This window comes from Balaenoptera musculus, chromosome 11 (assembly GCF_009873245.2).
Source record: "Balaenoptera musculus isolate JJ_BM4_2016_0621 chromosome 11, mBalMus1.pri.v3, whole genome shotgun sequence".
NCBI lineage: Eukaryota > Metazoa > Chordata > Mammalia > Artiodactyla > Balaenopteridae > Balaenoptera > Balaenoptera musculus.
In genome coordinates this window covers 37,121,177-37,264,580 of record NC_045795.1, presented here as the reverse complement: position 1 = coordinate 37,264,580, position 143,404 = coordinate 37,121,177, and the positions used below count along the sequence as shown (strand labels likewise).

The 143,404-nt window shown below is 44.8% G+C and overlaps 2 protein-coding genes and 1 long non-coding RNA gene across 6 annotated transcripts; 1 reads left to right on the top strand and 2 right to left on the bottom strand.

Moving 5' to 3' along the window:
• The first annotated feature begins 30,390 nt into the window (after positions 1–30,390).
• Positions 30,391–87,878, top strand: CMTR1 (cap methyltransferase 1). Of its 2 annotated transcripts, XM_036868851.1 has the most exons (25): positions 30,391–30,534; positions 32,519–32,656; positions 34,973–35,078; positions 41,408–41,559; positions 43,049–43,207; positions 46,032–46,124; positions 47,528–47,599; positions 48,733–48,827; positions 48,949–49,021; positions 54,025–54,223; positions 54,986–55,104; positions 57,253–57,349; positions 57,672–57,804; positions 58,493–58,672; positions 77,049–77,105; positions 77,876–77,933; positions 78,453–78,521; positions 79,510–79,641; positions 80,540–80,662; positions 81,351–81,442; positions 82,299–82,367; positions 84,042–84,089; positions 85,020–85,132; positions 85,743–85,851; positions 86,508–87,878. In XM_036868851.1, the coding sequence occupies exons 2-25, from the start codon at positions 32,621–32,623 to the stop codon at positions 86,638–86,640; spliced, it is 2,517 nt and encodes an 838-aa protein (XP_036724746.1). In that variant the 5' UTR covers positions 30,391–30,534; positions 32,519–32,620; the 3' UTR covers positions 86,641–87,878. The 2 variants fall into 2 exon arrangements, with proteins under 2 accessions (XP_036724746.1, XP_036724747.1); XM_036868852.1 differs by lacking the exon at positions 34,973–35,078 and having other exon boundaries at positions 86,508–87,071.
• LOC118903619 lies at positions 55,114–67,566 on the bottom strand. Its single transcript, XR_005021845.1, has 3 exons — positions 67,556–67,566; positions 58,476–58,482; positions 55,114–56,795 (listed from the first exon to the last, which is right to left on the bottom strand). It is a non-coding gene; the product is annotated as an uncharacterized LOC118903619 (long non-coding RNA).
• A 1,254-nt stretch (positions 87,879–89,132) lies between the features above and the next one.
• CCDC167 (coiled-coil domain containing 167) lies at positions 89,133–101,449 on the bottom strand. 3 transcript variants are annotated; one of them, XM_036869243.1, is made up of 4 exons: positions 101,356–101,449; positions 91,209–91,303; positions 90,957–91,009; positions 89,133–89,478 (listed from the first exon to the last, which is right to left on the bottom strand). In XM_036869243.1, the coding sequence occupies exons 1-4, from the start codon at positions 101,395–101,397 to the stop codon at positions 89,375–89,377; spliced, it is 294 nt and encodes a 97-aa protein (XP_036725138.1). In that variant the 5' UTR covers positions 101,398–101,449; the 3' UTR covers positions 89,133–89,374. The 3 variants fall into 3 exon arrangements, with proteins under 3 accessions (XP_036725138.1, XP_036725136.1, XP_036725137.1); XM_036869241.1 differs by having other exon boundaries at positions 89,133–89,473; XM_036869242.1 differs by lacking the exon at positions 101,356–101,449 and adding an exon at positions 101,128–101,281 and having other exon boundaries at positions 89,133–89,473.
• Positions 101,450–143,404: the final 41,955 nt, after the last annotated feature.

Here is a 143,404-nt window from a genome sequence, read left to right as displayed (position 1 = left end):
AAAACAGTATATTAATATATTCATAAGAACTCTTCATTTTTTTTTTTTTTTTTTTTTTTGGCTGTGTTGGGTCTTCGTTTCTGTGAGAAGGCTTTCTCTAGTTGTGGCAAGCGGGGGCCACTCTTCATCGCGGTGCGCGGGCCTCTCACTATCACGGGCTCTCTTATTCCGGAGCATAGGCTCCAGACGCGCAGGCTCAGTAGTTGTGGCTCACGGGCCTAGTTGCTCCGCAGCATGTGGGATCTTCCCAGACCAGGACTCGAACCCGTGTCCCCTGCATTAGCAGGCAGATTCTCAACCACTGCGCCACCAGGGAAGCCCAGAACTCTTCATTTTTGAGAATATATTCTTATTATACCTCTTAATCTCCCACTCTGTCTTCCACCTTAATCTCCAGCTGCAACAGCAGGAACAAATTAAGCATTATTTTAAGATGCTGTTACAAAAGTCTTTGGTTCCTGTTCTTTTCCTGTATCTATCTCACCTACATTTGTCCTTCTTTTTGGCTATCCAGCACCCAAACTACTTTCACATTATTAACTAGTTCCCTTCCTAATGAAGCAAAGCCCACTTCCCCAGAAAGAAGCTGAAAGTATCAGATACTTGCTTTCCCAGAATCCCTTGTGGCTAGAGCTGCATACAGAACAAGGATGCCTTAATTAGGCATATTCAAGCTGTGAACTGGAAATGTGATGCAAAGATGCTGGGACAAGCAGAATTGTGTTCTGTGAGAATGGTGGCTGATGAGGTGTTTCTAGAAGCAGTCGTGACAGTAGTGCTTGCAGCATTGTCCATAGTCATGGGTATTTGCCATACAAGCTTTGTTGTGCATGCCCAGGTGCTGGGGGCAGTAGTGACTATAGAACCACCAGACTGGTTCTGTAGTACCATTTGGGGTGTTATTCCTGGCCGCATAGCTGCTAAACCTCTTTCTGATATATCCTTGTAATCCTTTCAATATATTCCATTTCTAACTACTGTACCCAGAAGACATTTCTGTTGCTTACACCTGAGTCAGAAGACTGGCACAGCCTGGTCCAGCCTTGCCTTAATCCTGTGAGCTGGCCTGTATCCTTCCAAAACATTTTCTTTTGGTTTGAGTTGGCAGCATCAGGTTCCATTACTTGTGTAGGTGGCAAATGTGATGGGGAAGAGTCTGAGCTTCAGGTCTACCTTTTACTTGCTCTGTGACCTTCAGCCAGTTACCCAGCTTCTGTGGGTCTCAGTAACCAACTCTAAGAGATAAGAGGGCACTTCCAACTCTGACCTGCTCTGGGATAGGATTTGGGTGACCCCTCAGAGGTCTGTGCTGAGTAATGAGAGACAGGTTGAACTGCTGATTGATGGTACCACCCCTTCCCCTTGCCCATGGAAGGTTCTCTTTTAAGTTCATAACATTCTAAAGCAAATAGGTTTATCACTTCTTCTCTTCCATTCATTTTCATACCTTCAAAAACACTGGGTGAGGGACTTCCCTGGTGGTCCAGTGGCTGAGTCTCCATACTCTCAATGCAGGGGGCCCGGGTTCGATCCCTGGTCAGGGAACTAGATCCCACGTGCTGCAACTAAGAGTTCACATGCCGCAACTGAAGATCCTGCATGCCGCAACTGAAGATCCCGCGTGCCGCAACTAGACCCGGTGCAGCCAAATAAATAAATTAATTAATTAATTAAAAAAAAATACACTGGGTGAGACTGCGACAGTGAACATCCTGGAAGCTAAAGGAGGTGAGAGACAAAAGGGAATGGAAGGAGCTCCCTAAAAGCTCAGGGAGGAGAGACAAACATGTCCTTATCTTACCCTCTTGCAGACAGCTTCTTACAAGGAGCTTCCTCAGAGCAGACATACCTCACATCTTAAAAGCTAGGCCCTGGGACAGAATGCACCAGCGCTCAGCCCCTCCTCCTCTCTTCTCAAAATCCTTCAATAGCTTTCAAATAAGCCCCTCGTCTTTGCTCTTTCCCTCTCTAATCCATTCCCCATACCTTATCCCGAGGTGGCTTTCTAAAGTATACATGAGGTCATGTCTTGGCCACCTGTGTCTCCTTGAGTCATGGGCAGATGACTTAAATTTTCCAAGCCTCAGTTTCCTCATCTATAAAATGGCAATAATAATACCTACCTCATGGGGGTTGTTGTGAAGACTAAATGAAATGATAAGTAGGTAGCCTGTAGCATAGTGCCTGGAACACGGCAAGAGCTCCTGTGTTAGCTATTGCTATTACTACTTACTACCTTTATTGCCTATGATGTACAACCATCTGGTCCAGTGGTCATGAACACTTGCCGACAAGTCAGACACATCTGGGTTTGAATTCCAGCTGTACCTTTATTATTCATATGAGCTTTGGCAAGTCAAGTTATCTCTCTTCTGATTTCATTTCCATGAAATGAGGATAATAAAATCCTCCTCACAAAATTTTTGTGAGGGTAAAATGAGATAGTGTATGCATTTCAGAATTAGGTTAGACTAATAGAGGGCTCTAAACAAGCCATCCTCCCCCCTGCACCCCATAAAAGCTGAAGGGAGGCTCAATTGTTATTAAGGACTCAAGCTCTTTCTGTTTCTATCCTTCACCATCCTTAGTGGTTGCCTGATAGCCCAAGACAGCCAAAGTTTTAAGACTTCCTGGAATTCCCACCCAACACCTACTTACACATCATTGGCCAGAGCATAGTATAAAGTCACACCTAGCTGCAAGGGAGGCTAGAATTACAGTTTTTCAGCTGGACAGGTTGCCACCCAGAATGAAAAAGGGCTCATCAAGGAAGTGAGGCTTCTGCCAACGACCATTTGAGTGAGCTTGGAGGTGGATCTTCCAGCCCAGTCAAGCCTTCAGATGGCTGTAGTCCTGGTCAATACTTTGACTTCAACCTCAGGAGAGACCCTGAGCCAGTACTACTGAGCTAAGCTGCTCCTAGGTTCCTCACCTTCAGAAATGGTGTGAGATAATAGATGTTGTTTTAAGCTACTAAATGTTGGGGCAATTTGTTATGCAGCAATTGATAACTAACACAGTAGGCAACAAGCCCCAGAACATTAGATTATCTGTGTCTTTGCCATCAATAGAAACCACAGCTATTTTCATATCACATTAAAGTTGCTGTAGATATTTTAAAATATTTCTACTCATCCTTACTTCAGAATTTCAGTATTATTAGATTTACTACTAGATAATACATGACTATGGTCTTCCATGTTTGTGTTATGTAGCTGGCCAGCTACTGGGCAATTCTGCACCGAGTGATCAATGTGTTTCTCACATTGATATCTTTGCTGCTTTCTAGGAATTTCTATCAAAAATCATTTGTTGATCAAACAAAAACAAACAAAAGTGCATTGTTTCCACTTTTGGTCCAGGTTTTGCAAACTAGACAGTTCAAATGAGAATTTTTAACTCTCCATATGGCAGCTTGACCTTGTGTAACGTGAGCAAGTGTGCAGTCCAGAAGTGTGGACTAGGAATTTTCAAACCTAACGGTTGAGGTAACTGTTATAGGATATTATTTAAGATAATTTATTATTGCTAACACATGATACAGGCCATGTATAGAGTAACAAGTTATGCAAGTAGCAGAGGTTCTTTCTTTTACTTTTCCCTTTGAACTCTCTTTTTGCACATTGTCTGTGTTTTGAAGTAAAGGCATGAATGAACACACAGTATTTGTACAGGCTGTATTTGCATATTATTTTTCCTTAGAAAATACTGAGCATTTAAAATAAGAAAACTGGAGGCAGGACTTTCAGGTATGGCCAAGTGAAGAGATCAGCATATCATTTACCCCAAAAGAAACTAGGATAAAAGGAATAGTTGACATAAAGAAAAATTGACAAAACCATTTCAGTTCCCCAGAAACAAAACAAAATCATACAACAATCTGAGAAGCATTTATGCTTGAAAAACTGCTGAACTTCAGGTAAGAATAGTGAGAATCTGTGATGTTCTGGCCTGGGCCTGCTCCATCACACTCTCCCTCTGGTTATCTGACACAGAGGTTCTAAATTTTAGGACAGTCAGGACCAGCACCTTCTCTGCTGTGGTCAATGGGGGCTCACTCAATTTGGAGCAGAGGACAGTGGCCACACCCAACAGTGTTGTTGGTGAAAGTGACAATCTCAGAGGTAGAAGTGAGGAGGGCCAGTGGTTCTGCTAGCTTGAGGTTGTAGTCTTGGTTGGGGCAAGCGTGTTCCAGGCTGAGGCTGCATGCATGCACAGAGATCAGAGAGGGCCCAAGTCAGCAACACACTCCTGGCCAGCCCTGAGGCTTTATGTATGTGCAGAGGAAATACAAAAGGATGTAGCAGAAAGTAAAAGCTGGATAAGACTGAAAATGGCCTAAACTATGAATACACTCCCCACCCATACACAGATCTATCAGTAGAGGACAGAAGATTTACTGGCTTGAGTTGGCTGAAGACAAGCTCTGTTTGATCAGGATCAGTGGCTGGCCACTAAGCTACACAGTACATGAGGCAATCCTCAGGAAGAAAGAAATAAAAATAAGAATAAAAAATAACAGGGACTTCACTGGTGGTGCAGTGGTTAAGAATCCGCCTGCTAATGCAGGGGACACGGGTTCGAGCCCTGGTCCGGGAAGATCCCACATGCTGTGGAGCAACTAAGTCTGTGCGCCACAACTACTGAGCCTGTGCTCTAGAGCCCGTGAGCCACAACTACTGAGCCCACGTGCCACAACGCTGAAGCCCATGCGCCTAGAGCCTGTGCTCCGCAACAAGAGAAGCCACCGCAATGAGAAGCCCACGCGCTGCAACGAAGAGTAGTCCCCGCTCGCCGCAACTAGAGAAAGCCCACGCGCAGCAACTGAAGACCCAACACAGCCAAAAATAAAATAAATTAATTAAAAAAAAATAACAGAACAGAGACATCATTAGCTGTATACTGCAGGAGAGACAGATTTCATGGATTTAGCCCAGACAAGTTGCTAATCAGAGAAACAATAAAGAAACAAACAAATAGCAATAACAGTAACCTGCAGGGGGGGAATTAGAATTCAGAGTTGCTACAAGATATTATCTAAAATGTCCAATTTTCAACAAGAACTACAACAACCACAAATTATAAGACACACAAAGAAATGGAAATGTGTGACCCATACTTGGAAAAAAAGTCAATATAAATTGACTCTGGGGGACTTCCCTGATAGTCCAGTGTGTAAGACTCAGTGATCCCAATGCAGGGGTTCCGGGTTCGACCCCTGGTCAGGGAACTAGATCCCACATGCATGCTGCAACTAAGAGTTTGTATGCTGCAACTAAGGAGTCCGCATGCCACAACTAAGAAGTCCACATGCTGCAGCTAAGGATCCTGCATGCTGCAACTAAACATGCCTCAACGAAGATCCCACGTGCCGCAGCTAAGACCTGGAGCAGCCAAAATAAATAAATAAATATTTATAAATAAATAAATAAATTGACTCTGAGTGACTATAGATATTGAATTTAGCAGACAAAGACTTCAAAGAGGCTGTTATAATTATGTTCAAAGAACTAAAGGAAATAATGTTTAAAGAATTAAAAGACGTTATGACAACAATGAATCAACAAATAGAGATTCTTCATAAGGAGATGGAAATAGTAAGAAAAGAACCAAAGGATGTTCTGGAGTTGAAGAATACAGTAACTATCCAAAGCAATCTATACACCCAGTGCAATCCCTATCCAAATCCCAAGAACATTCTTTTTTGCAGAAATAGAAAAATCCATCCTAAAATTCATATGGAATCTCAAGGTACCTCATAGCCAAAACATCTTGAAAAGCAAATTGAAGGTCTCACACTCCCTGGTTTTGAAACTTACTACAAAGCTACAGTAGTCAAAACAGTGTGGTAATGGCATAAAGACAGACATATCGACCAGTGGAATAGAATAGAGGGCCCAGAAATAAACCCTTGCATATATGGTCAAATAATTTTTGACAAAGATGCAAGGACCTCAATGGGGAAAGAACAATCTTTTCAACACGTGGTGTTGGAAAAACTGGATATCCATATTAAAGAAAAGGAGGTTGGACCCTTACTTTACATCATCTACAAAATTGACTCAAAATGGATTCAAGACTTAAATGTAAGAGTGAAACTATAAAACTCTTATAATAAAATATAGGGGAGAGGGCTTCCCTGGTGGTGCAGTGGTTAAGAATCCGCCTGCCAATGCAGGGGACACAGGTTCGAGCCCTGGTCTGGGAAGATCCCACGTGCCGCGGAGCAACTAAGCCCGTGAGCCACAACTACTGAGCCTGCGCGTCTGGAGCCCGTGCTCCGCAACGGGAGAGGCCACGACAGTGAGAGGCCCGCGCACCACAATGAAGAGTGGCCCCCGCTCGCCGCAACTGGAGAAAGCCCTTGCACAGAAACGAAGACCCAACACAGCCAAAAATAAATATAAAATAAATACAAATTAATTAAAAGAAACGTTAAAAAAAATATAGGGGAGAATCTCATGACATTGTATTTGGCAATGATTTCTTGGATATGACATCAAAAATATAGGCAACAAAAGAGAAAATAGATAAATTGGATGTCATCAAAATTAAAAACTTTAGTTCATCAAAGGACACTGTCAACAGAGTGAAAAGGCAGCCTGTGGAATGGGAGAAATATATGCAAATCATATATCTGATAATTAATATCTGGAATACATAAAGAACTCCTACAACTCAACAACAAAAAACCCAACCCAATTGAAAAATGGGCAAAGGATTTCAACAGATATTTCTCCAAAGAAGATATACAAATGGCTAATAAGCACATGAAAAGATGTTCAACATCACTAATCATTAGGAAAATACAAATAAAAACCATAATGAGATTGCAGTATCACTTCATTATCACCCCCATTAAGATGGTTATTATGAAAATAAACAAAACCACTAAAAATCCCCAGAAAATAACAAGTGTTAGTGAGGATGTGGAGAAATTGGAACCCTTGTGCATTGCTAGTGGGGATGTAAAATGGTGCAGCTGCTGTGGAAAATAGTATGGCAGTTTCAAAAAATATTAAACATAGAATTATCATATGATCTAGTAATTCCATTTCTGGGTATATACCCAAAAGAATTGAAAGCAGGGACATGAGCAGATACTTGTACACACATTTTCAAAGAAGCCTATTCATGATAACAAAAGGTGGAAGCAACCTGAGTGCCCATTGATGGATTAATGGATAATCAAAATGTGGTATATACATACAGTGGAATATAATTCAACCTTAAAAAGGAAGGAAATTCTGACACATGCTACAACATGCATGAATTTTGAAGACATTATGCTAAGCAAAGAGAGTGAGTCACAAAAGGACAAATATTGTATGATTCCACTTACATGCGGTACCTAGAATAGGCAAATTCATACAGATAGAAAGAAATATGGTGGTTTCCAAGGACTGAGGGGAGAGGGGGAATAGGGGGTTATTGTTTAATGGGTAACAGTTTCAGTTTGGGAAGATGAAAATGTTCTGGAGATGAATAGTGGTGATGGTTGCACAACAATGCAAATGTACTTAATGCCACTGAATTATATACATTTAGAAATTGTTAAAATGGTAAATTATATGTTATATATGTTTTACCACAAAAAGTATAATAACTAAATGAAAAATTCATTAGAGGGGCTTAGTAGCAGATTCTAGATGGCAGAAAAAAGAATCATTGAACTTGAATATAAATAAGTAAAAATTACCCAACTGAAGATTTTTTTTTAAAACTGAAGAAAATAAATGGTGGTCAAAGACCTGTGGGACAACATCGTACAGACATTAGGCATACAACATATGTCTAATGGTTGTATCCAAAGGAGAGTTGAGAGAATAAAGGGAAGAGCTTTTTTTTTTGAATAACGGTCATAAGCTTCCCAAATCTGATGAAAACATGAATCTGTGTATCCGAGAAAGCAACAAACCTCAAGAAAGATTAATACAGAGATCCACACCTAGACACATCATAGTCTAAGTGTTCAAAGACAAAGAGAAAATCTGAGAGCAGCAAGAGAAAAATGATTCCACATATAGGGAGCATTAATACAACTGTTGGCTGACTTCTCATCCAAAACAAGGGAGGTCAGAAGATAGTGGAATGACATATTCAGTGTGCTGAATGAAGAATTCTATATCCAGCAAAACTACCCTTCAAAAATGAAAGCAAAATAAAGACGTTACTAGGTAAAGACAGAAAACATGTTGCTATTAGAGCTGCCTTATAAGATATACTAAAGGAAGTAATTTAGACTGAAAGGAAATGACACCAGAAAATGACCCAAATCCATAGGAAAAAACGAGGAGCACTAGAAATGGTAAATACTTGGGTTAATATGGAAGACTCTATGAATATATTTTTCCTTCTTTTCTTGACTATCCTAAAAACCATGAGATTATAACACTGTATTACTATGTGATATATATGATAAAAACTTTGTGAAAAAACTGTGAATGATGTAAAAAACAAGAACCATTATTTCTAGGAAGGCACAGAAACCCATTCAACACCATGTGCAACAATAGTGAGATTCTTGGAAGGATACAATTTTTGAGCTACTGCTGCTATAATCCATATGTCTATCTGAAGATTAAAAGTCGTTAAAGGTGATAAAACTAGATAAAGTGTAAAACTTGCCATGTTTTATAAATTAGTATACATATTTCTTGAAATCATTTTACTTAACATACAAATTACTCATTTATCTGTAGGTTCATAAAAACAATTTACTTAAAAACCATACAAAAATTGTGTCAAAAATGTCACTTGGAGCATTAAAATAAATAACAACAGTAATGTATAATAACCTAACGCTATTATAACCACATACATATATACATACTTACATTAGGGAGGAAGAGTTCTTACTTATAATAGAATGCCACCCATAAAATTCAGAAGGAATGATGGAGTTAGAAAGCCACCGTTTAGTAGATAATACAGTGAAAATTGGTTTAGGCAAGAGTCATCCTCAGATGCTAAAACTAGTTGGTAAAGGTTTGATGAGGAACAGAACATGTATATAGTTTCAAAATACTTATTAATTGCAAAGGGAAAAGTAGTAACTTTACAGGGGAGAAACTTAGACACCCCCTTAAACCCCTGATCAAATTACTATCACTAGTAATGGTACAGATTGACATCATGCCCCTCCCCTGCAATAAGAGGGACACAGCAGTGCCATTTCTATGCAATCCTTGCCAAAAGTTCATGATTCCAATTTAATCATGAGGAAACATTAGATTCCAATTTGGGAGCATTTCACAAAACAACTTTTTAAAAATGTCAAGGTTATGAACTACAGAGACTTAGGAACTGTTCCGGGTTAAAGAGAACTAAAGAGACATTCCATAATTTGAAGTATGATACTGGATACTGAAGTAGGCCCCTAGACCAAAAAAATTTTTCCAGCTTATTGAGGTATTATTGACAAATTAAATTGTAAGATATTTAAAGTATACAGTATAATAATTTGATATATGTATACATTGTGAATGGATCCCCCTCCCCATCAAGTTAATACATCTGTCACCTCATGTATTTACCCCTTTTTTTGGTGAGAAAATTTAACTTCTACTCTTTTAGCAAATTTCAATTATAGTATATAATATTATCAACTATAGTCACCATGTTGTACATCAGATCCCCAGACCTTATTCATCTTATAACCGACAGTTTGTGTACCCTTTTACCAACCTCTCCCTATATCCTCCAACCCCCATCTCCCAGCCCCTGGCAATCACTTTTCTACTCTCTGTTTCTATGAGAGCGACTTTTTTTCCCACCTAAATTCCTCATATAAGTGATACCATACAGTATTTATCTTTCTCTATCCAGCTTTTTTCACTTAGCATAATCCCTTCTAGTTATATCTGTATTGTTGCAAATGATAGGATTTCCTTATTCCTTTGTATATGTATATGTGTGTGTATATCTATCTATCTATCTATCTATCTATCTATCTATCTATCATCTATCTATCTATATCACACTTTCATTAGCCATTTATCCAAAAAAAATTATTTACTACAAAGGACATTATGGGACAATTGGTGAAATATAAATAAGGTCTGCAGATTAAAGTATCATATCAATGTTAACTTCCTGATTTTGATAATTATACTGTGGTTAAGTAAGAGACTATCCTTGTTCTTATGAAACAAACACTTTAGTATTTAGGGATAAAGGGGTATCATGCCTGCAATTTACTTTCGAATGGTTCATAAAAACAATGTGTTTATATAGAGAGGTAAATGTGTATGTATGTGTGTATAAAATGATAATAGAGAAAACTACATATATATAAAGAGCTACATATGTGTATAAATAGAGAGAAAATTATAAAGTAAACATGGTAAAATGTTAACAATTGGGGAATCTAGTCCAGGGTATCTGAGAATTCTATGTATTATTCTTGAAACTTTTATTTAAGTCCAAAATTATTTCAAAATAAAAAAATTAAATAAGTAAATTGAATCAAATGCTTTATTTTAGCTTTCTTTAGTATATTTTTTTTACCAACCCAATTTAAAATGAAATGTCAAAGAAAAGGAAGTGATGGTGACAACCATGTATTATACTGTTTCACTTGCATTATCGAATGTGTTAGAACACAAAAGCCAGAGTGGGGTGTGTATGTGTAAAAATTAATGTGAATTGAAGTACAATGTCAGCAAAATTGAAAAAGCATCTTACATCTGCCCAGCCTAAGGGGGCATCTAAATAAGATGTGGCTCTCAATGTAGCCAGTTCCCTCTTTTTGTATCCTGTACTCATGCTGATACCATCAAAGAAGAATTCTTATTTTGTGAGTCCTTTTGGAAACTACAAAGGCTATGAACATTTTGAAAATGGTAAACATATTGTTTGCCAAATAAAACTTTGGAAAGAAACCTTCATATTCTGCACTGATGGAGCCCCTGAGATGCTTGTTAAAGCATCTAGTTTTGCTACTTGCATGAGAAAGGAAAACTCTTCACATCACTCATTGTCTTTTTACACAGACAAGCACCGGCAAAAAGATTCTTCTAACAGCCCTGAAAAAGAAGTTTTGTCAACAGCCATAAATGTCATCAACTTTATCAGAGGCAGATCTTTGAGTCAAATGCATTTTAAATTTTTTCGTAAAGATATGAGAGCAAAATATAAATTCCTTCTCTACCACACAGAAGTTTGCTGGTTTTCATGAAGATATGCCTTCAAGCACTTTTTCAAACTAAGGGCAGAAGTTGTACTTGAACAGAAATTTTAAAAAGAAAGAATGAAAAGAAAATCCACTCTTGGGACATTATGAAAATTTTTTTTCATATATTGGCTTACCTGACGTATACTTTTAATCATGTGAAGAGTTAAATCTTTCAATTAAATGTTATGGGGTCAATGTTACATATGCTTCTTAAAAAATTTAAAAACATTTTCAGTTAAGTGATCGATAAGGAAGAAACTGGAAGATATGCTTTTCTAAGATGGAGTTGTAATACAAAATTCTGTCAATTTCTTTGAAAAGAGAAGTCTGCAAATTTCTGGAACACTTCAGAAGCCTTTCAAAGGTTATTTCTATCTTATGGCTTCTAAGTTAAACCACAGATATGCAATCCATTTCTTTCTTATATAAATTGGATCAAAGATGTTAAGTTGTTGATCTAACTGAAGATGAATTCATTGATCTTAGAACAAAAAAGTACAATTGGAATTTAACTCAAACATACTGGAAGAATTCTAGTATTCTTTGAGAAAGCATTATTCGTGCCTTGATTTATAAAATACTTTAGAAGCTTTAATTCCATTTGCAAAAATAAATCTTTATGAATCTACAAATGGGGATTTTCAACAACTCTGACCATCAAAACAAAAATTAAAAATTGATTGAATTTCCAACAAAACGTGTGTGTCAAAAACCATCTCACAATTTAGTTTTCTTAAGTCAAGCAACAGCTTTCTCACTGATATATATATGAGGTAATTTTTTTTTACTCAGGTAAATTTTACATCCAGTGAAATCACAGATGTTAAGTGTGAACAGTTCCATGAATTTTGACAATGTACCTGCGTAACCACGAATTCAATCAAGATATAAAATATTTCCAACACCCCAAAAAGTTTCCTCATATCCCTTTTCAGTCAGTTCCTCTGTTCCAGAGCCAACGACTGTTTTGATATCACCATAGATTAGTTTTTAGTGTTCTTGAACTTCATATAAATAGAATCATAGCATAGATACTCTCCCATGCTTGGCTTCTTTCACATATCATTGTATTTTTGAGGTGATTATGAATAGAGCTGCTATGAGCATTCATCTACAAGTGTTTTTGTGTGCATATTTTTTCATTTCTTTATAAATACCTAGAGGTGAAATTGCTGGGTCATAGATTACGTGTATGTTTAACTTCATGAGAAACTGCCACACTGACTTCCAAGTAATGTATGAGAGTCATGGTTGCTCCAGATCCTTATCAACATTTGGTTTCGCCCGTGTATTTAATTTTAGCCATTCTAGTGGGTGTGAAGTTGTATTTTATTGTAGTTTCAATTTGCATGTTCTTGATAACTAACAACATATAGTGTACAGTTCTATAAGTTTTAACACATGTGTAGATTTGTGTAACTACCACCGCAATCCGGATACAAAACAGTTCCAACACCCTAAAGAGTCCCTTATGGATCCCGGTTGTTTTATGGTCACACCTTTCCCCCATTCCTAACTCTTAACAATTACTGCCCTATTCTTTGTCCTTATGGTTCTGTCTTTTCCAGAATGTCGTGTAGATGGAGTTATACACTATGTAACCATTGGAGCCTGGCTTCTTTCACTCAGCATTTGAAATTCTTTCATGTTGTTGCCTTTGTCAATAGTTTCTTCCTTTTTATTGCTTATGTAGTATTCCATTGTAAAGGTGTACCATAGGTTATCTATTTTCCTATAGAAGAACATTTGAGTTCTTTCTAGACAATTATGAATAGAACTTCTCTCTGTATAAACATTTGTATTTGGCTTTTGTGTGAACATAAGATTCACTTATATAGGTAAATAGCTCACTGTGACTCCTGGGTAATAAGGTACATATATATTCCAGTTTATAAGATACAACCAAAGTGTTATCCAGAGGGCTTGTTCCACTTTCCATACCCATCAGCAATTGATAAGTATTCCAGTTGCTTCACATCTTCACCAGCACTTGGTATTGTCAGATTTTTAAAAAATCATAGGCATTCTAATAGGTGTGTATCTTACTGTGGTTTTAATTTGCATTTCCATAATGACAACTGATGTTGAGTATCTTTTCAGGTGCTTATTTGCCACCCATATATTTTGTGTGGTGAGCGATCTGCTTAAATCTTTTGCCCATTTAAAAAATTGTATTGTTGGGGCTTCCCTGGTGGCGCAGTGGTTAGGAACCCGCCTGCCAATGCAGGGGACATGGGTTTGAGCCCTGGTCCAGGAAGATCCCACATGCCGCAGAGCAACTAAGCCTGTGCGCCACAACTACTGAGCCTGCGCTCTAGAGCCGTGAGCCACAACTACTGAGCCCGTGTGCTGCAACTAATGAAGCCCACGTGCCTAGAGCCCATGCTCCGCAACAAGAGAAGCCACAACAATGAGAAGCCTGCGCACCCCAACGAGAAGCCTGCGCACCCCAACGAAGAGTAGCCCTGCTCGCTGCAACTAGAGAAAGCCCACACACAGCAACAAAGACCCAATGCAGCCAAAAACTTAAAAAAAAATAAAGTGAAAAAAAAATTGTATTGTTTGTTTCCTTACTGTTGAATATTGAGAGTTCTTTATATATTGTGGATACAAGTCTGTAGTGGGATATATGATTTGCAAATATTTTCTCTCATCTGTAGCTTCTCTTTTCATTTTAATAGTATCTTTTACAGAGCAATAGTTTTCAGTTTTGATGCAGTCTAATTTATCAATGTTTTTTTTTATATAGATCATGATTTGGTGTCACATTTATGAACTCTTTGCCTAACCCAAGGTTACGAAAATTTTCTCCTATGTTTTCTTCTAAAAGTTTCATACTTTTAGAGTTTATGTTTAGGTCAATGATCCATTTTGGTTTAATTTTTGTATCAAGGTACAGTTTAGTTGAAGATGATGGTGATAATGACAATTGCATATGAATGTTGAAACAGTGTTCCAACACCTTATGTTGAAAAGACAATTCTTTCTTCACTGAATTGTCTTTGTACTTTTGTCAAAAAGCAATTGACCACATTTGTATGAGTCTATTTCTAAACTCTATACTCTGTTCCATTGATTATGTGTCTATTCCTTTGCCATTATTACAATGCCTTGATCACTGTAGCTTTATAGTAAGTCTTTTTCTTTTAGTAGTAAGTCTTAAACATCAGATAGTATGGACTCTCCAGATTTATTCTTCTTTTTCAAAATTGTTTTTGGTATCCAAGTTCCTTTGCTTTTCCACATAAATTTTAAAATCCGTATGTTTGTATCTACAAAAATTCCTTCTGGCATTTTTATTGGAATTGCACAAAGTTGATAGATCATTTAAGAATAATTGAAATCTTAACTATATTGAATCATCCAATCCATGAATGTGGTACTTCTCTCTCTATAGGTCTTTGATTTATTTCATCATAATCTTGTAGGGTTTTTTAGCAGATATATTCTGAACAAGTTTTTAAGAACACTTCATTTTCTTGACACTTTTGTAAATGGTATTTAAAAAATTTTGATATCCAATTGTTAATTGCTAATATATAGAAATATCAATTTTTGTTTGTTGACCTTGAATTCTGCAAACTTTCAAAACTCACTTATTAACTCTAGGAACTTTTTTTGTAGATTCTTTGCGATTTTCTATGTAGACTTCATGTCATGTGTATAGGATCCTCTTCTTTCTTCCTTTCCAATAATATGTCTTTTATCCCCCTGCCTTATTGCACTGGCTAGGACTTCCAGTAGGATTTGATTGAGTGGTGAAAGTGTTTATCCTTACTTTGTTCCTGATCTTGTTACCAAGTCCTAGCTCACACTGTCACCACATGACAGGCCAATAAATCAAGAGACGAGGTGTTGGGGCAAGGAATAGCAACTTTATTTGGAAAGCCAGCAGACCGAGAAGATGGTGGACTAGTGTTCCAAAGAACCATCTAACTTGAGTTAGAATTCAGGCTTGTTTTATACGAAAAGAGGAGGGGGTGTGGCTGGTTGTTGCAAACTTCTTGGTGCCAGCCAGATGCAGAGAGGATGTGATAATCCTTTGTTCTTGTAGTTATCCATGTCGGGTCTGGTCATGATGTTCCTGTAAACCTCCAACAAGACAATGTTATTCTCTATTCTACAACTTTTTATATGTGAATGAAAATTGTTATACCTTTAAAGGTCAAGCCTGGGAGGCAGAGTCTTGAGAAAGGGCTATTATGTATATTTCAGGCTATAGGCAGCATTCCTCTACAGATGTGCAGAGCAGGCAACAGAGCACAAAGGTTAGAGCTAAAGGAATATATCCAATGTAGAGGCAGGTTTGTTCTTCGTTTGTTGCAATCTCAGTGGGAAAGCATTCAGACTTTCATCATTATGTAGGATTTTATACATGTATGTATGTATATATAAACATATTATACTAATTGTAATAATTAATACATGAATATATATACTCTTCCCTTTTATCACTAGTTTTTAATCATAAATGGGTATTGAATTTTCTGAAATGCTTTTTCTGCTTCAATTAATGTGATTATGAAGTTTGATTTTTATGTCTGTTAATAGGAATTACATTGGTATTTTAATATTTAACCAGTCTTGCATTCCTGGGATAAACACTACTTGGCCAAGGTGTAGAATTCTTTTTATACATTGCTGGATTTGATTCACTAGTATTTTGTCTAGAACTTTTGTTTCTAATGTTCGTGAGGGATGTTGGACTGCAATTTTCTTTTCTATTCCTTTCCTTTCTTTTCTTTCTTTCACCCATGTCATGTGGCTTGCGGGATCTTAGTTCCCCAACCAGGGATCAAACCTGCACCCTGGCCAGTGAGAGTGTGGAGTCCTAACCACTGGACTGCCAGAGAACTCCCCAATTTTCTTCTATTGACCTTCTCTGGCTTTGGTATCAGAATAATGCTGGCCTCATATAACACTTTGGAAAATGTCCCTTTCTCTTTTATTTTCTGGAAGATATTGTGTAGAATTGGTATAATTTCTTCTTTATATGTTTGTAGAGTTCTACAGTGAAGCCATCTGACCCTCAATTTTTTTGAAGTTTTTTTAAAAAATTAAAACTATGAAGTCAATTAAAAAAAACAGATATAGAACTATTCAGGTAATTTATTTCTTCTTGGGTGAGTTTTGGTATTTTGTAGTTTTTAAGGAATTGGTTCATATCAATTGGTCCATTTATATGTATAGAGATGTTCTCAGTATTTCCTTATATCTTTCTAATGTTTGCAGCATCTATAAAGATACTCCCCATTTCATCCTGAAATTGGTCATTTGTATCTCCTTTTTTTCTCTGGATGGCAAGAAGTTTATTAATTTTACTTACTTTTTCAAAGAACCAGCTTTTGTTTTCTTTATTTTTCTGTTTTGAATTTCATTGATTTTTGCTTTTATTTTTATTACTTCCTTTATCTGCTTACTTTGAACTTATTTGCTCTTCCTTGTCTAGTTTCTTAAGGTGGAAACTTTGATTGTTGAATTGTGACCTTTCTTCTTTTCTGATAGAATCATTTAACACAATAACATTTACTTCTAAGCATGATTTAGCTGCATTCTGCAATTTTTGATATGTTGTACTTTTATTTTCATTTTCTTAAAAATATTCTCTAATTTCCTTTGAGATTTCTTTTTGATGCATGGATTATTTAGAATAATTTCCAAATATTGGAGATTTTTTAAGGTATCTTTCTGTTACTGATTTCTACTTTACTGCTATACAGTCAGAGACCTTACTTTGTTTGATTTCAATTATTTTAAATTTGTTAAGGTTGTTTTATGATCCAGGATATAGTCTATCTTGGTACACATGTGTACTTGAATGTGTATTCTGCTGCTGTTGGGTGAAATGTTCTATATGTGTCAATTAGATCCAGTTGGCCAGTGATGTTGTTTGTTTTTCTATATCCTTGATGATGTCTGTCTCCTGTTCAATTGATTACTGAGAGATAAGGGTTGAACTCTTCAACCATAATTTTGGGGTTGTCCATTTTTCCTTTAATTTCTATCAGTCTTCACTTTTATTTCGAAGCTCTGTTGTTAACATACATATTTAAGGTTGTTATGTCTTCTTGATGAGTTTACTCTTTTATCATTATTCAGTGTCCCTCTTTCTCCCTGATAGTTTTTCCTCACTCTGAAGTCTACTTTGACTGATACTACTGTAGATTTTTAAGCTTTCTTTTGATGAGTGTTTTCTTTCTTTCTTTTTTTTAATTATTTATTTATTTATTATTATTATTTTTTTGGCTGTGTTGGGTCTTCGTTTCTGTGCGAGGGCTTCCTCTAGTTGCAGCAAGTGGGGGCCACTCTTCATTGTGGTGCACAGGCCTCTCACTATCGTGGCCTCTCTTGTTGGGGAGCACAGCCTCCAGACGCGCAGGCTCAGTCGTTGTGGCTCACGGGCCTAGCTGCTCCACGGCATGTGGGATCTTCCCAGACCAGGGCTCGAACCCGTGTCCCCTGCATTAGCAGGCAGATTCTCAACCACTGCGCCACCAGGGAAGCCCCCAGATCAGTGTTTTCTTGGTATATAATTTTAAAAATCCTTTTAATTTTAACTGACCCTTATATTTAGTGGAGTTTTATAAGGCAGCATATAGTTAGCTCTTAATTTTTGTAGTCTTTTATGACAATCTCTTTTAATTGGTCTACTTAGACCATTGACATTTAATACAGTTATTGACGTGTTTGGATTTAGGTCTGCCATTTTATTAATTTTGTTTATTCTCTCTGTTTTTCATACTTCTGTTTCTCCTTTCCTGCCTTCTTTTGGATTATTTGAAATTTTAAAATATTCCATTTTAATTGATATAGTGAGTTTTTTACTATATCTCTTTGTATATTTTTAAAATTCAAATTATTAATTTTTAAAGTAAGAAATAAAAATACATCTTCTTAAGTTACCTCTGACTTGGTTTTCTGATTAGGAGACAGGGATGAGTGTGGCAGGGAATATAAGACAGAGAATTCTGAATGTAATTTCTTTACTGTTTTCATTTGCCTACTCCCAAAATGAATTTGAAGCAACCTTTACTGGTGTTATATATTTCTTTGTGTGGATTCAGTTTACTGTCTGGTGTCCTTTCTTTCAGCTTGAAGGATTCCTTTCAGTAGCCTGTAAGGCAGTTCTCATAATGACAAATAATCTGATTTTGTTTATCTGGGAATGTCTTTTTTTTAGACTTATTTTTGATCGTGGGCCATTTTTAAAGTCTTTATTGACTTTGTTACAATATTGCTTCTGTTTTATGCTTTTTTTGGTTTATTGGCCACAAGGCATGTGGGATCTTAGTTCCCCAGCCAGGGATCAAACCTGCACCCCCTGGATTGGAAGGTGAAGTCTTAACCACTGGACTGCCTGGGAAGTCCCTATCTGGGAATGTCTTAATTTTTCCTTTATGACCCTCCTACCCCCACACAGTGATTTTTTTTTTTTTGCAGGATAGTTTTGCTGGGTATAGAATTCTTGGTTGACAGTCTTTGTCTTTCAGCACTTTGAATATGTCATTCTAGTGTCTTCTGGCCTCCATGATTTCTGATGAGAAGTCAGGTGTTAAACTTATTGAGGATCCCCTATTACTCCATTTAACCTTAATCACCTCCTAAAAGCCCCATCTCCAAATAAGTATCATTGAGAGTTAGGACTTCAACATATGAATTTTGTGGGGGACACAATTCTTCCCATACAAGCCTCAGTAGTGAAATTTTCATATCAGTTACTGTATTTTTCAACTCCAGAATTTCTATTTGGTTCCCTTAAAAAAAAAAAATCTCTTTATTGATGTTTTCTATTTGGCGAGACATTGTCCTCATACTTTCTTTTAATTCTTCAAACATGGTTTCCTTTGATTCTTTGAACATATTATAATAGCTGATTTAAAGTCATTGTCTACTAGGTTCCACTTCTGGGCTTTATCAGGTACGGTTTCTATTGACTGCTTCCTCCCACCCCCCTGTGTTTGGGTCATACTTTACCATTTCCTTGTGTGTTGAAACTGAATATTTAAAATAATGTGGCAACTCTGGATATAAGACACCCACCCCCTTCCCCAGTTTGTTTTTGTTGCTGTTTTTCAGTTATTTTCCTGAACTAATTCTATAAAGTCTGTATTTTTTGTCATGCATGGCCACTGAAGTCTCTGCTTGGTTAGCTTAATGGTCAGTTAATGACTGGACAGATTTCCTTACATGCTTGGAGCCAATAAATCTCCTAGCCTTTGTTGGGGTGTGGCTTCAATGCACTAATAGGCAGTTTACAAATCTGCCTTAGCCTTCACCTCCTGCTTGTATAGAGCCTCACCGTCAGTCAGAGGTGAGAGATTAGGGCCTTCTCAGGTCTTTCCTGGGCATGTGCACAGCCCTGCTCATTCATGTGGCCTTCTAGATACCCAGGAATATTCTGGGGCTTTTCAGAGATCTCTATGGGCAACTCATTTCCAGATATTCCTTTTAAGGTTTTTGTTATCTCCATCTGGTAATGATGCTTCAGGCAGCTGCTATGTTAAACAATTGCCACTGATTATTTTTGATAATGCCTTGCAAATAGAACTGTTTGCACAGAGTGACCTCTGAGTCAGGTAAAATAAGAAAAGCCATGAGAATGGAGATTTTCAGCAAGCTGCCAGATAGGTCAAATAGTGACAATTCTCTGGGGATAGGGCTTTTGGGGAGCTCCAAACCTGTTTTATTCTCTTCAGTGGCTTCTAGGTTGCTGGTTTTCACAGCCACCATAGTTACAAGGCTGTTGGTTTTCAAGTGTACCATGGAGCTGGCAATAGGGAGATAGGATTGGGGCAAGTTAAAATGCCACAAAGTGCATTGTTCTTACTGAAACAATTTTTATTGAAGAAACACTCCTTGGATTTTTGCAAGTCTTTGGTTAATTTCCAGAGTTCTGAAAAAGTTGATTTTGACAAATTTGCCTGTGTTTTCATTGCTTTTCTGAAGGACTGTATTTTCAGAGGTCCTTACTATGCCATTTCAGAAGTTGGAATTCCTGAATCTTTTTTTAAGAAGTTGTTTTAGGGATTATAATATACATACTTAACTTTTCACAGTCTATTTAGAATTAATATTTTACAACTTTCAGTGGAATATAGAAACCTTATCACCGTATAGGTCCTTTTGCCCTCCCCTATTTATGTTATAGTTGTCATACATAGTATGTTTATATACATAAACATCAGACAATGTTATATTTTTTGCTTTCAACTCTCACATAAACTTTAAAGAACTTAAAAGAAGAAAAGCAGTCTATTATATTTACCTAGATATTTTCCATTTTTATTGTTCTTCCTTCATTCCTGAGATTTCTGATGTGAAATCTACAGTTGTTCTAATTGTTGTTCTCCTATATGTGATACATGGTTTTTCTCTGTTTTCAAGATATTGTCTTTGCTTTTAGTTTTCAGCAGTGTGATTATGACAGGTGTGAGAATATATTTCTTTGAGTCTTTCCTGTTTAGAGAGTTCTAGGCATCTGGAATCTGTAAGTTTATGTCTTTTGCCATCTTTTGGAAGTTTTCAGTCATTATCTCTTAAAATATTTTTTCTGCACCAAGTATTTTTTCTTTCTCCTTTCATTCTGGGACTCTGATGACATGAGTGTTAGACATTTTGGTATTTCTCCACAGGCCCCTGAAGCTCTGTTCAATTTTTTCCCTCATTTTTTCTCTTTGTTGTTCAGATTGGATAGTTTTCATTGATTTATCTTCAAGTTCAATGACTCTCCCTCTGCCACCTCCATTCTGCTATTGATCCAATCTAGTGAAATTTTTGTTTCTTTTACTATATTTTTCAATTCTAAAATTCCCATTTGGTTATTTTTTAATCTTTTCTTTCTCTGGTGAGACTTACTATCTTTCTATTCATGTTAAGAGTCTTCAGGCCTTCTATTAGATCATGATTATAATAGCTGTTTTTTTCAATTTTGGTAAAAAAACACATAACACAAAATTTACCATCTTAATAATTTTATTTTTATTTATTTATTTAGGCTGCGTTGGTTCTTCGTTACTGCATGCGGGCTTCCTCTAGTTGTGGTGAGCAGGGGCTACTCTTCGTTGCGGTATGTGGGCTTCTCATTGTGGTGGCTTCTCTTGTGAAGCATGGGCTCTAGGCATGCGGGCTTCAGTAGTTGCAGCACACGGGCTCAGTAGTTGCGGTGCATGGGCTCTATGGCACACGGGCTTCAGTAGTTGTGGTGTGTGGGCTCGGTAGTTGTGGCTCGTGGGCTCTAGAACACAGGCTCAGTAGTTGTGGTGCATGGGCTTAGTTGCTCCACAGCATGTGGGATCTTCCTGGACCAGGGATCAAACTCGTGTCTCCCGCATTGGCAGGCAGATTCTTAACCACTGCACCACCAGGGACGTCCACCATCTTAATAAGTTTAAAGTGCATAGTTCAGTAGTGTTAATTATATTCATATTGTTGTGCAGCAGATCTTCAGAAGTTTTTCATATTGCAAAACTGAAACTCTTTACCCATTGAACAACAGCTTCCCATTTCTTCTTTCCACCAGTCCTTGGCAATTCTACTTTCTGTTTCTATGTGTTTGACTACTTTAGATACTTTAGATACCTCACATAAGTGGAATCATACAGTATTTGTCTTTTTGTGACTGGCTTATTTCACTTAGCATAATGCCCTCAAGGTTTATCTATGTTATAGCATGTGATAGAAGTTACTCCTTTTTTAAGGTTGAATAATATTCCATTGTATGCATATACTACATTTTGTATATTCACTCATCCTTTGATGGACACTTGGGTTACTTCTACCTCTTAACTGTTGTAAATAATGCTTAGGGAACATGGGTATGCAAATAGCCCTTTGAGACCCTTCTTTCAATTCCTTTGGATATATACCCAGAAGGAGAGTTGCTGAATCATATGGTAATTCTATTTCTATTTTTTTGAGGAAACTCCATACTGTTTTCCATAGTGGCTGCACCATTTGACATTCCCACAACAGTGCACCAGTGTTCCAATTTCTCCACATCATCTCAACACTTGTTATTTTTTGTTTTTGTTTTTTTGATAGTGGTCGTCCTAATGGGTGTGCGGTGGTAACTCACTGTACTCTGGATTTGCATTTCTATAATGATTTGTGATGTTGAGCATATTTTCATATGGTTGTTGGCCATTTCTATACTTCTTTGGAGAAATGTCTATTCAACTCTTTTGCCCATTTTTAAATTGGGCTATGTGTTTTTATTGTTGTTATTGTATAATATCTGTTAAAAAAAACATTTGTCTTGGAGGATACAAGATAATATACAAAAGTCAATCGCTTTCGTATACACCAAAAATGAACAAATGGAATTTGAAATAAAAAATGCAATACTATTCATGTTAGCATTCCCCAAAATGAAACACCTGGGTATAAATCTAACAAAATACATACAAGGGACTTCCCTGGTGGTCCAGTGGTTAAGACTCTGTGCTTCCATTGCAGGGGGCATGGGTTTGATCCCTGGTTGGGGAACTAAGATCCTGCATACCACACAGTGCAGCCAAAAACAAAAAAAAAACCTAAACAAAAAATATATATATACAAGATCTATATGAGGAAAACTGTAAAACTCTGATGAATTAAATCAAAGAATTAAATAAAATGGAGAGATATTCCATGTTCATGGATAGGGAATTCTCAATATTGTCAAGATGTCAGTTCTTCCCAACTTGATCTATAGATTCAGTGCAATCCCAATCCAAATCCAGCAAGTTATTTTGTGGGTATTGACAAATTGATTCTAAAGTTTATGTGGAAAGCGGGAATAGAGGGAACGTACCTCAACATAATAAAGGCCATATATGACAAACCTACAGCTAACATTATACTCAATGGTGAAAAGCTAAAGCATTTCCTCTAATATCAGGAACAAGACAAGGATGCCCACTCTCACCACTTTTATTCAACATAGTTTTGCAAGTCCTAGCCACGGCAATCAGAGAAGAAAAGGAAATAAAAGGAATCCAAATAGGGAAAGAAGAAGAAAAACTGTCACTGTTTTCAGATGACATGATACTATACATAGAAAATCCTAAAGATGCTACCAGAAAACTACTAGAGCTCATCAATGAACTCGGTAAAGTTGCAGGATACAAAATTGATACACAGAAATCTCTTGCACTTCTATACACTAACAATGAAAGATAAGAAAGAGAAATTAAAGAAACAATCCCATTTACCATTGCATCAAAAAGAATAAAATACCTAGGAATAAACCTACCTAGGGAGACAAAAGACCTGTACTCTGAAAACTATAAGATGCTTATGAAAGAAATCGAAGATGACACAAACAGATGGAAAAATATACCATGTTCTTGGATGGAAGAATCAATATTGTCAAAAAGACTCTACCACCCAAGGCAATCTACAGATTCAATGCAATCCCTATCAAATTACCAATGGCATTTTTCACAGAACTAGAGCAAAAAATCTTAAAATTTGTATGGAGGCACAAAAGACCCCAAAGCAATTGGGGTCTTTTGCCAAAGCAATCTTGAGAAAGAAAAACGGAGCTGGAAGAATTAGGCTCCCTGACTTCAGACTGTACAGTAAGTCCCCTACACACGAACCTTCAAGTTGTGAACTTTCAAAGATATAAGCGTGTGTTCGCATGTCCAGTCAGGTAAGTGAGTTCATGTGTCTGGCATACATTGTCACACGCATGGATCCTCCACAAGTGGTTGTACAGTACTGTATAGAGTACAGTAGTACAGTATCTTTATTTCAAGCCCAGGATGTCCAGAAGCAAGTGTAAAAGCAGTGGTATATAGCTGATTGTGTTAGTTGGGTACCTAGGCTAACTTTGTTGGACTTATGAACAAATTGGACTTACAAACACGCTCTCAGAACAGAACTCGTTCGTATGTAGGGGACTTACTGTACTACAAAGCTACAGTCATCAAAACAGTATGGTACCGGCACAAAAACAGAAATATAGATCAATGGAACAGGATAGAAAGCCCAGAAATAAACCCACCCACCTATGGTCAATTAATGTATGACAAAGGAGGCAAGACTATACAATGGAGGAAAGACAGTCTCTTCAATAAATGATGCTGGGAAAACTGGTCAGCTACATGTAAAAAAGTTAAATTAGAACATTCTTTAACACCATACACAAAAATAAACTCAAAATGGATTAAAGACCTAAATGTAAGACCAGATACTATAAAACTCTTAGAGGAAAACATAGGCAGAACACTCTTTGACATAAATAGCAGCAATATCTTTTTTGAGCCATCTCCTAGAGTAATGGAAATAAAAACAAAAATAAACAAATGGGACCTAAGTAAATGCAAAAGCTTTTGCACAGCAAAGGAAACCATTGACAAAACAAAAAATCAACCCAGAGAATGGGAGAAAATATTTGCAAATGATGCGACTGACAAGGGATTAGTCTCCAAAATTTGCAAACAGCTCATGCGGCTCAATATCAAAAAACCAAACAACCCAATCAAAAAATGTGCAGAAGACCTACGTAGACATTTCTCCAAAGAAGACATATAGATGGCCAAGAAGCACATGAAAAGATGCTCAACATCACTAATTATTAGAGAAATGCAAATCAAAACTACAATGAGATATCACCTCACACCAGTCAGAATGGCCATCAAAAAAAATCTACAAATAATAAATGCTGGAGAGGGTGTGGAGAAACGGGAACTCTCCCGCACTGTTGGTGGGAATGTAAATTGGTACAGCCACTATGGAGAACAGTATGGAGGTACCTTAAAAAATTAAAAATAGAGCTACCATATGATCCAGCGATCCCACTCCTGGGCATATATCTGTAGAAAAACATGGTTCAAAAAGATACGTCCACCCCAGTGTTCATTATGGCACTGTTTACAATAGCCAAGACATGGAAACAACCTAAATGTCCATGGACAGATGAATGGATAAAGAAGATGTGGTACATATATATAATAGAATTTTACTCAGCCATTAAAAAGAAAGAAATAATGCTATTTGCAGCAACATGGATGGACCTGGAGATTATCATACTAAGTGAAGTAAGTCAGACAGAGAAAGACAAATATAATATGATATCACTTATATGTGGAATATAAAAAAAATGATACAAATGAACTTATTTACAAAACAGAAACAGACTCACAGACTTAGAGAATGAACTTATGGTTACTGGGGGGAAGGGTTGGGGGGAGGGATAGAGTGGGAATTTGGGATTGACCTGTACACACTTCTGTATTTAAAATAGATAACCAACAAGGACCTACTGTATAGCACAGGGAACTCTGCTCAATATTCTGTAAAAACATAAATGAGAAAAGAATTTGAAAAAGAATAGATACATGTATATGGGGAAAAAATGTAGTTGAATGCACAACAATGTGAATGCACTTAATGCCATTGAATTGTACACTTAAAATGATGAAAATGGAAAATTTTATGTATATTTTACCCCTATAAAAAAACCCAAAAATATATTTGCAATAATATTTAAAAAAATACATTTTCTGTGGATAGGCAAAAGATCCAGAATAGTCAACACATTACTGAAGGAGAAGAACAAAGTTGGAGGACTGACATTACTCAACTTCAAGACATACTATAAGGCCATAGTGATCAAGATATAGCAAAAGAATAGACAAATAGATTAATGGGCAGAATATAGAGCCCAGAAATAGACCTGCATATATATAGCCAACCGATCTTTGACAAAGGAAAAATGGCAGTACAATGGAGCAAAGATAGTCTTTTAAAAAATGGTACTAGAGAGAGAAAAAAAAATGATACCAGAACAACTGGACATTCACTTTTAAAACTCTTAGAACTTAATAATAAGATAACAAGGGACTTCCCTGGTGGTCCAGTGGTTAAGAATCCATCTTGCAATGCAAGGGATGCCGGTTCAATCCCTGATCAAGGAACTAAGATCCCACATGCTGCGGGGCAACTAAGCCAGCGTGCCACAACTAGAGAGCCCGAGTGCCTCAACTACAGAGCCCATGTGCTCTGGAGCCCTCGCACCACAATGAAAGATCCCGTGTGCCACAACTAAGACCCGACGCAGCCAAAAAAAAAAAAAAAATAATAATAATAATAAGATAACAAACAACCTAATTAAAAAATGGGACAAAGACCTTAACAGACCTCACCAAAGATACACACATAATAAATAAGTATATGAAAAGATGTTCCACATCATAGGTCATCAGGGAAAGGCAAATTAGAACGAGATACCACTACACCCATACTAGAGTGGCCAAAATTTGGAATATTGACCACCCTAAGTGCTGGTGTGGATGTGGAAAAATGGGAACTCTCATACATTGCTGGTGGGAATGCAAAATGATACAGCCACTTTGGAAGACAGTTTGGCAGTTTCTTATAAAATTAAACATACTTTTAACATATGATCCAGTAATTGTGCCCCTTGGTATTTACCCAAGTGTATTGAAAAATTATGTCCACAGAAAAACCTGCATATGAATGTTTATAGAAACTTTATTTGTAATGTTTAAAATTTGGAAGTAACCAAGATGTCCTTCAGTATGTGAACGGATAAATAAACTGGGATACATCCAGACAATGGAATATTATTCAGTGTTAAAAAGAAATAAGCTGGGACTTCCCTGGTTGTGCAGTGGTTAAGAATCTGTCTGCCAATGCAGGGGACACAGGTTTGATCCCTGGTCCAGGAAGATCCCACATGCTGCAGAGGAACTAAGCCCATGCGCCACAACTACTGAGCCTGCACTCTAGAGCCCATGAGCCACAACTACTGAAGCCCGCGCGCCTAGAGCCCATGCTCCGCAACAAGAGAAGCCACCGCAATAAGAAGCCCATGCACCACAATGAAGAGTAGCCCCTGCTCGCCACAACTAGAGAAAGCCTATGCGCAGCAAAGACCCAATGCAGCCAAAAATAAATAAATAAAGAAATAAGCTATCAAGCCATGAAAAGACATGGAGGAACCTTAAGTGAATCAAAGAAACAAAACAAAAACTACACGATTTCCTCCAGTTTCTCTGATCTATAGGGACTGCTTTCTTGCTTCTGGGATAAGAAATAGATGGTTTCTTGGAGCTCTTTCCATCTGCACCCCTTGCACGTTCCAGGTTTCAGGCTGCCTTTCAGCCCTGGCCAGGAGATACCAGAGGGGGAACAACTGGGAAACTCACCCTGATTTGGTGGTTCTTTGACTTCTGTTTTTCCTTCCTCAAGAATTCTGCTGGGCTTCCCTGGTGACAGTGGTTAAGAATCCACCTGCCAATGCAGGGGACACAGGTTCGAGCCCTGGTCCAGGAAGATCCCACATGCCGTGGAGCAGCTGGGCCTGTTGTGCCACAACTACTGAGCCTGCGCTCTGGAGCCCGGGAGCCACAACTACTGAGCCCACATGCCACAGCTACTGAAGCCTGCGCGCCTAGAGCTCGTGCACCACAACGAAGAGTAGCCCCCGCTCGCCACAACTAGAGAAAGCCTGCGTGCAACAACGAAGACCCAACGCAGCCAAGAGTAAATAAATAAAATAAATAAATTTATTTCAAAAAAAAGAAGAATTCTGCTACCATTTACTTTTCATAATCCTCAGATAGGTGTTGCATGCATTCTGCCTAGGTTATAAATTGCATTCAGTGGAAGAAATGGGATGGAATGTGTTTTCTCCATTTTGACAAGAATTGGAAACTTCTGTTTTTCTTTTTGTTGTTGGGTATTATATATTTTTTTGGAAATAAGTCATTTGTCAAATATTTGTACTGTGAATGTTTTTCTTTCAGTCCGTGGCTTGCCTATTCAATTTCTTAACGGAGTCTTTTGATGAGCAGAAGCCTTTTTATTTTGTGAAGTCTATTTTTCTCAATTTTTTCTTCTGATTAATGCTCTCTGGGTCCTTTGTAAAAAATATCTTTGTCTACTCCAAGTCTGCAAAGATATTTTTCTATGTTTTCTTTTTTTAAACTTCTGTTTTCCCGTTTTATTGAGATATAATTGATATAACATTGTATGTTCAAGGTGTACAACATAATAATTTGATATATGTATATACTGGAAAATGATTACCACAGTCAGTTAACATCCAGCACCTCACATGGTTATAGCTTTCAAACATACAATACGTTATTGCTAACTATAGTCACCTATGTTTTCTTTTATAAGCTTTTTTTTTTCTTTTCTGTTTTTGCTCTTTGTTTAGGTCTGATCCATTTTTATTTAATTTTACATATGGTGTAAGGTAGGAATCAAGATTCATCTTTCCCCTATATATGTATCTGGTTGTTCCAGCGTTATTCACTGGATTTACTCATATATATATATATAAGTAAATTTATCATTAATTTTCCTATGTTTTAAATGCATTCTCTCATTATTTAATGCTTTACATTAAAAGTAAACAAATCACAATTTAAAAGTAACTGTATTTCAAATAATTGATTTCCTTTGTAATCCTATACATTGTATATTATGCCCTTCAAATTATTATTTTGAGAATGGGTTCACAAGCTTTACAAGATTACCAAAGGTATCCAATACATGTTAAGAATAATGTCTTAACCCATGTTAAGAACCCCTGGTGAGGTGGAAAGACACAGCTTTAGAACCAAAGAAACCTGGGTTTAAATGCTCATTTGTTGCTTCCTAGCTCTGTGACCTGGGGCACATCACTTAACCTTCATTCATTTTCCATACTTCCATATATTCAATAAATGTCTATTGCGTACCTACTGCCAGCCACAATATTAAATCTTATGGATTTAATACAGACAGACATAACCTTTCCTGTACAAAGTTTACAGCTGAGTGGGGAGGCAGATGAGTCAGTGGGTCATTATACAAGACTGGTGAGTGCTTTGATAGTGAAGGACAGAAGGCTATGGAAGCTTAGGGGGACTCCCCACTCAGACTTGTGGGGTCAGGAAAGATTACCAGAGATAACACTAAACAGGCCTCAGGATAAGTGGACGTTACCCAAGCAAAGAGAGGGAGAAGAGCAATCCAGGAAAGGGGATGAACTCTTTCGAGAGGCATGGCATGGTTGAGAAACCAAGAGAAAACCGCGATGGGGAGAACTAAGGGACCAGTAGCTCAAAGTATGACTGCAGAAGGGGTCAGATGGGAGGGTCTTGTATGCCATCCTAAGGACATTGGCTTCATCCTGAGAGAAGTGAGAAGCCATTGATGGGCTTTCATCATTGATGTGTTGTAACAGGATCAAATTAGTTTTTTTTCTTTTTTTAAATCACTTTGATTTGCAGAGAATGCACTAGAGGGATCCCGACTGGAGACAGGGACAATGATTTGGAGATTATTGGAGAAATCCTGATGAGAGAAGGTGAGTGCATGGTTAGTGGCAATGTGGATGGAGAATGGATAGATTTGGGATAATTTGTAGGTAAACGCAATAAAGTATATACTGGAGGCTCTGGGGAATGAGAGAAGATTTCTGGTTGGACCAATGGTGGTGTAATTCATTGGAAAAAGAGCAGGTTTATGGGAGAATATAAGGTCAGACTTGAATCTATGGGTGTGAAGTGACTGAGTGAGGATGTTGGGCAGACTTTTGGCCATATTGGTCTGAAGGTCAGAAGAGGGGTTTGGCAAAGGAAGCCATCCGTGTCCATATGGTAAAATGCCACAGGCGGCCTTCTTTCTTTCCTCTGGACCTTAGTTCAATATCTGTAGAGAATGTACTGTATGCTGCGTGTTGGGGATACAGCAGTGAACAAGAAGACTGGGTTTCTGCCCTCAACCAGTTTTCCGTTTACCTCTCTAAACTTGTTCCTTTTGTTTTTTTTGGCCGCGCCGGGGGCCTTGTGGGATCTTAGTTCCCTAACCAGGGATGGAACCCGTGCCCCAGTAATGGAAGCGTGGAGTTCTAACCACTGGACCGCCAGGGAATTCCCTCTCTAAACTTGTTCTTAATCTGTAAAATTAAGATAATAATGAGATTAAGAGAGATGAGTTGATGTGATGGCACCTGGCCTTTTTTGTTTTTAGTACTTCTTTCTCGTACCCAAAGCCGGAAGATACCTGGTTACTTTTGCTTTTGTATCCTTTCTCCGTTGGGCCTTCTGCGCAGGCGCTCTGGGCTGCTCGGGGGCAGGGGGTGGGGCGGGCCAGAACTAGAGCCGTCTGCCCCTGGGCCAGGGCCCGGGAGGGTGGAGGGAGCTGGATGCCCTGACGTCATCAAGCTGCGCGGCCCGCAGGGCGGGACCCGAGCGCGACTACGCGGCCAGCGGACCGGGGCGGGCTTGTGGGGAAGCGAAACTGGGGGAGGAGGAGGCGGCTCTGGCAGCGGCAGGGCCAGGCCTGGTGGCGGCGGCATCGGCGGCCTGATTCCCCCCTCTCCGCTCCTTGGCAGCTCGCCCTCTTCCCTCAGCGTGAGTGCCGACGCGCGGCCCGGGGGGAGCGAGCGGGCGGGCCCGCGGGCTCAGTATCTTCCCCTCGGCCCCCCATGGGCGGTCGTGACCCTCACCGCCCTTTCTCTCTCCCTTCCTCCTTTATACCCTTCTTCCCCGCGCCGCATCCCCAGTTCGCCAGCTGCCGCTGCCAAACGTCTCTGCGCACACATTCACACACTCACGTTATCTACAAATGAAAAGACTGGCCCGGGGAGATGTGAGCTCATCTCTTCCCTCTATGAATAGGGGTGGTAATGCGAAACCGAGGCCCAGGGAGAGAAGACTGGAGAGGGGATTTGAACCCCTTCCCTGGGGGAGCAGCAGGTAGAACCAGGCCTTCTGCCTTCCACTTAGAAGTTCCCTGCCAGGGCACATTCTTTTGGATGTGTAGGTCACTTGAGCTGGGCACTGGTTAGCTGTGCGGCCTTCCCCTCTGGGGCCTCAGTTTCTTTAAGTGGAAAAGGAGAGGGTTGAATGAGGTGATTTGGAAGGCCCAAATCTGAGGTGGTTTGGGGAGGAGCATCTGTATCTCCTGCCTTTCGGACGCTATTTCCTCTCCTTTTTTGGCACCTACCTCAACACAGTTCTTGAGTTTCCTGTGCTTCCAGTCTCCCCCGGAGTCGCTAGGAATCAGAGGGCCCTTTTTGCTTACGTTATGGGCCTTTGGGTTGAGGGGGTATTTAACACAGTAGTTTAAAGTGAAATGTGGCTCAGCCTGGTTTTGCTTTCTGTTTGTTCAGCGTCTCCTGTTCTTCCTACTTCCTCAGGATAGCCCCTGCCTGTGCCTAGTAAGAGGCTGCCTCCTTAGGAAGGATGAGATTATGTGTTGGGTAGGCTGCCTCATCCTTGAGCTGGAGAGAAGTGAAACGTGATTCATGTTTGAATCACGAGGGGATCAGTGGTATCTTTGGATTTCATCACTCTCTTGCTGCTGTGACCCATACTGTAAGCCTGTTCTTGTGCACCTGCAACTCCCCTTGCCTAAGGAATTGCAGCCCAGCTGAGCACCCACCTGTTTGCTCCTATTTTTGAGTACTTTCTCTTTTCTGAGTCCTCTTATAGCCAGCGGTTGTGTGTAAACCCACTGTATTCACTTCTACTCTTAATTGTTCTTTAATTTGATCATTCCTTAAGATTTCAGGAATCTCATAATCACTTCACTGCATCTCATTTTTTTCCCCTCATGCTTGCCTCTCATGCTTACCCATGGGCATGGATGATGGTGACATGGTGCCTTGCCTGTTTCCATTCTTTTTTGTGGAGGTGGGTTCTTGTTCTTAAGATTGTTTTTGTACCTGAGTCCTGTGATACGGCTACCTCCGGTCCTGCTAACTTTCCCACTCTTCTGTTTTCTCAGTCCTAAGTCAACCGCTGCTTCCATTCCTTACTCCGTTTAAAAACTTGCCCACTTCTCCCATGTTTTCAAACATCCTGAAGTAAACCAAAAACCAACATTTGTATCATACTGTATAACCTCTTAATTGTCCTGGTGAAATAATAATGGTGATGTAGCAATCATTCTGGGATGATTTTTTTCACCTTGGAAATATTTGTTGATATTCATCAGGTTTCATGATTAATTTCTAGTGTACATTGTTGTCACACATGGCCAGTGTTGCATCAAAAATATAGAATAACAAGTACGCAAGGTCTTTTTCCCCCTGTGGCTCGTGGAGTTGATCCATGACTTTTTGGTATCTGACACCAATGGCCCAGAGGCCTCTGGGTCTGTGAGCACCACATTTTCCAGTAAAACTAACAGCTGTTATTGAAAACCAGAGCTTGGCTAGCACCCTTCCTGGACCTCATTCTGAGGAAGAAGCTATTCAAGTGCTGGCAATGGAAGCTGTTTGGAGTTGCCAACTTTCATCCCATTAATGGTTCATTCCCATTCTTTGGAATTCCTGCTGTGATCCTAGTATCTCTGACAAGGGCAGCTGACTATCTGGATTTGTGGTTGCAGTAACAATGAGGAGGAGAAATGATTCGGAATGCACTGCCCCTCTCAAGAAACAGAAGAAAAGAGTTGCAGAGCTTGGCCTGAACCTCAGCTCTACATCTGACGATGAACCTCCCTCCTCTGTCAATCATGCAGCAAAAGGTAAGCTTGCCTGTGTGGTCAGAGGCCACTGACCATCTGGTTATTTGAATCACTGATGCCTGAATTGGGCAGAATACAGTTAAGTGCCTCTTGAGGAAAATTAGGCAAATTCTACAGAGAGATACTGGTTGTAGACTCTCTTCTCTTTTGCCATTCTCCTCCTGGGAGTTGGGAACTTGTTTTAACTAAAAAATTGGAAGTTTTACAGGTGTGCCTTAGTTCTGTTGTGGTCCTTCAGTAGGTGGCACTCTTTTGCTGCCTTAAACCAGGTGGAAGTAGTGGTGAGCATTGAGTGCCCTGTGCTCTCAGCTGTTAATGATCTTGGGGCTCTTTCACAGGGCTGGGCTCTTTGCTGCAGTAATCTGGCCTAATTCCCCTCAGGTTTTTGCATTCTGTTTCCTCAATTCCCTCAGCAGTTACGATCAGAAACACCCAAATGAATTGGAGCATCCCTGTGTTCACTGTTTACATTAAGCTCTAAGGACTTCACTGATCTGGTTGAAACTAGCATTTTGCTTTGCCTGTTTTTTAGGGTTACAGATGTTCACAGTTTCCACAGGTGCTTTCTATGAGAAATTGTGAAGTGTCTCTGAGCTTGCCTGAAATACCAAACAATTAGAAGTAGCTCCATTTGCATTTATCTTTACTTGCCAGCTGTATTAATTTCCTAACAAAGTACCACAAACTGGGTAGCTTAAAACAATAGAAATTTATTCTCCACACTTCTGGAGGCTAGAAGTCTAAAATCAATGTGCCAGCACGGCCATGCTCCCTCCCAAGGCTCTAGGGAGGAATCCTTCCTTGCCTTTTCTAGTTTCTGGTGATTGCTGGTGATCCTTGGTGTTCCTTGGCTTGTAGCAGCATAATTCCAGTCTCTGCCTCTGTGTGTGTCTGTGTTCAAATTTCCCTCTTCTTATGAGGATATCAGTCATTGGAGGAGGGCCCACCCTAATCCAGTACGACTTCATCTTAATTTGATTACATCTGCAAAGACCCTATTTCCAAATGCCATGTTCCCAGGTGCTGGGTGGACATGACCTTTTGGGCACTATTTAACCCAGTACACCAGCAGTCTTGCATTTTGTATCCTCTGCTGGGTCACTGGTAAATTGGAATGAAATTTGGTGACAGATTGGTGACTGAAAGAGTGTGAAGAATCCTTTGAGGGTGATAGAAAATACAGTTTATTCTCAACTGGTTGGCTAATTGAAGGGTGGTTATTCATCAGCTGTACTGAGTAGCTGGTCCAGAAAGGAGAAGCTTGACTGGCCTTACATACAGCTAATGAAGCCTTTGGGGCGGCTGTGATCCTGGCTGGATCAAGAGACTCTCTTATAACCTTGTGTGCGGAGATACGTGTGCCTTTAAAGTTGTCACAGTGGATTCCAGGGTAGGTGAGAAAGACTGTATGTAATTGAGGTTACTAAGTGGGAGGGCAAAAATACATTGGGCATATAGGTTCTAGGGCCTGTTGAGGAAAGGGAGTTTTGCTTATCACCTGGGATTTGAGCAACTTGATGAAGGTAGAGTCTCCTTGGGCAGGGCTCTGGGGTAGTGGGAGAAATGGCCTGCAGGAAAGGGAGAGCGTGCCTGGGGGAATAAATGATACTTAGGTGGTGGAGGTATCTGGTTCTAAGCGGATCCTGGGGGACGTCTGCTCTCAAGAGAATGGCTCCCAGGTAGAGGAAGGTGTATAGTTAAGGATCTTTCAAGGGAACCAGTCTAATTTAAATTTCAAGCTTTTAAAAATGTGACTGTGAATTGAGATTTTCCTCCTCCCTCCCACCCTCCCACGAACTCCTTTTAATTGTACCAAATGTCTTTAACCTTTTCTAGAAGTAGCACCATATGACTCAGTCAGGATTGACTGTTGCTGTTGTTTGTACAGAATGGAAATCTAGCGGTGGCCTGTACCTTGTATGCGTCTGGCAATAGGCCGTTTGGTTCCTTTCATTTGCAGAAAAATGAGGCAGGAGGCAGAGGCAAACAAACATTGTTAGATTTCCCTGGGTCAGCTAATTTTAGGAAGGGCAGCTCCACATTGACAAAAAAACTCTGAGGGCTAGAGTCTGGTGTCTTCATCAGCAAGACTGCTCTCTGTGCCCCACCCCCTGCAACCCCATGCCTGGCGTGGAATAAATGCTCAGTAAATATTTACTGAATAGAACTGATGGAAGGCAACAGTAGTATCTTTTCCAAGAAGCATAAAATGCTTTGCCTCATTCATTTTGCCTATGCCTCCTCCAGTCTACAGAGGATCGTTTCATTAAGTACATCACATTTATATCATCTCTGTTCTGTGTTGGCTTCTCTTAGGCATCCCCTGGACAGTGTGCCCTGGTAGTTAACTGTCTCGCCAGAAACTACATATCCCCTGAGATCTATATGCGGCTTTCCTATTCAAGTCATTGCATTAAAGCAGGTGTGTTTCCTTTTGCTCCAACCCCTTCTACCCGGACATACTGTTGAACAGATGATTGAAAAATGCTCTTTAGGGAGTACAAATAGAAAAAAAAAAAGTAGTTGCTATTTTTGTCTCTCTGGGCCTTGTTTGTGCTTCCTCTGCTTGATCAGTATGATGACTCATTAATAGATCTATTTAGTTTAATCGGTTTTTATTTTACATTATTGACAGGGTAGCTGCATTGCCAGTCAGAGTCTAACATCTGACCAGACTAAAGAAGAAAAGGGATGTTGTTGTCATGGCCACTGGGGCATCGTATACTCTTTAGAGTATTTTAAGAGGAGTTTGAAGGCATTTTCAAGCCTAAATAAACTCTTGGAAATTTGCTATTAAATAACGTTTTGAAGCAAGGAGAGGCAGATGGAGGTCGTTTTTTTCTTTTTGGTTGTTTGTCACAGGGAAACTGTGGTCTAGACCCCAAGACAATTTCCTTTTCTTTTCAGCTGTGCATCTAGTGTGGGCTCCTGGCCCTCCCACGGCGTGTTGCTTTGGAAGTGGCTGGGCTCCTTCACCGGCACCACACTGAAAGTGCCTTCCCCTCCGTCAGGTTTAATTCTTCGCTAAATAGGCCATTTTCCCTGAAACACCATCGTTTTCCTGTCAGCCCAGATTCATGACCTTAATCAAAAACTGCCTTTATTGGTGTCTGTTTAAATTGCTTTAACGAGTTACCATTTGTCTGGCATGAAGGAGAAATTGAGTCTTTAACCAGGAATGAGTGTATTCCACAGCAGTTGTTAGGCAGGATGTGGTGTTGATTAAAGTCCATAATTTATTCTTCTGCATCTGTGTGCCGCTCACCTTGGCCGTTAGTGGTTAGAGCTGTCCCTCCTTGTGTGTTGTCACTGTCATTTTTAATCTTGGCATGTTTGACCCACTGTTCTGTTACGGAAAATTTTGTCAGTAGCTGGGAAATCTCTGATTCTTCTATAAAATGAACCTGTTTTCTTTAAACTGACGTAAGAGTAATGATTTCTATCAGGTAGAGAAGAAATCTTAAATGAAAGCTCTAAATAATGTATTGGGCTCTCTGGTAGGTTTTAGAAGGGGAGATCCTGGGGAGGTAAATGGGAATGCCACCCAATTTTGGCAAGTTCTTAATGAAACTCATGATTTTAATAGACTGACCTTATTACTCCTGTTAATTTATATCCTCATCACAAGATTGTCTGCTCAATGTTTGCTAAATTCTTATCAGTCTTGGGAGGCTGAACTTCCTCTTTAGTTCCTGCTGCAGCCAAGACAGTTGTCTTCTTTTCATCTGAAAAGAGTGGCCCCAAAGGCCCAGGGGTGAAAATGAGTAGTGGCTGTGGCAGTCTGTGGACATCAGGACTAATCTAGGGAACTTTGTCTTAAATCATGTCAGGCTGAGAATTGGCTTTAAATAGCACATGAAATAAAAGAGAGAAGTAAGGGTTATCTGCTTATCCAGCACACTTTTTGATCTCACAAAGAAAAGCCTAGTAGGATGATATTTTAGCTCTCATCAACCTCATTCTCAGAACCTGGACAGGACAGGTATCTGTACATTAGGTGACAGCTAAGGAAGAGAAATGGAGTGGAAAGATCTTTGTGCCAGAGTCTGGTGCTGGAATAGTGCACCAGAGCCACCAAGGATTTGCCCAATGAGCCTTGCACCCAAATTTGGTTCTTCGTGTCATTTTGGTCCAAAAATGGCATGAGGACAAAGAAAACAAAAGATCTCCCTCTGAGATCTGAGGGTGGCAGGAACCCTGCATGCCCAGGAATGATATTCATACCATTGATGGGTGCCCAGTGATGGATCCTTAAGCAAACCTAACAGCCTGGCAACTCCCTAGAGCTGGACCAAGGGCACACTCTCCTTTGAGAAGGACATCAGGTTTTCCTAACATTTATATAGATAGACCTGTGAATCTCCAGATAGCTGGTGAAAGAAATAATAGCTCATTTAACATTGTAGCTTCTAGGTTAGTCTCTGGATTCCTGGGCTGCCCAGGGAAACTTCAGGGCAGTGCTCAGGGAGGTGCCCCCATTCCTGCACTGAGCGGTACAGGTTGGAGGCATGGAAGCAACTGAGTGAAGAGACTCTGCACCTTTGGAAGCACAGTTCTTTAACATATGGGAGCTCTGTTGCAGAGCACATTTCTCCTCCACGTGGGCAATGAGAGATGAGAGGCCCAGGCTTAGTTTTAAGCTACTCAGAAGGTCTTTCCCCTCATATCTGCTGTCCTCTGAAGATTTTTCTGGAAAGGAACCAAATTCTGCACAAGGCTTAGAATGATACTTTATTTCTTTATAGCTTTTTTTTAAACCCTAATTTTCAAACTAACATATTCTTATTTCTCACACAGAAAATGCAGAAAAGGCAAAACAAAATAAATATCACCGCACTTCTCAGTTTCCATGGTTACTCATTGTTAATGTTCTGGGTCTTTCCTTCTGAGTGGCACTCTCTGGCACTCTGTGACGTGTGCTGCATTGGTCCATGTAAGCAAGTCAGCTCCTTATTGAGGGAATTGAACAGCCACCTTTTTAAGAGGACGAAGGCAGATTTGGTGCCTCTCATTCAGGGATATTCTCAACCAGAATTCCTCCTTAGGAGCCAGAATTTTGGTTTTAAGTTTATTCTAATTTTTTCACACATGTTCACCTGCCTTTCTTTTGCAAAATGTTATATCCTTAAAAATGCATATTTATTTTAGCTATTGGATTTTTAAGCTCTCTGGGGGTAAGGTTGTTACTTTTGGATAGTACTCCATTGTATATAGCATGGACCATTTATAAAACAGGTCCTGAACCAAAGTTGTTGTCTGATCTGTTAAACAATATCAGATGTCCTTTTTCAGCCTACTGGGGTGCAGGGTGCTAAGTGATAGTCCAAGGGGGACTCAGTTCTCTGCTAGGATATAGGTATTCCATCCTCATGCTTAAACTTTTTGTTGTTTTTGTTGTTGAACCTTTAAAAAAACTCTTTTTTTAAAGACTTCTTTTTTTTTTTAGAGCAGTTTAAGGTTCACAGCAAAATTGAAAGTACAAAGGTATCTCCTACACACCCTGCCCCTATATGCACAGCCTCTCCCATTAGCACCATCTCTTACCAGAGTGCTACATTTGTTACATTGATGAACCTGTGCTGACACAACATTATCAACCAGAGTTCATAGTTTATATTGTGGTTCACTCTTGATGTTGTACACTCCATGGGTTTGGGCAAATATATAATGACATGTACCCTTCCTTATATTTTTGAGAGCTGAACGTCTTGCACTGCATGTATGAGGTGTTGTAAGAGGAAATATCCTGAGGTACACTTAGTGGGTGCTTAGCAAAGATGACAACTGGGTGACAGTTCTTTAAATTCACTACAGTGAGCAGTTAATTAATTTCTATTAAATGCAAAGCCTTAGTCCAAGTGTTGGAGATAGAATGTTGGTTGTGGCAGAGTCCTTGCTCTCTAGGAGTGATCCTGTCCAGTGGGGTGGCATGTGACAACTAGCTCTCAGGCAGTGTGATGAGTGCTGTGCTGATGGTATGAATACTGGTGCTACTGGAGCACCGTGGAAGGGAGAAGGCCTGGGGTGCTGGGGAAGACTTCGCTCTTCTCTGAATGTCAACCCTTAGTTTGTGTTCTCACTGGGAAATGGATGGATCAGTGCAGACAGTCTTTAGAATTAGGATGTAATCCTCAAGTTATGAATACCTGTATAATGCCCATTTTGGGTATATATAAATAATTTTTTTACATGGCTGCCCTTTGTGCCTTTCTGCAAATACCTCCCACAAGCAGCCAAACTTTGAGTCAACATCTCTTCTCAGGGACTTCCTTTCTTCCTTAAAGGAATTGTGCTACATTGCTAAGTTAGTTTTCTTTTTTTACATTTATTTAAAATTTTAATTAAGATAATTAATATTATCTTTTAATTAAGATAATATATTCACATGGTTCATAAATCAAAAATATAAAATGATAGCCAATATAAACTCTAGTGATATAAAAATGTAAATCAAGTTTCACTTCTTCCACTTTCACTCGTTCCAAGTAATCATTTTGGTATTCTTTTTCCATGCCTCAACCCCACATGTGTGGATAATCACTTTTATTGGTCTTTTATATCTTTCCTTCCAAAAGCTCTTCTTGCAATGACCAGAAATAAAAATTTATATTTTTATTGTCCCTCTTTAGTACACAAGAGTTAGGATGCCATGTTCATGAATATGGTCTAGGTCTTCTATTATTCAGTTGACAATGTGTCTCGATGATCTCACCATTTCAATACAGAGGGAGGTTCCCAAGTTTTCTTGGTTTTTGGCACTCTTAGTGCTGCCTTAACTTTTTTCCCCATGCCCTAAAAATACCAAAAGAAATACCTAACAGTTTAGTTTATTAAGTATTTAGGTCTAAATAACAAGCATTTATATCCTAACAACTGATAGATGTTTGTAAGAATAATATTCATAAATTGAAGAATTAAAAAAATTTTATTCTTAAATAAGCACAATTACTTATTAATGAGATTTGTATACTGTTGAGCACTATACAACTTCTCAAACCTTGGGATCAGATTGGATACTACCACCCTTATTTCCTGTTCTGCATTCCTCCTGGCTTGCAGTTTAATACCATTTTCAATGGAAATATGCAGAAATTGTTTACCAGATTTTTCTTTTTCTTTTTTTTTTTTTTTTTTTGCCACGCAGAGCAGCATGCGGGATCTTAGTTCCCCAACTATGGATCGAACCCTCGCCCCCTGCAGTGGAAGTGTGGAATCTTAACCATTGAACGGCCAGGGAAGTCCCCTGTTTACCAGATTTTTGAGATACAATCTATTCCCAAATTTGGGTGGGTTTTCCTTAAGAACTACCTGAATAAAATTATATTGGGTTGAAATATCTTTTTTTTTGGCCACGCCACGTGGCTTGCTGCATCTTAGTTCCCCAACCAGGGATCTAACCTGGGCTCCGGCAGTGGAAGCACCGAGTCCTAACCACTGGGCTGCCAGAGAATTCCCTGAAATATCTTTTTTTAAAAAAAAATTATTTAATTAATTAATTTTTGGCTGCATTGGGTCTTCATTGCTGTGCGTGGGCTTTCTCTAGTTGTGGTGAGCAGGGGCTACTCTTAGTTGCAGTGCGCGGGCTTCTCATTGCGGTGGCTTCTCTTGTTGTGGAGCACAGGCTCTAGGCGTGCGGGCTTCAGTAGCTGTGGCATGTGGGCTCAGCAGTTGAGGCTCACGGGCTGTAGAGCACAGGCTCAGTAGTTGTGACACACGGGCTTAGTTGCTCCGTGGCATGTGGGAGCTTCCTGGACCAGGGCTAGAACCCATGTCCTCTGCATTGGCAGGCAGATTCTTAACCACTGTGCCACCAGGGAAGTCCTGAAATATCTTTTAAGTTAAGAGATTTCACGTATCTATAAAAGATAGGGAAAGACCCAGTTACAGTGACTATCTAGACTGTGGATTATCCCACTTGACCAGGAGACAGGTAACGCACCACTTCCGGCAGCTGCTAAGGTGGGTCTTATTTGGAATACTTTGGCAACAAAGTTGCTGATAATGAAGATAGTGGCTTGGCTCTCTCAGGCCGGCAGCTCCCTCCTGGAGCCTTTAAGTTCAGCTCCTCTACTCTCCACCTCTGTTGGTGTTGCTGCCTGAGCACCCCCTCTTCCCTGTCCTCTCTTTTCTTCTCTTTTTCCTTCCTTTCCTGTCTTCCCCTCCCCCTTCACTTCTCCCTTTCTCTTCCCCACTTTCCCCCTGTGAGCCGCTCTTCTCTGGGGCTGTGCTGTAGACCCACCATCTCACCTACAAGTTTGAAGGACCATGAAAACAGGAAACTAGGAGGTTAAACAATCAGAAACTGTTAGTCCTGTGATAGAATTGTTGAAAATGAAACCAGGTATCAGTGTTTGGAAATTGATTTTCGAATAATAAATAGCAGCAGAAATAACAGTCATATCATCAATAAATACATTTTATATCTGACAGTGTACTTTCAAATACATTTTTTCACTTAATCTTCAAACAACCCTATGAGGAAGGTATTACCATCCCAGTTTTGTAAGGGATGGGAAAGGAAAACTGATATTGTGAACTCCTGTTGTGTGTCAGGTACCATTAGGAACCTCAGTGACTTGCCCAAGATTACACAGTTTGTAAAAGGTAGAGAATACATTTGACCTGGGTCATTTAATGAACTTCATGTGTGCAGTGCATATACTAAACACTAGTTGAATAAATGAAACTTGGACTTCTAGAGGCAAATTGTGCCATAAACGCACCAAAACATCTTCCTTTTTTCTTTTGCAGCATCTGCTACAAGCCTAAGTGGGTCTGACAGTGAGACTGAGGGGAAGCAACGCAGCTCTGACTCTTTTGATGATGCATTCAAAGCAGACTCTCTCGTGGAGGGAACTTCCTCTCGCTATTCCATGTATAACAGTGTGTCCCAGAAGCTTATGGTATGTCAGGGCTTGGGTTAGGTTGTGTTGGGTTTCTGAAGCTCTACTAGCAGAGTGAGAGAAGGGAAATTGTATTGGTATTGGAGAAGAAGCAAAGTGAGGGCATGAGTTTTTCCTCTGCTTTAGTTTAGTAGAGAGCTGCTGTAGTTTAGTAGAGAGAGTGTGACCCCCTCTTGATAGAAGTATCACATTTGAATCATCCATGGGCAGTGGCTGCTCCTGTCCTGTCCAGAGCTGAGTTCTTGTGAGCATATGTGAACACATGAATGTGTGTCGGTGGATAAAGAGGCTTCACGCTGAGATTTTTTGCTCTAGTGAGTGATCTCAAAAGAAATGACTAAAATCCTGCTCACTCCTAGGTGCCTAAAATAAATGGGAGTATTTGTATTACTTCCAAAAGAGGGCCTAGTTTTCCTTCCTAACTTCAGTACCCCATTGGTATACCACAAGAAAGAAGGTGAAAAGGAAGATCTGCTGCTTTCCTTATGAGACTTTAGTGTATGTGCAAAGGTTAGGAAAATCCAAGTTTGTCTTCTGTCTAGCTTCAAGAATATTATAGTTGACCTCTCCATTTTCTGTTGGATTCATTTAAGAATGAGAACTGCCACTTCTGAAGTCATAGTCAGGATTCTGGGTTGGGGCCAAAAACTTTGGGGAAGTGGAAGATGGGGAAGTTTGTGACTCAGTCAGACTCTTTGACCTGGGGAAAGATTTGTGGCTACTGTAGGAATTTCATCTGGCTCCTGAGCTGGTAATGCCCCTTCCGTATGGAATATAGACCTTCTAGGGTAAATTAGATCTTCTTAGGATAGGAGTTCTTTTATTAGACAAGGGTGTGTGGGTATTGGGATTCGGGTCTCTGGTTTTGGGGGTATGTAACTGGGCTCAGTGACTCTAGAGTTTAATGTAAGCTTTTTAGTTAGTTGTGACATTTAAAAAAATGTTTCTGTCCAGAGTCTTATAGTATCTCCCATACCTCAGTTTTACATGAAGTGATTTTTCAGTTAATCTCTTGATTAAGTGGGCTCCTACAAGCCCTCATTGTGCTTGCCTAGTAAGGCCATTTGACTGGTTAAGGGTAAGGTTTAGAAGTCGCCGCTTGAAGCGGTTCCATTTTAGATTATGTTCTCTTTATCAACTTTACCCTGGATCTACTTCTCACTTAATCAGACAAATTAGCTGGAAGGGTAGTTGTGCAAATGTTCAATGAGATTCATTATATACTCTTGGTGCCTTTAATTACAGCTATGAGGTCCCTTCTCATTTATCCAACTTATAGTTGCCCTAGAGTTTCACCTCCAGGATAGGCAGCCACTGGGCCCACAGTTAAACTGCAGTTGCTTATTTATGCTTCTTTTCATTAGGCTAGAAGGAAAACCTTAAGCCTTACTCGTTTATATTTCTTAGGGTTTAACATGTCTGGCACATGATAAGGGCTAAATAAATGTCTGTTTATTTATATAAATGCACCATTACTTCTCTTTTTCAGGCCAAGATGGGCTTCAAGGAAGGTGAAGGATTGGGTAAATACAGCCAGGGTCGGAAAGACATCGTTGAGGCCTCTAATCAGAAAGGTCGACGAGGCTTGGGTCTGACGCTGCAAGGCTTTGACCAAGAGCTGAATGTGGACTGGCGAGCTGAGCCAGAGGTAACTGGTATGGAGAGGAGGAGACAGGAAAGCCATTCATGGCTTTATGAAGCCATATTAACATTAACAAACTAGAAGTCTCCAGAGGCAGTATGATCAGGGTGGTTAGTGGAGATTGGAACTAGTTTCTTATGTGGAAGATACTGGGGTGTCCAAAATGGAAAACAGGAGTCTGGGGGAGATATGGTGGGATGTGGATTTGTTTCCTGTTGTTTCATATAGGACTGTCTAAGACCAGTGGGTATAAGATGCAAGAAGGCAGAGTGTGTCTCCACAAAGAGCTTTAATAAATAGGTACAGCTTTCCACCAGTGACGAAGGTGCCTAATGAGGTAGTGAGCTCCCTTTGCTGAAAGGATTCAGATGGGGCCAAATGAGGACCTACTCTCCCATTGTGTGAATGACTGGATTAGGTGCCCTCCAAGGTCCTTGCACCTCCACAGGTTTATGACATCTCGGTATTAAATAGGTGTTTGTTTATGCCATATAGCTTTTCTGTTGTGGGTTTAGTCTGCTTATCTCCTTGGGTATGAGTTTGTTTTAACCCTGAATACCAAAGGAGGCTCTATCCCTTTTCATGACACAGGTAATGTTGAGATTTTATTTTTATTTATTTATTTATGCCCTACCTTATTCCACAGAGGATTTGAAGTAGGTATAATAAAAGCACCTAAAAATAATGGTAAAATATTACCATTATAGAGTTGAAACTAGAGAAAATAGAGCACAGATATCTAGCCTTCCACATAGTTGCTGTAGTTGAGCTTCAGATGTGGGTCTGAACTCTGGAAAATTGATATTTTATTTGCGTCCTGAACTGATGTTCCAGTTCAGGAAAGAAGTCCTGTGATCCTGTGCATGATAAAAGCCTAATAAGGTGTCAGAGTAAGATGCCGACAAGCCAAGAGCTAATGGGTTCTGGGGGTGGTCCTGCTGTGTTGCCTTGTAGTTATGAGGAGACGAGACAGGCAGAATAGGGCAAATATTTGTAACTGGGGCTAGATGTAGGTTTTTACCTCAGAAGTACTTCGTGCTTTCCATGTCCTCATTTGTGTGAAAACAAGTGAAGAGTCCCTATCCTCTCAATGGGGCAGAATTAGAACTAACTTTGCTAAACTTAGAATCTGAAATTTGCTCATAAAATCTCTGTTTTTAATGTAGACAGGCTATTGGGAAAAAAAGAATTTTTTTTTTTGGCTGTGGCGCACGGCTTGCAGGATCTTAGTTCCCCCCGACCAGAGGTTGAACCTGGGCCGTGGCAGTGAAAGTGCTGAGTACTAACCACTGGACCACCAGGGAATTCCATGAAAAAATTTTTTGAGGCAAGGCTGTCCTAATTATCATTTACCATAATTTACTTTTTCTCTTAAAAAAGATGTCCTGTCTTTTGGTTAAGAATTTGGCTCAACTATTAGTTGGTGGTCACTTCTTTAAGGTGAATGAGTCTGGGCAGCCTGAGGTGAATGCCCAGTTCCTGGAGTCACCACACGGAGAGTGCTCAGCGGCCACCGCAGCCCAGGAATATGGAGTGCAAGGGGTGGCGCTTCAAAGTCCACTTTGTGGGTAGCCTTAATGTTCAGACTTCCATGGCGAGATTGAGTCTGCTTTTCCTCTCCAAAGGGGCCTCCAAAGTGTATATGAGCTTCTTTTGAGAGGTTATAATTCACAACTATTTATGTGTAACGGGGGTGGATTTGACCAGGGGGAGAAACAATGATTCACTGCCAGATTCATTGACAAAGTTTTCAGTAATTTTTCTTTTAAACTTTTTCTCTGTTAAGGGTGGTTGGCTTGCCCTCAAGACCTTGCATTGTGATACCATTTTATGCCTTTCAGAGCATGTAATATTGCCTTTAATCTCATCGCTTCAATTCACAGTGGTGAATCTCTTCTCCACACTTGCTTGGAGGGAATGTGTGGAGCTGCCAGTGCAGGTTAGCCACCTGTTTAGGTTTTATAATCCATGTCTTTCTAGCCCAGTGAACTTAGTTCTGGCTGCATGTTAGAATCACTTGGAGACTTCTAAAAACATACTTATACCCAGTCCCCACCTCAGACCAATAGAATCATATACTCTGAGGGTGGGGCCCAGGCATCAGTACTTTTTAAAAGGTCTGCAGATGATCCTAATGTATAGCCAGGATGAAAACCACTGTTTTAGCTTGATAAGGAAAGTAATTGAAAAATTAAGAGGAAGCAGCATTAGAGATGCCAGTTTCTGCTCTGTCTTGGAATGAAAGGCATCAGGAGGTGAGACTCACTGCACTGAGTCCTCCTGATGTAATTACCTTATCATGGACTTGTATCCTACGTGTACTTCTCTGTGTCCCCACTGCTCTGATTATAGGCCTCTTGAATTAAGGACCATGTCTTTTTTTTTTTTTTTTTTTTTTTGGCCACGTTGCATGGCGTGCGGGATCTTGGCTTCCCAACCAGGGATCAAACCTGTGCCCCCTCTAGTGGAAATGTGGAGTCCTAACCACTGGACTGCCAGGGAGGTCCCAAGGACCATATCTTTTTAACTCTGCATTCTGAGCTCTTAGCCCACAGTAGGTATTCATCAAATAATATTGGAATCAATGAAAGAAACTTTGTAAGCTGGGGAAGTTTCTTAGGATTCAAACCAGAATTGGACCTGGCCTTCAGAAGTTAAACTTTAGAATTCTGGCTCTTAGTTCTAATGTCTGACACTGCCAGTGGCCTCAGCTTCCTGGACCCTTTTCACTCTCAGTCCCTCTTGATTGTTTTGGGGAAGCCCTGGTGAGTTGGGGCATATCCCTGAGGGTCTGTCTTACCTGACTTACTTGCCTCTCTTTTGTTTGTAGCCCAGTGCCTGTGAGCAGGTGTCATGGTTCCCAGAATGTACCACTGAAATTCCTGACACTCAGGAAATGAGCGATTGGATGGTTGTGGGAAAGGTAGGATTTCAGGAAAATGTACCCTGAATTCTTGGCACTTATCTCCTGACTTTTCTCCTCCTCAAGTCAGGTGTGTACATCTGTGTACTCACAGTTTAAGAAAAATGTGAATCTGAGCATTCTGCATCAAGGAGGTGTGTCAAGGGCTTTACGGATATGCCCCTGGCAGATGAGGCAGACAGGGTTTTTCCTCCTTTAACTTGCAGGGCAGCACAAAATGCATAACTTCTGTCTTCCTCTTGGTTGCTTTTTAGAGTAGCTTATTATACATCTGTATATTCTGGTCACTGCTGGGCACTGTTCCAGGTAGATAAAAAGGCACTGTCCCTGTCCTCAGGAAGTATTGAGGGAGTTGTTACGGAGGAAATTTGTTTAATCTCCTTCTGGAAAATTACAAGAATAAAGTAGATAGCTATACCAAGTCAGCATGGTCTGGAGAGCAGTTCTCAAAGTGTAGGGACCTCCAGGGATCTCCATGACCCTTTCACGGGGTCTACCAGGTCAAAGTTATTTTAATAACGATACTAAAAAGTTATTTGCCTTTTTCATTCTCATTCTCTCACAAGTGTCCAGTGGAGTTTTCCAGTGATCATGACATGTGATATCACGACCAATTGAATGCAAATGTGGACAGGAGAATCTAGCTGCTGTGTATTAAGCCAGATATTGAGAGATTTGCAAAATGGAAAACAGGGCCACTCTTCTCAATAAATTTTTTTTTTGGAAATATAGTTTTTTCTCATAAAAATGTTATTTATGTTAATATACCATCTTCTTTTAAACTAAATTAGTAAATATTTAAACATTTTCTCGGTTTTAACTTCTAATATATATACACATATCTCTTACATAAACAAAAGCTCTTTGGGGGTCCTCAGTGATCTTGAAGAGTGTAAACCTGAGAACGCCAAGTTTGAGCATCACTGATTTAGAGGTAGCCTCACTCAGACATGAAGTTGGACTCGACATCCCCATGGGGCTCCCTCACCCTTGTTTTCTGTGACACTACCAGGTCAGTGCCTGGGATCCTGCCTTCGTACTCATCACAGAGCAAGAGGCTTCCTGGTTGAGGGAAAAGCTGTCATTTGGGGCATTCCCCATCCTTCTGCCTCCACACTCTAGGGACAGACAGCTTGGACGTCTCCTTCCTGTTTGCTTTTCTCAGCCTCAGCATTCATGAGTCTTGTATCCATATGGTGCTCTAGTCAGAGTACCCAGGGGGCTGCTTCATCTCACAGCCATCTGGACTAGAGCCAGAGGGATTTGGGATTTTCTTTTTCCCGCCCCTCAGGGATTGATGTTCTTTGGCCCCTTTTGCTCTACTCACTCAGAACCCTAGTTTCCCCATCCATCCCCCCAAATACAGTCACACGTGGTCATTAATTGTTTTCTTCTCCCTGTAGAGAAAGATGATTATTGAAGATGAAACAGAGTTTTGCGGGGAAGAGCTGCTTCACAGTGTGTTGCAATGTAAGGTAAGGACTTGTGGCTAGAGCTGGAGTTGAAGATTTTGTGTGAGGGGTTGTGCTGGGCTTTTCTTGTTCTTTTGAGTCAGTTGTGGGGAGGCTGAAGTTTAGCTAAGATTTTTCCTTGAGATCAGATAGGTAGCTTGGTACATTTCTGTGAGGTGTCCTTTTTCCTGGTGGCTCTCCTGCCCTGTAGTGTTGTGCTATCCCTGTGATCAGTAGCCAGGAAAAGAACCACTTAATTTCAGTGGGTCGGTTCATTGTAATCCTGAAGGGGGCCTGGCATAGTGAAAGGTTCGGAATCATTCTGTAGCATCAGATAGAGCTGAATTCAAATCCTAGTTTAGCAGCTTTTTTTTCTTCCTGTGTGACCTTGGGCCACTTGCTTTAGCTTCTCTGAGTTTGAGTTTCCTCATCTATAAATTGGGGAGAAAATACTCACTTCCCAGTGTTGTAAAAATTAAAAGAAGTAGTTGGTGTTACCCTCCCCTTGATGTCTTTTGGCCTGTCTTTGGGTCAGGAAGTGCATTGCCTGGGGCAGAATGAGCCAAGGAAACTCTGAGGAGGAAATGGGTTGGAGAAGAAGCAAGACCTCAGATTAGCTTCACAGAGCTTATTTTTCTGGCAGGCAGAGTGTTGGGAATATCCTTAAGGTGACTGGGACTCAGGTAAAGTGAGGCTTTCTTTTTTCAGAGAGAAAATTAGAGAACGGAGAAGGGTTCCCTCCCGTGTGGTAGGCGCCCTCAGAAAACTCTGGTCTTGGTTTGTCTACCCACTCTCTGGGTACCCTTCATGTCAGAACTCTGGTCCCTTGGGAAGTTGCTGCTGGAGTGGAGAAGCAGATTTGTTATGAGGATTACCAGTGCCAGGAGGTGACTCCGTGCCATTTATTAACCACTTACCATGTGCCAGGCACGTGCTTACTTCCCTTTTATTTTGTACCATTTTACAGGTGAGGTAGTTGAGGGTCAGAGTGATTGAGTGACTTGTCTAGGGTCACACATCTGGTCATTTCAGAACTGGGATACGGCAGGAGCCTAGCTCTTCAGAGGGCTGTGAATCAGGCCCCTCAAGCTCGTTAAGACACCTGTTTCATCCCAAAGGGTGATGCTCACCTTCAGGTTCTGATTCTCTCTGGGCAGAATGTGTTTGATATCCTGGATGGGGAGGAGATGCGGCGAGCTCGGACCCGGGCCAATCCCTACGAGATGATCCGAGGAGTCTTCTTCCTAAACAGGTTTGCTGACATTTCTTTCCACCCCCCCACCTGAATGTACACTGTTTTACCTTTTCATTTGAGCCTTAGCTCTCCATATGTCTGGTACTGAGGCACACTTTTCTGTCTTGCTTTGTTGCAGGGCGGCAATGAAGATGGCTAACATGGATTTTGTGTTCGATCGCATGTTTACAAATCCGAGGGACTCTTATGGGGTGAGAACAAGATTTTGCTTCTGAATTCATAGTGCCAAATGAGCTTGAGCTTCAGTGGTTCAGAAATTGCCATTTGTGCAGTGCTAGGAGAGTATTCCTGCTAGGTGATAGAGATGTATTTTGTGAAAGAGATATATTTTGCTTTGAGCTCTTCAGGTAGGGTTCCACAGTGCTTCCTGTGGTCCCAGGAGTGCCCCAGTAAGCAGCTGTCTCTAGGGCTTCGGGCCCTGAGTCCCACCCCCCAACTCTGCAGACCCTGCTGCTCACTCTAAGTGGAGGCAGCAGGGCTTGCAGGGGTGGAGAAGGGGCAATCCTGACAAAATCAGCATCTGTGCATCTGTAGGCCTAGGGGGCAGGGAGAGGAGGCCATGAGCTAGAGCACAGGCCTCCCTCCTGCATTCATTAAACGTGTATTTATCAAAACCCCGACTTTTTGCCAGGCACAGTACCAGGAATATAATTTTGAAGGAGATAGACGTGATCCCTTTCCCCATGGTGCTTGTGTTCTGGAAATTCTGGTGGACTTGAGAGCTGATAAGAGTACAGGGTTGGGGGTTTGTAAAGCCTTTCTGTGCTCATTGATGTGTGGAGGCCAGTTGCCACCAGGGAGCTTTCCCCTGCCTTCTTCCTACCATGGATGAGGTAGAGTCTGAGTACAGTCAGCCCTCCGTGTCTGTAGGTTCTGCATCCACGGATACAGAGGGCCGACTGTACACTGCCATTTTATATAAAGGACTTGAGCATCTGCAGATTTTGGTGGCTGCAGGGGTCCTGAAACCAATCCCCTGCACATGCTGCGGGATGACTGTATACAGTCCTTACAGTGAGTGTTCCAAATTGAAACTTGTGACCTCATCTGATTTGGTTGCTGTTTCTGGTATGAGAGGGCAGTACTCTGGGAAATGTTTGAGTGTTGAATGAAATGTGGGCATCTGGGTTCTTTCACTGGTCTATTTAAAATCAATATTGTGTCTGAAGATCTAGGCTGTGTTCAGTGAGGGTTGAGGGCGGGCATGGAGTGCAGCACTTAGTCGCAGGTGGTGTCGCTTAGGTTCATACCTTCTTTGGGTCTCAGCTGTCTCATCTCTGAAATTAGCCCTACTAACCTGCCAGAGGGCTGGGGTAGGACCAAAAGACTCTTAAGATTTGTTCCAGCTCTAAAATCTGTGATTTCAAATGTGGCCACTTCCCTTTCTGCCTCTCTGAACAAGCTTTGTGTGGGATCATAATTACCAGTCTTTGGCCCTTCTCAAGAAGTGGTAGAGCAAAATGATTTTCTACTTTGCTACATGTCATTTTTCTGAACACAGACCCTCCATAATGATAGAGAAAGAAAAAAGGAAATTTCATTCTAACATTCCCTTCAGGGTTTCAAAGCATTTTTACCCAGTCCTAGAAAGTCAGTTCTCTCTGACAGTGAAGGGGCCAGGAGCCAGCTGTTCCCGAACCTGTTTCTGCTTCACTTACCCTCCTTCTACTAGGCCCCGATTATCCACTGCTTAAAGAAACTTGTTTTCCAAGTTCTTTAATGTTTCGGCTTCACCTGCCTGACTGCTTCTTCAGTGCTGGCAAAACTGGTAGGTGGACCCCTCCAGTCTTTAGTTATTTCTCTCTCCCAGGTCTTCCTCCCCATTTTACAGTACCAGCAAGCTGCACAAAACAGCTCTTGGAATTAGCATCTTGAGAAAATTAGGTTGATGTAATGTTGATTTAATTTTTTGAGCTCCAAATGATTTCTTTTAAACCCCTGCCTGGCAAAGGAACTCTGTTAAGCCGCTGGGAAGTCACAGCATCACTTTGGGCTTTTGAATGTTAAACGCCTCCAGCAGCTGGTTTCTGGTTATTGTCTTTGGCTGTCAGGAAAATGAAGTAGGCATCAGGGTTGTCCCATTCAGGTCGAGGGTGGAGATATTAGTTACATAGGAAAAGGCAGCCGTGTTTGTGATGCTTCAGGCAGCTTCTTGACTTGAATTGATTGATAGTGGCCATGGAGAATTGCCCTTTCAGAGATGTTCTTCTACGCTCCACTATAAAAAGTGATTTCTCTTCAGCTCCTAGTGTTTTCTTCTCTCTTTTCACCTCTGTTTTCCCCCGAGGACCAGAGTGACAGCCAAGCCCGGCAGGCTTGGTGTGTTTTTCAGGCGAGACACTCTAGAGCTGGGAGTGGTGGAAGCCCCAGGCACATGCCCAGGTTTGCCAGGGTCTCAGTGGCTCTTGGATCAGGCGAATTACAGAATAAGAGTGTGGAGAACTTGAAGCTTGGGAAAGGGTGAGGAGGTTGGAGGTGGGAAGCCAGAGGGAGGGTCTCCGAGGTTTTTCAGTGTGTTTCTGCTTCTGCAGGTTGTGGAAAAAGGAGAAAAGAGGCTAGGGTAGGGAAATAAAGAAATCATAAACAAGAATTGGAAGGGACAAGGGAAAGAAGGGAATTTAGATTCTTTGGGTATATGGAAGCATATTATAAACCAAAACGTTATGTGAGGGACTTGTGTGCTTGGGGTTATTGTTGAGGTAAGAAAACATTGGCTGTGAAACGTAACAGGAGACAAAAACTGAATGTAGATCTTTAATTTTCAGTGCTGTCTTAGAAGAAATTAGACAGCACTTATGAAGTGCCTGCTGCATGTGGAGCACAGTGCTAGGCATTGCAAAGACGAAAGGATGGAAGGGACCAGAGTTTTGACTCTAAGGAAGTTGATCTAGTTGAATATAATGTTATCTTACGTTTGTTTAGTATTGTACAGTTTCTAAAGGTCTTTGACATATGGTACTTCATTTAATCCTCTAATAGCCTTAAAAAATAACCTGCATTAGTCCTAGTTTACAGTTGAGGAAGCTCGAGCTTAAAGACATAAATTATGGACTTGCCTTTGACTGCACAGCCCGTAAATGGCAGAGGTGAGAATCCCAGATGTCCTTTCTATGAAAGGACCTTCTGGCTGTGGCCTGTGAGGGTGTGACACATCTTGAAATCACAGAACAGATCATATTTATGCTCTCTTCTTGGAGGTGAGATGCTTTCATTGATTCATTCGCCTTCCTCCTCCCAGTCTTCCTTTGGGCCATCTGCTCACCCAGAGAGGCTGGAGCCTGGGGCTAGGACATGGCCAGTGGTGAGGAACAATGTTTTCACTCTTTCTAGCCTGTGCAGGCCCTAAAATTGTGACCCCTGCCTCACTACCACTTTGCAGCCTGGGAAGTGCTGTGTAATATTCTCGGCAAATGCCATTAGGTCTTTTTGTGTGTGTGCAAGTGAATATAATCCAAAAATATGAAAACTGATGGCTCAGGAACAAAGAATGCTAGGGTGGAGTGGCAGGGGTAGGGGAGAAAGAACTGATATATCCCAGCATGCTGAATGGGCTTGTCACAGGATGATGAAGTTTATTTTTAGATAAGGTCACTTTCTCCTGAGACTTTTTCACTGTTTTGATAAAGGTAGATAACCATCATCAGAGGCAAGGCCCTTGTCACCTAGAAAGTGACTGGATCGTGAGCATCAGTGTTTCCATTTCTTTCTTATAACTGTTTCCCCTGAAGCTTTCTGATCTTTATCTAGCAGTTACAGAGCTCTGGACAAGCACCCAGCCATGCCAAACCTGTAGAGAGAGAGGGCTGAGCTGCCTTAGCCCCTTTCTGCTGGATGTTCACGAGAGTCCCCTGCAGTCACCCCCTCTAGAACTCAACGTCTTGTCACCAGTGCAGATGGTTTATCCTCTCTGCTGTGGAGGGTTGGGAGAAGTAGAATTCATCATCTAGGGCCCAGGTGTGTAGAAGAGAAGTGTAAACACACAATCTAGGTCCGCATTCAGCATACATTTTATTTTATTTATTTATTTGGCCGTGCCGCATGGCTTGCGGGATTAAGTTCCCCCACCAGGGATCGAACCTGGGCCACAGCAGAGAAAACCCGGAATCCTAACCACTAGGCCACCAGGAAACTCCCAACATTTTAGATTAAGAGTTAAAGCCACTCAAGTGGCCAAAACTATAATCCAATAAAAATACAAATGATTATTGTAAATTAGTTATTCCTTAGGTGGGTGGTGCTTTGATGGCTGCCCGGAAGCTGCACACCATTGTCTCCTGTTCTCTCTACCTTGTCAGCTCCCAGCTGTGCACCGCCCAGGCCCTGGCTAGCAGAGGAGCAAAGGCAGGAGAGGGAGGGGGTGCTAAAAAGGGGGAGACTCTATGCACTGTGGTATCTTGGATGGGGTCATGGAACAGAACAAGGGCTCTAGCGAGATCTGAATCAAGTCTGGACTTTAGTTAATAGTAATGTACCTGTGTCAGTTTCTTAGTTTTGACCAATGACAATGTAAGATGTTAATAAAACTGGGTGAAGGGTATATGCGAACTTTATTCTTGCAACTTATCTATAAGTCTAAAATTATTCCATGATAAAAAGTTAATTGGAAAAAAAAAGGGAGAGCCTCAGAGGAAGGGGAGAAGGGAAGCAGAGGCTATGATCTGGAAAGATAGGCCCTGTGGCTGGGAGAGGGTGATGTGAGAGCCCCTCAGACTTTGGTTGGACAGGAAGGCCTGCATCTAATGGTCAGGCTGATGGGATTCTGATTTAGCTTTGATGCGGACTGTCTGTGAACAAGTCGCTTTGTGTCTTGGGGTCCCTTTTTCCCTATCTGTAATGTGGGGTTAGAACATCTGTTCTGCTCAGTGGGACTCTTGTAAGGCAGGATATGGTGAGGAAAAGATGCTGAGAAATAAAAAATGCACACTTAGATGCCCATTAAGATGTTTTTATTAGGAGTCTGAGCTAGGCCTGGTGGGTTGAAAGGCATCAGGGGTGTTTTGAGGTGGGGATGGGCAAAAACTTTGGAGGGCAGTGATCACAGAGGACACGTTTCCGGGCGCTTGTGGCTCTGGCCACAGGAACTCTGCATTGTGCTTGCTGAAAGGCTTATTTTACTCCCCCTGCCTTCTCTTTCCTGCTCCCCATTTAGCCATCTTTTTTCCCTTCCTCCCCTGACTTCCACTTGCCTTTGCAGAAACCACTGGTGAAGGACCGGGAAGCTGAGCTTCTATACTTTGCTGACGTCTGTGCAGGCCCAGGTGGCTTCTCGGAGTATGTGCTGTGGAGGAAGAAGTGGCACGCAAAGGGCTTTGGAATGACTCTGAAGGGTCCTAACGATTTTAAGCTGGAAGACTTCTACTCGGCCTCCAGTGAGCTCTTCGAACCCTACTACGGTAGGGACGTGGAGGAGGGTACCGGGGGCTATGAGAGCCAGTTCTCTTTGGAGACTTTAGGTCAGAAGTAGTTATTATCCATTTGCCATGTTTTCTTTCCCAGGTCTCTGAGTCTGGGGTTCCCCAGCCAATGTCATGAAGGTCTCGGTTCCCTCTAGACTGTCCCTTTTTACCCCAGGCCTGTGGGTACAGGTTAAATACTCCACTAGGCAAACTCTCATCAGAGCCATATTAATTCCTCCTTTCTTCTCTTGTGGTGACAGGAGATAATGAAACTGCCTGATCTCCGGCTGAGAACTGGCAGGGTTATTAACACATACAAACCCACACCCATCTCCAGCCAGCTCAGCAACCCTCCAGCAGTTCCCTCCACTCTGTCTCGCTTTTTGTGATTTGGCAGCAAATCCTAAGTCCTTTGTTAACAGTTCTTATTAAGAAATTGATACTGGGTCCTAATGTAGGTGCTTTAAACACAACTTTGATCTTGAATATGAAGACCTTCTGTTTCAGTTGATGACTCTTGGCTGGTCAGCTCCTTCTGAACTCTGCTTTCTTATAGCAGGGCACTGTTTTTGCCTCCTGTCCATCACTGCAAGGCAGCCTTGTATGATGGGTCCTTCAGTGAGTTGCTCCTCACAGGGGCTTTTCTCCTGGGCCTCGAGGTCCACCTGGTACCTGTGTTCACAGCCCCAGAGAGCTTGTGTCCCTGCTCCAGGGATGCACAGGGCAGATGAGCTAAATGTGAATCTTGTGTCTTGTCAGGTGAGGGTGGGATCGATGGAGATGGAGACATCACCCGCCCGGAGAACATCACTGCTTTTCGGAATTTTGTCCTGGATAACACAGATCGCAAGGGTGTCCACTTTCTGATGGCTGATGGGGTAGGTGACCTGCTCTTCATAGGGTGATGCTTTAGGGATTTATCATGTTAGAGGCTTGAGAACTGGTTTTGTTTTGTTTGGTTTGGTCCTTTAGCTGCCCTGGAAGGGCAGATAGTAGGGATGTGTGATGTATGTTTTTATTCTTTTTGTGCATCTTTTCAGTGGTAACTTTGTCAAGGCTGTGATGTTGTGGGCATCTTTGCTTGGAGCAAGTGGACCTTCTTAGCTCACTTCTTCAAAGGGCCTTGGTTGGCTATGAGACATGTTGAGAGGGGGGCCAGGACTAAGATGAGCTAGGCAGAGCTGACCGGGAAGAACATTCCCGTCATTTGTCACCTGGGTGCTGCTCCTGGTAGAGGCTGTCTACACATGGCCGCTCCTAAGCCTCTGGATGGGCTAATAGGTGACCACATAACCAAAGGCAGCAGCTCAAAGGAGTCCTCCGGGACTCCACAGGAGGCTCGGTCAATCGCTGGACTAAAGTGAATATTCAAGTCGCCTGTTTCTCGGGCAGCTATTTGATATATAGAGGCAAGTCCCCTGCAGCTTTCTCACCTAGTAATCTGATGCTGCAGGTAGTCTTTTCTGGAATGAGCCACAAATTAGTGTAGAGGAGGGTCAGAGAACGTCGCAGTTGCTCCAGGGTCACATGGCCAGAGTTGAGAAGAGCCTCTGGAGCCCCTTGGGTAGCCTTTCAAGCAGTAGCCCTGTGGGGAGGTGAAGAAATGTTTAGGCTCTCAGCACAGGATCTGAACATGCACCTCACTCACCAAAGCTTTGTGCACAGCAGGGGACAGCAGACAGACAGGCCTGGGTGGAGGGGAGGGAGGGGCTGCTTCACCTGTGCTTGAGGGATCTGATAGTGCTTGGGAGGCAGGCAGCCTTGCAGTTTGTCAGCTAGAGTGGCAAACTCAAGGATTGTCCTTCTGGCTTAGGCAGCTTAGACTGGTGACCTGTGTGGCTGGTTTATTTGATTGTCTGTTTCCCCTATAAACAGGCATGCATTTTAAGAAGCATCTGTAAATCTGGAAGACGTTGCTAAACATTTTTGATTCTGGAGACCTGGCCAGGCTGGGCCCAGCTTAATGGAGGCCAGCCTCTTTACTTTTCTTCATTATTGTGATGAAAAACACATAACGTAAAATTTACCATTGCAACCGTTTTTAAGTTTACAGTTCAGTAGTGTTAAATATATTCACACTATTGTGAGACAGATCTCCAAAACTTTTTCATTTTGCAAAATTGAAACTCTGTACCCATTAAACAACAACTCCCCTCTCTTCCTATCACAGCCCCTGGCCTCCTTCACTTCTGTGTGAGCATGGCTGTCTGCTCCCTGCTGGGATGTCACAGAGAGGGAGACCACTCCAAGAATAGCAATGTACATTCTTTGAACAAACACCCTGGCCAGAGACACTGCCAGCTGGAGGGAGAGGCTCCATGGTCTTGGGACAGGAAAGGGTGTTTTGTGAATAAATCCTTGGTCCGCAGAGAAAGAGAGATTACTGTGACTGTCAGAGTTATGCTAACTTTTCTCCTGTCACTAGATTAGGGCCTGTTCGGTGGTCAGCCCACGACTGAGCGAGCCCCTGCAGAGTTTCAGGCCACATGTACTCCCTGGGTCTCATTGGATTCACCAGGGCATTCAGTTTCCTATCTTGTAGTTGGCCTGTGACTAGCGTATTTTGCCTCTGTTCTGCCGTACTGCTAACTGTTAACAGTTTGTTAACAGTTCTTATTAAGAAATTGATACTGGGTCCTAAATGTAGGTGCTTTAAACACAACTTTGATCTTGAATATGAAGACCTTCTGTTTCAGTTGATGACAAGGCCCTTGGATTCCCACGTGAGTTTTAAAATTTTCTGGACCATCTCCTTGGAGGAGCAGACTTGGTTCCATCCCCGGGAGTGATAGAGCAGGAAAACAGCCCTGGCTCAGTAGTCAGGCCTGGGTCCCAGGTGCTGTCTTCACCACAGTGAGCCATGTGACCACGCCAAAGAATCTAAACACCAAGCTGTATCTTTATCAGTCAGATGGTGGAGATCAATGAAAACACTTCAAGAAATCTCAGGGAAGATGAGGTAGGAGTACTCTTTTCAGTCCTCATCACTTCTGTTTTCTACCCTGGTCCTTGTGCTCTCATTTCAGGGTTTCTCAGTGGAGGGACAGGAGAACCTGCAGGAGATCCTCAGCAAACAGCTGCTGCTCTGTCAGTTCCTCATGGCGCTGTCCATTGTCCGGACAGGTGACACTGCCTCTGCTGTCTCCCCACCCGGACCCACCTCTTAGAGGCCCTGTTGGACAAGAGCATGTATAGGGGTTGGCTTGGAAGTTAAAAAACCATCTGCTTATATTAGGTGACAGGTGGCTGAATGAGGAATTTAGGGGAAAAGGTGCCATAGAATCCCCAAAGTCCCCTCTAAAACTGAGTCTTTTCCTTACATTGCCTGTGACTGTAATGGACCCAGCTGCTGGGTCCCTGACTTTGTCATGCTCCCTGAGACTACCTTACCCACCTTCTGGAATGGAAGCTGCTGACTGCTACTGGTGTTTTCTCTCTAATCTAGGAGGCCACTTCATCTGTAAAACCTTTGACCTCTTCACACCTTTCAGTGTGGGGCTCGTCTACCTGCTGTACTGCTGCTTTGAACGAGTATGTCTCTTTAAGCCGATCACCAGCCGTCCTGCCAACTCAGAGAGGTGAGGCTTTCCTCTCCATTTTAATCAGACTAGTTGGCTAAATGTCAGAACAGCAAATCCTGGTGTATCTCTGGCATGACCACTCAAGCTACATTAAAAACCTTGACTTAAAAAAAGTGATTGTAGCCAAGAGGAGTCAGGATTTGGATTTTAATGGTTCTTCGATGTACCGTTCAGCCTCTGCCTCCTTTTCCACAAACCTTATTCACCACACTTACGTGGGCGATCCTTGGCTTGTCCTGGGAGGGAGAAGGAGATCAATAGAACGGTCACCTGGAGGGACTAACTAAGTGGGCCACTAACCAGAGTCACTGTTGGCATCCCAGGTGGGACACAGTGTCCATACACGATGTGAGAGAAGATGTGGCCAATCCGAATTTCTAAGTGGCTTGTTAAAAATGCAGATTTCTGGGCCCTATCCCTGGAGAGTCTGATTGTCTTTAACTTAACAGACTTCCCAGGTGACTGTGATGCAGCCAACCTGGCACAGGGCAGTTGGGAACCACAACCATAGAGAGTAGAAATACAGCCCAACATAAAAAGAAAGGATTTGAGGTGAACTTTGCAACACACAGACTGTGCTGTTCTTTGTGCATAGACAAGAGCTTCATGACTCAGCAAGGGGATTGGGGAAGGGAAAAGTGAGGGAAGCCCTTGCTCAGTGGAGTGACAGGGTATCTTCTGCCAGGTATGTGGTGTGCAAGGGCCTGAAGGTGGGCATTGATGATGTGCGGGATTACCTCTTCTCAGTCAATATTAAACTCAACCAGCTGCGGAACACCGATTCCGACGTCAACCTTGTGGTCCCCTTGGAGGTGATCAAGGGAGACCATGAATTTACTGACTACGTGATACGGTCCAACGAAAGGTAAGCAAACCAATGTGTTTTTTTCTTTGTTTCTTTTTTTTTTTTGCTGGCACCACTGGGCTATCAAGAAAGACCAGAGAATGAAGGACTGAATGACCGGCTCTTGGTATCACTTTGTTAATTTTGAAAAATTGGTAACGGGGATTGGTCTGCTCATTCCAGGGCTCCCTGGGACTTTGGGTACCTTGAGGACTTTCATCCTGCTCCCATGCTCTGTCACAAGGGTGGCCAGTGGGAGCCTGGCTGGCATACCCCTGCCCATGGGAGCCTGAGTATGATAGTGAAACTTGACAGAGAGCAGACTTGTTCTGTGTCCTCAGAGGATGGAGTAACTTCCCTTTAATTGCTTCCATTTGTAAAAGGCCATCATAATTTGTTGCCCTGTGAAGTCCCCTGGTTGGAAGCAAGAGACGGCTGGAAAGCAAGTATATAACATGCTTTGGAAATTTCTGTTACCAAAGCTTTTTCCAGTCCATGAGTTCCCCAAATAGGCCATGTGAATACCGGTGTTTTTTTTTTTTTTAACCTTCATTAATTGTTTTCCCCCTTCCCTGTTAGTGGTGATAATTTAAAGTTGTGACAGTTGGCTCAGTTTGCTAAGTGGGCAAGCCTTATTGAACAGTTTTCTAGATAGGTTGGAGAGTTGTACAGTGGCAATGAATCAATAGAAGTGCTTTCTTAGGAGGGCCAAACAGGTGTTGTAAAGGTCATTTCTAAGAGTACAATCCCAAGTCTCCCAGAGAAGTTCCTTCCATGTCCTGGCTATTGTAAATAGAGCTGCAATGAACATTGTGGTACATGATTCTTCTTGAATTATGGTTTTCTCAGGGTATATGCCCAGTAGTGGGATTGCTGGGTCATATGATAGTTCTATTTTTAGTTTTTAAAGGAACCTCCATACTGTTCTCCATAGTGGCTGTATCAATTTACATTCCCACCAACAGTGCAAGAGGGTTCCCTTTTCTCCACACCCTCTCCAGCATTTACTGTTTGTAGATTTTTTGATGATGGACATTCTTTCTGACTGGTGTGAGGTGATACCTCATTGTTTTGATTTGCATTTCTCTAATGATTAGTGATGTTGAGCATCCTTTCATGTGTTTGTTGGCAATCTCTATATCTTCTTTGGAGAAATGTCTATTTAGGTCTTCTGCCCATTTTTGGATTGGGTTGTTTGTCTTTTTGATATTGAGCTGCATGAGCTGCTTGTAAATTTTGGAGATTAATCCTTTGTCATTTGCTTTATTTGGAAATATTTTCTCCCATTCTGTGGGTTGTCTTTTCATCTTGTTTATGGTTTCCTTTGCTGTGCAGAAGCTTTTAAGTTTCATTAGGTCCCATTTGTTTATTTTTGTTCTTATTTCCATTTCTCTAGGACGTGGGTCAAAAAGGGCCTTGCTGTGATTTATGTCATAGAGTGTTCTGCCTATGTTTTCCTCTAAGAGTTTGATAGTGTCTGGCCTTACATTTAGGTCTTTAATCCATTTTGAGTTTATTTTTGTGTATGGTGTTAGGGAGTGTTCTAATTTCATTCTTTTACATGTAGCTGTCCAGTTTTCCCAGCACCACTTATTGAAGAGGCTGTCTTTTCTCCATTGTATATTCTTGCCTCCTTTATCAAAGATAAGGTGACCATATGTGCGTGGGTTTATCTCTGGGCTTTCTAGCCTGTTCCATTGATCTATATTTCTGTTTTTGTGCCAGTACCATACTGTCTTTTTTTTTTTTAATTTGTTTTTGGCTGTGTTGGGTCTTCGTTGCTGTGCGCGGGCTTTCTCTGGTTGTGGCGAGCGGGGGCTACTCTTTATTGCAGTGTGCGGGCTTCTTACTGCGGTGGCTTCTCTTGTTGTGGAGCGTGGGCTCTAGGCACGTGGGCTTCAGTAGTTGCAGCACGTGGGCTTCAGTAGTTGCAGCACGTGGGCTCAGTAGTTGTGGCTTGTGGGCTCTAGAGCACAGGCTCAGTAGTTGTGGTGCACGGGCTTAGTTGCTCCGTGGCATGTGGGATCTTCCCGGACCAGGGCTCAAACCCGTGTCCCCTGCAGTGGGAGGCGGATTCTTAACTACTGTGCCACCAGGAAAGTCCCATACTGTCTTGATTACTGTAGCTTTGTAGTATAGTCTGTCCGGGAGCCTGATTCCTCCAGCTCCGTTTTTCCTTCCCAAGATTGCTTTGGCTATTCGGGGTCTTTTGTGTTTCCTTACAAATTGTGAAATTTTTTGTTCTAGTTCTGTGAAAGATGCCATTGGTAGTTTGATAGAGATTGCATTGAATCTGTAGATTGCTTTGGGTAGTATAGTCATTTTCACAATGTTGATTCTTCCAATCCAAGAACATGGTATGTCTCTCCATCTGTTTGTATCATCTTTAATTTCTTTCATCAGTGTCTTATAGTTTTCTGCATACGGGTCTTTTGTCTCCTTAGGTAGGTTTATTCCTAGGTATTTTATTCTTCTTGTTGCAGTGGTAAATGGGAGTGTTTCCTTAATTTCTCTTTCAGATTTTTCATCATTAGTGTATAGGAATGCAAGAGATTTCTGTGCATTAATTTTGTATCCTGCTACTTTACCAGATTCATTGATTAGCTCTAGTAGTTTTCTGGTAGCATCTTTAGGCTTCTCTATGTATAGCATCATGTCATCTGCAAACAGTAACAGCTTTACTTCTTCTTTTCCGATTTGGATTCCTTTTTTTTCTTTTTCTTCTCTGATTGCTGTGGCTAAATCTTCCAAAACTATGTTGAATAATTGGACTTCTTTTTGTTGAGCCATGCTGCCATCTGATATGGGTGTGTGTGGACGCATGGCAAAACTGGACTTCTCAATGCTCCCAACTGCACAGAGTGTTTAAGCAACCTGTAAATTGATTTGCATTTTTATTAAGTTGTAGGAATTATTTATATATTCTGAATGCAAGTCTGGTGTGTTGTGAATATCTTTCCCCAATCTGTGGTTTGCCTATTCATTTTCTTAATGGTGTCTTTTGATAAGCAGAAGTTAAAAAAATTTTTGAGTCCTTTTTTTAGTTGTAAAATATACATAACAGGGGGCTTCCCTGGTGGCACAGTGGTTAAGAATCTGCCTGCCAATGCAGGGGACACAGGTTCGAGCCCTGGCCTGGGAAGATCCCACATGCCGCGGAACAACTAAGCCCATGCACCACAACTACTGAGCCTGAGCTCTAGAGCCTGCAAGCCACAACTACTGAGCCCACGTGCCACAACTACTGAAGCCTGCGCGCCTAGAGCCCGTGCTCTGCAACAAGAGAAGCCACAACGAGAAGCCTGCACACCGCAATGAAGAGTAGCTGCCCCTCACTGCAACTAGAGAAAGCCCGCGTACAGCAATGAAGACCCAACACAGCCAAAAATAAATAAATAAATAAATAAATAAATAAATAAATAAATTTAAAAATATACATACATTACATAAAATTTATCATTTTAACCCTTTTTAAAATGTATAATTCAGTGGCATTAAGTATATTCACATTGTTGTGCAATCATCACCACGATGCATTTCCAGAACTTTTTAACCATCCAAAGCAGAAACTCTGTACCTATGAAACAATAACTCCCATTCCCCTTATCCCCAGCCATTGGTACCCTCTGTTATTTTCTATCTCTATGAATTTGCTTATTGCAGGTACGTCATATAAGTGCATTCATACAATAATTGTCCTTTTGTGTCTGGCTATTTCACTTAGCATAATGTTTTCAAGATTCATCATGTTGTAGCATGTGTCCGGATTTCATTCCTTTTTAAAGGCTAGTTAATAATTCTTTATATGTATATACCACATTTTGTTTATCCGTTCAGCTGTTGATGGACATTTGGGTTTTCCCCACCTTTTAGCTATTGAGAGTAATACTGCCATGAATATTGGTGTGCAAAGTAACTGTTTGTGTACCTGCTTTCAGTTTGTCTGGGTATACCTCTGGAAGTGGGATTGCTGCACCATTTTACATTCTGACCAGCAATGCACCAGGGTTCCAATTTCTTCACATCTTCACCAACACTTTAGCCATCCTAATGGGTCTGAACTGGTCATTGTAGTTTTGGTTTGCATTTGCCTAATGAGTAATGATGTTGAGTATGTTTTCATATGCAAATTGGCTGTGTGTATATCTTCTTTGGAGAAATGTCTATTCAAGTCCTTTGCCCATTTTTATTTTTAAAATTTTATTTTTTATTGAAGTATAATTGACTTACAATATCATATTAGTTTTAGGTGTACAACATAGTGATTTGATATTTTTATACGTTACAAAATGTTCACCGAAGTCTAGTTACCATCTGTCACCATAAAAAGTTATTATATTATTGACTATATTCTCTATGCTGTACATTGCATCTTGTGGCTTATTTTATAACTGGAAGTGTGTACCTCTTAATCTCCCTCTCTGATTTCACTCATCCCCCCACCACTCCCCTCCCCTCTGGCAACCACCAGTTTGTTCTCTGTATCTATGAGTCTATTTCTGTTCTGTTTGTTCATTTGTTTTGTTTTTTAGATTCCACGTAAGTGAAGTCATACAGTATTTATCTTTCTCTGACTTATTTTACTTAGCATAGTACTCTCTAGGTCCATCCATGTTGTTGCGAATGGCAAGATTTCATTCTTTTTTATGGCTGAGTAATATTCCTTTGTGTATATATACCACGTCTTCTTTATTCATCTGTTGATGGACACTTAGGTTGCTTCTGTATATTGGCTGTTGTAAATAATGCTGCAGTGAACATAGGGGTGCATATATCTTTTTGAATTAGTGTTTATGTTTTCTTCAGAAAAATAGCCAGAAGTGGAATTGCTAGATCATATGGTAGTTCTATTTTTAATTTTTTGAGGAGCCTCCATACTGTTTTCCATAGTGGCTGTACCAATTTACATTCCTACCAATAGTGCACGAATGTTCCTTTTTCTCCATATCCTTGCCAACACTTGTTATTTGTTGTCTTTTCAATAACAGCTATTCTGACGGGGAGGTGATATCTCATTGTGGTTTTGATTTGCATTTTCTTGATGATTAGTGACGATCTTTTCATGTGTCTGTTGTTCATCTGTATGTCTTCCACAGAAAAATGTCTATTCAGATCCTCTGCCCGTTTTTTAATCAGGTGTTTTTTTTTTTTAATTGAAGTATAGTTGATTTACAATGTTGTGTTAGTTTCTAGTGTACAGCAAAGTGATTCAGTTTTATATATATATAAAACATGTATTATTTTTCAGATTCTTTTCCATTATAGTTTATTACAAGATATTGAATATAGTTTCCTGTGTTATACAGTAGGACCTTGTTGTTTATTTATTTTATATAGTTTATATTTGATAATCCCAAACTCCTGATTTATCACTTCCCTCCTCTTCCCTCTTGGGTAACCATAAATTTGTTTTCAGTGTCTGTGAGTCTGTTTCTGTTAGTCTGTTTTGTAAACAAGTACGTATGCATAATTTTTTTAGATTCCACATATAATTGATATAGTATGATATTTGTCTTTGACTCACCTCACTTAGTATGATAATCTCTAGGTCCATCCATGTTGCTGCAAATGGCATTATTCTTTTTTTATAGTTGAGTAATATTCCATTATGTATATATATACACCACATCTTCTTTATCCATTCATCTAGGTTTTTTTTTTTTTTGATGTTGAGTTGTATGAGTTCTTTGTATATTTTGGATTATAACCCCTTATCAGATATATTGTTTGCAAATATCTCCCTCCCATTGCTGTGCAAAAGCCTTTTAGCTTCTGACGTAGTGCCATTTGTTTATTTTTGTTTTTGTTTCCCTTGCCTAACAGACATATCAAAAAAAAAATCGCTCAGACTGACATCAAAGAGCATACTGCCTGTGTTTTCTTCTGGAAGTTTTATGGTTTCAAGTCTTACTTATATTTAAGTCTTTAATCTATTTTGACTTCATTTTTGTGTATGGAGTGAGAAAGTAGACCAGTTTGATTCTTTTGCATGTAGCTATCCAGTTTTCCCAACACCATTTATTGAAGAGGCTGTTTTTTCCCCATTGTATATTCTTGCCTCCATTGTCATAGATTAATTGACCCTATTTCCCTAGTTTGGAATTAGGGAGTGTGACACCTCCAGCTTTGTTCTTCTTCCTAAGGTTGTTTTGGATATTTGTGGTCTTTTACAGTTTCACACAAATTTTAGAATTATTTGTTCTAGTTCTGTGAAAAATGCCATTGGTATTTTGATAGGGATTGCACTGACTCTGTAGATTGCCTTGGGTAGTATGGTCATTTTAACAATATTCTTCCAACCCATTGGAATCCATTCTTCCAATCCAATATTCTTCCATCCAAATGGAAAGTATATCTTTCCATTTGGTTTTGTTATCTTCAGTTTCTTGAATGAATCAATGTCTTATAGTTTTCTGAGTACACGTCTTTTTACCTCCTTGGTTAGATTTATTTGTAGGTATTTTATCTTTTTTTTTTTAATATAAATTTATTTATTTATTTATTTATTTATTTTTAGCTGTGTTGGGTCTTTGTTTCTGTGAGTGGGCTTTCTCTAGTTGCGGCGAGCGGGGGCCGCTCTTCGTCGCGGTGCGCGGGCCTCTCACTATCGCGGCCTCTCTTGTTGCGGAGCACAGGCTCCAGACGCGCAGGCTCAGTAGTTGTGGCTCACAGGCCCAGTTGCTCCGTGGCATGTGGGATCTTCCCAGACCAGAGCTTGAACCTGTGTCCCCTGCATTGGCAGGCAGATTCTCAACCACTGTGCCACCAGGGAAGCCTGGTATTTTATCTTTTTGATGCAGTTGTAAATGGTATTTTCTTAATTTCTCATTCTGATAGTTTGTTGTTAGTGTATAGAAATGCAACAGATTTCAGTATATTAATTTTGTATCCTACAACTTTACTGTTCATTTATTCTAATAACATTTTGGTGGCATCTGTAGGATTTTCTGTGTATAGTATCATGTCATCTGCAAACAGTAACAATTTTACTTCTTCCTGTCCAATCTGGATACCTTTTATTTCTTTTTCTTGTTTCACTGCTGTGGCTAGGACTTCCAATACGATGATGTTGAGTAAAAGTGGCGAGAGTGGGCACTCCTGTCTTGTTCCTGATCTTAGAGGAAAGATTTACAGCTTTTCACTGTTGGGTATGATGTCGGCTGTAGGTTTGTCATCTATGGCCTTTATTATGTTGAGATATGTTCTCTCTACCAACTTTGTTGAGAGTTTTTTTCATCATAAATGGATGTTGAGTTTTATCAAAAACTTTTATCTGTGGAGATGATCATATGATTTTTATTCAATTTGTTGATGTGGTGTATTATGTTGATTGATTTGCAGATATTGAACCATCCTTGCACCCCTGGGATAAATTCCATTTGATCATGGTCATAATCTTTTTAAAGTATTGTTGAGTTCAGTTTGCTAATATTTTGTTGAGGATTTTTGCATCTGTGTTTATAAGTGATATTTAGCCTGCAATTTTTTTTTGTGTGGTGTCTTTGGTTTTGGTAGCAGGGTGATGCTGGCCTAGTAGAATGAGTTCAGAAGCATTCCTTTCTCTTCAGTTTTTTAGAGTAGTTTGAGAAAGATAGGTGTTAACTCTTCTTTAAATGTTTGTTAGAATTCACCTGTGAAGCTGTCTGGTCCTGGACTTTTGTTTGTTGGGAGGTTTTTTGTTTGTTTGTTTTTACTAATTCAGTTTTATCATTGGTAATCACTCTGTTCATATTTTCTATTTCTTCTTTTTAAAAAAGTTTTATTGAAGTATAGTTGGTTTACAGTGTTGTATTTAATTTCTGCTATACAGTAAAGTGACTCAGTTACACATATATATATTCTTTTTCATATTCTTTTCCATTACGGTTTATCATAGGATTTTGAATATATTTCCCTGTGCTATACAGTAGAACCTTGTTGTTTATCCATCCTATATATAATAGTTTGCACCTGCTAATTGCAAGCTCCCAGTCCTTCTCTCTCCCTCCTCACTCCCCCCCGGCAACCACAAGTCTGTTCTCTATGTCTGTGAGTCAGTTTTTGTTTCATAGATATGTTCATTTGTGTTGTATTTTAGATTCCACATATAAGTAATATCATATGGCATTTGTCTTTCTCTTTCTGACTTACTTCGCTTAGTATGATAATCTCTAGGTCCATCCGTGTTGCTGCAAATGGCATTATTTCATTCTTTTTAATGGCTGAGTAATATTCCATTACATATATATATATATATATATATATATATATATATATATATATACACCACATCTTTATCCATTCATTCAATGGATTCTATTTCTTCTTAATTCAGTCTTAAGAGATTGTATATTTCTAGGAATTTATCCATTTTTCCTAGGTTGTCAATATAATTGTAGTAATTTTAAAATTTCCTTTGTATTTCTGTGGTGTCGGTTGTGACTTCTCTTTCATTTCTGATTTTATTTATCTGGGCCCTCTTTTTTTTTGATGAATTTGGCTAAAAGTTTATCAATTTTGTTTATCTTTTCAAAGAACTAGCTTTTAGTTTCATTGATCTTTTCTATTGTTTTCTTCAGCCTCTATTTCATTTCTTTCTGCTCTGATCTTTCTTTCCTTCTACTAACTTTGGGTTTTGTTTCTTCTTTCTCTAGTTCATAAAGGAGGTGTACAGTTAGATTGTTTGATATTTTTCTTATTTCCTGAGGTAGGCTTGTATTGCTATAAATTTCCCCCTTAGAACTGCTTTTGCTGTGTCCCATAGATTTTTGGATCATTGTGTTTCCATTTTCATTTGTCTTTAGGTATTTTTTATTTCCTCTTTGATTTCTTCAGTGACCCATTAGTTGTTTAGTAGCATACTGTTTAGCCTCCACGTGTTTGTTTTTTGCAGTTTTCTCATGTAGTTGATTTCCAGTTTCATACCTTGTGGTTGGAAACAATGCTTGGTATGATTTCAGTCTTTATAAATTTATTGAGACTCGGTTTGTGGCCTAGCATGTGATCCATCCTGAGAATGTTTCATGTGTACCTGAAAATAATGTGTATTCTACTGCTTTTGGATGGAATGTTCTATGTATATATCTATTGAGTCAATCTGGTCTAATGTGTTATATAAGGCCAGTGTTTCCTTACTGATTTTCTTTCTGGATGATCTGTCCATTGATGTAAGTGGGGTGCTAAAGTCCCCCACTGTTATTGTGTTACTGTCAATATCTCCCTTTATGTTTGTTAATATTTGCTGTATGTACTTAGGTGCTCCTATGTTGTATGCATATATATTTACAATTGTTATATCTTCCTGTTGGGTTGATCCCTTTATCACTGTATAATGTCCTTCTCTGTCTCTTGTTACAGTTTTTGTTTTAGAGTCTATTTTGTCTGATACGGGTATAGCTACCCCAGCTTTCTTTTAGTTTCCATTTGCATGGAGTATCTTTTCCATCCCCTCACGTTCAGTCTCTGTGCGTCTTTAGATCTGAAGTGAGTCTTACAGGAAGCATATATGTGGGTCTTGTTTTTTATCCATTCAGCCACTGCATGTCTTTTGATTGGAGCATTTAGATCATTTGCATTTCAAGTAATTATTGATAGGTATGTACTTATTGCCATTTTGTTCACTGTTTTCTGGTTGTTTTTGTAGTTCTTTTTGGTTCCTTTCTTTTTCTTTTGCTCTCTTACCTTGTGATTTGATGACTGTCTTTAGTGTTATGTTTGGATTCCTTTCTCATTTGTGTGTATTTATAAAAGGTTTTGGTTTGTGGTTACTATGAGGTTAATACATAACAATCTATATATATATACATGATTATTAAGTTGATGATCTCTTAAGTTTGAATGCGTTCTAAAAACCTTGCATTTGTACTTCCCTCTTCCCCCTCCCACGTTTAACATTTTTGACATCATATTTTATGTACTTCTGTTTGTGTGTCCCTTAACTACTTATTGTGGATATAAATTATTTTACTATTTTTGACTTTAACCCTTCCTAATAGCTTTATAAGTGGCTGATTTGCTAACTTTACTGTATATCTGCCTTTATCAATGGGATTTTTCCTTTTTTAATTTTCGTATTTATAGTTGTGGCCTTTTCTGCTTTGAGAAGTCCCTTTAAACATTTCTTGTAAAGCTGGTTTAGTGTTGCTGAACTCTCTCCGCTTTTGCTTGTTTATAAAAACCTTTATCTCTCCTTCAAATCTGAATGATATTCTTGGAAGGTAGAGTATTCTTGGTTGTAGATTTTTTTTCCCTTTCATCACTTTGAATATATTATGCCACTCCCTTCTGGTCTGCAAATTTTCTGTTGAAAAGTCAGCTGACAGTCTTACGGGAGTTCCCATGTATGTAACTAGTTGCCCTTCTCTTGCAGCTTTTAAGATTCTGTCTTTATCTTTTAATTTTTGCCATTTTAATTATAGTGTGTCTTGGTGTTGACCTCTTTGGGTTCATCTTGTTTGGGACTCTCTGTGTTGCCTGGACTTCTGTGTTTCCTGGATGTCTGTTTTCTTTCCTAGGTTAGGGACGTTTTCAGCTATTTTCTCCTCAAATAAGTTCTCTGCCCCCATTTCTCTCTTTTTTCCTTCTGGGACCTCCATCATGCAAATGTTAGTATGATTGATGTTGTCCCAGAGTTCTCTTAAACTGTCCTCATTTTTTAAAATTCTTTTTTCTTTTTTCTGTTCAGCTGGGGTGATTTATACTATTCTGTCTTCCAGTTCACTTACCTGTTTCTCTGTATCATCTAATCCACTGCTGATTCCTTCTAGTGTATTTTTTATTGAAGTTATTGTATTCTTTGGCTCCATTTGATTCTTCTTTATATTTTTAAACTCTTCGTTAAACTTCTTACTGTGTTCATCCATTCACCGAGTTCATTAAGCTTCCTTATGATTATTACCTTGAACCCTTGATTGGGTAGATTGCTTATCTCCACCTCGCTTAATTCTTCTGGGGTTTTGCCTTATGTCTTCATTCGGGATATATTCCTCACTTTGCCTGATTCTCTGTTTATTTCTGTGTATTAGGTAGGTTGGTTACGTTTCCCGACCTTGGAGAAGTGGCCTTATATAGGAGATGTCGTATGGGGCCCAGCAACACACTCCTCTCTGGTCACTAGAGGTATGGGCTCTAGGGCTGTGGTCTGCATGGGCCCTTCGGTTGTGGCAGGGCTGACTATTGTGGGTGTGCTGTTAGGTGGGGGGACCCCTGACCCGGTTGGCTGCCAGGCCCTACCTTGTGTGGTAGTTACCAGCTTGCTCATGGGCAGGGCTGGGTCCCATTGTGGCTGACTGCCTGTCCCAGGAGGGTCCTGGGGCTGGTGCTGACCCTCTGGTGGGTGGGGCCCTGGGGGACCAGGGGCTGGTGCTGGCTGCTTGTGGATGGGGCTGAGTCCTAGGGCAGCTGTCAGAAGGGGCTGGGGGGGGGGGGTCTCAGGACTGGTGCTAGCCCATTGGTGGGCGGGCAAGCTCCCAGCACTAATAGGTAGAGGGAGGACACCAAAATGGCACTTGCACACACCACTGTCCTCATGGTAGAATAAGCTCCCCCAAAATGGCTGTTGTCAGCATCTGTGTCCCCAGGAGGAGTCCCAGTGTCCTCCTGTCTCTCTGGGAGACTCTCCAAGATCACCAAGTGGGTCTCACCCAGGCTCCTTTACAATTACTGCCTGAGTGCTGGGACTTGGGAGTATGTGAGAATTTGCATGTGCCCTTTAAGAGTGGAGTCTCTGTCTCCTACAGCCCTCCAGCTCTCTTGTAAGTAAGCCCCACTGGCCTTCAAAGCCAGGCATTATGGGGCTCATCTTCCTGGTGCAAAGCCCCTGGGCTGGGGAATCCAATCCAGGGCTCAGATGCCTCAGTCCTTGGGGAGAACCTGGGCAGTTGTGATTATCCTTCCATTTGTGAGTTACCTACCCAGGGGTGTGGGTCTTGACTATACCACATCTCCACCCCTAGTACCCATTTCATCGTGGTTTCTTCTTTATATCTAAAAAATCTCTTCTGGTAGTCTTCAGGTTGTTCTCATAGCCAGTTGCTCTCTAAATAATTGTAATTTTGGTGTCCCATGTGAAGAGGTGAGCTCAGGGTCTTCCTACTCTGCCATCGTGACCACACCTCCCTTTGCCCATTTTTTTTTCTTTTTTTATAAATTTATTGTATTTATTTTTTTTTGGCTGCGTTGGGTCTTCATTGCTGTGTGCGGGCTTTCTCTAGCTGCGGTGAGCGGGGGCTACTCTTTGTTGTGGTGCATGGGCTTCTCATTGCGGTGGCTTCTCTTGTTGTGGAGCACGGGCTCTAGGTGTGTGGGCTTCAGTAGTTGTGGCTCACGGGCTTAGTTGCTCCGCGGCATGTGGGATCTTCCCAGACCAGGGCTCAAACCCATGTCCCTTGCATTGGCAGGCAGATTCTTTAATGAAAAAAAATTTTTTTAAATAAATTTATTATTTGTTTTTATTTTTGGCTGTGTTGGGTCTTCATTGCTATGCACGGGCTTTCTCTAGTTGCAGCGATTGGGGGCTACTCTTCGTTGCGGTGCGCGGGCTTCTCATTGTTGTGGCTTCTCTTGTTGCAGAGCACAGACTCTAGGCGTGTGGGCTTCAGTAGTTGTGGCACATGGGCTCAGTAGTTGTGGCTTGTGGGCTCTAGAGTGCAGGCTCAGTAGTTGTGGTGCACAGGCTTAGTTGCTCTGCGGCATGTGGAATCTTCCCAGGCCAGGGATCGAACCCGTGTCCCCTGCATTGGCAGGCGGATTCTTAACCACTGCGCCACCAGGGAAGCCCTGCCCATTTTTAAATTGGTTTGTTTGATTTTTGTTGTTGAGTTATAGGAGTTCTTTATACATTCTGGGTATTAATCCGTTAATCAGATACATGATTTGAAAATATTTTCTCTCATTCTGTGGGTTGTTTTTTTTACTATATTGATTGTGTCCTTTGATGCACGGAAGTTTTAAATTTTGATGTAGTCCATTTTATCTGTTTTTTTCTTTTATTGCCAATGCTTCAAGTCCATTGCTAAATCCAGTGTCATGAAGCTTTTCCCTGTGTTTTCTTCTGAGAGTTTCATAGTTTAAGCTCTTATGTTTAGGCCTTTGATCCATTTTGAATTGATTTTTATAGATGGTGTAAAGTAAGAGTCTAACTTTATTCTTTTGCATGTGGATATCCAGTTTTCCCAGCACCATTTGTTGAAAAGACTATCCATTCCCCATGGAATGCCTTGGCACTCTTGTTGAAAGTCATTTGATCATATATGTGAGGGTTATTTCTGAGCTCTCTATTCTGTTCCATTGGTCTTGATACCAGTACCACACTGTTTTACTGCAGTGTTGTAGTAAGTTTTTTTTAATTCAGGATATATGAGGTCCCCAGCTTTGTTCTTCATTTGCAGTATTGTTTTGGCTATTTGGGGTCCTCTGAGTTTCCATATGATTTCTAGGATGGATTTTTCTATTTCTGCAGAAACTGCCATTGGGATTTTGGTAGGGATTGTATTGAATCTGTAGATTGCTTCGGGTAGTATTGTCATGTTAACAATATTAAGTCTTCCAGTCCATGAACACAGCATGTCCTTCCATTTATTTATGTTTCTTTTCATTTCGTTCAGCAGCATTATGTAGCTTTCAGTGTACAGTTCTTTCACTTCCTTGATTTTATTCCTCAGTATTTTATTGTTTTTGATGCTATTGGAGATAGAGTTGTTAATTTCATTTTCAGATTGTTCATTGTTAGTGTATAGAGATGTGACTGATTTTTGTCTGTTGATTTTGTATCCTGAAAGTTGGCTGAAATTTGATTATTATAACAGTTTATTGTGGAATCTTCAGGGTTTTTTGCATAAAAGGTCTGTCATCTGCAAACTGAGATAATTTTACTTCTTCCTTTTCAATTCAATTGCCTAGAAGTTTTAAATTTTGCTGCTGAAATCCAGTTTATCAGTTTTTTCTTTTTGTTGGTGATTTTTGTTTTCTCTCTAAAAATTTTTCACTTATACTAAAGTCATGAAAATATTCTCCTGTTTTCATCTAGAAGTTTTATAGTTTTAGCTTATATGTTAAGGTCCATAATCCATCTGAAATTAATTTTTGTATATGGTATGATGTAGTGGTCAAAGTTCTTTTTTTCCTTATAGATACCCAGTTCTAGCACCATTTGTTGAAAATACTTTTCCTTTTCCCATTTAATTGCTTTGGCACCCTTGGTGAAAATTACTTGACTGTATATGTGTGATTTCATCCAGGGCACTCTGTTTTGTTCCATTAATCTGTTTGTCTGTCCTTTGTTATGTTTTCTTGATGACTATACCTTGAAAAAAGTCATCTTGAGATCAGATAGTATATGTTCTCAATCTTTGTTCTTCTTTTTCAAGATTGTGTTGGCTAGTCCAGGTGTTTTTTTTGTCTTGTTTTGCATTTCCATATAAATTTTAGAATCAGCTTTTCAATTTCTACAGTAGGCCTGCTGGATTTTTGATGGAGATTACCTTAAATTTATAGGTCAATTTGGGGGAGAATTGACATCTTAACAATATTGAATCTCCCCATACATGAACCAAAAAATAACCATTTATTTAGGTTCTTTAATGTTTCTCAGCAGTTTTATAGTTTTCAGTATAGAGGTATTATACATCTTTTGTTAAATTTATTTCTTAGAATTTTATGGGTTTGGATGCTATTGTAAATGGTGTTTTAAAAATTTCCTTTTCTAATTGTTCATTGCTAGTATATGGAAATACAATTGATTTTTGTATATTGACTATGTATTTTGTGTGAATGCTTAATTTACTTATTAGTTCTAGTAGTTTGGTAGATTCATTAAGATTTTTTACATATATAACCATGTCTTCTGCAAATAAATAATTTTATGCTTTCCTTTCCGATTTATATGCCTTTTAATGTCCATTGACAGATGACTAGATAAATATATATATTCCTTTATATGTATATATATTTAAAGGAATTAAAAAGGGATTAATAAAGGGAAATTTATAGCATTTAAATATATAGATATTTAAACAAGACAAAAAGTTCAAGAGACTACAGATTTATAGATTAATACCCCTCATGAACATAGACATAAAAATCCTTAATAAAATGGTAGTAAATCAAATTTAGCAATATATATGAGTGATACTCGTGACCAGCTGGAGTTTATCTAAAAATGCAAGATCTGTATACCTTGAAAGTCATTCATTGTACTTCACTGTATTAAAGGAATAAAGAAGAAAAATAATATAATAATTTTTATAGATACAGAAAGACTATTTGACAAAATTAAACATCCATTCATGATTAAAAACTCTCAGCAAACTAGGAATAGAAGAAAACTTTGTCAATCTGATAAAGGACATCTACAAGAAACCTGCCTACAGCTCTAACATCATACTTAATGGTTAAATACTTTATACTTAAAATCAAGAATAAGGCGAAGATGTCTGTTTTCACCACTTCAATTCAGTATTATACTGGAGGAACTAGTCAGTGCAATAAAGAAAAAAACAACTACCATATGATCCAGCAATTCTACTTCTGAGTATTTATCCAAAAGAACTGAAATTAGGATCACAAAAAGATATGAGCCCCCCCTCCCCCACACCAATGTTCACTGCAGCATTATTCACAATAACCAAGATTTGGAAACAACCTAAATGTCCATTGACAGGTGAATGGATAAAGAAAATGTGGTATATACATAAATGGAATATTTCCCTAAGCCTAAAGAATTTCTTTTAGAATTACTTTTTTAGTGCAAGTCTGTTGGAGAGTAATTCCTTCAGCTTTTGTCTTTTGAAAATACATTTATTTCTCTTTCAAAGGATATTTTCATTGAATTTAGAATTTGAGGCATTTTTCTTTCAGCACTTTAAAGATATTGTTCCACTATTCTCTGCCTTTCTTGTTTTTGATGAGAAGTCAGCCATTATTCTTATCATTGTTTCTCTGTATGTCATGTGTCCTTTTTTCTCTGACTGCTTTCTAGATTTTCCCTTTATATTTTGTCAATTAATCTATGACAAAGCAAGAATATACAAGAATATACAATGGAGAAAAGACAGTCTCTTCAATAAGTGGTGCTGGGAAAACTGGTCAGCTACATGTAAGAGAATGAAATTAGAACGTTTTCTCACACCATATACAAAAATAAACTCAAAGTGGATTAAAGACCCATGTAAGACCGGAAACCATAAAACTAGAAGAAAACAAGGGCAGCACACTCTTTGACATAAAGTATAGAAATTTGGGGGGGAATCAGGTCCTAAGGCAAAGAAAACAAAAATAAAGAAATTCGACCTAATTAAACTTAAAAGCTTTTGCACAGCAAAGGAAACCAACAAAATGAAAAGACAACCTACCGAATGGGAGAAAATATTTGCAAACGATATGACTGATAAAAGGTTAATATCCAAAATATGGAAACAGTTCATATAATTCAAATATCATTAAAAACAAACCATCCAATTAAAAAAATGGGCAGAAGACCTGAATAGACATTTTCCCAAGGAAGACATACAGATGGCCAACAGGCATATGAAAAGGTGCTCAGTATCACTAATAATCAGAGAAATGCAAATCAAATGAGATCACCTTGCACTTGTCAGAATGGCCATCATCAAACAACATATGTTGGTGAGGATGTGGAGAAAAGGAAACCCTACTACACTGTTGGTGAGAATGTAAATTGGTGCAGCTACTGTGGAAAACAGTGTGGAGGTTCCTCAAAAAACTGATCCAGCATGTGATCCAGCAATTCCACTCCTGGGTATATATATGGAGAAAACAAACACTAATTTGAAAAGATTGCATCCCACTGTTCATAGCAGCATTATTTATAACAGCCAAGATATGGAAGCAACCTAAGTGTCCATCAACAGCTGAATGGATAAAGAAGATGTGAGATATATATATATATAGATAGATAGATAGATAGATACACACACACACAATGGAATATTTATTAGTTATAAAAAGAATGAAATTCTGCCATTTGCAACAATATGGATGAACCTAGAGTGATGGACCTTAGTGCAATCAGTCAGAGAAAGACAAATACTGTATGTTATCACTTATATGTGGAATCTAAAAAATAAATGAATGAATAATAAAACAGACTCACAGATTTAGAGAACAAACTAGTGGTTGCCAGTGGGGAGAGGGAGGAGGGGAGGGGCAAGATAGGGGTAGGGGATTAACAGGTACAAACTACTATGTGTAAAATATATAAGCTACAGGGATATATAGCCAATATTTTATAACTTTAAATAGAGTGTAATATATTAAAATTTTGAATCACTATGTTGTACACCTGCAACTAACATAATATTGTAAGTCAACTGTACGTCAGTAAATTAAATAAGTAAAAAAAATTTATTGCTAATATCATATTTTTCATTTCTAGAGTTTTTATTTGCTTTTTAAAACTACAGTTTTTATTATTTATTTAATTTAATTAATTAATTTATTTGGTTGTGCCGGGTCTTAGTTGCGACTCATGGCCTCCTTAGTTGCGGCAGGTGGGCTCCTTAGTTGCGGCATGCGGGCTCCTGAGTTGTGGCATGCTAACTCTTAGTTGCGCATGCATGTGGGATCTAGTTCCTTGGCCAGGGATCGAACCTGGGCCCCCTGCATTGGGAGCATGGAGTCTTAACCACTGCACCATCAGGGAAGTCCCCAAAATACAGTTTTTACATCTCTGCCAATATTCTCCACTTTTATGCATGTTACACCTTTTCCACTAGATCCTTTAACATGTTTTTCACAGTTATTTTAAAGGTCCTGTCTGATAATTCCAACATTTGGATCACCTCTGGGTCTTGTTCTATTGGACTTTTCCATCTTGTCAGTGGGTCACATTTTCTTGCTTTATCACGTCTCACTTTTAAAATTAAAAGCCAGACGTTGTGTCTAAAAGAGTCATGGAGCCTAAAGTAGAAAGGGCGGCTGTTAGTGCAGGTAAGTCAGTTTAGTGTGTAGTTGAACTGGGTCTGCGCTCTGTTGTTGCTTTATTTAGAATCAGTTCAGAGAATTCCCTGGTGGTCCAGTGGTTAGGATTCCACGCTTCCACTGCAGGGGGCACAGTTTCGATCCCTGGTTGGGGAACTAAGATCCTGCAAAACTAAGATTCTTTAAAAAAATAAAAGAATCAGTTCACTACTACTTTCAAATTTTTAAGGATGCTATCAGAACCTTCCTTTTAGCTGGACTTGGGATCTGAGTGTCTGGAGGGTTTGACTCAGTTCTTCTGCTTTACCCTAAGCCTTCATCAAGTACCTTAAGGGTATGGTCGAGGGGTTTCTCTTTTAACTCTCTAGCCCCTCCCTCAAACTTAGATGGCCACTGCTTTGGCTAAACTTCTCTGTCCTGATGTCTATTGGCTGTCTTTTTTGGTAATCCTTCTGAGATAAAATCATTTTTTTTCTTCTAGCCATTGTAGTCTGCAGATCAAAGCTCTGGCCAAAATCCATGCCTTTGTTCAAGACACGTGAGTGTTGCCCCTTTCCAGAATTCACCTATTTCAAGGGAAGATCTTTATGTTTTGTTCCTCCTCCTGAGCTCTTTGTTTATTTCATTTACACAAACATTTAAAAATACCTACTTTTTCTATCTCATACTTTGCTGTAGTCTGTGAAGGATGCCAAAGAAGCATATGGCATGAACCTTGCCCTCAAAGATTATGTTGTCTTTGGACAGACAAGAGTAACCCAGGAAAAGGATACAGGAAAGTTGTTAACAGTGCATCAGAGGATGTAGAATGGCATAGCATGCGTAGAGTATCTAATGTTCAGGGGACACAGAGTAAAGAGTGATCAAGAGAGGAGATGTAGGACTGGTCAAGGAAAACCTCTGGTAGGGGGTGAGCATAAGCTAATTCAGCTTTCTGGGACGTGGTGACATCCACCGGGATGGACTCAATGTGGCCTTTGTCAGAGGAGCCAGCATGTGCCGATGGGTAAATGGAAGAAGGGTGTGTGGGGACCCTGACATCCAGGGTGGTCAGGAGGGTCTCCTCCCTTCCCTTTGTGGTGGGACAAGGAGGTCATCTCATTTTGTGTACATCTGAGCTCCCATCTCCAAGAGGCAGAGGCATGGGAGTCTTATAAGCGCCCTGGGTAATGGCAACTTGGCCTCGCATGTGCATGTCCACGTTCATTCACACGGACGTCCTCTCTCTGGGGTTCTGATGGGTGCGCAGGAGGCACACTCCTTGTGTGTCTTTGAGGTTTTAGTCATTTACTGGCTTCATTTTCCCAGGACCCTGAGTGAGCCTCGGCAGGCAGAGATCCGGAAAGAGTGCCTCCGGCTTTGGGGGGTGAGTGTCTCCCCAGCCCGTTTTTGCTCCAAGGCAGGGAAACTTTAAAGAAGAATGGGACTGACTCCAGACCCAGTCACCTTAGGGTTCCCTGCCCCTGCCCCAATGAAAAGGTCTGCCTACCCTCACAGCACTCCAGAGTTGGATGTCTCAGCATTGTTGGGAGTAACCTCCTTGGCCCTTTCACTGCTCGTTTAGCCCTGCAGGCTGGTTAGAATGGACAAGGGTGGTGGGTAAACAGGCCTCATTTTCCTGCTGGTGGCCCTGGGTAGCAACACTGACCACAGAGAGCCCCAGAGAAAGGTAAGTGGCCTTTGGGGTGTGCTACCACAGGGCCTGAAAGGGAGCAGTGACTGAATTAGCCACCTCCACTCCCCCGCCACCCCCCTTCCAGCTTCCTTTGTTGTGTGCCATTTCCTCTTGCCCAGCCTGAGCCTATGCCCTTGCCTGCGTAGACTCACACACAGCCTTGGTCAAAAGTGCGTTTGAAAACCAAAGCTCTTTGCTGTCTTGTTTTAGATTCCAGACCAGGCTAGAGTTGCTCCTTCTTCCACAGACCCAAAATCTAAGTTCTTCGAGCTAATCCAGGTAAGCTTGGTATCTGGTGAATATAAAAAGTTAGAGGCCTAATTAGATGTAGTATCACTGAGACCCCCAGATGCCTGGCCTCCAGAGGGCTTGTGCAGGTACCACATGGGTTCCCAGGGGCTGGGCTGAGGCCACCACAGATGGGAACTTCTGGTGTAGGGTGTTGAGTTCCCTGGGAGCCCATCAGGCTGCCTGAAGATTCTTGGCCTGAGATATGTTCTGTTCAGCATTCCCGCTGCCCAAAGGGTGGTGCTGGCTCTCACTCCCTGGCAAGTTTAGGGTCCTGTGAGTGTGCCTGCAGGGGAGACATGAAGTATGGGATGATCTTAGGCTGGGGAGCTGGTCAGAGGGCCAGGAGGGGCTGCCAGGAGAGCTCACAGTGGAGCTGGCCTAAACTTAGGCTCCCTGTTCTGTTTCTGGTGAGTGGTCCTCAGAATTCTTCTGCCCTACGTTTTCCTACCACCTGACTTCCAGCTTTTCCCTGGGCTTTATTTAAATCTGGCCCAGATCATGGGCCATTGTGCTGGTTTTGTAGGGTTAGGGACTGGAGAATGAGGTTCAAGATGGCCTCAAAAAAAAATAGCATGTGTAAATTTTTCTGAATGGGTAGAGAGATTACTTAACTGCTGTCAAACCAACTGCTTGCAAGTCTTTGCCTTCAGTTTTAGTGAAGGGGAGGCTTTTATATTCTGGTGACATTTCCTTATAGCTCTGGTAAATCGATCTGTACTCGGGGGCTCGGTGTTCTTTCCTTTCCCAGGCTCTCCTAATAGGTCCTAAAGGAACACTCCAAGCAGACAGAATTAGATCCCAGTTAGTGCATGGCTAGGTAGAGCAGGGGGCATGTTTCAGACAGCAAGGGCTTCCAGTCCCTCCCCTCCCACAGCCTGCCCTAACCCCCTGCCCCACCCCCCACCCCCAGGCACCCGTACTGAGCGCCTGTCCCTTCCCCCAACCCAGCCGTGTTTTCTCTGACCCGGGGCTGCAGGGCACTGAGATCGACATCTTCAGCTATAAGCCCACGCTGCTTACTTCCAAAACCCTGGAGAAGATCCGCCCAGTGCTCGACTACCGCTGCATGGTGTCTGGCAGTGAGCAGAAGTTCCTCATCGGCCTGGGGGTAAGTCTGCAGCTGGCTTCCTACCCAGCTTGGGTGGTGGAAGCTTGCTGTCTGTCTGTGGGAATCTGGACAGCTGCCTGCCACACTTGGTGCACGTTCTCTTGGCACCAAGGAGCTGGAGCTTTGACCGCAGGGAAGGTATTTCTTGAAACTTCACTTCCTTTCTTCCTCTGAGTTAGCCAAGTATCATTCATTCATTCCTTCTGTCTTTCATTTATCCATGTATTTGCTTATTCACCTCCATGCATCACTAAAGGGAACAATGCCTCCTTTCTTGGAATGTGGAGCTTCCTAGGCTAGTAGGATGGTCAGTAGGCTAAGCTAGCTTGAGCCCATGCAGCTATTTCTTTGCAACACCACCACTACCCCATGTCATCCCCTGTCTAAAATGAGGTGAGGGAAAAACCTTGGCAGTTCTATATCTTAATTAGGTAAAGTCCTCATTGCTCTTTCTTCCCACTCCGAGTTGTCTTTATAGTTTTACCTCTTCTTCCTCACTTACTTTCTCTGTGTCCTCTCACACTTTATCTTTTTCTCTTTTTACTTTCTCTCTGCTCTGCTCTCTGGACCCTTCACCAAACCTGCTTCAGACATACACCAAGCTGGATCTTTCTTGAGGGCCTCTGATCATGAACTCAGGCCTCTTGAATGGTGCCCTGAGCCTGTTCCCTCCCAGCGGGACAGAGTCAGAGCTCTCCTCTTCCACTGAGGCAGTGGAGGACAGCACTGTCATTATAGTGTACGAAGTATAACTGACTTATCTCTCTGAGACCTTTTCTTCTGGCATTTCCCAGCCCCATCAGCTTGTAGCCACCAACTAAAAGCCCTTTTGAGAGCTGAGCTTCTCACCGCTCAATGTCTTTGTCTGCCTGACCTGGCCCTTTCTCTCTGCCCATAGAAGTCTCAGATCTACACATGGGATGGCCGCCAGTCAGACCGCTGGGTCAAGCTGGACCTGAAGACAGAGCTACCCCGGGACACTCTGCTCTCTGTGGAGATTGTCCATGAGCTGAAAGGGGAGGTTAGAGGTGGTTCTGCTCACGTGTATGGCTCTGCCATCTGGGGAACTGGGGAACAGCTGGGCCTGTCCCTTTGCCCCCATGCCCCCTGAGTTAACTGGGTTACATGTATGTGGTGCCTGACAGGGCCCAGGGCCTGGCAAATGCTTTGTAATTATTCCTCCTCCTCGAGTAGTTGCTCTAAGCCATGGCATATTCAGGTAGGAAGGACCACAGTCTCCTTATGTTTAGGAGATCTTGATCATCTCTGTGTAGAAAAGGCCCTGGTGAACCTGCTGCATATTTTTTAGCTGCTGATTGTTATTGACCAAGAATTCCTTGGGAAAGAAGCAACTTTCTATTTCCCATGAGCTTTGGGTATTACAGCCATACAGATAACTTTCAGAACAGTCAGTGGGAACAGTTGGCCAGAGTGGGAAGCCAGGTCCTGCTGGAGCACCATGGCGGCAGCCTCACTGGGTTTGAGATTCAAGGGGGCTCATCACCCATCACCTCAGGGCTCTGTCTGCTCAGAAGCATGGGCCAGTCTGGTGCTGAGAATCAACTGGGAGGGAGGTGAGAGAAAGATCCTGTGTTTAGAGCCCTTCCCTTCCCCCGGCTATACGTAGAACAGAGGCCAGCGTGCCACAGTGGGCAGAGTGAGCCCCAGGCCAATGCCTGGCAGGGTGGGCAGTGTACTTGTCCTTCTAGGGGAAGGCCCAGCGGAAGATTAGTGCCATCCACATCCTCGATGTCCTTGTGCTGAATGGCAGCGACGTTCGGGAGCAGCACTTTAACCAACGGTCTGAGCTGGGCCCTGGGGGCGGGAAGGTGGGCCGGGCGGGCCAGGGCAGCTCTGTGGCGGCAGCCTCTGTGGCTTGGCCCTCACCCAGGCTTTCTCTGCTTAAGGGCATCCTTAGAGTTTCCCTCTTCTACCCACTAGCTGGTTCCAAGGGCAGGGTGAGAAATTGGTGTTGGCACTCCTGGTTACCAGGACTTGGGCCTTGATTTCATACATACTAGCACACTCCATTTTGCCTCAGCTGTTCAGATCAGAGGTGACGTTTGTTTTAAGGTTGAGCAAGAGGGTGACCTTATGGGGAAGAGGGAGGGTCTTCTCCTCTGAAGAATGTGTTCTGTTCTTGGTGGTCCCACTTAAGTCAGTTTATCTGGATCCCACAACTCCCACAGAGGTACTTTTGTTCGTGGATAGATGCCTAATCAGTTGTTTAAAAGGGGGGTACAAAAAGGAGAGATGTCTTACACCGCCATGGTGCTGAAGTCACTCCTAAGTTGGTTCATCTGAGTGGGTGTACTGTGGTATCTGTGGTTTGGGGTGAAGGAGCCGACGTACAGAATAAAGATGATGCTTGAAGTTCTGGTGGAGGTGACTGAGCACAGCCGAAGTTACACTTCAGGAAAACCAACCAAGATGTATTGAAAGTAGAGGTCAGAATCCAGAGTGGGGGAGAGGGCGATCATGACATCACTGGAGAAGGGCAAGGGTGGGCTTCCTGGGAGACATGAGTGCTGCCTCTTGGAGCAGTTTTGCTGCAGATTCAGGAGTGTACTCCCACTGGTGCCATGACAATGCCCTGGGGGTGTGGGTGCTGTAAGGATACCCTTACTTGCCTCTGAGAGACTCTGTTTGGATTGTAGAATTCAGCTTGCTGAGAAATTTGTGAAAGCTGTTTCCAAGCCCAGTCGGCCTGACATGAATCCCATCAGGTGAGCATATCATCTCTCCCCCCAAATCCTCCTCTCCCATTGCTTCTTTCTGGCCAGTGCCTGCCTCCCTGTCCTGTGAGGGGTGGGAGGGCTCAGTGGAGGAGACCAGGCCAGGCTGGCATTAGAGATCAGACTGCCATTGAGTGATTTGCTTGGGGGTGCTGGGTAGGTGACTCCTTTGCCCCAGAGTATCCCCCATCCTGCCTGTCACAGTGGGCCAACCTCCACAGGAGAGGTTCGTTCCTCAGGGTTAAGGCATCCTCATTTAAGACGCACGTGCTTCTGAGAGCACTAACACACCTTGTGAGCCACACATTCATGCTTGAGTATCATTAGCATATCAATCCCGGCCTTTTCATTTTTTTCAGGTAAGAAAAGGGTGTGAGGGAATGGGAGTTTTTGAACATGAAAAAGAAAAGGTTGGTTTGAGGTAATGGGATCCTTGGTGCATGGAAAGAAGGCCATGGTTTTGCCACGTTAGGTAACGTAAAAGTTCTTGGGGCTTCCCTGGTGGCGCAGTGGTTGAGAATCTGCCTGCCAATGCAGGGGACACGGGTTTGAGCCCTGGTCTGGGAAGTTCCTACATGCCGCGGAGCAGCTGGGCCCGTGAGCACAATTACTGAGCTTGCGCGTCTGGAGCCTGTGCTCTGTAACAAGAGAGGCCGCGATAGTGAGAGGCCTGCACACGGCGATGAAGAGTGGCCCCCGCTTGCCACAACTAGGAAAGCCCTCGCACAGAAACGAAGAACCAACACCGCCGTAAATAAATAAGTAAATAAATAAAAATTAAAAAAAAAAAAAGTTCTAGGCCTTGAGAGGGTAACAGTCAGGGAGCAGACTTTTCCAGTCTGGGCTGAGGTCTGAGGTTATCTTTGGGGCTTAATGTGACTAGAGACTGAGGTATCTATTTACATTTTATCAAAATCATTTTCATTATTCTTTTTAATACAAATTTACATAGGATTAAATCCAACAGTGGGAATGCACTTTTAGAAGTCTTCTGAAAGTCTAAAAGTAATTTCTTCTTGCACTTTAAAATGTCCTGTCTGCCAGGTCCTGAGAAGCAGCTTCCAGGGGTCCTGCCTCTGTTGCTTGTGATGGTTTGGTTGCTTGGTTTCTGGGCACCTTACTCAGTAGCAGTTCCAAAGGCGTGTTGAGGGGCCCCCAGAGGTGGAGGGCTGGGCATCAAACAGGAGCCCTGTATCCTGGGTAGGGGTGTCTCCTCACCCCTAATGGTAGTAGGCCTATTAGGACGATTTGGAAGCAACTCTGTTACAGGAAGGCCTAAAATCCATGTAGACAGACCTGGGCAAGAGCCTGGCCCTTGGTGTTCTGGCCTCTAGAGATGGTGATGGTGACCCAGGATGGGAATGCTGACAGGGACATCTTCGTCTGCCAGACCTTCCCCTTTTCCCCTCCTGACTTCCTGAACCATAGCTGCACTCCCCGGGTGCCCTGGGGCAGGCTCCAGGGGGTGCTTGGCAGCTCTGAAACCTAGGGCTTGTCTGTGGAGGACGGCAGTGACAGGCTAGGGGTCCTCATTCTTGGTGGGTTGGGTGGTGCAGGGCCTGAGGCAGAAGGTGAGGATAGGCACAGCCTCCTGCCTAGCAGCTGCTGCCCAGACAAGTGTCCCACCAGGAATCCTTTGTCAGCTCTCTGTCCGTCTGTCCACAGGGTGAAGGAGGTATACAGGCTGGAGGAGATGGAGAAGATTTTTGTCAGGTGAGTGACTCAGCCAGGGTAGCTCAGGATTTGAGAAGAGTTGGGTTGGGGGGCATGGCAGTGTCCAGGATCCGTTCTCTTTTTCTGTAGAGGTGGGTTCGGGGTGCGGCGGTGAGTTGCCCTGGTGGCTGCCTCTACCCCCCCACCTCCTTTGCCTGCGTGGCTCATCCGCAGCCAAGGGCCCCCCGGCTGAGAGCTGATTCAGCAGTGTCAGGAGGGGAGCAGGGCGGGTGTGCGTCAGGCAGAAATACGGGCTCCCTGATGCCGTAACAGTTACGAGGGGTGTGTGCATCAGGCAGAAATACCAGCGGGCTTGTTGATGCTGTAACAGTTACGATTGTCCCTGCTAGGGGCAGAGCAGCAAGCTGCTTGAAACACTGTAAGTCCCAGCTTCTGGTGCTGACAGAGATTGAGCCTGGAGGGGTAGAGGGGGCGTAACTGCTTCCTCATAATCTTAGCGGTGTGCAGGGCGCTCAGATCTGAGGGTCTCATCCTGGGTGTGCCCCTGTGGCCACTGGAGCTGGGCTGGGTCTCAGTGCTCCCGAATTAACTCTTTGGTAGCCACACTGATGCCATGGGTGGTGAACTGAAGACCCAGTGGCACTCGTAGTCTCAGATCTTACCCTTACCGGTGTCACCCTGACACCCCGCAAACAGCAGCAACATAGCAGGGGCGTGTGTCACTTCCCTGACTCTATTGCTTAGTTGGGAGTTCAGAGCCTGAGTTCTAAACCCAGCACCGCACTCACTCACTTGCTGTGTGGCCTGGAGCAACTCAAGTCTCTGCCTCAGTTTCTCATGTTGAACTGAGGTAAAGTACTGTGGTTGGTTGACTGATTTTGACATTAGCCAGAGACTAACGTTAGGGCTTTCTCTCTCTCTCACACACACTCACGCTTCCTGTTTGCATGCCTACTCTGGAAAATCAAGGTTAGAAATGAAGATCATCAAGGGCTCCAGTGGCACACCAAAGCTCAGCTATACAGGGCGGGACGACCGGCACTTTGTGCCCACTGGCCTCTACATCGTCAGGACAGTGAATGGTGGGTGATGAGCCACTGTTCCCTAACCCCACTCCCTCAGCCAGGGCAACTGGCCCAGACCCTACTTGAGCCAGAGCTAAGGGCTCCCTACTGAGGTGGGCATTTCTTTGAGGTGTATGTTGAGGGCGACTGTGTTCCCTGAGCTTCTGTTCTTCGGTGGATCCTGGGGGTTGGGCTGGGGCTGGAGAGGGGAGCCCAACTTGTATATGCACGCGTGGTGTCCTCATGGCAGGAGAAGGGCCTTCCCGGTGGGCAACAGCAGATCCAGAAAGTCAAGCTTGGCCATTCGTATCACCTGTAGAATCCTTTTTCCTTAGTGCCCTCTGGCCAACAGACTCCTACTCCCTCTGCCAGGGCCCGAGAGATGTTGCCCTGGTAGCAGGTTGGCGGGACTGGGGAGGGTTGTTGAGAATTATCTTAGTCGTCTTCCTGGAGTCCCTTTGGGCGGGTGATGAAGGCTGTGTCCTCACAGGCTGTTCTCCACTGCTGTCTTGGGGGGAGGGGAGTGGAGGAACGGGCGTGAAGGAAGGCGTGCCCTTCATTGGCCTGACCTATCCCCCATGGGTATTTTGTGTCCTTTCTGGGCTTCTTCCCCCTTTCCTCCTGTCAGAGCCATGGACTATGGGATTCAGCAAAAGCTTCAAGAGGAAGTTCTTCTACAACAAGAAAACCAAGAACTCTACCTTTGACCTCCCTTCAGATGCCATTGCTCCATTTCAGTAAGTAGCCTTCTTTCAGGCCTGCCCCCTGCAGCCCCAGATACTCCTGCTAGAATGCCAGCCTGACCTCTCGGGGCACACCGGGTCCTGAGACTGACTGCTGCCCATGCAGGGGCTTCCCATGAGGGTATGGCCGTGCTGGTTGAGGGTCCTGGGTGTGAAGGGCCCGACCCTGGCCGGGGCGTGGGCTAATGCTGAGGTCCACAGTCTTGCCTTCGGACCCAGTGTGTTGCCGGATTGTTGGTCATAGGTTTTGACAGCAGCCAGTAGCCCTGATGTGCCTGTAATTAGCCACTGACACCAGTGTGTCACCACACTAATACTGTTCTATTAGAGCAGCAGAGACAGATAAACCAGGAATATCAGTAATTAAAGGATCCAGTAGGATGCAATTAGCAGCAGCAGAAGCTGTGTGTTGAGAAATGCTGGTTCTGGAAGGCAGGGAGGAGCAGAGCCTACTAGGTACATTTGGCTGCCAGAGGGGAGACTCTCAATTGGAGTCAATTAGTGAGACCTGCCCTCCCCCCCGCCCCCAGCGCACACACACACACTCTTAAGAACACCCATCCCCGAAGTCACGGGTGCCAGGGTGGGTGGTGAGCTCTTGGACCTGCTCCACGTGGGTACAGCCCTCTGACCTCCCTTCTCCTCCCCAGCATCTGCTACTACGGCCGGCTCTTCTGGGAGTGGGGGGATGGCATCCGTGTGCATGACTCCCAGAAGCCCCAGGACCCAGACAAGCTGTCCAAGGAGGACGTCCTCTCCTTCATCCAGACGCACAGCGCCTGAGGATGCCCACCCCTGCCGAATGCCCTGTCGTTCCCTGAGCCTGGCCATGAGGTTGGTGGCCTCCTCTGAAGAGCTCAGTTGGGGCCTTCTGGGACACTTTTTGGAATTCCCTCCCCGGAGCCCTTCCTGGGAACTGTCTCCCCTGCCGGGACTCAGCCTGAAGGATGCAGCTCCTACAGCACGTTTGAGGTCAGGGCCCAGGGCACATGGGGCCAGTGGAGGATGTGTCAGAGGGCAGCAGGGCTTCGGCTCTGCCATTCCTTCCTGTATCCTGTAGACTCACTTTTCTGAGTTCCACGCAGTGCCCTGAGGGCGGCCATGCCCCTGCTTTGCCCAACTTTTTATTGGGCTGACCCTGAGAGGTAGGGGGCCCACTGTTGTGAGCTGGCCAGGAGCAGCTGCTATATAAATCGAGATTTTGTTTCTTTGAACTTGCTCTGTTTTGATGCCAAGTTGGAGATTTTCTTGTCTCCTCCCCCTACCCTCTCCTGGTCTTCCCTGGAGTTCTTCCCAGCCCAAACCTCTGACCATCCCGCAGGCCGGGAAGGGGGGCATGTGGACCCCACATCTCTGACACCATGTCAGGATGCAGGTAGCATTGTCTGGTGGTGGGTGTGACTGCTTCCTGGGGTTGTAGAGCCTTCCTGGGCCTCAACCCTTTTGATCTAAACCTCGGGCAGCTCTAGAAGGGGAGGAAGCAGCCTTGAAGACCTGCCATTTTCTATGCGTCAAACAGTAGTGGCCCCACTGTAACAGAGGTCCTGTTGGGTTGGGTCGCACCCAGTCCTCTGGCAATCATGGCACTCCCGTTTGTCCCAGCCACCTTGCCACCCTCCCCCCTCCTTTGTTTTTTCATCCCCAGCAGGAGGCACAGTAGCTTTTGTTTGTCCTTTTGTGGTCACTCCATTTCCTCTATCTTGGCGGGTGGAGTGGGAAGCTGGGCAGTAGCTTTGGGTGGGGGAGGGAACCTGTGGTTGTTTGTTTTTAATGGGAAATACCTCTCAGAGATGATGCTCCTGTGGGCTCCCTAGGGCCTCATCCCAGTGCTAGACTGGTTTCCATGGAGATAGAGGGCACTGAGGCTCCCCATGAGGTTGAAATTGACTCCACCTCAGGGGTCTCAGGCCAGCATCCCCCAGGCTGTCAGCAGCACCGCTGAGATGCTGTATTTCCACCCAATTCTGGGTATCAGTGTGTCTTGCAGAATCTTGGATCATTAAAGATAAACATATTTTTAATGCCTGTGTGGCTCTGTGCTGGGGCTTGTCCTTCGGTGCTTTGTGGTCTGGGACTTGCGTGAATGAGACAGCTTGGGCTGGAGGGGAAGGGGAGGAAGCTGTACTCAAGAGGGGAGAAAAGAGGGTTGGCTTAATCAGAGCCTTGTCCAAGCTCAGGGCTGCTGTTTGCTGCCAAAGAGGGGCCCAAGGAAGAGTCAAAATTATGTGGCTCCTGTGAGAAGCAGGGATTAGAGAATGAATGAACCTACAGCCCAGCAGGGCAGTGTGACAATCCAGGATCAGTGTGTGTGACTAAAATAACAGAGGCGTTAGACCAATTAGTGCCACTAGACAGGGGGAAGGGAGGGAGGGAGAGATGGTTTCGCTGACCCCGCCAACCTCCCCTGTTCTGCGTCTGCACTGGAGGCCGTGCAGGTGCTGATGACGCCTCTCCCTCTCTGCTCTAGGCTAGCATTTCTCCACCAGTCCCATCACCGGTGCAGGTTCTCCCTTAGAGCCCGCTGCCTACACATTGCTTAGCTCCTTCACCTGGGCCCCCAGATTCCTTCCTTAATGTTTCACGGCCTTAGTTTCGCTCCCAGGGCAACTCCTTTCCTTGCTTTTACTAACTTACTTGGTGTGATCTCGGCTTCCAAGCCCCTTCATCCTTTTGGTTGCCCTACTCAGCCTTACTCCAGCCTCCCACTCCCAGCCCTCCTGGCCCCTGTGCTGGGAGTAGAGGGATGTGCTCAGGGGCGGGGTGGCGGGGTGGGGAAAACGTCTGTGTTTGCCGCTCCTGCAAACCCCGCCTGATTTACTGGCCACTCACCGTAAGTCTGTCTGGTCATTACCGTGGCTCCGGCTGCCCACTGGCTCTGCCACACCTCGCCAGACTTGCAGCCTCTTGAAGATGGATTAACTCCGCACTCCCGTGGGACCACCACACGACCACCTCAAGTCCCCAAGTTGCCCTTTGCTGCACAGGCTGCATTTTTTTCTGCCATAATCACAGGCAGTGGTACCGACTAGAGGGCAAGCCAGGGTTTGGTGGGGGGTGGCGGACAAGTGGTGCAAGGTCTGCCTCTCAGCCCCAGCAGTGCCCAAGTCCTCAAGATGGCGCCCACCATGGTTTGCCTTAGGAAGCACTTTGCTAACGCCTTATTCCCCACCTAAGCGGGGGGCTTACCTTCAGGCCCCTCTCCTCCCTTGCATCCTGAATGCCACCCCACTGCCCCCAGCTGCCACCCATCATGACATGTACTCAGCACACAGAAGCAGCCAGGGTGGTCTTTATTGCCTTTCCCTTGGGCTAAGCCGACACAAAGTCCTTCTGGAGACTCAAGCCCCGCAGCAGGAATGGGAGGCGAGAGGGGCTGGGCCGACAGGAAGCCCTGCTCCGACGTCTGGGTCAGGGAGAAATGGCCCTTGTACCTTGGTCCGCTTGAGGCTTGAAGGGCCTGCTTGGCTGTGACCACGGAGCTGAGGGGAAGCCTGTGCTGACTGGAGAAATCTCAGGCTCACAGGGTCCAGTAGGCGTAGATAAGCGTCAGGAGGAGGAAGATGGCCACAGACAGCAGCATGTTCTTCCGGTTCTCCTGCCGAAGCAACTCCAGCTCCTTCTCTGGGAGGAAAAAGGGTGGTGGACGGGTGGTCTGGGCCCATCTGCTACTCTCATCTGCCTCCGCCTATCCCACCAATGGGCACACACACTGCTGAGCGCAGAGGTGTTCCCTCCCACCTGCCTCCTTATCCATAAAAATGACTGTCCTCCTCGATCTGCCCAGATTTGGCTACAGATCCTGGCCCAAAAAAGCCCCAACCCCCAATGCTGCTCAACCATTTCTTTCCAAATGCAGTTGAAGATGGAATATGTGACGGAGTCACAAAAAGGCCACACCCAAAAGCCAAGCTAGGTGGTGGCGTGGCCTCACCAGGTGAGCCCTCTGGCCCGTCACTGGGTGCCCCCGTGGTGCTCCTCCTGCCAGGGTGTCTCATCTGGTCAACTAGAGACTGAGGGCAGCTGGGACCTCCTGGGGCCTGACACTGGAGTAGGGACAGGGCGGGCCCACACCACAGTGCTTCTAGCCCTGCCCTGCTGGATGCCCAGCTCAGCAGGAACGAGGGATGCTAAGACGAGGTAGTTTGTGCCCACAAGGCAGGCAGGCAGGCTGCCTCTAGAGGAAGCCAGCCCTGCTATGCTACAGCCACACTGTATCCATTCATATGATACACAGGTGGTTAGTATTCTGTGAGGGATGACGTGAGTGGTAAATGCTACAGTTCTGTGTGAAAATTGCTAGGTTTGAGAGGGAACTGATGTTCCATCCCTCCCTGTGTGAGGAAGCAGGGAGATACCTGCAAACCAGCTCTGGGCAGGCCAGACGGGACCCGGGTAGGGGTATGTGACAGGCACCGTGCTTACAGTGTGGATTCAACCTGGTTCCTACAGGAGGCTCCCTGCCATATGGACTATTCTAGGGCTGATTCCTGGCCAGGTCTGGCCCCTCAGGGTGAATAGAACAGACAAGCCTGAGGAGCCTCTGCAGACCCATTTCCTCCCGGGCTGCTGGGGGGCGCGCCCAGCAGCCACCCTCTAGCTCCGTGCCCTGTCTGGGCTCTACCTGGCTCTGCGCCCAGCACCCAGAAGGTGGCAGCATTGCTCCACTCACAGTAGCCCTTCACAGCACCCAAGTGGGAGGTTCATCCTCCACCCTGGACCCCAAAGACCCTATTCCCATCGCTCCCATTGCAGGGTTTTCCTGGGAGGGAGTGGAGGTCTGGGAGGAGGGGGCAGGGAGGACAGACCCCCCAAGTCAGGGTGGATGTGAGGATCTCTTTTCCACCTGGCCACAGCCATACCCCTTCATCCCACAGGGGAAGAACAGACCCACAGGACTCTCCATCTCCCTTGGAACAAAGGAACAAACTTGCTCTTCCAGGATGCTGGGCCTTCAGTTGGTTCCTGCAACCCCCTGGGGGCTGGCTCTCTCCCAAAGAATGCCCTTGACCCCCATCACTTTGTGGGCTCCCTGGGCTGTCTGACCCTTCCTGATCCTGGGACACGAGGGTGGGGCTGGTAATGGCAGGGAGCTTTCTTACCATAGTTGGAGGCTTTGTTCATCAGGCTGCTTTTCTCCTTCTCCAGAGAACTCCTGTGAGGGGGAAGTGGTCAAAATGGCTCAAGCCCTTTTTCTTTTTCCCACCTGAGGGGCAGCTGGCACACCAGAGCAAGGGAGACAAGAGGAACATGGGCCCAGGTCTCTGGTGGCAGGGGGATGGGAGGGGTGGCAGTTGAGGGCTGGGGCCCCGGGACAGATAGGAAGGACTTGGGGAGGTCGGGAGGAGCATTACCTGGCCTCTGAGCTCAGCTCCGCCCCATAGAGCCTGGAGTTCACAGCCTCCAGGTCTCTCCAGCATCGTGACAGCTTCTTCTCCAGCCCATCCATCTGAAAGACACAGCACACCCAGCAGGTAGAGATGGGTGGCAGAGCCTTTCAGTTTTCAAGACAGCTGGGATCCTGGGATCGGGAGGAGGGAGCCTCTAGGAGTCTTTGAACTAGCAACTATGTTTTGCTGTCCTCTACCTCCACGTGGCTAGAAACAGCTTTGAGTGTTGCTCAGGGTCTCCAAGCTGCCCTGACCCACTGGGCCAAGCATGGGTTGGGGCAGATAGGAGCAGCCCCCCCAGTCAGCTGTCTCCCCAGCACAGGCCCCAGTTGGGCCCCACGGCAGGAGCAACCAGAGCCCTGAATGTGGCAGGCACAGGCGGCTCCTAGAATGAAACGGACGATGCAGGAAGCCTCTGCCTTTCCAAAGCATTCCACACATGATTAGACATCTAGGGGCCAAAAAGCAGAGGCATGTTTTCACGTTGGTACACTTCATCTTAAAGTAACCTAAGCTGTAATAATATACAATTTTCCATGAGATTCAATAAAAGTTACTGACAGTACAGCTCAAAAACACTTCTGTTGATTTCTGACTTGGTTCTTGCGCAAAAGCATTGACCATCATCAAGATAGCTGTGACTTATGGGGCAAAGTAGCTAAGCTCCTGAAAGGCTGCATGCCAAAGGTACCAGTTCTCCCATTTGTTTTGATTATAGTTTCAGAGATGTGTTCTTGGGGAAATAATTTGAGTTATGGGGAAATGTTTTATGAAATACTGGACTGGATCATCCAAGGTCCTGGTATCATGCATTTGGCTTTGAAAGTTCATCTGTGTCCATCTGTCTCCAGGTGTTTATCTAATCGGCCACCTCTCTAGGCCCGGGCCTGTTCTTCTTGAACCTCTGCCCTGCTGGTGGGAGCCTAGATTTCAGTGGGTGGGAGTTCAGAGGGCCCTGTGTCCCTCATAGCAGCTGACTGAATACTGCTTTGGGTCCAGCTAATGCTTGATTTTCCATATGACTTCACTCATTCTCACCACATCCCTGGGAGGGATAGCAAATATTGATACAAGCTCTATTTCACAAATGGGAGAATGGGTCCTCCAAATGGAATGACTTTTCTGAGGAGTCAGAGTGGAACACTCCTTTCCTTATCCGTCTCAGCCAGTTCTCTGCTCCAATCCTTTCTGGAGTGGCCCCTGGACAGACGGTAATCAATGACTGCAACTACGAATCCCAGCATCCCTGGCCAGTGTTCTGGGGCCAGTGTCAGAGTCGCACTTGAAGACTCTGGGCCTTATGCCCCTCCCCCTGGCCAGTACCCATCCCAGCCATTCTGGGTCAGCTACTTTCCCTCGTCCCAACGCCCAGCCCAAAGGACACACCATCTACCCCCTTCCCTGCAGCCCCAGCCTGCTGCCAACTCCAGCTCTGGAAGCAGGGCCCGGTGGGGGGGAGCAACTGCAGAGCCTTCAGTTAACTGCTTGGTTAATTGTGTCACTTCTCTGCTAACGGGCACCAAAGGGAGGGCTGTCCTGGGAAACAGCCCCAGCCAGGAGATGGGGCCTGTGCCTGGGAGGCCAAAGGCCGTGCTGGAACCTGCGCTGTAGGGAAATGAGCACTGGGAAGCCAGACTCAGGGAACAGCAACAGCCTGATGTGAAGGTTAGTGGAGACGGAGCCGGGAGGAGCAGGTGCTTCAGGCCACCATGAAGCCTGCCCTTCGTAGCAGTACCCCCAACACACACAGCCAGCCCCTCAGTACCCTAAGACTTGCTGTTTCCACTTCCCGGTGTAGAAACCACAAACAGAGCACCAAATTCCACGCTGGGCCCCACACAAAGCTTGATTCTTGATGCTCTATCTCCTCCATGAAGCCCTTGGCTGGAGAGGTACTGCCTCCTTCCCCTGGCTGATTAACCAAGCCTTCTCTCGTGAAGCTGAGCACATATTGTGTCATCCAGCTACATGTGTCCAAACCTCATCTTGCCAAAGTCTGGGAGCCCCTAGGGCAGATGATGTAAACCTGCAGCCCAGTGGCCAAGTCTAGCCCAGATCGGCCCATGCCACTTGTGTATGTGACTGCCTGGCCTCTAAGGATGCCTGACTTTGTAGCTCCTGTCCTAGAAGGCCTGGCCCACTGCAGTCCTTGTGTTTGTAGCCATGGAGGAATGAGTAGGGGTGGGTGTGGGTGGGGCCCAGGGGCTGGGCCTCATGTGGCACCGGGAGTCTAAAATCCTCCCCTCATGCCCACAGAAGCTGGAAGAAGCTAGGAGAAGCAGCTGTATGTGCACATAGATTATGTACTTTGTGGATTACCCAGTGCAAGTATTAGTCCTAGGTTAGATTTCTCCCTGTCCCACCTTCGGCCAGCCCCTGGTTTGCATGTCATTCTGGGGAGGAAGTTTGGGGACTTCCATCCCTAAACACCTCTACAAGGCTACCAGGGGCCCAAACGGGATAACTGAGCCAGAGGGAGGCCAAGAACTCACGCTCAGCAAAACCTTTAAATTGAGGTTGGCAAACCACAAGTGGCCAAGCTGGTCTGCTGTCATGCTCTGGGCAGGGCCTGTGGAGCTGGTAGCTAGAAGCCTCTATCTGAACGAGCCCAATCTATCTGCAGTTCCATGAATACCCCACTTTCACTTACCACTTTTTAATGAGCTTAAACAGACTAACACAAATCAAGGTTTTAGGGACTCAAGTTCTAACCTCCCTCTATGAATATTTATGTCCTGCTGCAGCTCTCTCTGATTCCCTTCTAAATATCAAGTTCTCCTCCTTTATAACCCAGCTGCTTGATATGCGCTGAGTGACGGGGAGTCTGGGACCGTCAGGAGGCTCTTCAGTAGGCCACAGACCCATCCTCAGAAGGTGACCCCACTGGCAGTTAAACACCCTGCAGCATTTGTTGATGCAGAAGCCAGTTCTCAAGCAGCTATAATAATGGGTGCAAACATTCTAGTGAACTACTGGCCGCAGATAAGGCAGGGAGGGAGGGTCAGGATGCATCTTTTAGTTGTGGCTGGGGTCGGGAGTGGTGGCTACAGAGCAAAGCTAGCCCAGCAAGATGGACCCAGAAATAGGGGAGAGGACCCAGGAAGTGGGCCTTAAAAGAAGCCCCTAGTTGGCTTTTCAGTCAACTCTCAACGACATGCACATAGATAATGCACTTCGCAGATTCCCCCAAACAAATCTATAGTCCTTGATTAGCTTCCTCTCCGCCACTGGGCTGAAGTCAACAGAGGACAAGATAGCCAGCACCAGGAGAGAAAACACGGGTTAGGACCAGAATAAGGAGACAAATGTCAAGAAGATTCTGGAAGCATAAAGGTCAGAACTGGGCAAGCAGTTGGGAGCCCAAGTGCTCAGAAGCCTGAAATTGTAGTTCCTGAAAAGTGTGGTAATAAGGAGTGTGGGCTGTAATCAGATGCCTCAGCTGGCCGTTCACTTGCCGTGTGTCTAGGTGACTTCCTTAATTTGGTGCCTCAGTTTACTCATGTGTAAAACAAAGATAATAATGTTTCCTATTTCAGAGAACACAAGTCAGAACTGCCTCTGGATGCCCAAAGTCCACAATAATACCAGTAGCAGCCAACACTTCGGTAGCAGGCATATGTGCCAGGCACTGCTCTAAGCACCTCACATGACTCCCTCACATGTGGGGATGAAGTAACTTGTCCAGGGTCACGCAGCCAGTACCCGGGGGAGCGGGCGGTGGGAGTCGGTGCTGTGAGCTACCAGCACACGTGGGGGAAGCTCAGAGGCACCAGCCCGGAGCCACTCTTAGCTCCTGGCCGTAAACTCCGCTCCTTACACCCTGGGCCATGCGGTTTGTGGGCAGCTTCCCGTATGCTCCCCAATGTCTGCATCAACTCAGCAAGGAAGGGACTTTTTACAGTCTCTCTTTTACAGAGGAGCAAACTCCGACACGGAGAATTTAAGCAACCTGCCCCAGGTCGTGTCACTGGGAAGTGGCAGAATTGGGGTCTGAATCTGGGTTTTTCTGCTTCAGAGCTTATGCTCTTTCCACCTCTTCAAGCTCTTTCTCCAAAATCTCTCATGAAAACATTCATGACAAAGAAGGGTTCTGTGGAACAAAATCATTCCACATCCCAATCGAAACCCATCTAAGCTTGTTGATCTGGCTTTAACAGATTCTCTACTCTGAATAATCTTGTATAAGGGCTTTGCTTGCTTTCTGTCCACATAACAGATACTCACTGTGAGGGGAGAACCTGACTGAAATCTGTTTGCTTGGAGACAGTGAGCGTCTCCAAGCCCAGCATCTGTCCTCACATTGAAGGCAATTACGCTCTAACTCTGGGCTTCACGGACATCCCAGGCACCCTCCTCCAAACTGCCTACGCTGCCAAAGCACCCTCCAAAACACACACAAAACAGACCCGGGTTTGAGAAGGAAAAAGGTGGGCTAGTTGGGCCTGATAAACCCTCCTTTCCCCAAAGTCTTTCTTCTCACTTGCTAATAACTCACAGCCCAGAGAGTGGTGTCAGCTGTTTCAGCTCCAGCTCCAGCTCCAGCCCCAGCAGTCTGGGAACCGGATTTCTGGAAATCCACTCATTTTCACATGTCAGGGAAGCCCCAGAACGTTTATTATAATGGGTAGAGAAGCCGGACCGCCTGCCCAGATGGTCTCTGGCAGGAGAGCAGGGGCTTCCCATCTGGGGCCTTGAGGCCACACAGCCAAGTGACACGGGGGTCACGGGCCTTGATTTTCCAGGTGACTATCCTCAAACCCCAAAGGACCGATTACCCTGATACCGCTTAAGGGATGTTCTTCTGTGGAGGAGGCTCTGTGAGGGCAGAAAACAAAAACCTCCGCCATGGCTCCCAAATCATCAGAAGTTTCTCTCCCAGGCTGGGCAGATGAAGACAGTAAACCTTCCCAGTTTTTATTCAATGAACAACTTTCAGGAAAAGCAGAGAGCCAAGGGACTTGTCATTTCTCTGGAGAGTCACCTCCCGCCCCAGGTCAGGAACGTGGAGGTCCTCCTGAAGCCCGCGCAAGCTCCGAGGCCTTCTGGCCTCTGAGAGGCTCTGCAAGCGGAGCCACGTCAGTCCTCACCTGAAGCCTTCCGCTGTCCCTGGGCCAGAACGTTGTCTGGGGTTTCCTTTCTCTTCTTTCCCCCAATATATATTTTTTGATAAAGTAGCAAAAGCTTCTTCATCGCTGAAAGGCTCAAAGCACTTTTCAAGACCTGGCATCCACCCCGTGCCTTATGAATTCGTTAATTAAGGTGCTGGCAAACAGCCACTCCACACATGCTGACATCCAGCCGTGTTAGGTAATGAGGTTTTAGTCTCCTGACCCTCATCAGATGGAGTGGAGCCAGACGCAGGCCGCTGAGAGGAATCACCTGCCCAATGGCGACCTGTCGCTTGCGCCTGGCAGCAGGTGAGGCTCATTTCATGGTCAGCCGCCCTTGAACTGTGTCTGCAGGCCTCAAGCCTTTCTCTCAGCCCTGACTGGGCAGCCGCCAGCCAGACAGTGTCCAGCCGCCTGCTCCACTGTGGCCTCCTGATCTCTCACCAACGAACCACTCAACTGGGCCCAGAAGTCAGGGGTGAGGGTTCAAGTGCCTCCTCTAGCCTCTCAAAACCAATTCAGTAAATATTTATTGATAGTCTACTAGGCTGCTTCCATCCCTTGTCTCAGAACATTGGTAGGTTCCTGTCAGCCTTGTAACAGCCTGTTCCAGAACTGAGACTGTCTTCCTCCACACTTAGTGCTCCTCCCTGCCCCCAGGGAGCTCACAGTGCTGGCAGACACTACACAATCACAAGTGTCCACGCTCCTCTCCTCCTGGTGCTCATCCTGCCTTGGCCATTTTCTCCACTCAACCTACCACCTACTCTTCATCGTCACTGATCCTGGCCCCTTTTTCTGATAAGAATTCCAGTGAATTTTAAATGACTCCCATTAACTTTTATTCCCTCTAGCAGATACTATTAGTTGGCCAACACAACATTGATTCCCAACCCCTCCTCCTTTGCCTGCCTCCACCATAGAAGTAAGAAAAGCTCAACAGATGCTTTCCCAGCCTCAGTGCAGCCAGAGGTGGTCATGACCCAGTTCTGGCCAATGAGACGTTCCAGAAGTCAGCTGGGAGACGACTGAGAGAGCTTATGCTTTGCTGATAAAAGGGACAAAGATTGTTATAGTTCCTTTCTCTTTCTTCCCTGACTTAAAGTTGAATATGATGACTGGAGCTGTGGCAGCTATCTTGTGACTCAGAGGAAACAGCTAAGAGAATGCAGAAACACCAGCCCTGACATAGCTGAGCCTTTGAACCAATGCCAGTAGCCACCTCCCTCCAAATTTCTTGTGATGGGAAAAAAAAGTATATTCTTGTTTGATTAGGTCACTGAGGTCAGTTTTCTGTAACCTGTAGCTAAAAGCTTTCCAAACGGACAGATTTTTGTACTAGGGACCAGATCCAACCAAGTTATCCCCTTAAAGATGTCAACTAAGACACTGCACATCTGTTAACTAAAGACCAACTGGCTGTTGAAACATTTAAGACACTAAGAATGGTCCAGCTGTGGAGGAAAAAAAGTACAATGACCAAATAACAGCTCATTACTATCAGAAATTTAAAAACAGGTTTTATATCAGCCAAAATCCTATCGGTTTAGACTGAAATGCATCCTTTCCCTCAGCCAGAATCCTCCTATCAGTTTAGACTGAAATACAACCTTTCCCTCCTCCCACACAACTTGAAAATCAGTACCAGAGCTGGTGATTTCTCACCTGAATTATAATTCTCTCTTGTTATTCAGAATAAAACTCATAGCCAGTTTTTCCCAAATCTGAGATCTCACAAGGTGGCAAATGAGTTGGATAAAAAGGCCTTGAAAGGAGCCACAAGTTGGGAAGGCTGGGAGGTGCCTTGGTGTCCTGGGAAGTGACTGCCCAGTACAGCTGGCCCCAGTCAACCCTCAGGGGGAGTGCTCAGTAATTGCTTCATTACAAGTGGAGGCTGTTTGCAGGTGCTGAGATGACTCACTTGTGGGAGTTTTATTGCACTCGTCAGATTAACAAACATTTTTGATTAAATCACCACTTCATTGGCTTTGAGCACACGACTTTTAATAACAGGACAGTATCTACTGCTACTGAGCACCAGCACACATTCAATACTCAGATCCGCAGGGGGCAAAGGAGGAACAATGTGAGGAGATGGCTAGATGCCAAGTTTTTTCTCAGGTGCACAGTGGCAGAGCTCAAATCTTAGAATATACAAGCAAAAGGTAACCTAGATATCAAGATGGCCAACGTAAATATCTATATTGGTATTGATAGGTTAAAAAAAAAAGGGGGTGAAGGTGACTGGTATACAGCACTAGGAGAGCATGTACCCCACCAAATTTAAAACACTTTTAAAACCCGTGTCAGCCAAACAAAAGGCATCTATGATCATCTATGATCTTTATGTGGACCACAGTCAGCGAGTCTGTGTCTGTAACCCCTGGTGAAATTCAAGTCCTTCATGTTACAGATGAGGAAACTAAAGTCCAAACAAGGGGCCTGACTTAACCACGATGGAAGGACGGAAGGACGCGACAGAACTACGAAGGCTGCTGATAAGAAAGCACTGTTTGTTGATTATCCACCCTGTGCCGCACGTGCTAGGCACTTTACAAATATTGTCTTATTTAATCCTCAAAACTACACTGTGAGGTAAGATGCAGTCTGCTGAGGAGAATTGGGCTGTCCACTAAAATACTCTTCTTCCACAGCAATGGAGCCGTAGTTGGGCACGTGGCCTTCTAGCTGATGAATGCATTTCCCAGCTACCCCTTGCAGGCCTTGCATCTTAGCTGTATCTTTGGCAATGGAAAGTGGGCACTCTGGGCCCAGAATTCTTAAGACAGTGGGTGTGCTTTCCCCACTCTCTCTTTCCCACCAGTGGGTACCTCAATGGAGTGCAACCTAGTTTCATTCATGAGGTGACAACAGGCCCTGGCCCCCAGCAGAGCCACAGATGGAAGGAATATGGCAGAACCAACACTGTCCTGGTACTCTAGACCAGGGGTTGACAAACAATGGTCTGTGGGCCAAATACGGTCCATGACTTGTTTTTGTAAATAAAGTTTTATTGGAACACTCTCATTAATTTATATACTGCCTATGGCCGCTTTTGTGCTAAGACATCCTATCTGAGTACAGCTGAGTCTCATTATTTGTGGTAGTTATGTTCTATAAGGTTGCCAACAATGAATTAGCAAATACTGAACCAGGTTAGGTTCTGGGGAGCCTCTGGTCACAACATTTTTATCAGCTGATCAATACAAAACCTTGTTTTGTGTGTGTTTCTGTTTAAAGAGACCTTATTTAATACATATTGTTGATTAATTAACACTGAACTCACATCCAACAGGACTATAACTCATGCCTGAGAAAGCTTATCTAACACACATTTTCTCCATAAGGCATGTCACAGCCTTCTTGCACTTTGGAAGACTAAATAGCACTTCAGCACTACACTCGAGGGCTATTTTAAACAGCAAAATCACCAAGAAAAGCACAAAAATGCAGGAAACTTGGCAGTAAATAGACCAGAAAAAGGACACTTGTTTACAGCACACTGAAGAGCTGAAAAATAAGACACAGCATTGCCTTGTTCCACCTTAACCAGACACGTGGGCCTCAGGTGAATCAAATCTTGACGCTTTGAGTCAGCCTGTTAATTACTACAAAAGCGTTTCGAGGACTGATTTGGGGGTTACAAATACATGTTAGCAAGTAGACAAACACGCAAATACATAATCTGTGAACAATGAGGATCAACTGTAGTTGCAACATAGACCATATGGTCCACAAGGCCTAAAATATTTACTATCTGATCCTTTATAGACAACATCTGCCGATCCCTGCTCTAACCTGTTAAAAAAAAAACCAACTTTCTTGTTCTTGAAGCCACTGAATTTTGGGGTTTCCCTGTTATAGCAGCTTATCATGTTCTCATACAGGCTATAAAGTCTAGGCTAGTCCCATTTCAGAGTGCCATCTCATTTTAGCACCTATAGTCTCTCTTACAAGGAGATTCACATTTCCATCGTTTTTTTCCCTACCAAGTTGGCCAATATTTCTCAAGAGGTGATACTAAAACCTCCTGCATAAACACTGCTGTAGCTTGTTAAAAATACAGATTCTTTGTTAAAAATACACACCCAAGTCCTACTGAATTACTCAGGGTGGGGGAGAATTCAACTCTCCATTTTTAAGACAGATGATTCTTAATGCGTTCTTAAGATTGAGAACCACTGAACTGGCAGTAAGCTCAATAAGACCATTACCCAGTATCTTTCTTGCAACCCCAGGGAGGGTGATCTAAGGGAACAGTAACACAGGAGAATCAAGATGCACCAGAAGGCAAATCACCTGTGTTTGATTCTCGGCGCCTCAACGGTTGGGCTCTACTTGAAACCTCAGGTTCCCCATCTGTAAAAATCTCACAGGCTTGTAGTGAGCGCAAATAAAGTAACAAATGGCAGCTACTCAATATGCATCAATTTTCTTTCCCTTCCATATGCAGTCAATTATGTGTAAGCTCTTTGCGAACATCACCATTCCAGAATTCTCTACAAATTCCCACAGGTTCCCAAAGTAATTTTCAAGCTTCATGCTTTAGTACCCCGGAGGAAAAATTCCCCATCTCAAGGGACAGTTAAGCCACCAGTAATACATTAAACAGTATGGGGTCCCTCACTTCTGGGGGTGCCCTCATCTACAGGTCTCTAACCCTTTGGGATCCCCTCACCTGAGAGTACCCAACCCTTTTGGGTCCCCTTCACTTAAACGTCTCCCCTCAGGGCCTCAAGATTTCGGTGTCACGCCCTCTTTGGTGCTCCCCTTACCTGCCTGTCTCTTCCTCTCTGGAGGTCCCCTGGCCTTCTGTTCCCAGCTCTCGTGGCCCCTCGGGCTCTCCAACCTTCGGTTCCCCCAGCGGGCCGTGTCCCAAACCCACGTCGCTCTCACTTCCTCCCCTCACTCCCTCCTCCAACCTGCAGCCCGGCCGACCCACTACCCCGCCGCGGGGAGAAGGCAGTTCACGACGTGGCCCACCCCCCATTTCTCCCCCTCACCTCTAGAGCGACGCCCACATTCTCCCGCTTCTTTATAGTCATGTTACTTGCCGGGTTCCCGGAGTCATTATTGGACTCGCCCACCGGCGGCGCCACGCATGCGCAAACCCCTGTGATTCTCCCTCATTGGCCGCCGAGGTGGCGGGAGGTGGGACTAATGGCGGTGTCCATCTAATTGAGGGGCGTGGCCAGCTTGGCGCGGCCATGTTTATGAGGGGCAACCGCTCTTTGAGGCTTCAGCCTAGCGGGTGGTGGGAAGAGGATAACTAGATTGGCCCGGGAGGAACGATGGCCCACCCAGGGGTGGAGCTGGCCCTTTCCTTACTAATTCAAAGGCACTTTACAGCAAAGAGAGGCTGTTTCTTCACCCCATCTTCTTCTGTACCCTTCTTCCTTTTTGTGACCATCCTGCCCAGTTTGACGCCAGCTCCCATCCCTTCAATTCTGTCAAGTTCTTTCCGACCTTCAAGGCCCATTCTGAAGCACTGAACCTCCATGAAGCCCCATCTTGAGCCTCTTGGCCCTTTGGGAGCTGATCATGACCTTCTGTTGTTATTCCTCCATTTTGTCTGTTCTTACTTATTTTTCTTGTTTCCTTGTAACAGAAACAGCCTACAAACGTCACAGAAAACTTTTAAGTGAAAAGCAACATCCTTTATCCTACTGTTCTTAATACAGTTCCTATATTTGTTTCTGTATATTCCGACCCAGGCTTGGTCTCAGACATTGTATTTTATACTGTTGTAATCCTACTGTACAGTATGCTGTAGTCCTTTGCAATGGTTTGACTGTGATCCAATGATTAAAAAATACAATTTTGTATCATGACCCAGTTACCCATATAACTGAAACCAAATTTTCCTCATAAACACCTTTACCACCTTTGATGCACTCAAATATTTTCTAATCTAGTCTATTTCATTAAAAAAAAAAACTTGGTGGCAGGAGACCTATTAATTTTATTTCATGACTCATTAATGGATATTGAACTGCAATTTGGAATAAACATGTTCCCATGTTTTGAAATCATCATTTGCGAAGGCTGTATATGCCACCAAGTGAATACATCCCATTCTTGTATTGGACATTATTTTATTGGACGTTACCTCCAAATAATGCTAAAGCAAACATCTTTGTGTACATAGCTCTGTCCTTCTGAATTATTATTATTATTCTTTTTGCCTTTTATACTGTCATTTATTATGGATACACTGTTAGTCCATAGATGTAATCTCTTTTGCCTATTATGTATCACACACATAAATATTAGCATATAAATAATATATTCTTCATTTTGAGATTTTTTTCAGTACAGTTTCTATATTTTTTACCTGTTGGTTAACCCCTTACCTTCTTCCATCCTCACCCATTCACGCAATACTACACATCAGCTCCCTACCCCTATTTCAGCCAGATAACCATCTGAATTATTTCTTTAAGATAAATTCGCACAAGTGGAATTATGGGGTCAAAGACTATGAGACGGGAATGGAAGCTCCTTATTTTCTGACCAGTTATCTCTCTGTTGGAGTCTGTGTTTCTGTGTGTGAATAATAACCCTGATGCAGTGTTTGGGTGGAAAAAAAATGTGTTCAAACCTGTTTTCTCTTCTTGATAGAGTCATTGAATGATGGAGCAGGAGGGGACCTGAGATACCATCTCGCCTGGCCGCCTGACTGAGGCCACAGAAGGAAAGTGTAGTAAATTCTGTCCAAACAGGAAGCAGGCTGCTGAGAAGTTGTTTAGTGCAGTTCTTAGCTTAACACCCAGCCCAAGAAAGAACGTACTCAAGAACATGGTCCATCAACTGTCAATCAACAGCATTTATTGTCAGAACACTCTTCATAGCATTGGTTCTAATGCAGAAAAACCAGAGTCTGTGCTTCCCAATTGTCACAGGCCCAGGCCCAGGGAAGGTGAGAAGAGGAGGAAAAACACTATGTTCTTCTAAAAGGGGTTCCTTCTGCGTTTGTTTGGCACCAAGAAAAAGCCACGTAGATCTGGGTACGTCTCATGTCAGTCCCTTGTCTCTCTTCCCCATTCCCTGTGAAATGATGTGTGAGCTGTCATCCTTCTCCCCCAAAGAGCCTTGGATTCTCCAAGCCAAACCTTGTCCCACAGTTCTGCTAATGGGACGAAATACTTGAAGTGGGGCTGGAATGAGAGCCTACGTGGGTTGGAGTGAGGCCGACCCGGATTCCAGTCCCAGCTCTGCCACTTAGCAGTGGTGTGATTTGGGGCAAGATACTTAAACTTGCTGAGCCTTGGTTTCCATGACTAAAACAAGCTCATTGTGTCAGACTTATAGGGTCATTGTGAGAATTACTAAGTGGTTGGTACTGTGGCTTGTGAGTGACCAGGAGAGACTCAGCAGAACTGATGCACCTGCTGCCAGCTTTTCATTACAGGGTTTCGCTTAGCAGTTGTTGCCATTCATATTTTTTGTTATTGTTTTGATATCAGTTTCTATCAGCTTTGACATTATTGTAAACGATCTGTCATTAGGAGTATGGGGCAAATAATTGGGGTGTTTCCTGCTATCAAGGATGCGTAGTTTACTGCAAAAGGCAGCCACTAGCATACACAAGTGTCTCTCCGCAGAGAGGAGATGCCCTCTTCACCTCTCTACTCATCCTTCCTGCTGAGACCATCGATTTTGGGTTTCATGTGCCCAGACACTGCAGATGGTGGTGAGCCCCATGGTGTTGGGGAGGCTGAAAGAGCCCCAGGTAACCCACCGCATTACTTTCATCCCCTGATACATAAAAGACCAGCTTTGATTCCCATGGGGGCTGTTTGCCGAGCCTAACGCAGCTTGGCCTGGCTTCGTGCTGTAAATTCTGCCCACACGCAGATGGGTTACGGTGAGCCAGCTGTCTGTCTGTCTGTCTTTTTTCTCCAGTGAACTGTGGTCCTGAACTGTTTATCTGGGAGTTTTAGAGCTAGGTTTTTAAGGAAAATTGAGCACTGCACTGGCAGACAGGAGAAATGGGTTAATTCCTGGCTAGGCCAGGTTCTCACTGCATGACCTTGGTCAGGTCAAGCCTCCTCTTTGGCTCTCAATTTCCTTGTCTGTGAAATGGGTACAGTGGGAAAACTAGACAGCTTAAATACCCTAGGATTCTATTTTTAATGGCCTTGTTATTTGTAAAGTGCCCAGATGTAAGGCACCCTCATTGGCTGTAAGGTACACATATAAAATAAGAACCAATCATTACCCTCAAGATATCTTCAGTCTAGTTAGAGAGACAGACTGACAACATGAAATAGTGAATGCCAGACAACATATAATTAAAAGCCAGCTGTCTGGTACTTACTGTTGATGCATTAGGAGCTCAGGGGAAAAAAAGAACGCTGTGAGTATTGGGGGTGGCTTTGTGGAGGCTATGGGTCCTGGAGGATAGACGAGATTGGGTCAGGTGAAGATGGGGAGAGGACACTCCAGAGGGGAACCCAAGGGCTTCTTGTGCCTACAGGAGGCGCCCTTTTCAACTTTGCATGAAAACACTGTATAGGCTAGCCACAGCCCTGGCTTATTTGTCATGGAGACGCTTAGGTCAATTTTTCCATCCCTTGTCCCATCTTGGGCTTGCCTGACCCATGGGTCCCAGACCTGGACCCCTACCACTGCCCCGAGGGCACCTTCTCAGAGCAGGAGTGGGGGAGAATGGAATCATTCACTGTCAGAAGCATTTCTGGCAGGAAATGAAGAATTTCGTAGGTGGTTAAAAATACAGTGGATGCTGATTTATGTTTGAATTTTGTTCCAGGACAGCAGATTATAGCCCAGGTTCTGAGGCAAAGGCAGCCGTGTCTTTATGGCCTGCTTGGATCAGTTTTATGTCTTAGTGGTTTTTATATGTTTCAGCTAAGCCAAGATGCTCGAACTTTTTGTCCCATACTTCACTGGGGAACTCATGTACCACTCCTGCACCCAACCTCATTTTCCCGTAAATAGAAGAAACAGCAAAATAGATGAAAATAATGTTTTTGCTTCCTACTTAGTTGGTATCCAGTAATTTAAGCTAAATTAAATCAAATCATAAATAGATGATGAGCCCACATGACACCCTGAAGTAGATGTCAGGGAACATCGTGAAAATAAAAGGACAGAAATCTAAATATTGTTGGATATGCAGATCACTCCATCCCATAATATTTTCTTGATAAGAAGAAATTTCTATCAGATATTAGCACCAAGAAAAGCTGTGTGGCTCTTCCTGGTATGCTAACAGGTTTTAACCTCATGGCTACTCTACCTTTTGTAACTGATCATGCTTCACACTTTTTTTGCTCATGACGAAGCTCAGATCTGAACCTGTTCAAGGATTTTGAGCAGAGGTTTCCACATACTAGCATTCTCCCTGGCTTTATTTTCTTTTTCTACCCTTGTTTTCACTTTGCTCTATCACTTTATCTATTTTTATCCCACTGTATTGTGTGCATTTTGATAAACTACCTCAAATCCTTTTTTAGAACACAAAGGAGCATAAATAAATCAATAAATACATCCTGTGTTTGTAAATATGGCACTTTGTTCTTTCTAAGGCAAAATTTCACATCCATTAGCTCTGTGGGTCCTCACATAGCTGTAAGGAAAGTTGGGCAGGCTCAGTCACCCTCATTTTGCAGACAAGGAAGCTGAGGTACATCCATGAATAAAATGGTTTGCAGAAGAGGACAAACCCACTCTTCCATCTGTATAGAAGATCACCTGAACCCCTCTGAAGAAGGAGACAGGAATATGAAACAGCCCATTAGGTGACCTTTTTCTAGAGATGCAGATGGAGAAGGAGGAAAGGTTGGAGGTCACCACTGGAGAGGACACAAATTGGGGTGACCATTGGCTTCAGAGATTCCTCCAGAGTCCATATCTGTGTTGCCATGTCTACTGCCCCCTGCCTTTTGATAACAAACCCACTCCCACCTGTCACATGGGTGGCATATAACTCAAGCAGGGTAGCCAGTCATAGAACCACATGCTCCTGGCCATAGTGATTCGTTCAGACAGGAGAACACATGACCCAAGCTGGGCCAATAGGAGTTCTTCACTGAGATTTTTAATCTCTAGCTGGGGAATGAAACCTCATCTCAGCTCTGGTTGCAGAGCTGTTGAGATGTGATCCTGGAACTGCTGATAGCTGTGCTCCCTTCCATGAAAAGAGGCTTCTGAGGAGTACAAGGGGAGGCCGGCAGCATGAATAAAGCAGCAGCTGTGAGAGGTGGTGAGAGAGAGTGCCTTGTGGATGTTTGGAGCTGAGGTTCCAGGTGCCTTACCCTTGCCCCTCCCAGGATGGAGGCCAATACATCCCCCTTTTCGAGTAAGCTAGTTTGAGCTGGGTTTCTCTCACTTACAGCCTAGAGATTTCTGAATTCATATAGTTTGTAGACTGAGTTTGTTTTTGTTTCTGAGGGAACCCTGAGGTTCTGCTTTTCTGGAATCCAAATTTTGGTCTCCTGTGTCCACACAACTGGACACTCAATGTTTAAATCTCAGTGTTTAGCTTGTGCAAGGGAGCTTAGGCCCTGGGAAGTAATAATAATAATTACCAGCCCATTGTCATGCATCTGTCACTGGAACATAAACAAAGGCAGTAGAGCTTTAGTGGTTCAGAATGTGGCAGCTGGCTCTGCCGCTCATCAACTGTGTGACCCTAGGCAAGTTACTTAACCTCTGAGTCTCAGATCCCTCATCTGTAAAATGGGGATAAAATAGTAGGCACCTCATAAAATTCTTGTGAAGATTATATTAGAATAATGCATTTCAGCACATAATGCTGTGCCTCCTACCTCATTAGCACACCATAAATGTAGCTCAAGTATTTTGGATAATTTTACACATACTATCCCTTGAGAACTTCTATGAATGAAGCAGAACAAATATTCTCCTATCCGTTTGGCCGATGAAGACTCTGATGTTCAGAGGGGTTCAGTGACCCATGCAGGCCACATAATAAGTGGAAAAGTCTGGATACTTGATATTGGAGTCAAATCCAGGGTTCTCTCCTTTGGACCATGTTACCAAGTGGTGCTGTGCTGGCTATTGTCAGGAAGCCAGTTTAACAGCTTATAAAGGGCACTATCCCTCCAGGCACAGAGTCCATTAGCGAAGCCAAATTCTGTCCAGGAGGCTGCTTGCTGAGGACAGAGGATTGGCGCTGGAAAGATGCCCACAGAAAAGACTGCTTAAGTTGGCTTCCCTGGTCACCTCCAGCAAGTGTCTATCTATATTCCTCTTCCTCTTCTTCCTCCCTGTCAGCTCGCAGCACCCACACATCTCACATATAAGAATTCTAGAAGACAGACTACCAGAATCAGAAAGTAATATAGAGATTGCTCGAGTCCATCCATTCATTCAGCAAACATTTGTTAAACTTCTACTATGTGTCATGCATAGTAGATGTTATGGTGAACAAGACACAGATCAAATCTCTCATTTTACAACTGAGAAAAACCAAGTCCTAGGAAGGAAGATGGTTTCCCTAAGGTCTACAGTGAGTTAGTAACTTTGTTAGACACCTAGATGTATCTGCCTAGCTCACAGCAGCACCCCCTTTTCTGAGGTTTACGTGATCTCACCTCCCTTGTCATAGCTGATTGGACCAGGGGAAAAAAAAACACCTGACTGAAGCTAAGCCAACCAGATTTCGTCTCCCAGGAATTTGACCCTGGTATGAGATGCTGATTTCAGCCCAGAGAGAAAGGAACAGAATGAATGCATGGTCCTATCAATAGTCTATCTATCTCCCCTTGGGTGTTCTACTAGTACCACCCATCCCTTATATCTTTCCTCTTCATTTTGGGAGTTTTGAATGTTTTTTTTTCTTCTTACAACGACAAAAAAATAAACTAAACTAAGACTGTGTTCAAACTTTGATTAAAACCTGAGTCTCCTGGCTCCCAGACCTGTGTTCTTTCCATTACGCCAACTGGCAGCAGAGATGCCTTCCCTAGGATCTCTCAGAACTCTGGCCATGCCATCCAAAGGGGTTCTCAGCGTTCAGAGAAGGGGTGTCTGGGAGATGCCAGGTCCCTTGATCTCTAGAGCAATTGCTTTGGGTGTGTGTGTGATGGTTTCCAGAACAGCAGGAGAGGATGGTGATTAAAAGTTCAGGCCCTGAAGCCAGACTGCCTGAGTTCAAGTCAATCCAGGTCCTCCGCTCATTAGCTGTGTACCTTGGGCAAGTTGATTTTCTCAGTTTCCTCCTCTGATATTTACCCCCATGGGGTTGTGGTAAGGCTCCATATATGTATGGAGTGCTTGGAATAGTGTACAACAAATGCTAGCTATTTACTATGCAAGCAGCCTGCTTTTTTAGATTGCATTTGCTTACAAAACATTCCCAGACCATTAGGGTTTAGCTTTCACTCACTTCTCTAGCCACTGCTAGTCCCCTGAGATCCACCTTGGTCTGATCACACTTTCAGCATAAAAACAAGTAGCATTCAAAGCCCAAGTCAGATACGCACATGAAAAGCAATCAGTCTCTGACCTTTTACACACATTGATGTGTGTGTTGTACCTGTGATGAGTTAGTTGTCTCAGCTCGTACACTCCCCTAGGACAAGAGCTGACCAGCCTGATTAAAGTTTCTCATCAAACCTTCATTCAACAATTATTTATTAAGTGCCTACTATGTTCTGAGCTCTATACTGGGGCTGGGGGACAGGGGCTGTCTGTGTGGTGACAGACTGAAAGATAAATACAATACCATGTTCCCAGCACTGTGAGAGAGGCAAGCATAAGGAGCTATGAATGCGTTGAGAATGTGGGTCTTGCTCAGACTGGGGAGTGAAGGAAGGAGGCTCAGAGAAAAGGAAAGATGAGTAAGAGTTAGGCAATGCAATTTCACACCCATCAGATCTGCAGACAGCTGACAAAACCAAGTGTTGACAGGATGCGGAGCCATGGAAACTCTGATACATTGCTGGTGGAGTGTAAATTGATACAAAACTTTGGAAAACAAATCAGCGTTAACGGGACTTCCCTCGTGGCGCAGTGGTTAAGAATCTGCCTGCCAATGCAGGGGACACGGGTTCGAGCCCTGGTCCAGGAAGATCCCACATGCTGCGGAACTGGGCCCTTGCTCCACAACTACTGAGCCTGTGCTCTAGAGCCCGTGCGCCACAACTACTGAGCCTGTGTACCACAACTACTGAGCCCACGTGCCTAGAGCCCGTGCTCCACAACAGAGAAGCCACCGCAATGAGAGGCCCACGCACCACAACAAAGAGTAGCCCTCGCTCGCCACAACTAGAGAAATGCCGTGCGCAGCAACGAAGACCCAACGCAGCCAAAAATAAATAAATTAAATAAATAAATTTATAAAAAAAAAAAAAAAAAATCAGCGTTAACTAGAAAAGTTAAAGATGCACTGGCGCACCAGTTGACATACTACAATCATGTATATTGTTGCAATAGCAAAGAATTGGAAACAACTTAAATGTCTGTGGTATTAGTCAGCTACTGCTGCAATAATACTGTGTAACAAATAATCCTAAAAATATCTCAGTGATTTACAACAACAAACATTTACTTCTTGCTCACAGGATTTCAGGTGGGGTGATTCTGCTTAGGTTTGCATCTGCTCCACGTATCTGTCATTTGGAGACTCAGGCTGAAGGGATAACAGTTTGCTGGGAGCATGCTCTTCTCATGGCAAATGGCAGGAGGCCAAACTAAACCATTTATAACCTCTATATGCATCACATTCTCTAGCATTCTGTTGGTTAAATTCCGTTGGGTCAAACTCAAAGTTAATGGAGCAGGGATATGTTCTCCATCCACTCTACATGGCAAAGGATGTAAATGTATAGTTCTATATAGTCGTGGAGTAAAGAGTTGGGAACAATAATTCAATCAACTATATCCATCAATAGAAAAATGGGTCAATAAATTGTAGTGTAGTCATACAATGAAAAATTATACAGCAATGATGGTCTAAAGCAGGGATAAGCAAACTATGCCCAATCCAGCTTGCTGCTGGATTTTTTTTTTTTTTTTGTAATTACAGTTTTTGCAATTACACTTGTATTGGAACACAGTCACACTCACTCATTTACATGTTGTCTATGGCTGTTTTCACATTATAGTGGCAGAGTTGAGTAGTTGCAACAGACTGTTGAGCCTGCAAAGTTTAAAATATTTATTACCTGTCTCTTCCAGAAAAGTTTGCTGACCTCTGATCTAGAGCTACGCACATCAACATGGATGAATCTCACAAACATAATGTTGTTTGAAAAAACAATTTGCAGAGGAACATAAACCATATGATACCATTTCCCTAAAGTTTCAAAACATGCAAAATATTCAAAACAATACTATATATTGCTTAACTACTCAAACATATGCTGTATAAATAGTAAACATCAAAAGCAGGCTAGGCACTTCCCTGGCAGTCCAGTGGTTAAGACTCTATGCTTCCACTGCAGGGGGCGAGGGTTTGATCCCTGGTCTGGAAACTAAGATCCCTCATGCCGCTAGAAGGCTAGTGATTATCTCAATAACTGGGGAGATGGATGTGATTGGGGACAGGTGCTCAGGGGGTTTCTACTGTGTTGGTAATGTTTTATCTCTCAAGCTGAGTGATGTTGGTCATATAAGGGTATTAATTTTATTATTACTTATACCATTTATGTAAGTCTTGCATATTTCATAAAAGAAAAAAAAAAGAGTTAGGGGAGCACAGAAGATGGGTGAAGGGTGTTCTAGGCCCAGGACCCAGGATGCAATGATGGAGGCATGAGGAAGACTAGAATGACTGAAGCATGAAGTGCATGGGGAGAGGAGGCTGGGAAGATGGGGTGGGGAGGTGGTCTTTGGACCGTTCTAAGGAGTTTGATTCCTTACTGAGGCAGAGAGGAGTTCCTGGGCAGTTCTGAGCGTCAGTGGCACTGTAATCAGATTTGTGTTTTAGAAGCGTCAGCTGGTTGCAGTATGGAGGATGGTGGGGAGTAGGGCTGCCACGTATCTTGCCCCCCAGGTGTCTTGCTTGCCTCAGTTTACTCCCAGCCCTGGTCTGGAAGGGGGTGAAACTGGAGGCAGGGACCAGGTTAAGAGGCTGTGGCAGTGGTCCAGGGCCTGAGCCAGAGCAGTCACAGTAGGGATGGGAAGGAGCTTGAAGAGTTATGAAGGAGGTGATTGAAGAGGGAATGTGGAAAGTAAGTGAGGGAGAGAGTCTAGGAAGCCACCCACCTTTCTGCCTCAGACAAATGGATGGTGTTGTCATTTGTTGGGACAGGAAATCCAGGCAGAGTGGCAGATTTTGGAAGAACAGTGGTGAGTTCAATGGAGCGGGGATCCAGGATGTAGCTGGAGGGATGATAGATGGAGTGGGAGGGCAGGCAGGTGTTTGAAGGACCCTGAAGTTCTTTGTTTTCTTTGTGCTCCGGGAGGGGAGCAGTGGGAATTGGGATGGGCATGGCAGATACTGTCCATCACCTACCCCCCAGCATTCCTCCTCCTTTGCTAGGAGAGCCCAGTTTTCTCCAGGAGTCAATGTGTCCAGCCCCCAGATTAATCATGATTGGTACAAATCAATGATGACCATCTGTTTCTCTCTTCTAGTAATTGGCTTAGGAGTAGACATGTGACCTCATTCTGAAAATGAGACATAAGGAATAATATGCTGGGACTTCTAGGAAATTGTTTTCTTCCATGATAAGAGACATATGAGTGAAGAAAGTCTTCCTGTCTTCTCATTCTACACATACATTTTTCTCTGCCTGACTCCTTCATTTCTATTTGGGAAGCTGTTGGGAAGGGGTGTGAGGCTTGGAACTGCAGCATCCATCTTGTCACATTGAGGAGACACATTGAGGATGGCAGAATGAAAAAATAGGAAGAGCCTCTGGGTCCTTGATGACATCTGTGAACTGCTAAACAAGTTTTGGGGCCCGCTACCTTCAGATACTTGTCCAGTACATAATATATGTCCTTATGTTTTGAGCCACTGCCAGTTGGTTTTTCTATTACTTGTGGCCAATTGCACCCTAATCAGTATAGGGGATTTGAAATTTTGAAATAATTGCAGTGTGGCTTGAAAGAGGGAAACCAAATACAGTGTTGAGGGTTCAGCTGAGAAAGAGGATCTTGGGACAGCCTACAAGGACCTCCACCACTGGGTCCCCCCCACCTCATATTACTCTCACTTGCTCAATCGACCCAGCCACACTGGCCTTTTGCTATTGCTCAAACATGCCAGGCATGCTCCCACCTCACGGTCTTTGTACCTGCTGTTCCCACTGCCTGGAATGCTCTCCCCCCAGATGACTGCAGGACTCCCTCTCACCTCCTCTAGGTCTTTACTCAGAAGTCACCTTCTCGGTGGGATCCTCTCTGGCTGTTCTCTTTAAATCGAACCCCCTCCCAAGTCTCTTTCCTTTTCCTCCATAGTACTTACTATGTATTTTGCTTATTTGTTTTGTTTATTGTCTCTCTATACTAGAACGTAAAATTGGGAAATTGGGTGGGGGGAGGCAGCACTGGAAAGGTCAGAATTCACTGATGTATCCCCCAGGGCCTAGAATAGTGGATATAAATAGGTGATGTTCAATAAATATATATATTTTAAAAATAAATTTATTTATTTATTTTTGGCTGCGTTGGGTCTTCGTTGCTGTGTGCGGGCTTTCTCTAGTTGCGGCGAGCGGGGACTACTCTTCGTTGTGGTGCACGGGCTTCTCATTGCAGTGGCTTCTCTTGTTGCGGTGCATGGACTCTAGGCACGTGGGCTTCAGTAGTTGTGGCTCGTGGTCTCAGTAGTTGTGGCTCGCGGGCTCTAGAGCGCAGGCCCAGTAGTTGTGGCGCACGGGCTTAGTTGCTCTGTGGCGTGTGGGATCTTCATGGACCAGGGCTCGAATCCATGTCCCCTGCATTGGCAGGCAGATTCTTAACCACTGTGCCACCAGGGAAGCCCAATAAATATTTGTTGAATGAGTGAATGGATAAATTTATTTGTAGGGACTCCAAGACTGACAAGAAGATATCATTTTCTCTTGCTGACGTCAGCAGGCTGGAGGGTGAAAGCAGATGGCTAGATGGATTCAGGGATGGGGTTTTGCTCAGAGCGGGCAGCAGAAAGGGAACAGGAGGGGCAAAGGTTTGGAGGGGATTCTCTGAGATAGGGTCTCCACATCTGTGGGTATCAAGTCACATGGTGTGGTGTTTGAGATCAGGGACTCCAGGACCCGTATCTGGCCCTTCCCACCAGCTTGCCCAGCACACAGAGAGCTCCCTGCCCTGCCTGTTCCAGGCTCCTGCTTTTACTTGGTGACTCCTCTCACCTGGAATTCTGACCTTTTCCATGCTGGCTCCCCTGGCCCTATTTCCCCCTTCTTGGAATTCCTATACTACCCCGAAACCCTGCCTGTCCCTCCCAGAGTTCTCATGTTGTTTCATGTCTGTGTTTGTTTGATCTCCAACCCAACATCCAGCCTCCATCCCCTCCTGTGCTCCAGGAGCCCACAAGGCGGGGTGCCCATGAAGACGTTCAGAAAACCCTTAGGGGGCGAGGGAAATGTCCTGCTATTTCAACAAGACACATTTAGAGATGAGTATTCCTTTTGGGTATTCCATCAAATGGCACTTGCCCACCATCCGCCGTTTCTTCTGGTGAGGAACATATGCTTTCACACGTGTGTCACATTCACTTCTCCAAGAAGCCCAGGAAGTGGGTGTTATTATTGCCACTTCCCAGAGGAGGACACTGCGGCCCAGAGAAATGCAGGATCCTGCTCAGAGCTGCTCAGTTAGACAGATGCAGAGCCGGGTCTGCAGGTTCTTAGTTTTCCCAAGGAGGAGGGAGAGAGAACCCCTTCCCCCCGTTTCCCCCATCCCCTCCCCCCTCGCTCCACCTCTCATTCAGGTCTCCCCTGCTCCGGAGGAAGCGAGAACCTGATTGGTGTGTTTTGCAGTGAACAAGGCTTGGAGCTCTTCCTAAACGGCTTGCTGGAGGCACCAGTGTTTTTATGTATGGTCTCCTGTCTCCCTCGCCTCCTCTCTTTGAGGTTGTAAGGATTCAGAGAGAGCGAGCACCCCTCCTCCTGCCTCCTGCCTGGATTCCCTTTGGTGGCTCAGGCCTGGAGTTAGCCGGATCACTGCTTAGCTGCGTACCCTGCCCTGTCTGGGGGGGAAGCGCAGACGTCTTCCTCTGACATTCCTCGTGCTCCCTGGGATGTGAGTTTTCAGCGCCTTGCTCCCAGGCCTGGACGACTGCCTCTCTGGACGCATCTAAGGGCTCCCTTGCTCTCTGGCTTCCAGTTGGGCTTAAGGAAGGGAGGGGAGTGAGGACAGGGAATTTATTACCCCAGCTTCCTCCTTGCAAGGTCACCACCGGTTGGCCATGTCCCTCTACCCGTGATTACCCACCATCAGGCAGCCCTTCCCACACTGCTGCTCTCTCAGGGGCCCCCCACTCTCGCCAGCCCTGGGTGCTGCAGCACCCTTGCCGGTTTCCCTAAACCCTGCCTGCACCTTTGCAAACAAGCTCTTTATTAAACTCTCCTCATGTCATCCAGGGTGAGGCTGTCATCTCATTGCTCCCAAGACGCCGAACTAATCAAGTACCAGCCAGCTGAGAGTCAGCTGAATCCCCAACAGGAAACGGGACCCAGAGAGACAGCCTCATTGAACAGGAGGGCGCTGTCACCACCCCCTGGCCATCAGTCTCCCAGAGGGAAGAACCCCTGGTAAGCCACAAGTGGGAGTCCAGTCAACTCCACCCTGTAAAGCAGACTATCTAAATGCCTGCTGCTTCCAAACTTGGAGGAGAGAGCAAACTCTGAAAACTGCTGCCTTTGCTTCTTCCCCAGGAAGAGGAAGACTGCCCTGGTGGGTCCTGATCCACAAATGGGCACCATACTGTGCAGTAAACGGTGATCTCCAAATATTTTGATCACACACCCCTGTGGGTAAAACCTATTTGAGGATGTGCCCGTATATCAGTCAGGGTCCCAGCAAGAAACAGATGTCCTGTTTATGTTAGGGTAATTCAAGCAGGTTTATTTACAAAAGATTCTTTATAAAGGTGTGGGTGTAGAGGCACCGTAAGGGGTAGTGCAGTAAGCAGAGCTGTGACCACCCCTCGGTCCACAGCGGAGGGGAGAGAGTGGTACACCCAGATTTGGAGGGAGACAGCCGACCTGTGAGGAGCTTCCCAGTAAGGGACACAGCCACCTGAAGTGGCCCTGCAGGCAAGGAGCCATCGGAATTAATTCCCCAACTGCACTTTCCTCTTCCCATTAGCCCTCCCATTAGCCAAATCCCACCCGACTCCGCAGGGCAGGGATCCTGAGGGCTGGGCTGAGGAGGGCTGAAGGCACAAGCAGGAAACAGTAAGCTCATATCCCCAGCAAATGTATGTTCATCTATTAATAAATTCTAAACATGCACAACTGTGCTAATATATTACGTACATTATAAAGTACATACAAGGAGGGAAATTGAAAAGGACAAGATAGAAGAGATAGAAGTTGTGCCGCAATAGATTATTTCCTGTCCCCTTGGAGGTGTGGGCTCCCTGCTTTGATGAAGACCGTGTTGAGGACCAATGTCCCTGAAGGAACATTCTGATGTGATGGAAGTGTGTAAAAACCGATCAAGCTGGACACCTGAGATGAGTGCATTTGCCTGTGTGTAAATCTCACACACACACACATGCACGTCTGGGCCCCGTGGGTTCCCACTTTTCTCCATCGTTCGCTCAGGAGGTTGGAGCAGCCTGTTGTTCCTGGGCTACTTCTCTCCCTTTCTCCTCCTCTCACTCGGGTCTCCCGGTCCCTGCACCAGCTGAAGTGGCCCAGCCCAGGGCACCTCCCTCTGGAGGAGGCTGACACCTTGTTCTCTCAGGGTAATAAATGAGTCACACTTACACGGCTCTTGCCACGAGCTGGGAGCTGCTCCAGGCACTTAATATGCACTAACTCATTTAATCCCCACAACAACCCTCTGAACACTGGTACTATTTTTACCTCTTTTTTCCAAATGGAGAAACACAAGAGGCACAAAGAGGGGAAGTGACTCACCCAAGGCCACACGGCTAGTAAGGGGCAGAGCCAGGATTCAGCCCCAGGGTCTGTGCTCTGACCCAAAGCTGTGTGGCTTCTCTTGGCTTCCCTGGGGCCAAGAAGGAAGCAGACTCAGCCTGTCCCCTGGAAGCTGATTTCTTTTTCTCTCTCACTTTCTCCAATTTCCTCTCACGTGGTGATTGGTGTGGGAGGGAGGGGGTGACAAACTAGCAGCACCTGAGGGCAAGTGGCCTGGGAAGCCGCAGTCAGGGCCTGCGGCTGGGCCTCTGTGCCTTCACCCAACCTGGAAGAGGGAGAGGTGCATGTCTGCCCTACACCCTCTCCCTCCAGCAAGCCGGCCTCCTTTTCTCCCTCCCTGGCTGACTGGCTCCTCCTGACCTCCGCTCTCAGCCAGCCCCCTCCCCACCCTCTGCAATGCACTCCTGCCTCCAGCCCAGCTGGCTTTCCAGGCTCAGTTGAGATCCCACCATCCCTCTAGGGAGTATCTCCCTCCCCCCCCCCCCCCCCCCCCCCCCGCAACCCACCTCCCACCCTAGCCCACTTTTTTTTTTTTTTCTAGCCCACTTTTTGAATCTCAGAGCCAGGCTCCCCTCCTCACTGCCAGCCCAGAGAGAGTAGGAACCACATCTGTCTTGCTTACTGTCACCACCTGAACACCTTCCTCAAAGGTGCTTGGGACAGACAGAGCAGGCACCCAGGGATTGCTGGAATCAGCAAAGGAACGTAGTGCTCTTCGTGACTTCTGACATTGTTTTGGGTCATCAGAGGTATTTTGGCACGTGCATTTCATGATCAGAATTCTCCAAGGGTCCCGGAGCGTTTAGGGGGGCATCTTCCCCCCTTTCTGAAGAGTGTTTGCCAAGAGTTGCAGCAGCTCAGGAAGACCCCTCCCCGATGACCGCAAAGGAAATGTTGGGCCCAGGCTCCTTAGCAGCATGAGCCGTGGGCAGCCCGACAGGGCAGCGCCACAAGGCTGGCTCTGCTGACTACAGGCACCATGCGTGCCCAGCCGGCGGGGGAGCCCGCCTGCATGGGCCTCACGACAGCCTCGTGTAGGAAAGCCCTGGGCAACTGAACTCTGTCTCCTCACAAGACAGGTCACTTCCCTCCCCAGCTTCCAAGCCTTTACCGGAGCTGTTTTCTTGCCCCTTAACTCTGTTGGTATTGAAGTCTGGGCAGCCTGACAGCCCTGGCAGGCAGCCCAGAGGCCAGGGCCCCAGGCAGACACTCTCTCTGCCTTATTATTCAGCTGCAGCGGGCTCGGCCTCGCTGCGATTGGGTGGCATTTGTGAGCACAAAAGAGATGACGAGGTCATTCAGGAGACTCTCAGAAAAGGGCGCCACAGGCCTCCTGGCTGGAGGTTCTCCTGGGGTCCGGTTGAGTCTATTTTCAGCTGTCCAGGCATTTCTGTTCACATCTGACCCTGGCCCCTGGGCCTCTGCATACCCGGGGGGAGGGGGCTGGCATGGAGATTTCTTCTAGGACCTCCCTGCCTAGAGAACCCGGTGCTGGCTGCCCCGATCTGAGGCCCTGTGCACTCTACTTGCCCACTCTCTCACGAATGGGGTGATGGGGGTGGCATCCACAGGGGTCAGTTCCCTACCACAGGCACCTGCGTCCACCTGGCTTCCCTCCACTTGCCAGACCAGCAGAGAAGCCAGCAGAAGCTGCCGTGTACTTGCGAGTCAGCGATAAAGGGCCAACGCCCTTAATTGGTGCCTCGTGTGATTCGTGGCTCCTTTGTCACCCACAGCATCATTCCTGGTACCCAGATCAAAGCTCCTGCCAGCTGCGCACGGAGCCCTGCTCTCGGCAGGAAACAGTGAACTGGAGCAGCTGAGGATGAGAGATGAAGCTGAGGATGGAAAGGCATTTCTGTTGACAACAGGCTCTGTCCCCCTGCTGCTCCCTGCTGGCCTCTGCCCCCAACCTTGTTTCTAGTCCTGGGAGCAACGAGGGCTTTGAAAATTCCACCGAGAAATGGTGCCCTGGTTCCCGGCATGCCCTGTGGCCATCTGTCGTTGATTTGAAAACCTTTCGCCCGGAGTCCCAGTCCTGCTCAGTAGACAGCAGTATTTGCTTATTAATTTGTTTATTGATTTACTGGGCTGTACTTGGGGCTTCTCCCGGGAAGAACTCCAGACGTGTGGGCTGCCCAATATCCAGCCATCAGTCAGAATCAAGTTTGGGCTTAAGATGCCACACGGGGGTGGGATAGGGGGGGTGGGAGGGAGGGAGATGCAAGAGGGAGGAGATATGGGGATATATGTATATGTATAGCTGATTCACTTTGTTATAGAGCAGAAACTAACACGCCATTGTAAAGCAATTATACTCCAATAAAGATGTTAAAAAAAAAAAAAAAGATGCCACACAGCCTGGAGTGGGCGGGCCTCGGACCAGCACAAAGTCCCGGAAGGATTGAGGGGATGGACAGTGGGGCATTGGAAGGCCGAGGCCAGTCCGTGAGGAGGTGGGCTGACGCAGCAGCCCCAGGGACCGAGGCACGCTGCGCTCTGTGGGAATGGCGCCCCCTGGAGTTGTGCAGCATGGCACTCCGGCTTTGGGCTTCTGCCTGTGGAGAGGTTATTATAGACTTGTGGCCAAAGGGAAGGAAGCTCACATCTCCATCTCGGGAGTGGCCCTTCTCCTGCTCAGCAGTATTTAAGAGGCGCCCTTCCCAGAGGCAGGGGATGGAGGAGAACCAGTCCAAGGTCTTTGGTGCCCGAAGTCGCTCAGATTCATGTCTTAGGACGGGCTTTCTGAACGTGCCAGGACTGAGTAAAGCAAGAGGTGTTTCTAGCAACAATTCTCTCAGCTCTTGCATAATAATACTACATTTAAAAAAAACTCTGAGGAGGTCTGTGGCTTTGTTGCCTTTTCAAGGCCTATGTTGACTACAGATTGTGGTAGCAGGATGGGAGGGGGAGGGGAGGGTGGTGAGGGAAGAGGCAGCAGTGCCTGAACAGAATTCTGTCATGGATATAAAGATCTCTGACAGAGAACTTGTAAGAGCCAGGCGACTCTGAGTGTGGGCTTGGGGGTCACACAGATCTGGCGCGATTCTCGGCTCCGTCATTTATGAGCTGGGCAAACCCAGGCAAGTTACTTACCATCTCTGTGCTTTGTCTCATCTGTAAAATGAGGGTGAGCGTGTCAACCTCATGGAATTGATGGGAGGTATAAATAAGACAACATAAGAAACACACTAATATATGGATGTCTGTTATCTTCCTATCATATACACAAGATTCAACACATGATGTTTCCTGATGGAAATCTTACCCCTAAAATGAAAGGAGGACCCTGTCTGAATGAATCTGGGGTCTGCTTTTCAGATGTGCCTTTCTCTTTGGCTGCTCTGGACTTACCTAGGCTTCCCTGGAGCCCCTTCTCTTTGCTTTCCTTCAGGACCAAGATCAAAATCTCCCGGTACTGCTGTAAGCCAGCCAGGCACTAATATTGCCCGCAGACGATACCAGATGGGGAGGGAAGGGGGGTTCGGGGGGGTAGAGGGAAAGGGCTGAGAGTAGCTTTTGTGAAGCCACGGCCCTGTGAGAGTGCATAAGGTCTCAGGGGAGCACCAGGCTGAGAAGTCCACTGCCCAGACTCCAATCCCAGCCCCACCATTCCCTGCTGTGAAGCCTGGAGCAAGAGGTTTAATCTACCTTTGCCTGGTTTCTGCATTTGCAAAAGGAGATAATAAGAGTACTTGTCTCATAGGGCTGTTGTGAGGTTAAGCAAGTTTATACATGTTACACACTAGGCATCTGTACAGAGTTTCCGAGTCTTACCCCATACAGGGTTTAAAACACTCACAACACATCTTCCACTATTCCTCCCCCATTCCTGTGCACACTGTGCTCAACCTACACCAGACCATCCCTGTCCTTCGGTCATGGCCTCTTTGCCTTTGCACTTGCTGTCCCTCAGCCAGGAATGCCTTTCCTCCCAGCCTTGGCCTGTCCAAGTCCTTCTCACCAGAGTCTGGCTCCACTCACTCTGGAAAACCTTTCTTGGTCTCTCAGGACAAAATTTATCTCTCTCTCCAGAGTTCCCCAAGCTCTCAGCATATATGCTGAGAATGTGCTATGTCTCAGTTACAGCACATTCACCCCTCTCCCCCTACATCTCACCATCTTGAAAATTCCTACTCATTCTTTGGAACTCGATTTAGGGGTCACTCCCTCCAGGAAGCCTTCTTGGATCCCCACATCCCCCTCCCAGTTGGGGCCTGGTCCTCCCTCTTCTGAACTTCTTCCTACAGTACCCTGTGCATATCCATTACCTCCACACTCGGCAGAGTTGGTCTATTTCCTTCTGTGCCTCCCCCAGCTGACTGAGCTTCCAGGGAGGGGGTCGGTATCAGTTAGGACTGAGATGGTCTGCAGGTGATAGTAAACCCCCAAATATTGGTTTATGCAATTTAGAGGTTTTATTTCTTTCTCTCTTGAAAGTTTGGAGTCCAGGGCTGATAAGGTGGCTCTGCTCCATATGGTCCTCTGGGACCCGGGCTTCTACTATCTTGTTGCTCTTTGATGGGTGACTTTCATGACCAAGGTCCCCTTGCAGTCTAACATGGCTGCTCCAACTCCAGCCATTACATCTACTTTCCAGTCAACTGGGGGAAGAGTGTGTGTCAGCTATCAAGGAGGAAGCTATCATTTGACACCTCCCTTTACACTATTGGTCAGAATTTAATCACATGGCTGTCTAGCTGCAACAGAGGCTAGGAAATGTAGTCTTTATTCTGTTTGGCTGTGTGACCAGCCAGAAGTTCCAGGACTAGGAAGGAAGGGGAGAATGGAAGGAAGATGACTAGCAGTCTCTGCCATAGGGCTTCCTTCATCCCTGTGTGCTCAGCGAGTGTTCAGTGTTTATGGAAAGACAGACTCACGTAGACAGTCACAGTATGTGTTTGCCTCCCCCAGCAGAGTGGGTGTGTGGCAGCCTCTGACTGATCTGTGTGTTGTTCCCCCACCCCCATTCATTCATTCACACATGTTTGTTGATGCCTCCTATGTGCTGGGTGTTATTCTAGGCGCCAGGCTAAAGCAGCGAATAAAAGATGCAAAAGTCTGCACCCTTTTGAGCTTACATCCCAGTGGCTTCTGTAGTGATATGAAGCACTGTGCTAAATGCTTTCTGAAGATGAACTCACTCGAAGGGGTACCCATATTAGTCATCTCTATTTTACAGATGAGGAAACTGAGGCATGGGAAGGTCACATGACTTGTCTAGGTCATACAGGTTAGAAGAGACAGAGCTGGGCTTTAAACCCAGGTGGTCTGGCTTCAGAGCCTGTCCCCTCAGCCTCTACTGGCTACAGCCTCTCAGCTTTTCTTACACTATGGTGCTCTTACTGCACATGTTGTGCCGTGTCCTGCTTTCTGCCCTGAATTGTGCCACAGATATCTTCCCGTAATTTTTGTAATCACCATTTGTGGTGGTCACATGGGGGAGGGCGGGGCAGAGCAGCTGTGGTGTGTGTGCATGGAGGGAGAGAAGGGGGTTGTGGTCCCTGTGAGGAGTCAGGAGGCCCTGTGTGCAGCTGACTGGGAGGGGCCTGTGACTAACAGGCCTAGGGCCCCGCTGGCTTGGGTGACCTTTACTCTCTGTCCCTCTCTGATAGTCCAGACAGGGGCTGTCTTCTCAGCCCCTTTCTACTCCTCAGGGAGTCTGCTGGGCCTTGAGCCTTCCCTCATCTCCCTTGGCTTGTCCTATGACTGACTTTCAGGCCTCAGAGGCATTTACCCCCCTCAGCCAGTGGGGGCTTAAGGGCTCCCCCTAACCCCCATCCTGTGGGCTCTGTAAAGCATGTCTGTCTCCCAAACCCTTTCCTAGTCTGGGGGGAGGGGGGAGAAAGTAAAAGAGCTCTGGAGGAAGGGGAGTGGTACCAAAGATAAGATGCTGGGGCTTGAATCTCCCCCATCTCCCCCTTCTTCACCTCTTTCTTCTACTGTGCTTCAGGGACCAAATAGAAAGGAACAAACCCTTCCTGGACACCTATTCCCCACTGAGAATATTATTTTACAGGGGAGGACACTGGGGCTCAAGGAGACCTGGTCCCTGACCCTGTGTCACCAGCTAGTTGGTGGCAGGATGGAGGGTGAAACTCTGCCCCTTGTCTGGTGGGCAGAAAGTGGCTGCCCATTTTGCAGATGGGCACATCAAGGCCCAGAAATTTAGTTAAGCTATGCCCAAGCCACAGATTACACAGTGAGTCAGGGATAGAACTTGGATCTTGGGAACAACCGGTCCAGGGCAGGCCCATTTGACTCCATCATTGGCCCCATAGGTTTGGTTTCTAGGACTCCAGAGATCTCAAAGCACCTAGTTAAAATTGTGGAAAGCCTCGTAATCAGCAAGTGCTTGTGGCCAGGCTGAGTCCTGGCAAGCATCGCATGAAGTGCTGTGAGGAATGCAAAAGAAATTAAGATGTGATTCTTATTTGGAGGCAATGGTGGTTGGGGTAAGGGTGGTTCCAATCGGGTTGGGGAGATGAGCTCTTGAAAACAGGAAACACATCTAACACTCAAACATTTCGATATACGGTAATGCCCTTGAGAGCCAGTGTGGACCGAAGCAGTTAAGAAAGCTTAATGGGAGAAGAGGATTTGAGCTGGACCTTAAGAAGTAGTAGGAATTAAACTCATACACAAAGGATGGAGAGATGGCAGAAGGGTAGGGGTACCAGCTTGAGGCACAGAGGCTGGACTGAGGTGGCACATGCCAGGTACGATGTGAGGCCTGGCTTGACTAGAGTGGCCTTGTTGGAGAGGAGTAGGCAATGACCCTGGAGAGGAACTGAGAAGCCTGACAGTGAAGAGGTCTGGAAGAGCAGCAGTAAATTCTGCTGCTTACAGAATTTACTTAATTCTGTAAGACAGGGAAGATAGCTCTTCAGCATGGGTGCCTCCAATCTCCTTCCTCTATTCATGGCAGACATCACTAGTCAATCACTGCACTCTCCCTGCTGAGCCACACAGGGGCCTTAGAGTCCTTTCCAACCCAAAGCTCCAGGCAGTCCCTGCCTACTTAGTTGTCGTGGGTAAATGGGAGCCACTGCATGTTCTTGAGCCGGAGAATGAGTGTCAGAATATATTTTGTATTCCTGGAGCCTGTGTGGGCTGCTTGCCATGATCCCAATCAGCCTTGAGTCACAACTGTGGTGGGGCTGTGGCCTCTGAAGACCACAGGGCAGCAGAGGCTCTGCCTTCACCCCTATAAACCCACCTCGCCCAGGTTGCTCCCCTGGGGAGAGGACCCAGTTTTTCTCATCATGGAAACTGAGCAGAGAGAGAAAGAAGCAGTCACACCACTCAGGAGAGATTGAATTCTGAACAAGGCCCTGGTTGGCTGCCCCCATGCTGAGAAAGAAAGGCATCCAGGCCAGGGCTGGATGGGTGCCACCACTGACCCAGATTTTAATTTAGTGAGTTTAAATGCACCTTTAAAATGCATAAAAGGCAGAACAAAACTCATCTGTCATGGTTTTCAGAGTGAGAGAGATCCTTCCATCCACCACAGATATATATATGTGTGTATGTGTGTATATATATATATATATATTTTTTTTTTCTTTCCCAAAAGTAAGTATTGATTCTCAGTGACTGTAAACAGGCCATAAGAATGCTCTCAGGCAACCCACACTCTGATTTCAACCATGCAGCTATGACTCTGAGATGACATTCCTCCTGTGGTTCTGGTTTGTTTGTCATTGCTGGGGTGTGTGTGTGTGTGTGTGTGTGTGTATGTGTATAATGGGTTGGTGAGAAGCACAGGAACTAGAAAGGTGGGGATAAAAGGGAATCATTCTGCCTGCCCAGAGCTACTGTGGACACTGAATGCAGGTGTTTTTTCATAGGTCTTGCAGGCCGGTGGATGGGAAGGGAGCTCCAACATGCCTGGAGGGAGGACCTGAAGGTTCCCTGCTTTGCAGGCCCCCAGAACCCCACCCCACCTCCAGTCTGCAAGTTTATCCCTGGCTGGGGAGGCTTGTTGATAACCCAGCTCCCTGGCGAGCGCTAGGTCCGTGAGCAGCTGAGAGATATGTTTATTTCCTTTTAATGTTTTTCAGGGTTCAATTTACCCAGTGGCATGCTAGTAAATAAAAAGAAAACCAAACCTTTGACAGGGGAAAATATGGAGTTTTCCTCCTACATTCCTGAGTAATATCTCAAAACTTTTGTGACTCACGAGGGCCTGCAGTGTTTGGCTAAAGTGGGAAAAAAAAAAGAAGGAAAAGAAAACCATCTCGTTTCTTATATATTTGTCAACAGCTTGTTTACAGCAAGTGGAGAATATTCTATATAATGTGGCCCTATGCACCATCCGTGCTGATGCCAGGTTTCCCGAGGTCCGTGGCTGTGTCTGAAGCCAAGGAAGTGTAACCTGTATAATTGTATCTCTGTAAAGGGGGCCATTTTCTACTGCCCAGAACCCATTACCCACCAAATCTCCTGACACTAATCTCCCAGGCCTCCAAGATCTGGGTGTTCGGGGTGGTGAGTTATGGCACAAAAATCATTTAAATATTCTGGCTCGGAACACAGAGGCAGTAAGAAAAAAACAAAAGGCAAATGAGGGAGGAGCTGTCACAGGCGAATGAGGCACTAGGAGGTGAGACCACGAGGTGAGAATGACAACTCTGCATTCTGTTATGTGTTTACCTGGAAGACTTTGAGACCCTGTGTGCCAGGCATTGAGCAAGGCACAAGGAGAGTAGGTGACAAAAACAACAACAATGCATCATGATAACAGTAACAATAACGGGGCCACTTACTGAGCATTTAGTCGGTGCTGGGCACTGTGCTGAGCACATTATCTCAGAGTTGAGTAGCCAAGCCAAGCTCCTCGCTCTTGGGGAGTTTACAATCTGGTGCAGGAGAAGGGAGCGGGATCAGATGACTGCTGAAAATCCAAGGAGAATCCTGGTCTTGAAGGATAGTTGGGAAAACCTCCAATCGGGGAATTTTTGTAAATTTTGAAATTAGGGGCTCTGATTGATATTAGAAGCCTCAGTCCTGTCAATTTGACGGACTAAAGGCTAAGGTTAACAGGAATCTGGTTGTTTAGGTTTTCATGGGAGAGCTTGCCAAATTTAGCACAGAGGGGATGGGCAAAGGGGTGAGGACAGGTGGAGGCTGGTGAGGGAGAGAAGGGGACATTCAGGGCACAGAGAAAAGCAGGGGGCAGGAAGAGAGGAAGGGGGTGGGGAGACTCTGACCACCAGGGTGTGAGGTGAATAACTGTGACAAGAAGATGAAGGCTGGGGGACTTGCCCAGGGCACTGATTTGAGAAGGAGGGAGATGAAGGCTGTTGGCTGGCTGGCTGGGAGCTGGGTTCGGTGGTAACAGGTCTTCTGTATCCTGAAAGGAATCAATGAAGGCAACTGAGAGTGAAATTCCTCCTTCAGTTTCAGGACAAACTTTGAAGACATGCCTCACAAAGAGGTGGAGGGGGAAAGAGGGGTTGTGAGTGGAATCCAAGGGACAGCAGATAGAGGGAGATGATGGGGAAATGGCTGTTCTCAGTGGGCTCCCCTGTCTCAGGCATGGGTGGAAGATAAACATTGAAGGGAGATGCTGGGAGCTGTCTAGGTCCCAAGTGCTGAAACGGATTCCTGGAAATAGCATTTTTTGGTCACAGGAGCTAAAAGGCTCCTACCCAGTGGTTCTCAAAGTGCAGTCCCTGACCCAGAACCAGCACCACCTGGAAACCAGCTAGCAATGCACATTCCCAGGCCCCACCCCAGACTTAATGCATCAGAATCTGTGGCGGGAGGGTGCATGCAGTAGCAATCCATTTTCAACAAGCCCTGGAGGGGATTCTGATGCCACTCAACTTGGAGAACCACTTCTCTAACCAATAGCTTTTCCTGTTCCCAATCCCAGACCCCCAGTCCATTCCTCCAGGGACAAACCCTGTACACAGCTCTACTGTGGCACTTGCCACCCTGCCTTTAAAGCATGTCTGTGTTCATTTTCTCATCAGCTGAGCTCCATGAGGGGAGGGTAATGTCCTGCTTAACTCTGAACCACCAGTGCCTGGCACAGACTGGCACACAGTAGGTGTGCAGTAAATCTTGTTAATGAATGGATGGAAGGATGGATAGATGAATTCTAGAAAGGCAGCTAATGTGACCTTTAAAAATATAAATACGGTTGTGTCACTTTCTTGCTTAAAACCTTCCCGGGGCTGCCAACGCATTTAGAATGAAATCTAGTTCCTTACCCTGGCCTATGAGGCCTTTTGATCTGGACCTGTGGCCTCACCTCTCTAATTTATCCTGCTGTCTCCCTCAGCCACTATCCCATTCTTCCAAACACCCCAAGCTCATTCCCGCCTCAAGGATTTTACACAGCTGTGCCCTCTATCTGGAGTGCTGGTTGCCCAGATGGTCACACAATGGGCTTTCTCTCATTTCTCAGGGCTTGGCTCAGATGACACCCTCTCAGAGAGGCCTTCTCTGACCACCCATCTAAAGCATCACCTCCCTTCTCATTCCGTCACCTTGTTGGTTGGTTGGTTTGTTGGTTGGTTTTCTTCTTCACGGTACTAGTACAGATTCCAAGGGTGCATGGGGAGGGCTCCTCCTCCACCATTTCCATATGTCCCTCTGTATAAAAGACAATCATCATTCACATAGAAAATTGACATTGCCTCAATTAAGAAAACTTTCTGTATTTATTTAGATTTAAAGTAAAATCATTGCGTATACTTAGCAAACCCAGCTTTAGGGTGAGTTCCCTTCTAATCATCTTGCTGCATCTAAGTCCCTTTGGATGGGGCTTCTGAAACAGCCAACGACCAAGCCCCTCTAATCCCACCATGGTAAGAGCTATAGACTTAGGGTAAGATGGGCCCTGTAACCTGGGGTGTTCCATTGAGGAAGAAGGAAAATGGGCCACCTAAAGAAGACACAGAGATTATGGGTGAAGACATCAACACATTCAGAGAAATGAGGGAAGGATGCATTCTTTGGGACCGGGGTACAAGTTAATCAGAAAAGGCTTCTTGCATAACTGAGCATTTGTGCTGCATGGGGAAGATTTTAAAGGGATGAAGATGACAAAGATAACCGTAATAATATTCTGTTTAGTGCTTGACTCCATGCCAAGCACTGTTCTAAAAACCCAGATTCATTTACTCCTTACAAGAACCCTATGAGGTGGGTGCTATTTTTCACCCCCATTTTACAGATTGGGAAACTGAGGTACAGAGAGGTGATGTAACCTCTCCAAGGTATGCAGCTAGAAAGAGGTCGAGGCAGGAAATCTAGTTTGAGCCTTAACCGTCACCCTCTCCTCTCCAGTAATGACGTCAGCAGTCCTTCACTTTTCTGTACAGTTTCTCAAGCCTGTCCCCATACTCTAGTTGGTTCTGAGCGCCTATGAGGTAGCCAAGGCAGGTGTTTCATCTCCATTTTTGAGGTGAGGGTGCTGGAGTTGGTGAGGTTAAGCAAACCACCTGAGGCCCCACAAAAAAAGAAGAGGCAGAAGTGGGACCATAGTCAGCAAGCCCAGCCCGGGAAAGAGAGGGCATTTGGGAAGTGACATTGAGAGCCAGAAGGCAGGCAGCGTTCCTGCTCCTTTCCCCAGCCCACCCTCTCCCAGCCGTAAGATATATATAGCACCAATGGAGCAATGAATCGTGTGTTTGTCTGCAGCCCCTTCTGCAGATCCATCACAGAGCAGCGCTCGGTGCAGATTTTGCAAACAGCTTGAGATTACTGAATTAATTAGAATAAAATTAATCAAAACCCCCACCACAAAGGAACCTGAGCGTGTGGAGTGTGTCTTGGGTGAAGAAGGAGGCGCCGCAGAGAGATGGCACCACGGGCTGGACTGGCTGTCCGCCCAGAGACTGCTGGGGCAGCAAAAAGCCGCTGGGCGGGGGGCTCTGACTCCTGCTGGCACTCCAGCAGGCTCCCCAGCCCCCATTTCTGCACACTGGGTCTTGAAAAGGTGAGGACTCTGTCCCTTTTGTCCAGGCATTTTTTTTTTAACTTTTTATTTTATATTGGAGTATAGCCAATTAACAATGTTGTGATAGTTTCAGGTGCATGCAGGATGTACCTTTTGTAGGGACTGAAGCTTGGGTCCTATTGGAATGTTCGAGGTGATACATGGGAGGGAGGTGAACAGGCGGGGATAATGCCACTGATTACAGGTCAGAAGACCTGGGGTCTCTGAGCATCATTATCCTAGTTTACCAGGAGGGATGGTTCCGACTTTACTCACTTGTTTCAGCCCTTGTAAGTCATATAAAATATCAACAGATGAGAAGTTAAGAGTATGCACCCTCGGCCAGACTGTCTGAGTTTAAAGCTTGGCTCTTCCACTAACTAGCTGTGACCTCAAGCAATTACTGGCTGCATAATCTCACTGAACCTTAGTTTCCTCATCTGTCAAATGGGGATAAAAGATAGTTCCTCCCTTATGGTGCCTGTTGTACAGTAAGTGCTATATAAATGTAAGCTGTTCTTATATCTAACCAGTCAAGAGGCCCTGTCCATCTTCCTTCAATTTGCCTTCATATTTCCTTTTTCTGCCTGCTGTCACTGTCTCAGTCAGGCCTTCATCACTCCATTCATTCATTCATTCATTCATTCATTCCATAAGCATTTATGGATCTCCCACTATGTACCTGACCCTGGACCAGAGCCTGGGGATCCAAAGATAAGACCCAGCCACTGGGGCTTCCCTGGTGGCGCAGTGGTTAAGAATCGTCCTGCCAGTGCAGGGGACACGGGTTTGATCCCTGGTCCGGGAAGATCCCACATGCCGCGGAGCAACTAAGCCTGTGCGCCACAACTAGTGAGCCTGTGCTCTAGAGCCTGCGAGCCACAAACACTGAGCCCGTGTGCCACAACTACTGAAGCCCGCGCATCTAGAGCCTGTGCTCCGCCACAAGAGAAGCCACCACAGTGAGAAGCCTGCGCACCGCAACTAGAGAAAAGCCCGTGCACAGCAACGAAGATGCAACACAGCCAAAAATAAATAAATACGTAAATTAAGTTAAAAAAAAAGATCCAGCCACTGACTTTGGGCATTTCCCATCCAACAAAGGAGTGTGGATGCACCTGGTCAAACTCCCAGGGGTCAGGGAATGCTTCACAGAGAGCTTGCAAGCCTGGGAAAGACATTCCAGCAAGGGGAACAGCACGTGCAAAGCACTGCCACCAGAGTTAGTATCCTAAAACACAAATTTGGTCAAGTTATGTCCTGGTTCAAAACCGATAGTCAGCCCTGTTAGCTCACTGCAGTCCATGCTTCTCCCAAAGCTGCCTCCACTGACCCTCATGCTCTCCAACTCCCAGCACTCCCCTCCAGCTGGGGACTGCAAGATGACAGGGTTATCATAGAACTTAATGATTACGTGGATGCAGCAGGTGCTTAATAAATGAGGCCCCCCCTCCCTCCCACCCCCACACTAAATTGCTTGGTCAGCTTCTCTTTGTTTAAGTGTGTGCAGGAGGCAGACCCATGCAGCATTCAGCGTGCCGAGCCCTGGCCTGGGGGTCAGCAGAGCAGTTTCTAGTCCTGACTTTGCCTCTGAGCAGACTGGCCTTACTCCTTTTTCTGCCCCAAGGGGATCTTCCCTTTACTTCCTCATCTGAAGAATGAAAGGTCCCAGAGTTTTTCAGTGAGGGCGCTGTGGGCATTTTCAGGGGGTCTATTCTTTGTGAGACCCTCCCATGCAGGGAGGGACAGTTTAGCATCCCAGTAGTGCCCCCCGGGCATCGAAGCAACCAGAACCACCCCTCACATTTCCAACCTCTCCCTTCCTGCCCCAGGGCAGAGACCCCCTTTTGAAAAACATTTTTGTAGTCCTTTCGAGCTCTGACCTTCTATCAGTCTCTGGCTCCTCAAGGATCGGTCTGATGCCTCAAGGGGACTCTGCTTGTGCGCCGTCCCCACAGTGCCTAGAGGAGTTGGGGGCATATGATAAGGCAGTAAACAGGGAGTCCATGAGAGCCTCCCGGGAGCAGCCACAGCCCAGGCTCTGGAGCAACACTGAGAAATTTCGAATCTGGCTCTGCCATTTACCGGCTGTGTGATGCTGGGAAAGCTTCTCAGCCTCTCTGAGCTCCAACTCTTGGTTCATCTGTAAAATGAATGATGGTGGTAAGAGTAACCACCCCATAGTGTTATTGGGAGGGTTAAATAAGATAACAAATGTAAAGCACTTAGCACAGAGCCTGGCAAGTAATTAATGTTCAATAAAAGGTCTATTGGGTCATCTTGGGCAAAACTGAATCTCTACCAATTTTCTCATCAAACAAGACTCTCCCCAGGCTGTCAGGAGGTCAAAGTCAGCAATGCATGTACATGCCTGGCACAGTTAGCTCTCTGCAGGGCACACAACTGGTGGAAGTTTAAGTGATTCACCATCTTTGGAGGTCAGTTGGGCAGCATTTTCAAAATCATAAGTGCACATACCCCTTGTCCCAGCAATTCCATATCTAGCTATTTATTCCTATAGATATACTTCCAAGTGTGCAAAATAACACATGTACAAGGTTTGTATTAACGAAAGATTGTGGATAACTCAAAATAGCCATCCAGTGGGGATTGGTTAAATCAATTATGGGACATAAATGCACTGGAATACGAGACAGCAGTAAAAAGGAACGAGGAAGTTTTTAACATACTCCTATAGAAGGATCTCCAAGACACATTGCTCTGGAGAAAAAAAGAACGGTGTGCTGTAACGGCTATATTTGTGTGCGTGTCTATCCGTAGAATATCTCTGGAAGGATCCACAGTAAATCAGCGACAGTGGCTGTTCTCTCCAGGGAGGGGAAGAAGGGTGCAGAGAAGGGAGGAAGGCTTTTGTGAATGTGGAACCATGTGTCTATAAAAGCTATTGATAAGTATAAAACCTGACTTAAAACATCAGGAACCGTAATGAGCCCAAGTCTGAAGTCAGATCCTCCTCTGGGGGTGACTGTGAGGCTTAGCTCCCCCTGTCTCAGGCATATGGCCCCTTGCTCTTGCTGGCACCACACACTTCTGGAGGCCTAGAGGTGGGCCTCGGCTGGGGGCCCAGAAGGATGATGCCCCCTCAGGGCAGGCAACGTCTGGGTACATCCCCAGCACCTTGGGGAGACCACTTTCCCCCAAGGGTCCCCATATGTTTGCACTTAAACTGAGGCTGTGGTACCAAGAGCCTGATTGCTCTGCCCAGGACCATGCCACCCAAGGGCTCAGTGGACGCCCGTGTGATTGGAAGAGGAGTCCTTGGGTGGCCTCTCAGTTCCGCCAGGGAGGCAATTTCACAGATGGTCTGGTTCTGCACCCCTTTTCCCTGCCTGCAGCAAAGGAGTTGCGGCTGTAGCTCTGAAGGAATGAGGTGTCCATTCTGAAGCAGGATTCAGCCTCTCAGAGGGAGAAGTGGGAGGCAGATGGAGATCTAGAGCCCATGGAGTCAACTTGAGTTGAACACTTGGGTTCATATCCCAGCTGGGCCATTTGCCTACTGTGCGATCATGGGCAGGGCACTTGGCCTCCGTGGGCCTCAGTTTCCATATCTGTGACGTGGAATGATCACACTCACTTCATAAGGTTGCTGCTAGGAGTGAAGGTAATGTCTTTGAGGTGCACTAGCACAGAGTCATAACTAAGGCCAGGATTTGAGTGCAAGTAGTTTATTTGGAGGGTGATCTTGGGAAGCCCCGGGCAAGGGAGACAGGGAAGGAGGAAATATAATAAAGGGTGTGTTGAAGAGCAGTTACCACCCTGGGTCCCAGGCTCAGTCCTGCTGGACCTCTGGGAGACTGTAGAATAAGCCTCAGTTATTCTACACAGTCTCCCAGAGGTCCAGCAGGGACAAGCTTGCTGGGGTATATATATGCCAACTCCTTACCATCACCGGTTGAAGGCTGCTCTGGGCACTTAAACCACTTGCACGTCCAGCCTGCCTGGAGCTCAGGGCAAGCAGGCTGGGAGTGGGTGTGTGGGTGGAGAAAGCTGTCAGGCAGAGAAACACCAGTGCTTGGAGCTGGAGCAAGTCCAAGTGTTTCGCATGGGACTAGTGAGTGCTGCGGGCATGTGGCAGGGGCACCAATGTCTCTGTCACAAGTGGTTTAGCACGTGCTTGGCACTGTTTTAAGCACTTTACAAATTAACTCATTTAATCCTTTACTACAACTCAATGAGGTAGGTGAAGATACCAGGGCATGGAAAGGTTAAGTAACTTGCCTAGTTTTACCCAGCTAGAAGGGGGAGCCAGGATTTAAGCTGAGGAAGTCTGGTTTATTAGGTCTAAAGGGACTTTAGAGACCACTTAGGTCAATGCCTTCATTTTATGGATAAGGAACCCAGAGAGGAGAAGCAATCTGTCCAAAGTCACACAGCTAGCTAATGACAGAACAAAAACTTGAACTCGGATCTCTTGTTCCTTCTCTGACACTCCCCCCAACCCCCATCTTCTTAACCTTAGCCCTTTCTCTTCTGGGCTACCAGTCTCGGGGAGGGGGCCAGAGGCAGGTGGGAGGGGTGTGGAAGGTGGCATTCTGCAGAATACTGGGTGCTGCAGTGCGGATGCCACGGGGCCATTAATCGGCTGGTAAGGCGGGCATGGCAGAATCAGATTAGATCTTTAAGATGCATGCTTGGAATCTCAAAATCAGCGAAGGAATCAGAACTCAGAGGAGGCGTGTGTCGCTTGTCCCTGACTTTTAACCCCAGGCTGGCATCAAAGAGGAAAAGATGAGCTGGGCTCACTAGGGTGTGAAATTTCCTTTTTGTCTCCTGAGGTGGGGAGGGAGAGATGAGAAATTGCGATGAGCCCTGTGTGTAATTAAAGGCTCTAGAATTTCTTGAAGATTATGTTGCTCAGAGACACAGGGGGGTATTGCTGGCCCCTGGCTGACGTGCCTTTAGACAGACTAAGAGAGGTAAGGAGGTGTGTGGTGTGTGTGCGTGTGTGCGTGCTTGGACTGAGGGGAAATCATAACTGACAAGATGTAAATTAACCCTTGCAGCTTCATACTTTTCAGAAAAGTCAGAGCAGGGACTAGCTGTCCTTGCCTGAGACAACCTTCTAGAATCTTCACCCTTGAGTTGACAAGGGGTGTCCTTGCCAAACTGTCCGTTGGTTGCTGCAGACGTGGCTGGCACAGTAAGGGTGACCGTGTCCCAATTTGCCTGGGGCTGTCCTAATTTTAGCATTGAAAGTGCCATATCCTGGGAACCCTTCTCAGTTCTGGACAAATCACAATGGTTGGTCACCCCAGGCATGGCCCTTCAATCCCCACCCCTCCTAAGGCCTGACCAAGAGAAGCTACCTGTATCAGAAGACTGGGCCTGTGGGGCGTGGAGGAGGGCAGGGTCATGGACAAGTGCTACCCAGCCAGGTGTCCAAATCTGCCTCCAACTCCTGTCTTTGGAATCAAAGACTGCTCCCTCAGATCAGGTCACACTCCTGTCAGAGGTCCTTCTTGCTCTGAGAAGGGGGTCCATGATTCCCTTGTGGGCCTGTTGAGCCTGGCTGGCAGGGCTGTGTGCCTGGGAAGGACCCTGGTATAGGGACATGTAGGACAGGGCCTGAGGCCAGACTGTGAGCATGGTGCAACCTGGGAAAGTCCCTTTCCCTCACTGGGCCCTGTTTCAAGTGAAGTGATTGGACTGGAGGTCTCTTTTTCTTTTTCTTTTCTCTCTTTTCTTCTTTTTTTGGGGGAAAAGATTTATGTTGAAATTATGAAAGTAATGTAATTGTTTTTGAAAAAAAATTTTAACAGAACAAAATTTAAGAGTGAGAGGTTAAAGTCCCTTTCTCCTCCTTATCCCGTGGGGCAACCATTAACAGTCTCTTTTTTATCTTTGCAGACATTTTCTCTGCATATGCAAGCATGTGAATATATATAGCCTTTATTTAAAATGTAACACAAATGAGATCTTTCTCTACATGTTATTCTGCAGCTTGCTTTTTCTGTTTAACAATATATCCTGGACATCTTTCCACACACACAAATCTCCTTCATTCTTGCCAGCTGTAGAATGTTCTGCTGTCAGGATGCACCATGGCTTGTTTAACCAGAACTGCTGGTTTCTAGGGCCCTACTGGCTCCCAAGTTCACTGCCCCGGCAAGAGTCACATCTCTTCACTAAGAGATGAAAATGATTCGGAGAAGGGTGAGGAGGAAACAGAACTCTTGGGTCCCGAGAATAAGGCGTGGGATGGAGAGCTTCTGAAGATACAGAAAACAGCCCCTCTGGCACCGAGTTGGGGCCACAGACACAAGGCTCTCTGCTAATGCAATGTGACAGGGCTGCAGGGCCCGATAGGTTTTTCCATTTCTTTGTCTTTCCTGAGAGAAGCTCATGATTATCACCTTCCAGGTCACCAGGAGCGGAGCGCAGAGAGACAGCACAGCTCGCGCGCTTCCAGCTGGCTCCCATCAAGAAGTTAGAAGGGAGCCTGCAAATGCATTTCCTGTTACCATCTCTCCACCCCAGAACGACTTTCCCTGGCGGGGCTGGGGGAGGGGAGGCGGGCAGCAGGCCCCTCAGGAGGACCTGGGCAGGAATATTAATGCCCGAACAACTTCCTAGCGCAGCGGGGAGGAGCGACGGCGGCTCAGCTGGTCCTGGGAGGATCTGGTTGCTGAGCAGCCCACGGCAGGGACGGATCCGCGGGCTCGCGGCAGGGGCCGCCCAAGTCCTAATGAAAACGTCTCCTCGCTCTGGGCCGGGCGCCCCCAACACACTGCCCGGGCCTCGCTCGGCCACCTGGGAGAGGATGGGCGCTGCGCGCGGACACCCAGCCGGCCTACCTAGGCGCGAACAGCGACATCGCTTTATTCCCGGCTGGTGCATCCGTCTCGCTGGTTCTAGATAGATAATACAATCTCTCTGCCAACACCCCATTTGCTAGGAGACAGCCTGGGCTTCTGAATTCTTTATGGCCTCACTTAGCTTGGAGGAAATCCAGAGGTCAAAGCCGGCGCAGACGCTCCAGTCACCTTGCCCGTCCGGGCGCGCAGCCTTTCCGAAACGGGCTCACCCACGGGGCCCTAAATTACGGCGATTACACTGCAATTCGCGGCGCGATATTACTTTGATACACTACCTGCTAGCAACCGGCACAGGGAGGCGTGCATTATTTACCAGGGAGGCTGCCAGCGCTGCGCACCAGAGCCGCCAGCGCTCCACGGGGTCTTTCCTTTCCCTGCAGCCCCGCCCCCGCTCGCACGGTGCAGGGTCTTGGGTGGGGAGACGAACGGAGCAGCCACCCTCTCTCCGAGGGACGACTTTCTGACCGCAGTATAGGCCGGGAGAGGAACGAGTGACAGAAATGGCAGCTGGCGATGAGGTTGGGGGTGGGTGGGGAGAAGTGCTGAGCCCGCGGCTCCTCCTGCTCCGAAGGACACCCCTGGTCCCTCTTAGCCGTCCTAGGAGCCCTTGTCGGGTGCGTCCTGGGAACCGCGCGGAGGGCGCGTCCAGAGCGCACAGCTGGCTCTCGGAGGCTGGCTGGCTATTTAACCCTCGGCCAGTGGTGGGGAGGGAAGGAGATCAGGTTACGCCCCTTCCCTAGGTCCCTGGAAACGGAGTCTGCTGCAGCCGAGGCCCACTTTCATCCTCGCTGGGGGCCGGGGACCGGCTCGGGCAGCTGGCCTCCTTCCGGCTCCCCTGTTATGGCTTGGCATCAGCATCTAGATTGCATGTTACTTCTGCTTTTATCCAAAGCGGTCCTTAAGGGAGATGGATTTCTGATTGAAATCCAGTCAATTGGCGCCAAGGCTGGCAGGGCGCAGCATGAGTGCACTTCTGGGGAAATTGCCCTGGGCCGGGTGTGTGTGTGTTGGCGGGGAGGGGACAGGAGCTGGGGGCCCTGCTCACCGTCCTGCTCAGGAGCCTGTGAATGAGCTCCGGTTTGTTGGTATCTGTAGGAGTCCCCTACAGAGAATCTGCTCTGCCTTTCCAGCTCCTTGGGATTGATGGAGCCAGAAACCTTCTGTAGGGACCCCCAGAGGTCAGTGCATCCAGTCTCTGGAATCCAGACAGTGTGTGGTTAATGAGCTGGAGGAGGAGACCAAAACTGGTGAGCTGGGGGTGTCTGTTTTGTGGGGCGGAGGATAGTCTGCAGTGGGTCATGGTGGTTGATCTGTCCAGATGTGGATCAGTGCCAACATCCTAGTTCCTGTTCTCTAGGATTTACTAACAAACAGGGAGAGGTAATCGTTCCCTGCAGGACATGCCTGGTTCAGGACAGACCTGTTGAAGGGGGCTGCCCCCAACCCTGTGAAGTGTGCCTAGGGTCCTTGTTATCTGCTTCCCCTCCTGGATCGTAACCCGCCACTTCCACCTTCCTCTCCCATCAAGGAGTAGCTGAGGAGCCCTGGGAAGGCATCTCCAATCCCCACATCTCTCGCCAGCAGCCTGAAAGTCCTTAATGTCCATGTCTAGATTCCAGATTAAGCCCCACCTCTCTACTCTTGCAGAGCCTGACTTAAAATGCAGATTCTCCTGGAAGGGGCAATACTTTGAATATCCACTGTCTTCTAGCGGAGGAGTTTCTCAGTCCTTCCCGAGCAGCTAGGGGAACTGGGTGTGGAGGGGCTCCTGGAAGGAAGCACAGGGGCACAGGGAGGTGGATAACAGATGCCCATAATTCCCAAATTGCTTGGGAGAGGATGTGGCTGTGAGAGGAAATGTGAAGACTGGGATAGATCCCAGAAATGTCAGGCGCTCATTCTGCCTGCTCTTCCTGGGCCAGCAGAGAACATACGTATCACCTCTGTCCACTTTGGGACCTGCCTAAGATGAACATATTTTTAAAAGGAATCCCAGCCGCTGCAGGAGCAGATGGTGCTGTGAGGGCCGCCAGGGGCGGGAGGAAGAGCGCTGGCTTGCGAGCGAGGAGCCCTAGGGCTTTGCTGGGCCCTGCCCCTCACTAGCCGTGTGACTGTGAGCAAGTCACACTCCCTGCCCTGACCCAGGTTCCCTTGTGAAGAGTGGGTGGGTCCCCTGCAGTGCGCTGGGTGAGCTGAGGCCTCGACCCCCTGCTGCAGTGAGGACAGAACACTACCCTGGTCAGCAAGGAAGACTTACTTCTCTACTTATTTGTCTGTTCAGCTGCAGGCATCGGGGCTGTCTTGGAGGCCTGCGGCTGCCATCACTGTGCTCACCCTTCTCTGTTGCAGCTGTTTGCCTGACTGATTGATTTAGTGGCCTCCCTGGCTGGAGCTGGGTCCCTGTGTCCTCCTGCTCATTTGCCTCTGGCCCTTCCCTGGGGTTATCAGGAGGAGCAGCCCTACTGTGGAGGTGGGGGAGACTAGAACATCCACCATCACTGACTGCCTCTTGGGTTTGGAAAGGATCTTAAAGGCTGCCTGGTCCAGTGGCCACCTGGTGCTCCGGGCCCCTCCCCAGAAGCTTCACTTCTCATAGTAGGAGGCTCACTATCTCTCACCGATCCACTCTCTTAGAAAGTTCGTCCTTTTCTGGAACCAAAGTCCAGTCCCCTAATCATCTCCCCTTAATTCTAGCTCTTCTTCTTGGGAACAGCACATACAAGGAGTGGATTCTACAGGATTCACAGGACAGCCCTTCTGATACTCCAGGGCAGTCATCCTGTCCATACCCCACCTTATATTCTTGGGGCTAAACCTGCCTGGCCTCCTCACACTGTTGCTTCCGAGTCCCCTCACGATCTTAGCTCTGACAAGAATTGATTATGCTTCCAGTCTGATGGCAGAGCCCCTGGTCTTCAGGGAGCTTCCAATCTGGGAGATAGTCTTCCTATGACCAAAACAATGAATAATAAAATGGCACAGGTATTTGGGATGGTTGGATTTCCAACTGGCATCGCTGCTGGTCTAGAAATTTTCTCAGAGGTGAGTACATCAAGTCGGCCAGAGAGAGGAATTTTCCAATTCTAGAACAGCTGCCTCGGGGCTTCCCTGGTGGCGCAGTGGTTGAGAGTCCGCCTGCCAATGCAGGGGACACGGGTTCGAGCCCTGGTCCGGGAAGATCCCACATGCCGCGCAGCAGCTAAGCCCGTGCGCCACAACTACTGAGCCAACATGCCGTGGCTACTGAGGCCCGCGTGCCTGGAGCCTGTGCCCCGCGGCGGGAGAGGCCACCACAATGAGAAGCCTGAGCGCAGCAACAAAGACCTGATGCAGGCAAAAATAAATTAATTAATTAATAATAAAATAAAATAAAACAGCTGCCTGCCTTTCTCCAAGAGGGTCTGTTTCAGTGCCCCTACCCTCCACTGGGAGGGAGAAAGGAGCCGTGGGAGAGAATGCTCTTCAATTTTCTCCTCCCCCACCCAGCCATCGTCGGGGGATGGGGACCCACTGGCTTTGGTGCCACAAAGATCTAGGGTCAGTGGGCCTGTGGCCTTGGAGAAGCCTCCTCAACATCTGAGACCCCAGTGCTCCATTATTTCTCTTGATTCCTAGATGTTCCTGGAGGGGCCGATCTGCCCCAGCATGGAGTGGGTCCTCCCTATTGACTCCTCCTCCACCCGCCTGCAGCTCTTAATTTATTATTAACTCTGGAACTGGCTTTGAGATTACGGAGGACCATGTTGTTTCTTTCCTTGGCGTCTCTTATGGTCCCCGAGGGGAGGCAAGCTGAAAGTTCCAGATACACAAATATGCTGTGAAAACCCTGTGGATTTGCAGTTTTAGCAAGGGGAAGGAAATTAGCTGTAATAACTGCTACCGCCTCACTCGAAAGACTCCACCGCAGACCCTCAGAGGGGCTCCTGGCCCCCTTCCTCTGTTCTCTTCACTTCCTGGCCACCTACCTGGAGACCTCGTCTTCAAGTCCCCCTGCAGGACAGTTGGCCTCCTCCCGACCCAGTCCTGGGACATCGACGACATCACCGATGGGGATTATCAATATCCCCGGGGCCTGTGAGGAGGAGGAGGGGGAGGAGGAGGCCACAGGCACACAAAGATGCTATCCCTGGCCTCTCCCTGAGTGATTTGCTTGAATGGTGGTAGGAGAAGCAGGTGGAAGTCAATTTTCATTCTCCTAGAACTACTGGAAGGGAGAGGGCTATTTGGAAGTTTCTGAGAAGTGAAAGGGATTCATTGGCCCCCAAATAAAAAGATCAGTAGGCATCTGCCCTTTCCTTTTTCCTCACCTGAGGAGAACCAAGGGCTAAAACCCTTGAGTGACTACCCCACTGTGGCAGCTGCACTTAGGCAGAAAATAGACTCCAGCTGTGGCTGGAGCGATGGAAGGAGCTGGTTCTAGCCCTCGACTGGCTGACAAGTTGGCCCACCATGATCTGGCCTCTGGCTTCCTCTCTGGCTTCTGGTGCAAAGAACGTAACTCAATCATGTGGCAGATGTTATACAAATGTTCATTGAACTGAATAGGTTAGGTTCTCCTGCTAGTTTGCTGTGTGACCTCTGGCAAGTCACCTAACATTTCTGGACTTCTGTTTGTTTTGTTTTTTTTAATATATAAAAGGAAAACATTGGCAAGATGAGTGTGGCATTCCTGGGATGCAGAAGTAATCACAGTGGATCACACTGTGACCCAAACACACTTTCTGCCATGTCCACCAGCCAAAGTGATTGCTGTCTGCTGCAGTCTCACACAGATCATGTAAAAGAAAAGTTTTACACCCAATGGGATAATCATGATTTTTCACTACTAACTATTATCTTTGTGATTTAAAACTTTGTCAACAAAATTGATTCCTACCAATATTGTTGTATCTTTATACTTTAACATTTACTAAGATGTTTTTCCCCTTGGAGAGACAGTAAGATGTAATGGTGAAGAGTGTGAGCTCAGGAGCCTGACTACTTGGCTGTGAATCTTGGCTCTGCCACTTACCCGCTGTGTGACCTTCAATGTGTTCCTTAACCTCTCTGTGTCTCAGTTTCCTCATCTGTGAAGTGGAGAGCATGATATATCATAAGTTTGTGATCTGAAGGGCTTAGAACAGTGTCTGGAGCACAATAAAGGTCTACCTGATAGGTGTTGGGTATTATTACTGTAATAACAGAATGCCTTTAAACACTTCTTAGGAAATGTGGGCTCTTGGTTTTTATCATGCTGGGTCCTGAATCTTTGCTAGATGATCAATTAGAAACATAACTTCTAAAATCCTGAGAAGCCCTGAACAGGATGATCTTTAAGGTCATCCACCTATGCTTCCAGCTAGAGTGTTGGGGGTGGGCTGTGTGTTCCTGGTTAATAGAATATTCTGGTTAACAGAGAGTAGCGCATTCCTTTTAGTTTCATTCCCTTTGTAGTTGAAAATTTATTTGAAATGCACAAAGCCATTTCCTTGCTTTAGTCAGCAAGGTGATGAATATTCCTTTCTGTGGAGGCCTTGAGGTATTATTGGAAAGAGCCCCGGCTAGGCTGTGGGGAGGCTGGCAAGTCTGTCCTGCCTCCACCCCTGGCTTCTGCATCTGTGAAATGGGGCGTGGCGGGGGGAAGGATGAGACCTGGCGGGAGTTGGGGCTTTCCCTTCTCACAAGGAGAGATCAGGTGGGATGAGGACTCCAAGAGAACTTTGTAAACTCTAAAGCCCTGGGCCCCCAAAAGGGTGCCTCATCTTCACCAGAGAGATCCTGCTCCCTGGGAGCCCATTTCCAAGACAAGAAGTCACCCCACCCCAGGCCTTCCAGGGGAGGCCCAGGAGATGGCCTAAAGGGTGCTGGGCCTGGGACTTTACCCCAAGGAACAGGATGTTGTTTTGTTCCTTTTTTGTGTTCTTTTCTGATCTTGCTTTATCCTAAAGTCAAAATAAAAATCCAGTTAATGGACAGTTCCATGAACTGAGACTTTAGAGGTTGGATATGTGTGTTAAAACATGCGATGCATGTATGTGGCATTCCCTTGGGACCCGACCTTGAGCAAGGTTTCCAGAGTTCACCCTCACATCTGGCCAACACCACATGCTTTGCCAATGTAGTTGTTCATTGAAGAAGAATTTCTTCAATGAAGAATACTTCAATGAACAATGTAGCTGTTCACTGAGGAAGAATTTATGGAGAATCAGTCAGATGCTGTTCTAGGCGCTGGGGAGACAGCCATGAATAAGACCAACAAGGTCTGTGCCCTCATGGACCCCACACCTAGGTGGGGAGAGACAGATAATAAACAGAGAGATAAATAAGAAGGGCAGTTTTGGGACTTCCCTGGCCATCCAGCCATCGGGTGGTTAAGACTCTGTTCTTCCACTGCAGGGGGCACAGGTTCCATCCCTGGTGGGGGAACTAAGATCCTGCATGCCGCGTGGTGTGGCCAAAAAAAACAAAAGAGAGAGAGAGAAGGGACATTTAGGTTGTGATGAGTGCTGCACGGTAAGTAAGCCAGGTGGACGTGATGGAGAGTGACTTGGGGCCTAGGTCACTTCCTCAGGACAGGACAGATTCTGCTGCATGGGCAACTTTATGTAACAGAGATTGTCCTAAATTCTTTCTCTTTAATAGAAATACACTACCGTGCATAATAAGAATGACAGTAGTTAACAATGGGTGAGCTGGCAGGAATTCGCTGGCGGCCTAATGGTTAGGACTTGGTGCTTTCACTGCCGTGGGCCGGGTTCAATTCCCTGTTTGCTGGTGCCACATCCCGTCCTGAATGGTTTGCAAGAATCATCTAATCCCTTCAACAGCCCCACGAGGAGGGTATTGTTATCCCCTATTTACAGATGAGGAAATTGAGGCGCAGACATTAAGTAACTTTCCCAATATCTCACAGCTAATAGCGAGTGAAACTGGGATTTGAGAATCCTGATGGATTTATGAATATTGTTGCTTTTGGGGGCTACGGTGTAACTATTTGAACTGTCACTGGAATAGTTACACTCCATTAAGTATTCTTCATTCAATTTGACCCATTTTCAAAATGCATTTGGTAATTTGTAGGTTTTATTTCATTTAGTGAAGAGGGCTTCCCTTGGGAATTAATTGGAAAGCTGGTGGTTCAGAGAGGTTTGTAGTTTCTAGGGTGGTAGAGAAATCACAAAGCCGTGGCATAGGAAAGCTGCAAATGCTGTGGAGACCATCTGGCCCAGGTCACTTATTGTGTAGATCAAGAAACTGAGTCCAGGGCTTCCCTGGTGGCGCAGTGGTTGAGAATCTGCCTGCTAATGCAGGGGACACGGGTTCGAGCCCTGGTCTGGGAAGATCCCACATGCCGCGGAGCAACTAGGCCCATGAGCCACAACCACTGAGCCTGCGCGTCTGGAGCCTGTGCTCCGCAACAAGAGAGGCCGCGATAGTGAGAGGCCCGCGCACCGCGATGAAGAGTGGTCCCCGCTTGCCGCAACTAGAGAAAGCCCTCGCACAGAAACGAAGACCCAAGACAGCCAAAAATAAATAAATTAATTAATTAAAAAAAAAATAACAAATGTTCAAGTACAATTGTGTCTTTAAAAAAGAAAAAAGAAACTGAGTCCAGAAAGGGTATGAGTCACCCAAAGACACACACACATCACACACCACACACACACCACACTTTGGGTCCTCCCTCCAAGCCTCCCACACATTTTGAGGAGCATGTCAGTTTCTATTAAGAGTAACCAAATGCAGTGTTCAGACACGGTTTCGGCCTATTTACCCAGGGACTCCACAGCTTTGGAGGCAGCAAACATGCCCATTTTTTACTATTTGCAAAATGGTGTACACCAAATATGGGCTTTCTGTAAACGGATTAAAGAGTAATAAAGTGGCCCCATCTGCATACTAGAGCACCGTGCTTCCATTTTAATGGAGCTTGCTATCGCAAAACCATTTTTATGGCTTGTCAAACAAGCTGAAGCCCATGGCCGAACATGGAGATGTGCTGTCACTCCTTCCTTCGGTCCTTCCTCCCTCCGGTGTGTACAGGGCACCTGCTGTGTGCAGATGGGGCTGGGCCCGGCCCCTGGACCATCTGCTATGCTCAGGAGACCCAACGCGTACCTACAATACTGTTAAATAGCAAGGTTGGACGCCATGGTCCACGTGAGCCACATGAACAGTAATAACAGTAATAAAATTTCGTCAGCGCTCACCATATGTCAGGGTGCTGGATATCTTG

Excerpts from the sequence above, each read along its gene's own strand:
- CMTR1 (XM_036868851.1), top strand. The coding sequence starts at position 32,621 with ATGAACCTCCCTCCTCTGTCAATCATGCAGCAAAAG. Across the intron at positions 81,443-82,298 it reads GAGCAGCACTTTAACCAACG|AATTCAGCTTGCTGAGAAAT; the intron begins GTCTGAGCTGGG and ends TTTGGATTGTAG. Across the intron at positions 85,133-85,742 it reads CATCGTCAGGACAGTGAATG|AGCCATGGACTATGGGATTC; the intron begins GTGGGTGATGAG and ends TCCTCCTGTCAG.
- CCDC167 (XM_036869241.1), bottom strand. The coding sequence starts at position 101,397 with ATGACTATAAAGAAGCGGGAGAATGTGGGCGTCGCTCTAGAG. Across the intron at positions 91,304-101,355 it reads ATGTGGGCGTCGCTCTAGAG|ATGGATGGGCTGGAGAAGAA; the intron begins GTGAGGGGGAGA and ends TGTGTCTTTCAG. Across the intron at positions 89,474-90,956 it reads GAACAAAGCCTCCAACTATG|GAGCTGGAGTTGCTTCGGCA; the intron begins GTAAGAAAGCTC and ends CTCCCAGAGAAG.